Below are 139,751 nucleotides of genomic sequence, written 5' to 3'. Positions count from 1 at the left end.
TATCCCATAACAAGCTCTAAAATAAATGAAACAATACATTACAATAAATAAATAAAATCTTAATTCATAAAAAAACTTCAGATTAATGAGTGTTTTTGGCAGCCAATCACATCATGCCTCGGTTTCAATGTTTTTTCAAATGCTGATTTCACTTGTTATTAATAACTAATTTATTATAACAAACAATTTATTTCTGTCAGACGTCTACAGAAACACTTATTGAGAATTACCAGGTTTTGTGTTGACGATTCATTGAATGTTTGTTTTGAAGTCACCAGAATCGTGATTAGTGGCAGCTTTATTTGGGCTCTTGACCCTTCACTCTTTATCATTCGTTTCTCTGTTTGCTGTTTCTGTGTATTTTTATTGCACGTCTGAAACAGTTGAAATCATCTTGAGGAAAAAGATCAGTAAATGATCAGTTTTCAACATGATGTTTTTTTACCATAGCAAGAGAAGTTTAATGTATAAGAGATAACGTATATTTGATCACTTATATTTGATTACAGATACTCAGTGTTTACATGATATTATGGTGTATGCTACCTCATTCTATAATTCTTAAAAAAATATATGTTTAGAGAACGTTTAAAGCTGCAGCAGAAACTAGTCAAATACAGACATCAAGAATCAGCATATGACTCTCAACAATGGTGGCAAAGCTTCATGTCTCTATAAAGCTCATCCATAAGTACCAGCATGCATTGCGGCCTGAAATTTTTCGTTTGTCACCATTATTGAGATACATACGCTGATTCTTGATATCTGTGTTTGACTGATTTCTGCCGTAGCTTTAAACTTTTTTTGTCATTCTGCACTTTTTGATTGCTGGATGTAGTTTCACAAAACTTTCAGAACTAACAATAAATCATTAAAATAAAGCACACCATCCATATACTCAAAAACGTGATCATAACTTGCTGATTATGACATCATCAAGAACCACTGATCATATTTTCTATCACCATAACAGATATATTTTATTAAAATACAGTTACAGCAGGCAGAGAAACACTAAAACAAGAGTAAAGGGTCAAGAGCCCAAATAAAGGAGCCATTAATCACGATTATGGTGACTTGAAATAAAACTGAAATGAAACATCAAACCTCTGTTAATTCTCAATAAGAGCTTGTCTATGTAGATTAATGATGTTTAAAACATCCAAATGTTCAAACAAACTCTATTAAACAATACTGGACTACATAAATACAAGTTACCAATACGTGTCAGTGTTCATCCAAACACTTTTGTAAGCACACGGGAAGTAACTCTGGCAAATAATCTCCGACTACAGTCACATGTGACGCATATCTGACACAAGTTGTGTTACTATAACACATTAGTGTGTAAAAGGTTTCAACAACACACTGCTGCTGTCTAACACATTAGTTGTGTTAAATGTAACACAAAATGTGTAATCCTTATAAACACAGAGATGTGTAAAGAAACGACACAGGTTGTGTGTTAAATTTGACACAACATGTGTTGTCCTTGAGCAAACAAACACTAAATGTGTTAAAATCTACAAAACGTGTTAAAATCTACACAACATGTGTTAAAATCTACACAAAATGTGTTGTCCCTGAGCACACACACTACATGTGTTAAAATCTACAAAACGTGTTAAAATCTACACAACATGTGTTAAAATCTACACAAAATGTGTTGTCCCTGAGCACACACACTACATGTGTTAAAATCTACACAACATGTGTTAAAATCTACACAAAATGTGTTGTCCCTAAGCACACACACTTTATGTGTTAAAATCTACACAGCATGTGTCATTTTTAACATCTCTTTTTACAGGTTGTGTTATTTACAAAATCATTTTATAAGAGTGCACCAGTGTAAATTAAACTTATTTACACACAATATTTTGTCAGTTGCTACATTTTAATCTAATTCAAAGTGCAAACTTAGTGAAATCACACTCCCTGTGTTAAGAACAATAACACACTGGTTGAGTTAAAAGTAACACAAAATGTGTTGTCCTTAACTAAACACACAGATGTGTTAAGATATAACACAGGTTGTGTTGTTTTTAACACATCCATTTTAAGAGTGCAGAGTGCTGCAATATTTCTGGCATTATTTTGTATACAATATTACTCGTTTATCTGTTAAAAATACTGAATCTTTGCATGTTTTGTTTGATTATTTGAGCTTTTATTTGTTGCCATGCTTTATTGTATAGAATTTTGTTTTCTGTGGACAATATGAATACATTGGTTTTGAATGCATTTATGCCTTCGGTTGCGTTTATGGTTTGAGAGGTTGTGAAGTTTCTAAACACTTTTGTCTTGTTTTTTTTTTTGCAATTGTCAAAGCTGAGAAATGTGAGTGGTGCTTGTGCAATCTCTTTACGTACTACATATTAATTATAATAATCAATATAAATAATTAATTATAATATTATTAATAATAATTTCATTTTCAGGGATTACATGAAGAGTTCCGATGCAAAAGCCTCTATAAGTACCATTTGAAATTTTCTTCTAGAATGATCATTTTTATCAAGCTTGTATATCTAAGTTCAGTGATTTCACTTAAATGGCAATGATAATTACCTATTAATTGTTATTTAAGTGAAATTACTGAACTTAAATATACAAGTTTGATAAAAATCATCATTAAAGAAGAAAATTTCAAATGGCATTTAGAGGCTTTTGCATCTGAACTCTTCACATACACTTATTTTGCAGGAATGCCGTGATAAAATGGACTTAAAGGGTAACTAAACCCCTGGTCAGAGCCTGACTCCACCCACTGGCACTATTTGAAAAATGCTGAAAAAAATGGGCAGACCCCAGTGGAGATATAAAGGGACGAGCCGAGGGCGGGGATGAGCGGGGGGGGGGGGGGGGGGCGGTGCACCTGAGACCGGCAGTGACTGTCTGACAGCAGCTGTCAATGGAGAGTGACTGGAGTGTCGCAAGTACTGAGCGGTCATTTAAAGTCCAGGACTTTTCTCCTCCACCTTTACCTGAAGTGAAGGAGGGTGAATTCTCTGTGGACACAGGGTCAAATCCATTCGAGCCGCTGGCTCAAACTGTGGTCTTAACTCCCGCATCGCGATCAGCATCTGATGAGTTTTGTCGAGTTGATGTCAATAGTGCGCGCTCTCTGTAGGCATATATTCATATTGATATTTTGCCGCTATTTGAAAAAATCCAGCAAAAAGTTAACCCCAGAGGATTAACTTTAGCCTAACCATAAACTGTGATTAAAATATACATGATCACTCACATCAAGACGCTGCTGCGGTGGTGGACTCCATGCAGGAGGACCAGTCTTCGGCACTGCGTCGCTTTTCTGTGTGGTGCAGTTCAACTCAATACTTTGTAACATAACCTTTGTTGGCAATGACAGAGGTCAAACGTTTCCTGCAAGTCTTCACCAGGTTTGCACACACTGTAGCTGGTATTTTGGCCCATTCCTCCATGCAGATCTCCTCTAGAGCAGGAATGTTTTGGGACAACATGGACTTTCAACTCCCTCCACACATTTTCTATGGGGTTGAGGTCTGGAGACTAATCACAGATATAGCAAGTTGTTGCATTTTAGCTTTTACGGGACTTAAATTTACAGCAGAAAAATGTATGTCATTTTAATGGTAAAAGGCTTTAATGGTAAAAAAAAATAAAAAAATAAAATATATATATATATATATATATTTTAATCTGGTTAACCATATGTTCCCGTACTATATACGGTGTAAAACTGTAATAGATCTAATGGGACATTTCATAAAATACTAGCACATAGCTAAACAATACAGTATAATCAAAGTGTAAAATACAGCACAGAACATGCGCATTTATTTCTATTTTAGTTGTTGCTTTAAACATACATAGTACATTAAACACATTAAGAGCAGGGAAGAATTACTGTAAGATAAAAATAAACCAGAAATAAAAGGTCAGAAAAAAAAAAATTGCATTACACTCGGCATTCTGTCACCTTCACTTTCAATCAGAGACTGCTGAGCAAACACTGCTGACCTGAAACTGCTATGCGGATCTGCAGATAGACATATACTTAATGCAAGGCTTATCTTGTTTTCCCAAAAAACATAATGGGCAACAAATTCTAACACTGCCAACATAAAGACTAAAAAAAAAAGACTCACATCACAGGTTTTGGCAAAATAAATAAAGATTTCCATGTCAATATAATACTGTATGTTGTAATGAGGTTTTTGAACATTATAGACCTTATTCAGAGCAGCGCCATGACAGGTATGAAAGTGAGGCTGTGAGGGATAGACTTACCGTGCTTCCAATGGCATCCGCTGTAAAAAGCTGAATAAAGCGGCTAGATTACTTACAATTTTCCGCAGCTTACATTGTTGGGAGTTTTTTGTCAACTGACATTTCTTGGAAAGATATTTTTCCAGTGTTTCATGAGCAGAACAATCCGAAAACACATTAAATAACAGTACAGCCCATTGAAGAGATGCAAGTCTATCCCTCACAGCCTCGCTTTCATTCTCATTAAAAATCAAAGATGGCGCTGCCGTGAATAAGGCGTATTACAGCAGTGGTTCACTGTTGTTTGCTGGATGGTCTTCTCAGGTTTAGCTAAAAAAACAGCTATGTGCACTCTCTTATTCCCTTATTATTCTTGTTATCTAAAACGAATACATCCAAAACACCATGCAAATATAATGTAGTAAAAAATTAGTCACATATGTTGCTTTCGAAAAAAAAATTTTCGCAAAACTGTCTCATTTTTCTCATTGTCTATCAATGGAGAAAGATGCTCTTTGCACCCAGTTTGTTACGAATCTGCTCAGAGACAGAGATGAGATTCAAACGCAGCTTTATTTGAGGGCAATCCAGAGGCGTAATCCATTGTACAGGCAAGGGTCATACACAGATAGGCAGTCCAAAACAGATAAACAAAGAAACAAACAAAACAGGCAGGGACCAGAGGCAAGAGAGTAATCCAGGGAACAGGGCAAGATATCCAAAAACCAAAAGACAAGAAAACCGTAAGAATGCTCAGAATTGCAGTGTAACACTTAAACAAGACTTCGTGGTGAGTGACTGAATGAACATGGTATATATAGACAGATTAACAGGATGAGACACAGGTGAATGCAATCAGTGAATGAGGTACAGGTGAATGTGATCAGTGATGATGAGTCCGGGCAGTGAGTTCTGGGAAATGTAGTTGTGAGTGAAACATGAACATCTGGTTTGGAGTTCCCTCTGAAGACTCTCAAGGGCACTCCACCTGGTGACCGTTACATAGCCCCACCCCAAAGAGCGGCTTCCAGACGCTCAAAAAAAAAAAAAAACAGTCCAGGAGGGAGGTGGAGCGGAGGCGGATCCGGGGGAGGGATGGAGGGCCAGGTCCGTGGAGCGGAAAATGACCTGCAGAGTGCGGCAGAATGGATGGCCAGGGCAGAAACGACCCCTCAGGGGACCAGGGTGGAGCAGGCTGTGCGGTTGAATAGGGCGGAGCAGGCTGTGCGGGCGACCAGGGCGGAGCAGGATGAGTGGGCGGCCACGGCGGTGAAGACACCTCGGGCCGCCACGGCGGTGATGCCCTCTCAGGACCAGAAACCAGCTCAGGAACAGACGCACGTCCTGATTTTGCCAAGTGGGAGCTGTCCTGAGACCAATATCTTTATGATGACCCTGGGACAACAACCGCCTCAGCCAATCAACGTTTATGATGTCATCACCGTGTGCCCCTGTCGAGTCAAAAAAAAAAAACGCCAACAAGAGCACAAGTTACAAGGTAAGACCAACTTCTTACATTCTCCTATTAATTAACAGCAGTCTTGTACTACAACTAAGCATGTTTGTTTTTAGAATAACGTTAGCATTTTTCCTCCAGTGAACAAATGTAACGCTAATAATCTTAACAGGACGTGCTTAACAGCTCCCAACAATGACTGTACGGAATCTTGTGACGCGTAACATAGTTCCCCACCCAGCGGCACCTCAGCAAATCGCCATTTATGAGCATTTCGTAGGCCAAAATTAAACCAATCAAAGCTAAGCAACAAAGATAAGACCCTCCCCCAGTAAATGACATATCAAAAGTTCATTGGTCTAATCCATTAAGGGTTGCTCTGACGTTTTTACGTGCCCAGAAGCGAATTTTTGTGTACGGATTGTGATGCGGAACTGCTAAGCAGCAATTAAACAGCATCGCTGACGTTCTGGCTCTTAAAATAAAAACTATAGAAGATTAACATACTGTTTAGATGTTTAACGTATATTTGTTATACTGTGCCTAGCTACAAAAAAAGTTTTTGTTTTTTTTAACACCAAACGACTCGGGGAGAAACGTTTAACGTTAATTGGCTTATTTCTGAAGTTGTCCTCAGACCATCATATGAATATGTTGACCTCAAGTCATCACTGATTTATTCTGTTACATGATGTTGTCCTCAAATCATCATATGAATATGTTGACCTCAAATAAACACTTCAGATCAATAAAAAAATCTGCTCCATCAATTGCTTTCCTGATGATATAACCTCACAGTAAAAAAACTGTAAAATATTAATATTTATAACAAGTCTTTTTCATTGCTTCTGTTTTTAGACTAAAGGACACCAAGTGGCAATAACAGCACACAATGGAAGGTATTTTTTTTTTGTTTAGTTTTTCTACTTTATTTTGTGTAATTTAACCATGTTTCATTTTTAACATGTTTTCAAATCTAACGCAATGTATACCTTGCTTGTTAATTAAAGCCCGATGTGGTTTGCAAGATGTGTCATCTACTAATAATTTTTCATCTTTGCAGATGATAAAGCATTAAGTTGTCTCCAGAATAAAAGGCCAAAGTTCACCATAGGAAGTGTGGGGCCATACCATCTACAAGTGGAAAGTTTTAAAACTTTAATGGAGGACAAGGAGGTTTCTGACGAGGTAACTTAATTTCCTTATTTTATAAGGAAATTAATTTTATATTAATTTCCTTATAAAATAAGGAAATTAAGTTTCTATTACTTTCCTTATTTTATATAACTTAAAGGAAATTAAGTTTCATAAAATTAATTTCCTTAATTTAAAGTAAGAAACTATTTAAATTAATTTAAAATAAGAAGCTATTTAAATTCTTACACTTTAAACAAACAGCCATGGCCTCTGACTAGGATTTAGCCTTCACATTTAAAAAAAAAAAAAGTTCTGCATGGGGTTCACAAACTTTTTTTTGCTAGTCAGATGCTAAATACACTGAAATACATAAACAAACTGGGAATGCATAAAAATAAATAGCCTGTTTTTGTATTGGCTCTTGTCTAGCACCAAAACATGCCTCTGACATCTGGGCATTTTGTACCTTAAAAGTCCATTCTAGAACAAGACTGATGATAAATGACTTACAACCTTTCTATTTGACTCAAAATAGAGCAGTTGAATTATTTTATCTCAAATTTTCAGGTCATGGATTATGTAATGTCCTTAGCAAGGTAAGTGTAATTTTAATAGCAATAATTTGAATTATATTGTACTGTATATAGTTGATTTGAAACATATTTATTTGTTCAACTCTGTTAAAAAGGAAAATATTTTATCCCTCTACCTTAAATCAGGATCACCCAGGGATTGTGCATGTTAATTCTCAGGCACTCACAAAAATTCTGGATGGATCAAAAAGGGCAAAGAGCCATTGTTTTCTCAAGGTAAGGAAGATTAAATGATTTGTCACTGACCAGCATTTTTTGTTGCGTATTATGTTAATGAATAGCTGCTGCTAGGTTTCAGTAAGCTTAATTAAACAGCAATCAGATTCTAGATGATTGTCATATGCTCTAGGTTATATTTTTTTCCTTTTATCTTCTATTATAATTCTCTGAATTACAGAATAACATTTTTAAAGGGACAACATGATTGGAGCTTATCTCGAGAGTGGCAATCACTGGAGCTTTTTTGTGAGTCAAACCTTTTTAAGGATAAATAATTTTCACATGTGGATTCCAATGTATTTTTGTCTTTATACAAAAATCATAGTCATCTGCCAATTAGCACTTCCAAGTGTGTCTATTTTATGTAACAATGTGTCTTAAACACCACAAAACCCATTAAAGTTAACAAATCTGACTAAAAATGTCTTGTGAAATAAAATAATGAACTAGCAAATATAAAGGTTACACTAGCATCATTAGTATGTTAAGATTAACATATTAAAACTTTGAGGCAAAATACAAAAAAAATAATAAATAAGAAAAATATTACATTATATTACATGCTCAAATTATGAATAAAAAAGATTGACACCTTGATCAGCTGGTTTTTTTTTTTTTGTCCCTGGAAACGCCTAGTTATTAAATGTACTCCAAACTTCCACCTCTAGAGAGACAGTATCATGAATACTGGTGCAATTTTCTGCTGGACCATGGAACTTGGAGCATGTCAGGGCCGGAAGGCAGATGGTATTGCAATAAGTGTCTTATGGTGTTATTATAACTTCAAATATTTCTGTTTTAGCATTGCAATGTTGACAAAAGGTGCATCACCTACTTCAACTCCTTTGGAGAGACAGAGTGGCAGTGCCAAGCAGTTGCTCAACACTGGTAGGTATTTATCATTTTGTTTACTATAGTGATATCAGTCATCTAATGGGCTAAAATCTACTAGGGCCATATTATGTAAAATGGCAGTACCTACCCTTTATCAACACTGTTAGTTCACTTAAAAAAAAAAAAAAAAAAAACTTTTGCTGATAATTTACTCACCCCCATTATAAAAGAGGTGTTAGGAAGACCCAAACTTGTGACCTCTGAGAAGGACTGTACTTAGTGTTGAAATCCTCAATCTCCCCAGGTTGTCCGGTTAGAACAAATAATGAGGACGAATTTACACTCTCATGCCACTCTTTAATGAGACAGAATCATGTTCATGTTCATGTTCATGTTCATGTTCATGTTCATGGTTTCTAAACAAACAGAAACAAATGGACTCATTAATAATAATTATTCATTCACAATTGTAAACTCAATACAATGAATATAATACTGGAATAAACATTGTCTCAAAGTGCAAAATAATATACAAATGGCACATATAATACTGTCTTGAATAGCTGTAAACCACCAACAACAATTGCGCTATAACATTTGGCCGATGAGGGGTTAAATCGCGCCGCATCCGAAAACATTCAGAGCGCGCATGCTGGTGTCACGTGATCAAAGTTAAAACCTACGATGCACACAGCCAAACACGGTGAAATCGCTCTAAATCGCTCTAAATCACAATCAAAACAAGTGAAACTATCATAAAGTCTAGATTTGGTTTGGTATTATAGCTTCAGGAACACATACATAAAGTAAAGTGAAAGGAATAGTACACATACTACATTAATCTAAGTAATGAAACAGATGACAATATTTACATAAACTCACATTCTCATGGACGCATGAAGCAGAACTGAAGAATATGATATTTCCCTCAAGATTTACAGGATCGGAGATGGAGCGAGTGTCTCCGATGAACGTTACATGTACAATGATAACAGTCAGCGGTTGCGCTAATGGAGACTGTCTGATTGGTGGAGAAACGAAAGGGAATTGCTGATTGGTCTAACTGTTGCTGGGCACGTATAAAGTTAAAGTGACACTACAGTAAACTAAATAATAACTTATAATAACACAAACACAAATTAAATTCAGAACCTTATTAACAGCCGCCCCCAACTTTAGGCAGTAAAGTTGAACATGAATCAGTCAGGAATGTCTCGAGGAAGTGCAGGCAGCTTGATAAGCTTGGCGACAGGTCTAGTGTAGGATTTGTCTTTGATCTGGATCTGAGCAATACGAATCCTGCCATCAGCTCCAGGGAAAACATCTGTGACTTTGCCAACAAGCCACAAGGCACGCGGAAGTTGCTGGTCGACAACAAGAACAATGTCATCAATATGGATGTCCTCTTGGTCTTGTTGCCATTTGGAGCGGGTCTGGAGAGATGGTAGGTAGTTCCTGATAAAATGGATCCAGAACTGATCCGCTAAGACCTGGCAGTGTCGCCATCTGCGGCGACTGAAGAGCTCTGCACCTGAGTAAACAACCTGCGGAGTAGATGGGTCTAGCCGCCCCATCAGCAACACATTTGGAGTGATTGGATCCGGGTCTGCCACATCAGAAGAGGTGTATCCAAGCGGTTTGGAGTTGATAATACTCTCCACTTCTGTAAGGATGGTTCTGAGGACCTCCTCCGTGACTGTTTGTGATCCCAGTATGGTATGCAGCGCTGACTTGATGGTGCGGATTTCTCGCTCCCAGGAACCCCCAAAATGAGGGGCACTAGGTGGGTTGAAGCGGAAATGGATTTGCTGGCTAGCTAGTTGTGACTGCAGAGCGGGGGCAAGGGAGTTGAAGGTCTCTTGAAGTTCTGAGCTGCCACCTTTAAAGTTTGTACCCTGATCGGACAGCAATTCGTAAGGCTTTCCCCGTCTAGAGATGAAGCGGCGTAGACTCATGAGGAACGAGTCAGTGTCCATGCTGACCAGCAGATCTAAGTACACTGCATGTGTGGTGAGGCATTTGAATATTATGCCCCATCGTTTTTCATTGCGTCTCCCTATTTTAATGATGAAAGGACCAAAACAGTCCACACCAGTTGAGTAAAAGGCTGGATGGTGTAACCTTAGACTGGAAGGCGGGAGGTCGGCCATTTTGGGGATTATGGGTTGGCTGCGCCACTTGCGGCACTCTGGACAGTGGTGTTGATGCTTGCGGATGGCCTCTCTGCCTCGCAAAATCCAAAACCTTCTGCGTAGCTCACCGAAGACTCTCTCAGGGCCAGGATGTGCAAGTTTGTTGTCGTATTCAGCAATGATCAACTTTGTGATGGAATGATGTGGGTCTAGAACAAAGGGATGCAAAGTGTCTGAACTGAGGGATTCACAGTGTCTTAGTCGGCCCCCAACCCAGATTAACTGAGTCTCTGGGTCGTATTCTGGGGCCAAAGTGATAAGCCTACTACTGGATGGAATGGGCTTTTGGGAGGAGATGAGAGCAAACTCCTCTGGGAAACAGTCACTTTGCACTTGTCTGAAGAGAGAGAGTTCAGCTTGTTTGAAAGACTCAGCAGTTGGTTTAGAGTCTGCGGCCGCCCCGTGACATGATCGAACTGTAGCTTCCAGTAGATCTTGGAAGCTGTTAAACTGGCTAGCATCAGGTAAAGGTGGATGAAGGGGAGTAGAGATGATACCACAGAACTTGGCTTTGCGTAGCTCTGCTGAATCATCAGGGCATGCAATGTCTGGACCGGAAGACCAGGTTGACTCACTTTCATGAAGGAAGGCAGGTCCAGATCTCCAGCGGCTGTGACTCTGGATCTGTGAGAGGGTCAGACCGCGAGTTATATCGTCAGCAGGATTCTCGCTGGAGTGGACATGGCGCCATGAACGACCCTCAGTTAATTCCTGAATATCTGCCACTCTAGCACCAACAAACACCTTGTAGCGGCAGGAAGGAGACAACAACCAAGCCAATACGGTGGTGGAGTCGGTCCAGTAGGTGATAGAGGAGATTGAGATTGTGAGCTCCCGTTTCAGGACTGCACCAAGCTGGGCTCCGAGGTGGGCAGCGCAGAGTTCCAGCCTCGGGATGGATTGCTGGCGGACTGGAGCAACCCGGGAACGGGCCGCTAAGAACGCTACCTGGACGTTATCATTGGCACTGACAGTGCGCAGGTAAGCGACCGATCCATAAGCCCTCTCTGAAGCATCTGAGAAAACATGGATGCTCTGGGATGCCTCTAGGAGGTCAGTGTCTAAGTGGACATAACAACGATTAACAGTAATGTTAGGAAGTAATGGGAGTTCACTCACCCACTCCCGCCACAGCTGGAGCAGATCCTCGGGAAGATGAGGATCATCCCAGTCCCGTTTCTTTCCCCAGAGGCTCTGCACAAGGATTTTGGCCCGAGTGGTGTAGGGAATGAGCAGCCCAAGAGGGTCATATTGTTGAGCTAGGACTCGGTAAATATTACGCATCGTGGGCTCAGATTGCTTTGTGTGGCGAATGCGATAGGTGAGAGTATCTGTTCTGCAGTGCCAGTGCAGCCCAAGGGTCCGTTCTGGGGGATCTGCACCCTCCATTGATAGCCACAGATCTCTGTTCTCGGATTTGAGTTCAGGTGACAGATGACTGATGATGTCTGGAACGTTGGTGGCCCATTGACGCAGCTCAAAGCCACCTGATTGGAGCAGAGTCTGAAGTTTGCAGACGAGTTGCTTTGCTTCTGAGATGGATGGGAAACTTTGAAGAAGATTATCTACATAAAAACAGTTCTCCACTGAAAGCCGGGTATCTTCATCAAGACTGCTGTGCTCAATGACGTGCTTTTGGAGGGCAAAGGTCGCGCAGCAGGGACTGCAGGTGGTGCCGAAAGGGAGTACCTGCCACTGGTAGATGTCAGGTTTGTTGCTACGGTTCATATCCCTCCAGAGGAAACGGAGGAAGGGCTGATCTTCAGGCAGGAGGCGAACCTGATGGAACATGCCCTTAATGTCGCTGCTCACCGCAGTGGGATATTGCCTGAAACGGAGCAGGACACCGAGGAGACTGGAACCTAGGGATGGCCCTGGAAGTAGATGTTCATTCAGGCTGGTGTTTTGGAAGGTGAATGAGCAGTTGAAGACGATGCGGTCTTTGTCATTGTGATGGACCATGTGGTGTGGGATATACCACGATGGTCTACTCTGATCTTCAGGTGATGTGACCTTCTTGATGTAGCCTGAATCCACCAGTTTATTGATCTCTTGGCTGTATGATGCAGCTTTGACTGGGTCTTTGGCGAGACGACTCTCTGTGCCTCGTAGGTGACTCAGGACAGCTTCCTTTGGGGCACTGAGAGGAGGAAGACCTTCCTTCCAGAGCAGTGGGGTGGCATATCTCTGCACGTTGTCAATGTTAACTCTGACTGTCTTCTCCTCCAACAGCTTGATGGCCGCCTTATCCTCTTTTGACCTGGTGATGAGCTTTTCATTCCTATAGGGAAGAATGTCCATCTCCCATAATCTGGACACGTGACTGAGAAGATCTGTAGAGGAAGTAGAAGTGCTAATAAGGAGGCACTGGGGGGTGAAGGTCTGGTGCATCAGAACTTTGGCAGGACCTTGGAGAGTCCAGCCGAGACGAGTTTTCAATGCTGCGGGGCCCCCAGGTGGACCTAGGTGTACTGGCTCAACTGGAGAGAGAAGATGGGGGTAGTCTGAACCAATGAGGAGAAGTGGCTGCGCTTCGCTGATTGAATGTAGTGGGAGGCCTCTCAAATGTCGATACGTTTTCCGTAGGGCCTCGACAGGGTGAGAATGCTTGGAAAGACCAAGCCCTGCCGCAGTGAAGGCTTCGTGGATGTGAAATCGTTTCTGAGGGTGAGCAGATGAGGATATGGAGAATGACACTGACTTTCCTGAAACAGTCTTCACATCTTGACGGATAGTTCTGAGTGCCAAATCCTCACTTTTTCCCTCGAGATGTAGCTTTTGAGCAGCATTGTGAAGCAAGATGGTGCGTTCAGAGCCATCATCGAGGATTGCGTAAGTTTCTAGTCTGTGTTTGCCATTGTAGAGAAGAACTTTGACCATCTTCAGTAATACACAGCTACTCCTGAGGTCTGGATCGAGGTAGTAGGTAGCTGGTTGCCCAGTCGCTGAGGTCGGATGGGCTGATTTGTTTGCGGAAGTGTTGACCTCATGCAATATCTCAAGATGTGTCTGATTACACTGCTGGCACTTAGCCTTGAGATAGCATTGAGCAGCAAGGTGATTTCTGCCACATCTCCAGCAGCGCATGCCAGTTTTGATCCATGATGCTTTCTGATCAGTGGAAAACTTCTTAAACTCTGGACACTGATTGAAGTAATGTTGAATGTCATCACAAAAGGGACAATACTTCTTAGGTTTCTCAAGTTTAGTGCTGACATTAGATCGAACTTGTGACGAAGACTCAGGTGACTTAGGAGAAGGTTCAGAGCCAAGCAAAACAGTGGTAGGGCGTGCACTGGACTTCTGCAACTTGGGCTTGAAACCCTTCTGTTGTTCGTCTCGTGAAGAACGTGAATGGTAAGGTTGATAGTCCTCGTCCTGAACACGAACCTCGTATTCCAGCCAATTAGAGAAGTGTACCAAAGTAGGTATCGGAGTGCGGATGGGGTCTATGTAACGCTTGAATTGTGCTCTGAGTTCGTGCGGCAACTTGGACAGAAGTCGTGATGTGTGTGACCCGCAATCCAACTCAGTCTTGCCCTCCTTGCCCAGTTGATCTAACATACCGACCAGAGCTCTGACTTTTAGGCCGAAGAGGCGAAAACTTCGACTGTCCCCACTCCTGATTGGAGGCTCGGCCAAGACTTCGTTGATGCGCTGCAGGGCTAGTTTGTGAGGTTGCCCATACATTTCAGTCAGTGAAGCCATTGTCTTTGAGTAGGGAGTTGGACTATTACTGTAGGAGTCCGCAATAAGGAGCGCGTCCTCGAACTTGAGGTGATCAACTAGTATTTGATATTTGAACCGCTCTGTTGCATCTCTAGGCAAGAGGTTGTCAAGCGCTATCTTGAGGCGGGCAAATTGACGTGGATCATCATGTGTGAAACATGGAATGTCCGGCTTTGGCCCTCTGTATGTCGCTTCCACAGAGTATGTATTGTAAGGGGGAGTATACGGCTCTACATACGCTGGAGTGGACTGAATTCCGACCTCATATGAAGGTAAATATGACACCGGAGTCGGCGGAGGGGGTAGCGGCCCATCATCTGGAGGTGGAGGAGGAAGAGGCTCGCTCCAGAGAGGAAGTGGTACAGATGGTGGCCAGGGCGGAAGATCTTCCACTACTGCTTGAAGATTGCGATTAGGAGTGGATGCTCTTTCAGGAAGTTGATAAGGCATAAATGAGGTGGAGCTGTCCTCAAACTGACTAGAATGCCTTGGATCGGGGTGTTGAGGCTGAGGCACTGATCTCAGGGAGAGAGAATTGAAGAGGCTTTGCATATCTCGCCTGAGCTGATTGTTCTCCTCTTTCATCTCCCGCAGAACTGACATGACTGCTTCGGAGCTGAGGTTCTGAGACGCAGGTCCAACTGGATTTGGAGGGATGACTGGAGTAGGAGATTGATAAGCTGCTCCCTCGTGGGAGTGGCCATGGATGGTAAGAGAAGAAAGGCGATGTGGAGGGATATTCACCAGGAAGTCTTCGAGGTAGCGAGGCCGACGGATATCACGACGCGGACGAGTGTGATCCATTGTAGAGCTGAGGAGGTTGAGGCTCCGGCTCGAAGGACCATATAAAAGAGGTGTCAGGAAGACCCAAACTTGTGACCTCTGAGAAGGACTGTACTTAGTGTTGAAATCCTCAATCTCCCCAGGTTGTCCGGTTAGAACAAATAATGAGGACGAATTTACACTCTCATGCCACTCTTTAATGAGACAGAATCATGTTCATGTTCATGTTCATGTTCATGTTCATGGTTTCTAAACAAACAGAAACAAATGGACTCATTAATAATAATTATTCATTCACAATTGTAAACTCAATACAATGAATATAATACTGGAATAAACATTGTCTCAAAGTGCAAAATAATATACAAATGGCACATATAATACTGTCTTGAATAGCTGTAAACCACCAACAACAATTGCGCTATAACATTTGGCCGATGAGGGGTTAAATCGCGCCGCATCCGAAAACATTCAGAGCGCGCATGCTGGTGTCACGTGATCAAAGTTAAAACCTACGATGCACACAGCCAAACACGGTGAAATCGCTCTAAATCGCTCTAAATCACAATCAAAACAAGTGAAACTATCATAAAGTCTAGATTTGGTTTGGTATTATAGCTTCAGGAACACATACATAAAGTAAAGTGAAAGGAATAGTACACATACTACATTAATCTAAGTAATGAAACAGATGACAATATTTACATAAACTCACATTCTCATGGACGCATGAAGCAGAACTGAAGAATATGATATTTCCCTCAAGATTTACAGGATCGGAGATGGAGCGAGTGTCTCCGATGAACGTTACATGTACAATGATAACAGTCAGCGGTTGCGCTAATGGAGACTGTCTGATTGGTGGAGAAACGAAAGGGAATTGCTGATTGGTCTAACTGTTGCTGGGCACGTATAAAGTTAAAGTGACACTACAGTAAACTAAATAATAACTTATAATAACACAAACACAAATTAAATTCAGAACCTTATTAACACCCATGTCATCCAAGATGTCCATGTCTTTCTTTCTTCAGTCGAAAAGAAATTAAGGTTTTTTGATGAAAACATTCCAGGATTGTTCTCCATATAATTGGACTTCAGAAGTTTCAGTGCAAACTACAAACTGTTCAAAGGGCTTTAAATCATTACAGACGATGAATAAGGGTCTTATCAAGCAAAAGGATCACTCATTTAAAAAAACAAAAAACAAAGTTTAAATTTTATAAGCACAAATGCTCTCCTTGCTCTGTTCCGTGATGCACGTTCGTGACTCTCCCGTTCAAACTAGTTTTTTAAAAATGGACTAATCTTTTTTCGAGTCATTTGGTTCATTCAACGAACGAAATGAACGAATTGACTCGAAAAAAGATTTTTTCATTTTGATGAACGAGTTCGAACAGGAGAGTCACACAGCAAGGTGAGCATTTCAGCTTATAAAACTTAAACTTTGTTATTTATTTTTTAAACGAGCGATCGTTTCGCATGATAAGACCCTTATTCATCTTCTGGAATCGTTTAAAACCCTCTGAACAGTTTTCACTGAAACTGTCTTTTGAACCTTGAACCGTTTGGTACCCACTGAATTGCATTATATGGAGAAAAATCCTGGAATGTTTTCATCAAAAACCTTTTTTTTTTCATCAAAAATGTATTTTCGACTGAAGAAAGAAAGACATGAACATCTTGGATGACATGGGGGTGAGTAAATTATCAGCAAAAGTTTTTTTTAAAGTGAACTACTCCTTTAAGTCCTTAGCTGATCGATTTCTAACCAACTGCCTCACAATTTGCACTATTTACAGTATACAGACCCACTCTCGCACAGTCATGCTCACATCACAGCAAAATCCCCAGTGTTAAATTAACACTGAGAGTGTTAAATTAACACAGAGAAGTGAGAATTATATAAACTCTGAGCAGAGTGTTAAATGAACACTGAATCAGTGTTAAAGTTAATGAGATAATTAAGTGAATAATTGAGTGATGATTGAGCATTATTGAAGACACCTGATGTTAACAAGCAGAATCACTGAAGGAGAAAAACAGAAATTTTAAGTCACCATTATGGAGATTAGTGTTTGCTTTAGTTGGGCTCTTGACCCTTAATTCTTTAACTTTAGATTTTGTCTGGCTGTTGTCTGTGACTTATAACAGCCAGATGAAAAAAGGTGATCTGATGGTGTTGGTTGTGTTTCAACACAATCATCAATTGACCTGAATTGCAGAACTCATCAAGAGCATAAATTCTAAGTTAAAATTACCTTAAGGATTTTAGCAGCATGGTCATTTTAAGACAAAACATTTATAACCTTTTCAATGAAAAATGATTTAAAAAAAATTAAAAAATATCCCAAAAATATTTTATAAAGGCATACACAGACATCAAGAATTAACACACTAATCTCAGCAATGGTGGCAAATAGATCACCTCTGAACCTAAGCTCATTATTTATTCATGCAGCAATGCATGATGGGAGCCATGAATGAGTTTTGATTGGTGACACCAAGAATGCAACATGCTTTATAACTGTTACCATTGTTGAGATTCACAGGCTAATTATTGATGTCTGTGTGTCTTAACATTGTAGAGAAGTAAAAAATTATATAAGAAAAGCTTTTAAGAAATTATTTTTAATATTCTGCAGATATTGAGAATATTATGCTGCACAAGGTCACTGCTGCTACAATTATTAAAGTAAACCTCACTCAGAAATTAGATTAAATATGAATTCAGTGATTCAGATTAAATGATTGTGAATTAATGATTATGTTAAAACACAACCATCACCATCAGATCACCTTTTCTATTTGTTCATCTGGCTGTTATAACTCATGTACAGCAGCCAAACAAAATAAAGTTAAAGAAATAAGGGTCAAGAGCCCAACTAAAGCAAACACTAATCTCCATAATGGTGACTTAAAATTCTGTTTTTCTCCTTCAGTGATTCTGCTTGTTAACATCAGGTGTCTTCAATGATGCTCAATTATCACTCAATTATTCACTTAATTATCTCATTAACTTTAACACTGCTTCAGTGTTCATTTAACACTCTGCTCAGAGTTTATATAATCCACACTCTCAGTGTTAATTTAACACTGGGGATTTTGCTGTGTAGCATAAGTCCTACTTTCTGTAGCTTTGTTACGAGGAAGCAACAACTGAAATACAGTTTGGACTGACAATTGTATGAGTAGATGATTACAAAATATTTATTTTAAAATGAACTGTTGGAGTTGGATCTTAGTGGTGATAGTGATTTTGTTGATTACAGTGCATTTGCATCTTCATGGGGAGCGAAAGGAGAGTGGACCATTAAAACACAATTTGCAAACTGATTCCGTGTCATGTGGTATCCACACACTTACTGTAAGTTAATAATGTTACCCAGTGTAAATCACTGCAGGCATGTGTCAACCAATTGAATTTAAACCTTTTATCATATATAATCTACCCATGTACATTGATATATTACAGCACAAACATGTTTCTGATTATATAATTAGTGACAAATATCCTTTTTTTCTTTTGCCTTCCTTCAAGTTTGCCACTGAATTCATGAAGTCTGCTGGCTGCATTACCTCCTTCAAGTGCCCTGCAATAAAACAAGAGAGAATGCGCCTGGCCTCACTTTTGTTTCAGTCTTTAGGTATGTGCCTTATTGATTGAAATGTTATTAATAGGTATAAATATTTTTAAAGCTCAGAATTTTGGGCCTTTGCCATATTTGTATGTTGTTGAAGGATACCAGAGATCAGTATCAAAAATGTCAAAAATGTAACAGGCCGATATATATATATATATATATATATATATATATATATATATATTAGATAGAGAGATTCAAAAACATTAATTAATCGATAACAGCTTTTTGCACTGGCTTAAAGAGTCCATTTATGTTTGTTAGGTATTCAGAAATGTGGATGTAGAACAGCATTAATTTTTAATTTTAAAATATTTACCTTTTTTTTCATCAGTCCATGAAACTGGAATTGGTGTAAGTGGTCAAAAATGTGTATATTTACCTTTAATAAGAAAAAAAGACAAGTACATATTTATAAATATATATATATATATATATATATATATATATATATATATATATATATCCTGTATTTACAGATCGAACTAAAAATGTGGAATTTGTGCCAAAAATGTTTCAGGGAGAAAGACAGTAAGTGCAGTTTTCCATTAGGAATGGAAACTTTTCATATATAGTATACATAATCTCTCCCACTAAGCAAAATGATGTCCAAAAGACGTCTTTTCAACGTCTTTGTCACAAAAGTCGGATGTTGAAAAGACGTCCACTGAGGGGCCGGAATGAAAGTTTTTATAACGTCTTTTTTTGACGTGTTCTGGACGTCTGAAAAAGATGTTAATGGATCCTTCGTACAAGGTTAAAAACTAGTTCAAATGTGGCCATTTTCAACATTATTTATGGTCTCATTTAGACAATTTATACTGTTTCTTGACAAAATAAACACTCTCAGGGTGCATTAAATTAAAACTCAAGTTTATTTCAATGTAATTTCCTTACATTGTTTAGATGGTGATATTTATTTTATTTTGAGTCACCATTGTGGTGATCAGTGTTTGCTTTAGTTGGGCTCTTGGTCCCAATAATTAGTATTCTAGCTTTTCTTTGGCTGTTTTAACTGTGTGTTTGAATAACACCATTGTTGTGCCAGAGAAAGCCAATAAAATTGTCTCTCATCAGCTCCTTGTTGCTGTTGCTGTTGATGATGATGATGATGATGAAATCAACATAAAGTGGGCATTTAACGTTGTGTTTAGACTTTTGTGTCAGTATATGGAGTTTATAACCACCAATGTTGTGGAACTGCATTAGTAGCATGGAAGTTGGGCAAAAAGCAAATTTACACAATGTTTTGAGAAAATCTACCATAGAGTCACACACAGACATGAAGAATTTGCATATGATTCACAAAAATGGTGACAATAAATAAAAAAAATGCTTCATGCTGCAATGCATGATGGGTAGCCTTCATAGTACAAAACATCCTCGATTCCCAGGCTTTTTTGTTTTGGTTGTCACCGTCGTTGAGAATCATATGCAAAATCTTGATATCTTGTGTGTGACTATGTGATTCACTTTCTTAAAACATATTATACACAGTGGTCATTATAAAGTTACTGGTCCAAATAATGCAGTTCTAAAAGGTGAATAATTATTTCAGATATAAAAACAGAAGTTTAGATGTTGTTTAATTCTTGCATTGCGTTGATTTTGTCATCATCATCAAGCAGCTGAAGACAGATGATTTTTTATTTTCTTGGCTTTCTCTGCACAATCAATGGTGTTATGCAAACAGTTCCAACAGCCAAAAAAAAGCTAAAGTAAGAAGAATTGGGACCAAGAGCCCAACTAAAGCAAACACTGATCACCACAATGGTGAGTTAAAATGAAACAAATATCACCATCTAAACCACATCTAAACAATGTAAATAACCATGAGTTTTAATTTAATGCATCCCAAGAGTGTTTATTTGGTCCAGAAACAGTATAAATTGTCTAAATGAGGCCATAAGTTATGTTGAAAACATGTCCACAATGGCCACATTTGAACTAGTTTTTAATCTTGTCCTAAGGACCCATTAACGTCTATACCGGACGTCCAGAACACGTCACAAAAAGACGTCATAAAAACTTTCATTCCGGCCCCTCAGTGGACGTCTTTTCAACGTCCGACTTTTGTGACAAAGACGTTTAAAAGACGTCTTTTGGACATCCTTTTGCTCAGTGGGCTGTACCTGACATGTATATAATAATTTACCAACCTGTCATGTATGTGGTTCACATCCCTATTGTATATGTGATTTTTCTCTTTGTTTTGTTTTAACAGGAGGCATGTACCTGTGGGGCAGTGATGCATGTAGAGTGTGCCACACACATGTGCTACATATGTCAAGGTAAAAGAGAATATCGCAGAAGTCTCTCTCTCTCTCTCTCTCTCTCTCTCTCTCTCTCTCTCTCTCTCTCTCTCTCTCTCTCTATATATATATATATATATCATTTTTTTTGTATTCAACCTGTACCCTTGGCTGGTGAGTGTGTGTGTGTGTAGATGTATTCAGTGCATGTACATACTCACTCACTCACTCACTCACTCGCTCACTTAAACACTCACTCAAACACTCATTTACTGACTCACATTTACTCACACACACACACACTCCCTCAAACAAACACTCAATCACTCACCCATTCAAACACTCACTCACTCACTCACTCACCTATTCATTCACTAACTCAATCACTCACTTAATCACTCAAACACTCACCCACTTAATCACTCTCATTTAAACACTCACCCATTCAATCAAACTCACTGACTCCCTCACTCAAACACTCACTCAAACAAACACTCACTCACTCATTCACTCATTCACTAACACAATCACTCAAACACTCACCCCCTCACTCAAACACTCACTCAAATGCAGGGCCAGCCCGTGGCATAGGCGGTATAGGCAAATGCTAAGGGCGCTACCACTCAGAGGGGCGCCAAAATGAGTGAACGAGTGAATTTTTTTTATTTTTTTTTTTACTAATACTATTTTAAAACCATTAAAAAACCACAAGCAAAACAGCTCCACAAAATCTTAACTAAGTCCCCCGACTCCGGTCCGGTGCATCAATCTCCCCCCGCCCAGCGAGTGCTTGAAGTGCGCCAGAAACAGAGCGCGCGCGATCAGTTTACTGTTGGTCATTTGTTTTTTAGCGTCGCCCCTCGCCGCATCCAATGTAGACAACATTGCTTTCGTTTGAGGGCGCTTACACTCAAGCACTCCCTTAGAAACGGGCCTGGCAGCCATCTAGACACGGTGAAAGTTTCCTCATTGTGACGGATGGCCGAATTTTCATGACACATTTAAATTAGCATTATAGTCTGCTGCGATAGATGCAGTGCCAAAAAGAAGAGGATACAATGGGATAAAGACAGAGGTAAAGTGATGTAATGAATGAACAGTTTATCTAATTGCATAGTATTAAGATGCTATAATTTAATGGCAGTTATTTGTATACCTTCCCACTGAGCAAAGTGATGTACAAAAGACGTCTTTTCAAAGTCTTTGTCGCACAAGTCAGATGTTGAAAAGACGTCCACTGAGGGGCTGGAATGAAAGTTTTTATGACGTCTTTTTTGGACGTGTTCTGGACATCTGAAAAAGACGTCAATGGATCCTTCGTACAAGGTTAAAAACTAGTTCAAATGTGGCCATTTTCAACATTATTTATGGTGTCATTTAGACAATTTACATGGTGTCATTTAGACATTTAGACAGTTTCTGGACCAAATAAACACTCTCAGGATGCATTAAATTAAAACTCATGTTTATTTCAATGTAATTTCCTTACGTTGTTTAGATGGTGATATTTGTTTCATTTTAAGTCACCATTGTGGTGATAAGTGTTTGCTTTAGTTGGGCTCTTGGTCCCAATAATTCATTCTTTAGCTTTTCTTTGGCTGTTGTAACTGTGTGTTTGAATAACATCATTGTTGTGATAGAGAAAGCCAAGAAAATAGTCTCTCTCATCAGCTCCTTGATGTTGTTGATGATGATGATGATGATGATGATGATGATGATGAAATCAATAAAAAGTGGGCATTTAAGTTGTGTTTAGACTTTTGTGTTTGTATCCAGAGTTTATAACCACCAACCTTGTGGAACTGCATTATTTGGGCCAGTAACATGGAAGTTGGACAAAAAGCAAATTAGCACAATGTTTTGAGAAAATATACCATATAGTCACACACAGACATCAATATTTTTCATATGATTCACAAAAATGGTGACGATAAATAAATAAAAAAATGCTTCATGCTGCAATGCATGATGGGTAGCCTTCATAGTACAAAACATCCTTGATTCCCAGGCTTTTTTGTTTTGGTTGTCACCGTCGTTGAGAATCATATCCAAAATCTTGATATCTGTGTGTGACTATGTGATTCACTTTCTTAAAACATATTGTATGCAGTGGTCATTATAAAGTTACTGGTACAAATAATACAGTTCCACAAGATGAATACTTATACATTTCTGATATAAAAACAAAAGTTTATACATTGTTTAATGCTTGCATTGTGTTGATTCTGCCATCATTAACAAGCAGCTGAAGACAACTGATTTTTTATTTTCTTGGCTTTCTCTGCACAGTCAATGGTGTTAAACAAACGCACAATTTCTCCAGCCAAAGAAAAGCTTAAATAAGGCGATGTGGGACCAAAAGCCCAACTAAAGCAAACACTGATCACCACAATGGTAACTTAAAATGAAACCAATATCATCATCTAAACCACATATAAACAATGTAAATAAACATGAGTTTTAATTTAATGCATCCTGAGTGTATATTTGGTCCAGAAATAGTATAAATTGTCTAAATGAGACCATAAATAATGTTGAAAATGGCCACATTTGAACTAGTTTTTAACCTTGTACGAGGATCCATGAACGTCTTTTTCAGATGTCCAGAACACGTCAAAAAAAGACGTCATAAAAACTTTCATTCCGGCCCCTGAGTGGACGTCTTTTCAACGTCCGACTTGTGCGACAAAGACTTTGAAAAGACATCTTTTGGACATCATTTTGCTCAGTGGGTATGATCAAATCAAATAAAAAAAAATGCTCTAGCAAGAGAGAAATCACAGCTCATAAGCACACGCTGGAGACATTACACATCTTTAAGGGTTGTGTGAACGCACGCACAGATTCCGGAAAAAACTGGCAGTGTAAATGAACCAAAATAAAACAATCCCGGGTCACATTATCCGTGTATTTTTGGGAATCTTTGTGTGAAAGAGGCTATAGAGTATATCCATTTAGCCTCTTCCGGGTCCAATAACAATAGCGGAACCTGTTAATTTATTTACGATCAAGTCATTTAGTGAGGCACCCTTGCCGGGAAAGGGTTTTTCCCTTTGTTAAATTTAATTGGCCTAATATGCATTTTATTCTAACATTACCATTGTACAAAGTCTCTGTATCAAGAGGTCAATTGTTGCTGTTATCAGTTTATTTCTAAATAAAAAAATAAAAGCATTACTTTATTTGATATTTGAGAAGGCTTTTATTTTCGTTGTCAATTGTTTTATAGTACAATGTGAACAATCAAGTCAATTTTTTTTATAGTAACTTTTACTGGAGGACTCATAGTGGAGAACAAGTAAAATCTTTAATAAAATGGCAAAACTCCATTTGAATAAAAAGTTCTTGTCAAACCTTATTTGTATTATCTTTTTGGACCACTGATTGCTTTGTGTTTTCTTCTTGATTTAATAGGAAAACTTGATGTGACATCTGTCCTAGTCTCTGAGGCAGTGTTTCCATCAGTCTTTCTTTTTCTGTTTGCAAATAGTGGGCGTATTTTACGCGAATTGTCCTCATCACAAGGTCACACAAATCTTTTAAAGTTTATATTTTCTTCCTTTGTTTGCTCTTCAAGTTCATTGACTTTATGGGCAATGTCCTCAGGAATTCTCTCCCAGGTCTGTAGAGTCTTCAATATGCTTTCCAGTTTCCTGATAGTTGTACTATGCCTATCTTCACCTGCAATTTCATCCTGTATAGGCCCCGTTGAAATGTTAATTGCATGTTTTGATGTCATCTCACTCATCTCATTTAAAAGTCCCTTTGCAAGTAGTAGACAAGCACATTTTTTATGATATGAGAAAGTACAGCAGTCACATACATTTGTCACTATACGTGGTTTTGATACTGCTCTTCCAAATAAGCTTTCAACCTCAAGTGTTTTGTGAGGCTTTGTAGAAATGATGTACTTATTCTTTTGAATCAAGTTGTTGGCATGGGCTTGTAGTTGTGTGTCCATATCTGGAAAGGTCTCACCATCACCACAAGTGAGAAGACTTAATAAAATGAGATGCTTACATGTACGCCCCCTTGTACCAGCGAGACAATTGCAGAACTGCTCTGCAGGGCATACACGGTAAACTACATGTGGATTATTTTCTGATGGAACATTGTATACGTATGTTTCTGTTGAAGCTGCAGTAACTGCTGTGTCCCAACCGTTGTCTAGCAACCTCTGAGCAGACTTCTTTGTTTCTTCCATTTTACATTCCAGAGGGTTATAGATCCTCCCAGCAGACTGCAAATCCTGTATGTGGTTGAAATACCTGCCAGTCTTGTTCAGTAGCACATCAATGAAATGATCCAATCTACGATTCCGGACGCCACAGAGGAATTGGTATTTTAAACGGTGGAAGAAGCTATAACGTAAATGAAAGCAGAGAGATCAGTATGTTGAATGAGGAGCAGCAACAGGTTTGAAAAAATACAATGTACTCTTAAACAAATTAAAAAAATATGCAAAACACCATGCTAGCTTTCAGTTAGCCCACTAATAAATGAGGTGAACATGCATAAAAACATATACCGTTCTAGATTGTTTGTTTCTGAGTCTCCATGCTTATAACATCTTCCGAAGTTAGACCACAGATGTCCAATTGGCTCCCAGTGGTTCCTAAAGTACTTGCAGACATCTTTTAAGTTTTTAAACTGGCTTTAGTGACTTCACTAAACTGGTTTTAGTGATCATTCAATTGTTGTTTGTGTGTGGAAAATAAGATTACCTAGTCTGCCACCTAAAGTTATTAGGATAAGGCAGTGTAATAATCTGAACTCAGAGGCGTTTATCCAAGATTTAATAAGCATAAACTGGTCCAGATTTCAGATAATTCCTTATGTTGAAGACGCTTGGAATTTTTTTCTTTCTGAGGTTCTTAAAGTCATAGACAAACACTCACCTTGGATATCTGTTAAGGTCAAGGGTAGTCATTTACCTTGAATAGACGGTGATCTAATACATTCATTTAAATTACGAGATAAAGCCTGGGCTAAATATCGATTGTCAAAGGAAACTGCTGATTGGTCTGAATATAAGAAACTAAGAAATGCTTGCACAACTAAAACAAGGAACGCAAAATCATATTATTATAAGCACTCGTTATCACACAAAAATCCTAAGCAATTTTGGAAGAGACTTAACTCTTTAATTAACAAAACCAATACAAGTCCTCCTTCCAAACTTAGAGTGAATAATAACATTATCAGCGATCCTACCTCAATGGCCAATGCCTTCAATCAACACTTTTCTTCGATTTGTTGTTCTCAATCATCTGAGCTCTTTTATTCTAACATAACAAATACATTAAACAATATTTCTTTCTCCTTTGCTTTAATTCATCCCTCTGATGTTCAACAGGCAATCTCAGAAATAAAATCGTCTAAAGGAGCTGGCCCTGATAACACAGTCTCATCCCAAATCGTCATATAACTGACGTTTTGGGACGTCTTTTGACCATACGTCAATATCCGCCTTTTTAGGGCCCCCTTAAACGTCGGTAGATGGCGATCCCGGGCCGTCATACAACTGACGCTTTACCTTTAACGTCAGTTAGGTGACGGGTTAGGTTTAGGGTTAAGTTTAGGTATGGGGTAGAGTTAGGATCCCATAACCTCATCTACCGACGTTTAAGGGGGCCCTAAAAAGGCGAATATTGACGTATGGTCAAAAGACGTCCCAAAACGTCAGTTATATGACGATTTGGGATGAGACCGGGTTGGCCCTGATGGTCTGGACATTAAGTTCATTAAACTTGCTTCTCATGTTCTAGCATTTCCTCTTTGCGATTTATTTAATTTATCACTTTCAACCTGTGTAATTCCAGTCATGTGGAAATTTGCGAAAGTAATACCACTTCATAAAGGTGGTGACTCACTTGATGTCAACAATTACAGGCCAATTTCCATAATTAGTAATGTAGCTAAGATATTTGAAAAACTTATTTTTAGGCAACTGTCTAAATATATTAATGATTTCTCCCTCTTGACTCCAAATCAGTCTGGATTTAGACCTAATCACTCTACAACAACAGCCCTTACAAAGTTTACTAATGATATTTTTTCTGCTCATGATATTAACAAGTCTACTGGTGCGATCTTTATTGACCTATCTAAGGCGTTTGACATGGTCAATCACTATATTCTTCTTGACAAACTATATGCTATTGGTCTTTCTAAATCAGCAGTTCTTTGGTTTAATTCATATCTTCATTACAGACGTCAAAGTGTGTCTTTTAGTACTGCTCTCTCCCAGCCTAGAATAATGGAAACAGGTGTCCCTCAAGGTTCTTCCCTGGGGCCCCTTTTATTTTCTATTTTTATAAATGAACTCCCACAAATATGCCTAGACAGTCAAATTCACTTATATGCAGATGACACAGTTATATATACATCTAATAACAACATATCTAAGATTCAGTCCTCACTTCAACTTGATTTAAATCTTATTCAAACATGGTTCTCTTCTAATCTGCTTTTATTGAATAAAAAGAAGACTTATAACATTCTTTTTGCAACCAGGTCGGCACTCCATAAGCAAAATAATTCTTTTCAGGTTAAATTTTTGAAAGAATGACGCGTCTGACGTTGGTTCAACGTTAATTCGATGAGCAAAACAATGTCAGATCAACGTTGTTTCGATGTCATATTTCCACGTTGATTCAATGTCAGTTTGCTATCTGGGTGGCTCGGAGGCGGCCATCTTGTCTTTAGCAGTGGTGGAAAGAGTACTGACAAATTGTACTTAAGTAAAAGTATTGCTACTGAAGCAATAATTTACTTAAGTATTTAGTATTTTTCTATTTTTACCCAAAATGGGGAGATGGTAGCGAAATGGAGCGCTAAACATTCTCATGTCATCTGTTTCATTCATACTGAAAGCCCAGTACTGATGCATAGAAGTATTAAACTTACACATTTCAGGAAATGCCTTATATAGATATAATAACATGCAAATAGTGATGTTTTGACTGATGAAACATGAAGAAAAACACATTATAGCTATAATATATCTGTGTTTATCAAACTATCAGGTGTTTTCAAAAGAATGATGTATGTCTTTAAAGGGATAGTTCACCCAAAAATGAAAATTAGCCCACGATTTACTTTCCCTCAAGTCATCGTAGAAGATATGACTTTCTGCTTTCAGTCGAATACAATCAGAGTTATGTTTTAAAAAATGGCCTGGCTCTTCCAAACTTTATAATGGCAGTGAATGACTAGAGAAAATTTGAAGCTCAAAAAAGTGCATCCATCCATGATAAAAGTGCTCCACATATAGACTACTAGCTTTCTCTGTTGTCAAGAGCAATTTTTTATGACTAATTTTGAAAAGTAAGTCCAGGTAAGATCATTTGAATGTTTTGATTTGAATCAGTCATAATTGAAAGCAAAGAAGGTTCATTGAGAGGTCTGATAAAAAAAGCTATGAAAAACTATAAAACATTGTGAATAAAAAAAGTAAAAAAAAAAAAAATTAAGTGGGGTATGGTTAACATGTTAAATTAAATGATATTTTATTCATTGTAGCCAACCGAAAATGTGCTGGGAGCCCACTGTTGCTATAGGAACAAACTACATTTTTACATGCATCTGATTGACAGATAAATCATGCGATCTGATTTCACCGTTTTTTTTAGCTTTGTACAAAGTTTGCTTCATATATTTAGTTTAACTGTATTGTGTTTTACCATTAATTGAACTGTGTGCATGTATTTTAGACACTTAGATTATTCTTGCTCCGTCCATGCAAACCGCGTCCATGTTATGAGCCAAGCTTTTTTTATTTACTTCAACTGCTCAGTGCTCTGGTATTATCAATGGTATGACCCATTTCAGTAGTTGCCATAATTAAATATGAGCATAATACTCACTTACATTCACTGAAAAATTTAAACGTTAGCGCTAGTACTGATTCAAAACACGAGCCGATGAGCGCCAGTGATTGAATGTCAAAGTGCGGCTTGAACGCCCCACCGCCCAGCCGAACTGGAGGTTTTGATTGGTTTTGCACCCGAGTCAGATGTGTCTGTTATTGGCTGAAGCGCAGGGCTCCACCGCGGTAGTTTGAAAAGTGTCTGTCAAATGTCAGCTTGCCCTGTTGCTCCGTCGGCACCTTTGTCAAAGTACTTTGTACTTTTTATGAAATATAAATGTAGAGAAGTTGAATACTTTATTTTTATTTTACTCAAGTAAGAGTAAAAGTACCACAATTTAATTATACTCAAGAAAGTAGAAAAAATGAAAAAAAATCTACTCAAGTACTGTAACAAAAGTATTTGTAATTAGTTACTTTCCACCACTGGTCTTTAGACACTGGCTTGGAGGCGGCCATCTTGTCCGTAGACACTGGCTCAGAGGCGGCCATCTTGTCTTCAGACACTGGGTCAGAGGCAGCCATCTTGTCCTTAGACACTAGCTTGGAGGTGTTGACTTGAACAATTTCTGGATTGGCAGAAGGAACGTGAACAGTCTCTGAATCGGCCATCTTGTCCGTAGACGCTGGCTCGGCAGAAGTGACATGAAGCGTCTCTGGCTCGGCAGAAGTGATGTGAAGCATCTCTAGCTTGGTAGAATTTACGTGAAGCGTCTCTGGCTCGGCAGAAGTGACGTGAAGCGTCTCTGGCTCGGCAGGGCTGACGTGGAGCTCAGGCTCTGGATCGGGAGACTTGACAGGAACGGTTTCCGGAAACGCCCTCTCAGTAGTAGAGGGTTCGGGAAATTCTGCTTCAACGGGTGTTATAAAGTCATGGGAACCCTCATCCACAGGGCCCACAGAAAAGGATGAGCCGCTGATCCTCAGGGCAAATTCAATATATTGACATAAAGTCCATTGAGGGGTGTTGTCAGGCATGAGAAAACTTAACATGTCTTTAAGTCCATATCAGAAAACATCCTTTAAGAATGTATCGTCCAAGTCTACCCCATGGCAGAGCTCACAAAATTCCTCAACAGATTCCTCTATAGAGCGATTACCTTGGCTGAGGCGGAAGAGACTGATAGAGACTCTCGGCTGCTGGATCTGAAGCGGCGAAGTCTTCTGTTACGAATCTGCTCAGAGACAGAGATGAGATCCAAACGCAGCTTTATTTGAGGGCAATCCAGAGGCGTAATCCATTGTACAGGCAAGGGTCATACACAGATAGGCAGTCCAAAACAGATAAACAAAGAAACAAACAAAACAGGCAGGGACCAGAGGCAAGAGAGTAATCCAGGGAACAGGGCAAGATATCCAAAAACCAAAAGACAAGAAAACCGTAAGAATGCTCAGAATTGCAGTGTAACACTTAAACAAGACTTCGTGGTGAGTGACTGAATGAACATGGTATATATAGACAGATTAACAGGATGAGACACAGGTGAATGCAATCAGTGAATGAGGTACAGGTGAATGTGATCAGTGATGATGAGTCCAGGCAGTGAGTTCTGGGAAATGTAGTTGTGAGTGAAACATGAACATCTGGTGACTCTCAAGGGCACTCCACCTGGTGATCGTTACACAGTTAGTGTTGCAATGAGCGGTGTTGGCAACGCACTACAAATAACACAAGTTAGGTAATCAGATTACATTTTTAAAGTAACTTGTAAACATTAAAAGTCACCAAGTTTCGTAATTTTCTGAAGAAGCTGCGATTTTTAAATATTCAAAACAGATTTCTTTAATCACAATTTATTGGTGTTTTTGTGTATAAAATTGTGTGTGTATGTGTGTGTGTAGGGGTGGGTATGTCTGTTTTGCACTCTTGATGTTTTAGAGCGTCACCCCTTCAATGCTGAGCACTTTTTTTCTGCATTGTGGCCGATTTGTAGATTGTACACACAAAAATTCTCAAAGTTTTTGTGTTTTTGTCAATTTCCCATTCATTTCCTATGGTCGGTCATTTTTGACCGAAGAGCACAAGTGACTATTTTTTCTACGACCACTTAGCATGCTCGGATCATGACCTCAATTTTTTTTTGTGTTCACATACCCAGTGCCATAAAAGTCACCAAGTTTCGTAACATTACGATGAAGCCGTGATTTTTAAAATTTCAAAACAGAAAATTTTCCGGTCAGAAATGACCGAAGAGCACCTGAGGGTTAAGCTTGACAGATAATTAGATCGTAGTGATGAATAAAACTGCAAATAAAAATGTATATGATATTTCCGAGTTACAGATATTTCCATGTATATGATATTTCCAGTTACAGGAGCAGGAAGCCCTGAGGAACACCACAGTTAATTGAAAAAGTAGAGGATAAATCCTCTACTTTTTTTTTTTTTTTAAAAAGGATGCCCTCAAGTGGTCTGTCTTCTCTGACTGGTGCACAGTCTGGAATGAAGACCTGACATCCTGTGATGTGCCGCTGGTACTGTTATTTCTACAGGAGCTGATAAACAGGGCGCACACCTTTCATGCTCAAAGTCTACGTGGCGGCCATAGCAGTAACCATACTCCTGTGGCCGGCCATGCAGTCTCTAGGCAGGAAAAACCTAGTTGCTCATTTTCTGAATGGGGACATAACCCGCCTGGTCCCCTTAGCATTGTCGACGCCCCTTAACAGAGGCATGGCCTCTTCCTGGGCATTGTCCAGTGGAGTATCCGTTAGCCAAATCTTTGCGGCGATGAGTTGGTCCTCACCGTTCACCACCTTCGCCAGGTTTTACAACTTGGACGTTCCTGCACTACAAGCAAGAGTCCTGTCTATTTAGTTTTGATGGTCTGGGCCCTAAGTCTCAGGCGAGTACCACGCCCTAACTTAGCCCTGCTAGGCTAGGCATTGCTTCAGTCGAGTTAATCTGAATCCCATGGCGAGATGAGCCTGTTATTGGATAGTCCGCCCAGTTTGGCGGGCTGCGCACTGATTGTGAGTAAGCACAGAGGCGTTGCACTGAACATGATGGTTACTGTAGTTCTAGACTAAATGTGAGCATTTGCTTGTCTCACTAGCACAAAACAGATTTAGTCTTCCTCAAAATGAATAAAAACAATGCTACGCAAACTCACAATATTACACAAACCTGTAATAATTAAATATGTTAAAAAGCAGAAACCTACTTTATGTATTTAATCTCACTTTATAAACCAATATCTTTGCTGCTGACCTTCAGTTATCTGAATTGGATACTAATAATAATCATTTATAAATAATAATAATTTCCACTTTAGTGTGAAAGGGCCTTTACATTCGCCTAAAAAAAGAACCTTTCTGATTTTGTTGTTATTAAAAAAAAAAAAAAATATGCCCAGCTTAGGTAAGAAAATGTAACAAAATACATATTATTAACTTTAAGGGAGTAATGCAATATTTTAAAAGTATTATTCTCCAACACTGGTAATGAGACATACTGTATATCTACCATCATCAGGTTCAAGCTAGCCATGACCTCTTGAGTTTGACAAACACTTTAGTGTCCCCTGGTGGTGAAACGGCCTACAGATTGCAATCACAATTATGTATGAAAGATGAGGCCTACATGTCCTGCCATCAATTCTTTCCAGAATAATTATTCATGACAAAGTTCAGACTCATTTGGGGTTTGTGTGCTGTAATGGAGTGCCAAATCACGACCCAGAGAGAGTTGCAAATGTTGCTTTTAATAAACAAATCTGTGAAAGGCAGTAACTCTGCTTTGAGTTCTTGCTATAGTTGTCAGTAATCACTCATTTTCATTTTTTTATGTAAGAGTGAATTTATTTATTGGCAATAGTTGTGAAAAATTGAGTCAAAAACGGTCAGAACTGCTGATGAGAGGGGTTGGGTGAGAGGTGGGACACATGGGTGGCTGAGTTTAACAGATTTAGTGTCATCTTTCAGACTGGAGGGTAAGATAATATGTATCGACCATCCTAATCCTCTGATCCCTTACTTCTTCTCCTCTTCTTACCCACATTTAACCCTCTTTTTACCACTTACTGTCTGCCACTTATACCTGTTTTTTTCTGCTTTGGTCTATCCAGATTACAGCTAATGCTCATGTTTGTGTGGTTGTTTTGAGGTTTTTAGTGTCTAACGCAGTCACCAGACAGAGGTAATTAATTCTAGCCAACAGCCCATCTAGACAAAACAAAACAAAGCATTAAGCATTCTGTTTTTATTATTTTGATAAAACAGGAAAGCTTTTTAGTTGTTAGTTGGTCATTCTTGTGAAATGATGCTATTTGGCTCAAATTTTATCATTTAAAAAGGTAACTGTTGAGCTATTTTTTCCAACTTCCGGCACATTTGGCGGTAGGGTAATCAATATTTAGATTGAGTGGTGAACCAATATATTTCAATGGCAGATTTAATAAACTACTCATTAATTACCTTTAATGCAAGTTATTCATCAGCCTAACCCTAAACACTACATCATTTTAAACTTGTCACAAATAACTGATAAAGTAAATTCTGTGTAAAATCACATTGTTTGGTAAAAAAAGAAAGAAAATAAATCACAGTGAATAATTATCTCTGATTTTTCCCCCATAAAAGATAAGACCAAAATAAAACAGTAAGACTGTAACAGAAAATTACCTCAGTTTAAACCATGAGGCCCAAATATTTAATGATTTCACGCTTTTAATATTAAACGTTAAATAGTGTTTCTTAAAATGACACACCATAATTGAAAATGTAAAAAGCCTGTGAAAATACATACAAAAATCAACACTAAGACTTGATGTTTTCATTCCGTTTAAAAGGAAGGTTTGGGTATAAAAAAAAACAATGCAATAGTGATGAATATTGAATTTTCATGTCAATAACATGAAAATTGTCTGATAATCCAATAGAATACAATCATTTAATTAAAAAAACATTATTTAATATAATGACATAATTTAAATAAAAAAGAGTTCAGTATGTTCTGTGAAATTATGGATTAAACTACATTCTTGAGATGATAAAAACAGTGCCGTTCAAAAGCGTTTTATTCAATAGAGTGTTCACTGTGGCAGTGCAACTGAAAAACAGCAATCTTTTGTTCATTTGTGTTTGTGATTTTCTTGAATTAAAGCTGAGTGTCTTTACACATGTGGGAGGTGTCTATATTACAGACAGTTTACCAGATCAGTCAAATCTGCTAATCTGACACCAGATTACTGTGGTAGAATCAGTCTCTTAATCCAGTCTGTTAATCACAGACAGACATGGCTGCATGTTCCATGCATAAACACATATCTTCACATTCACATACATGTTCATGCTCTGATATGTCACATATGCACACACTGATATAATGGAATATTTACACTCTCTTACACTTCTATGCACATAAAAATATAGAGGCACCTACACTAACCAAAACATGTGAAAACATGTTACACACATGAAAGCATTAATAACACGGTCAAACTGGAAAATTACCCAGATTTACCTTTCTGTTAAAAAATATTGATATCTATGCTAAATTGAATCCCCAATGATCAAGTTAGAAAATTTTTATTAAAGGTAAACTGTACAGTGGCTAAGTCCCTAAAATGCTTTGCATTAAAACCGATGTTCTGTCATTCTGACACGTCAACTTATAATTTAGCCAATGGCTAGCTTGACCCTCCCTCCTCCTCATCCCGTCCCCTCCCCCTGAGTGATACGTTTTACTGATACTTCATTCAAGGTGTAATGTCACCGAGTTAGATAAAGGCTTTCATATAATGCAGAAAAAGAAAAAACATTACCAGAAACGCACGATAAAACGTTTCGCCATCCGAGGTTATAACTTTACCTTCCAAGGATGCAATAATAGCAAGATAACGCTAGCTTTGCATTTCCCAGTGATACACAACGGCTCAGTCGTAAACAAATTGTGTCAAAGTTGTCAATAGGCTTAGCCTGGGTTTCCCCATTCTGCCTTGCCGCAGCGCGATTTTTTTTTCCAAATTTTGAACCAAATTTTCCCCTGAAATAGGGAACCAATCACAGAACGGGGAGGGAGCACAGGCGCATTTGATAGACACTCGTAGCACCCAATAATACGGCTCTGGGCATTCGTAAACCACGCCTCAAATACGAGAAATTGAACATGTGGTTTCCAGACCACGTTTTATTCTCAATGATACATGGTCTGGCGTTAGCCAGGCTACAATAGGCTATAAATGAACATTCAAATTCATAACAAACAGTGAATGAAAACAATCATTCACACAAGCTGTCGCCCCACTGTGAGTTTGCTTGATCATTTACAATAGAGATCGATATGTATATTCACCAAAGTTAGCGCTGACTGCATAGTTTAAGCTAATTATATTCTTGTGTTTGTTACATGAACATCCATTTAGAAAAAACAAACTAGATTTACCGACTTGTCCAACAAAAACAGAGCTCCTGAATGTTGAATTGGAAGAGTTCTCGCCACCTTTCAAAGCTTTTCAATAAAAGACTTTGCACGTTCTTTTTCCTTTTCCCTCTTCTTTGCAATATGGTCATCGGAGCGTCATCTCTTTGATCATGTGTCGCCCATATCGAACTTAAAGAGTTATAATTCTAACTTCCCTCTTCATGCTTCTCTCCACACCAGTGATGTTTTCGTCAGTGATGACGATAACGAAATGATTTCGTTAACGCGCCGTTTTTTATGACGATAACGCGACGATGACTAGCTAAAAATAGCTCTGAGGTGACTAAAACTAGGCTACATGACGAGACGTTTTCGAGTTTTCGTTGACGAGACGAGATGGAACGAAAATGATTATAAGTCTGACGTTGACAATGCATGTAATTTATGTCTGTTTTGCGTGAAGTCGGTCTGGAGATAAAAAAACAAGTATCAGCAATGCTGCCGTTTCCTATCGCGTGCGCCCAGCACCGGTCGCCGCGCGCGCACCAGATTCCACACAACAACAACAACACAGGGTTTAATGGTAGTTTTTGTACCAAGTCAAGTCAATAGAGTCGGACAAAAACTAGGATAAAACCTGTTGGAAAGCCTATTTTGCAGCGATGTTTGTGTGAGCATATCAGTGAACATCCCTGACCACTCGGTGAGTTTGACGTCTTTGTAAACCAATGTTTAATGCGTTTTATGAATGATTGTGTGGGTGCTAACACACAAACCTAAAATTCTCGGGACAACAGCATTTGTCCAAATTTCAATCTTAACCGTTCTATTTCATCAGAAACGATCTTAAAACAGGGCTTTAAGTGTAAAATACCGAACTAACCAAGACCAAAGTGTTTATTCAGGGATTGTCTTATTCATTTTTATGTTCAACACACTCCAAGTGTCATGTTTGTTTCATACTTTATATTTAAGTATGCATTCTTTGTTCAATGCACCTCAGTATTAGATATTTATTTTATTATTTTGTTTCAGAATGTTTGAAACTTTGCAGATTGCACAAGTTAAAGATAGACTGGGTTATATACATAATGTTTGTGTTTACAAATAATATGCATCTTATTGTTGCATACTACGTTGTTCATTGCACTTTAGCAATTTCTCAAATAAAGCCACAATTGCCAAAGAAAGAATGTTTTTATTCTTGGCTTTTTTGGAGAAAAACAGTGATTCCACTGTTACCACTTTATTTGTGTACAATGTTCTAGTAGCTCAACGCTGTTCTAGTAGCTTTTTGCTGTTTAAACTTTAAACCATTCCTTTATTCCTTTATTACTGTGATAACTGGTGAAAATAGCTTTTAATATTCAGGGGTAAAACTATAACTTGAAATATGGGGATAAAAGGTTTCTGCCCAATGTGACAATGAAGTACAGCTTGGCAATGGCAGCACTGCATCTCCATCAATGAGAAAGTCTAGTTTATTATGCAAAGGTTGTAAGGTTAGCTTGTTTTATGAACTGCAACACTTGCTAAATCTGTCAAACCTAAGCCCATTTCCACTACTTTTTAAACTAAATTAATTTGTTAAAGACTACTTTTTTTTTTTTTTACTAAAATTGATTAAACTTGACTAAAACCTTTTGGTGTTTTCGTCGACTAAAACTTGACTAAAACCTTTCGTGTTTTCGTCGACTAAAACTTGACTAAAACTATTAAGTTTATAAGTGACTAAATTGTGACTAAAACTTAAAAGCATTTTCGTCCAAAAGACTAAGACTAATGTAACCACTCACACCCGGGTCCCACTCAACCCGCTCCGAGCGGGCCTCCGGCTTGAGAGTCAGGCGCTCTAACAAGGAGGCTAAAGGCTGCAGCCTCTAACGTCTGTCGCTAGAGCGCCTATTGAGATCGGGAAGTGAGGTTTACTCGCACAGCAACTACTAGCTGGCCTCCGTTACACTCACCCCCCTAAACCTCACTTTCATCCGGGTCATGGCACCAATGTAACCTCTGCACCCCTGCCCCACAGCGCGGGTATAAACAGGAAGCAGGCGCACGCACACGTTGTCTTTCACTTCGGATCCGAGCTCTATGAGACTTCTGTCTAAAGAATTCAGCTGAAGAACTTCAAAGGATCTCTCTGCTACGGTGTTGGTGTGTTGCCGCGACCAGTGCAGCTCTCAACTGCTGTTCTCCCAGCCCTGTTGTTTGTATCTGTGTGTGTGTCATTTTCTGTGTGTGCGCATTCACACAGTGGCTTCCCCTGGGAGACTCAGCACTGTGAGAGTCTTTTCTTTTTTTCTTTTTTCTTCTAAAAGAGCAACACAAGCGTGACCCTGCGTCTTATTCAAGATGTCATTCTACTTGAGCGTTTCTGGATGCCATTGTTCCCTGGTGCCAGTAGGTGGTCACAATAGCTGCATCTCGTGTTTAGGCGTTCAGCACGCTGAGGCAGCTTTTGTGAATGGTTCATGTTCTCATTGCGGGAATATGACTATCGCAGCACTGAGATTGAGACTTGCTTACCTCAAGGGAGGTGCAGTCCCCTCGCCTATGCCCCGATCTATTGTTTATTCTGCCCCGCAGAATAGACTTACTTCGGCGCATGACCAGGGTTATCTGAGGATCACCGTGAGCGCTTCCCCGGTCTGCAGGCCCCTCACACCTCACATGTGCTGTTGCCATCAGCACCCCTTAGTGAACGGCTTGGTCCTTCTCCGGAACTACCTGTCGTCTCCTTTGGGGCGCCAGCTGACGATCAGATGTCGATCGCAGCATCGGAGGGGGAGCTTCACTCCTCTGGAGATGAAGACTCGGCTGCGTTACCCCCTTCGGTGCGTGTAGCATCCGAGCCTGATCCAGAGTGGGAAGATATGCTTTGCTGGGCCGTCGAGAAGGTCGGGCTTGCGTGGTATCCTCCACCACGTCCCTTCTCGGTTGGACGATTGGTTTCTTAGGGCCGGCCGTGCTGGTTCTCAGTGCACCGCCCCCGTACCTTTCTTTCCAGATGTGCATGAGGAGCTTTCTAGGAATTGGAAGACACCGTATAGTGTCCGAAGCCGCAGTTGTGTCCGGCGTCTGCTTCCTCCCGGCGGGGCGACCCACGCCTCCCGTCCAAGGCCTGTAAGTTCTCCTCCGGTCTAATGGCGAGGGCTTACAAGGCCTGTAGACAGGCTCCTTCTGCCCTTCTTGCCATGGCGCTCCTGCAGGTCCACCAGGCCCAGGCGCTCATGGACATGAATGAGGCTGGTCCTGACCCAGAGCTCCTCCGGGAGCTCCGCGTGCAACCGACCTCACCCTCTGGGCGACAAAGGAAACCACATGTTCAGTCGGTCAGGCGATGTCCACCTTGGTGGTCCAGGAACACCACCTTTGGCTCAACCTGCCGGACATGAGGGACACTGATAAACATCGGTTCCTGGGTGCCCCTCTCTCCCAGGTTGGGTTGTTCGGCGGCGCGGTCGAGAGATTCGCCCAACAGTTCTCGGCCGCCCAGAAGCAGACGGACACCATTCGACACATCCTGCCCCGGCGGATCACTGCTGCTTCCACCTGTCTGCCGGGCGCAGACCCTCCGTCTACTCGTCGCCAAGGTCTGCTGCAGCGTCCTCCGCTCCCGCTAAGCCCCAGCAGCGGCCACCATCCAGGCCTCAGCGTGGAGCAAGCCGCAGGAAGCCGCCCCCGTCCATCCAGGCCGCTGCCAAACCAGGAGGCAAGCGTAGGTGCAAACGACCCTGAGACGGGCGGCCCAGAGGTGGATCAAGTTACTCTTTAGGAGATGGCGAACGTGCCACTCCTTCCCCCGGGGGAGGGCCGGGCAGAGAATCTTTTGTTTCCTTTTCTTTTTGTTCCGCCACTGACCCACGGAGGATTCCGTGAGGATTTTCTTAAGATCTACGCATCAGGTTATTGTGTGTGGGGGCTTGTTTGACTCAAGACATCCTGTTCTGAATTTAGTTTTCTAATATAGTACTATGGTTTGACGTAACGTAGCACAAAAGCCACATCTGTATAAACTTACATGCACCTCAGCGACAACTCTTCATTTTTTGTATTCTGCTAGTTGAGACCTTTTCAATGATACATGACAAAAGTATTGTTATGTTTGATGCTTTTACAAATCACATTTTTAGTAGTCACGCTATGAAAATGGCTAATTTCTACTATTTTAGCAAATTTAAAAACACTTATTAAGAGTTAGTTATTACTTATATTCAGTATAATGCACGATTCTAAGCTTCTGGTTTAAGATGTTCATTTGAAATAATCTGATCTAGAGCAAAATCCAAAATACAGGTGAACTTATTAATATGCATTATTAGATATTGCAAATCCAACTCTGAATATTGCTATTACTGTGATACTGTGTACTGATATAACGTCACAATTGTTTATCCAATAGTGTTGGTGTTGAAAAGCATACTTTAATAAAAAGAAATGTTTATCATGTTTCAAAACATGTTATTTCTGTTCTGTCAATTATTTCCTCAACCAAATTTACTTTTATTTCCCCCTTTTTTTGTTAGTTCATTCAAATGTACCCAAAATTCTTGAGTTGTCTGTTAACAGTTCACACAGTATTAAACCCTTGATAAAGTGTGTTTTCTGTGGGGCATGGGATGGGGGGTGCTGGATGACACAGTTAATCTGTGGCTTGTTACAGTGTTAGTGTGGATTAGGACATATATCTGCAGGATCAGATGGGAACATCGTGATGGAGTACTTCAGTAAAGTGCAGAGACTTCTGTAAAACAGCCATTTGAAAGAAGAAGAAAAATACGGGCTTTCTCTCTTCTGCACACTTTAACTGTCTCTTCCTACTCGTGACCTCATATGAGGTTATGTTTGGTGTACAGGGCATTCACAGGAAGATATGTCTTGGTTTTTAGATATGAAGGTAAATATATTAGGTATTTTCTGTTTAGATTTTACTGGAATACTAGTGACTCAACAATGTGTTATATGTGTGTGTGTGTTATTTATTTATTCAAATTCTAATTTCAAAATTCACTGAGAAATTCATAAATGTGTTTGTGTGTGTGTGTGCGTGTGTGTTTGTGTGTGTCAGAGAGATTACACGTCTCACTGTATTAGGCTACTCCCAGTGTCTAAATCAGATTTACTCAGGCATTATTACCACATTGATTCCTCAACGAGACATTATTAGGAGCCTCGGATTAACAACTTCAGCCCCCCAGGATCATTAAAAGTGCTAGTTTGACAAATTCTGCCCAGCAGTAAACCTCCACAATTACATACACACCACACAAAACCCTTTTTTTATGCGCAAGACAAATATATTAATTTTATGTCAAAATAATGTCAGGATTCCTAATGGAATCGCTAAAGTATTGACATTTTGATCGAATAATCTATTAAATAATGTGAACATTATAAATTTAACAGTCCGTACTTGTATTATAAAATAGTCTCGCTACAGGACAGTTAAAGGATACTGTGCGTTAATAGGATTTTCTTTTGGGTATTGTTTTTGAAGATCTACAGTAGTATGTTTGAAAAAAATAAAATCTCATTAGCATTCTTTGCATGGGATTAGTTCAGAATTATGATAGCAATTTCAATGGGAAGGATTTCTTGACTATATGCAAAATTGAATTTGGTTAATTTATTGTCTCAGGTCATCAAGACAGAGACTTCTGATATAAACAGTAATAGCAATAGATGCTTGTACAATTATTATTATTATTGAACGTAAAGAAACACTCTGTAGTCCTATTATAAATGCTCCATTGTTTTACTGTTTCTGAATCTGAGCATAATGTTGAAGAGTCAGAGCTGATGGTTGAGTCAGTGCACTAGGTGGCAGCATGGACTGACTCTGATCGCTGTGAACAATGAGCTCATCGCTTATAATCAGGCCTGTATCTGCCTGTTTGCTCTATGAATATTATAAAAAATAACTGGTCTGCTATTACACTCTAAAATGCTGAGTTGTTTTAACCCAACTTTGAGTCAAATATGGAAAAACCCAAACGTTGGGTTAAAAATGTAATTAAAAAAATTGAACCCAATGGCTGGGTTTGTCCATATTTGACCCAAAGTTGGGCAATTTTTAGAGTGCCATGTCAAACATAAATTTGTGTATATACACACACATGCAGGGGTGATGAGTCAATTTTGGGTCAAAAATGGACAAACCCAGCCATTGGGTTACATTTTTTAAATTACATTTTAACCCAACATTAGGGTTTGTCCGTATTTGACCCGAAATTGGCTTAAAACAACCCAGCATTTTTAAAGGGTATGGTTAAACAAGAACTCCGGTAAATTCATGTATAAATTTTTGTCTTTTCACTGTCTTAGTTGGAATTTTTTTTATTGTTTGGGGGTTTTGGATGTCGACTATTTAAACTCTAAAATAATGGATTTGTAACTAGTCTTAGCCTTAAAAAAATACCTTTTTTTATAGTTAGTTACATAATTGTCGTCTGAACAGCTTGTTTTATAACTTTTTATTGGAGGAATCAAACAAGATTTGACTAAGTGTGCTCCTCTTTTGACAGTTTTGTCATTGTCAGAAGAAGAGTAAAAACGACAGAGAGAACGATGGGATGGAGGGGATTTGGAGCGGGGGGTCGGAGGGGGAGGGCTGGGGTTGGCTCTCGCACCAAACACAAGCTCTCGCACTGACACACACACACTCATGGCAGGAGTCAATCAGTCAGTCATTAACTCAGGATGTGTGTGAACTGTCCACATGAACACACGGTAAGAACATATGGATTTTTAACACATTATTTCCACTGTCATTCTCTAAAGTTTATCCTGATGCTCTTTTTTTCCATGTCGTACGTATTCTTTTATTCCACTCTCAAATCCTCTCGTTTCCCACTTTATCTTCTGTTCTGTTCTTGCTATGAAAGTAAAGACCATCTGAAGCCACTTGAAGGTCATTCTCTTAGCAGCGATCTATAGTAACGATTCAAATAATGATGGGAAGAAACTTTAAACATGGTTTTAAAGGTTTATTTACTGTTAATGCTAACGTTGTAATTAAATATAGAGTTACAAATGAATGTTCAGTTTATAATGAAGATGATTATTCTTTTCTTTATAATATTATTTATAGATTTTTAATAGTGAATAACTAACAGTTGTATTAGTTTATAACCTAGCCTCTTAATTCAAAATCGAAACTTTAACTTAAAAAAAAAATTTGTGCATGTTAATTGCAACATAATCTATGACAGGTCAATTAATAAAATATAGAATCCTGCATAATCTCATATGTTTCCGTACAAAAATGCTTTCAACTATTGTATCTTCATATTTGTACTTAAATGTACGTAAATGTGGTTTATGGTCTAACCATTTAAGTGTGTCTTTTTGCTTGTTACTGTATTAAAACATATATATATATATATATACTGTAAATTTAACTCGTTGAACATTTCAACATGTGGAATGTCAGTTCCAAAAAAAATTCTGTTTATAGCAAAAAATGCTTTGAATAGTTGTTTTTCTTCTAGATAAGATGTGTTTAGTTCTCTGTGTCCCTTACGAAAAAGAAGTATATTTCAAGTTCATTTTATGTAGTATACTTAAGTAATGTTCAAGTATATTTTTAAGTATACATTATGTAGTAAGTATACTAATGTCACTATGTACTAGTAGTAAACTTGTAAGTGTACTATTTTAATACCGCTTGGGACTAAATTGGCCCACTTTTAGTACATAAAAGTATATGTTTAAGTGTACTATAAGTGTAACAGTAAGTGCACAACTAGTTCATAATTATGTATCTCATGTGTACTGCAAGTGAATTTATGGGTATACTAGTAGTTTACTTTTTTACTTATACAAGTATACTTTGAATAGTTAATTATACTTTTAAGTATTTCTGGATCAAAAGATTGAGTACAAGAACAGGACAAATATACTTGCTTTTCTCTCAGTATAAGTCAAGTACACTTAAGTGTAATTTGAAGTATATTTCTGAGAAGTACATATAGTATACTTCTGAGTACAGGAAAAATAAACTGAAAGTATACTTTCTTATTTTTAGTTTAAAAGAAGTATACTAATGGCACACTTGAAAACTTCTTTTTCGTAAGGGGTCTATGAAAGTCCTCACAAAATTCTCTATTGTTTGAGTTGTACATTACAACACTTATGTTAAGGAGCAGCCGTTCGTGGAATGACTAGATTGATGGATTAAGATTATGGGATTGGATTTAGGCCTTTTCCTCTATTAATCTCAAACTGTTCTCAGCCTACACATCAACATGATTCATAATTAGCCAATAAATGAGTTGCCATGTATCACGTAAAAACAGGTTTAAAGCCAGATGTCGATGATTCATTTCTTACATTGTTTTATATTTTATTCTGTGTCACGATAAGCCTTTATTGTAATATCAAGCCAGTTTTTGTAATCTTCTTGTCTCCTATCTCATCAGCTCTTCACTATGTTAGTTAGCACCTCTAAATGTAGACAAACTACTATTTTTTTACTATTTTGACAGTGTCTGCACCAGTGTTGTAGTCGAGACCACCTCACTCGAGTCCAAGTCGAGACCGAGTCCATAGAGAGTCGAGTCCGAGACCAGAGACGGTCGAGTCCGAGTGGAGACCGAGACCAGTGAGGGTTGATTACCTAATTTACTTTTATTTACTTAGAGAAATCCTTTTTTTTTTTTTTCTTTACTGAATTTACTTAGAGTTTAAAAAATATGATCAGTTTAGGGTAAAAAGGCCACATAGTAGGTGGTGTTAAAAGTAATTTTATTACAATTTGTCATGCGCAGTTGCGCACTAGAAAATCACCAATCACTGGGCGTGTCAATCAATTTAAAGAAATACTTTATTAACATACATTAATAATCATGAAAAATATTTTGAATTGAACTCGAGTGGACTCGGGAATAATTCCGAGTCCTAAAAAAAAAAATGTTCGACGAGTCAATTCCGAGTCCATGACAAGACCAAGACCATTAAAATATGGTCTCGAGACCGAGTCCGAGACGAGTCCGAGTCTCGAGTCCTACAACACTGGTCTGCACTATATGGAGTTGAAAGACACGTTGACTTTTTAATCTTGACCTTCTTTAATTCTGATTCCCAATAACAATCTGCAGAAACTCATGACAGTACAACAAATACTATGGATGTTCAAATGAATACTTCACAATTCACATTATTTGACAGATGTGAAAAATGGAAATGGACCACAATCAGAATGGCCCTAAAAATTAGATTTAAAAAAAGCTTTTTTTGGGAGCGTTGTGGTGAGATATGATCTGAACATCTTAAAGGAGTCGTTCACTTTTTAAAAAAACTTTTGCTGATAATTTACTCACCCCCATGTCATCCAAGATGTCCATGTCATTCTTTCTTCAGTGGAAAAGAAATGAAGGTTTTTGATGAAAACATTCCAGGATTTTTCTCCATATAATGGACTTCAATGGGAACCAAACGGTTTCAGTACAAACTGTTCAAAGGGCTTTAAAGGTCTTATCAAGCGAAACGATCACTCATTTAACGTTTGTGACTCTCCTGTTCTAACTCGTTTATCAAAATGAGCAAATCTTTTTTTGTGTCATTTGGTTCATTCAACGAACGAAATGAACGAACTGACTCGGGAAAAGAAAAATATTTTTTTTTTAAATGAGCAATCGTTTCGCTTTATAAGACCTTTATTCATCATCTGGAATCAGTTTGCACTGAAACTGTCTTTTGGACCTTGAACCGTTTGGTTCCCATTGAAGTCCATTATATGGAGAAAAATCCTGGAATGTTTTCATCAAAAACCTTAATTTCTTTTCGACTGAAGAAAGAAAGACATGGACATCTTGGATGACATGGGGGTGAGTAAACTATCAGCAAAAGTTTTTTTTTAAAAAAGTGAACTACTCCTTTATTAAAAGAAAAAGAAAAAAAGATTTAATCCAAACCGTCTGTAACTCAGCATTTGTTAAGGAGCTACTGTATTAATGGAGCAGTCTTTACTCACTATTTTCTCTCTTTGTTTCCCTCTGCCAGTTTCAGATGATAAAACGGGAAGTCCTTCAATTCAAAGAAACAATAATTTAAACAATTTGGCACATTATTGTTTCTTCGTCTGTGTAACAATCGAAGTCTGCGCCTTTGACAACAACTTCCCGTTGCGATGTCTTCGTCTCTGCCACTGGCCTCCCTGCCCCCGAGCCCCCTGGCCATGGAGTATCTCAACGACTTCGACCTGCTCAAGTTTGAAGTGAAGCCAGACACACCTCCGCCTCCTCAAACCTGCCTATACCCCAAACCAGGCCTCCATCCGGAGACGACGACGGGTTCCCCGTATGCTCCTTGCCCTCCTCCTGACTCCAGCCTCAGCTCCAGCCCCTACACTTCGCTTCCTCCATCACCCACGCTCAGTGACGGACACCCACCGCCATCTGCATCCTCCTCTTCCTCTTCTCTCTCTTTCCCGCTGTCCATCTCCACTGGATACATATCGGGCCAGAGCTCCGGCTCTCAAGGGAACCTGGACGGGAGCCCAGCCGCTGGAGGCCCCGCGCCGTGTTCAAACCCCACCTCGTTGGAGGATCTGCTCTGGTTGGCCGCACTGCAGCAGCAGTTCGGTGGGGAGCCCGGGGGCGCCGCGTCCCTGCTGGGAGCTCTCGGAGGAGTGCCGGAGCGAGGGGACCGGGATCGAGGAGGGTTTCTGGGATGTGAGGATGCAGTGGAGGCCCTGTTAAACTCCGCTGCTGCTGCTGCAGTCAATTCACAGGTATTTGGACCAGCGTCAAGCCAAGCACGTGAACACAAACGCTTTGAAGCTCATTTTCGCACACCATTGGATTCCCGAAATTTGTTGACAAAAGCAAAATGCAAGTACATATTTGAACAGGGTTGGAGCTGAACTTTGCAGGAAGGTAGATCTCCAGGAACAGGATTGGGCACTCCTGCGCTACAGCAATGCAAGACCACACTTTTAGCAGGCTATGTACCACCATCACCCTTCCTGCAGTGTTCAGTTCCAACCCTGTTCCAACTATCTTCCTATAGATTTCAGGTAACCCTGAATACCATGACTTGTTAGGTTGGGTGTGTTTGGGGTTGGTGCTGAAGTCTGCAGGGCGGTATATAGGGTTGGAGACCCCTGCTCGAATGGAGGGTGGCTCTTTAGATGTAGTGTTTGATACCTATGGCAAGGGCTTAACCCTGGTCCTGAGACCACCAGACACTGTGCAGTTTGAATGTTTTCTTTATCTCACACACCCATTTAATGTTTTGGAGACTCAGATGAGGTGTATTTGAGTAGTAGGACACTCCAAGGGAGTTTTTGCATTCAAAAAACAGAGCTCAAAAGAATGTGACAGAGAACACTCGACATGCCATCTTATTCATGGAAATGGCCTTTTAAAGGAGAACTCCGGCGCAAAATGAACCTTTGGTCTAATAAAACATCGGTACATAGTCAACCGTTCTCTGAGATTTGTTTTCATGTTAATCGAATGTAAAGGGTTTTATCTCTAAAAACTGTTTAGCGTATAATGCTAGTAATGGGGGCATTGACTAAGTAAAAAGAAATCGCTAGTTTATACCACTAACAAGGCTCAAAATAGCCCCACACTAATGCAGTAACATAATGAGGGTCCATACATGCAAAACGAAGCATTGAGAACTTTGTAAGTGTACAGACCGTTTAATAAGAAGATACTTTATGAAGACAGTTCACTTCGTGTATACAGGCAGGAGCCATCTTAAAAAATAGTCTCGATAAGTCAAACCACGAACGTCGTGCTGAGTGATCAGAACTACATGAAGTTCAGCGAACTTCTGAACTGTATGAACGGTATGATCAACTTATCGAGACTATTTTTTAAGATGGCGCCTGTCTGTATACACGAAGTGAACTGTCTTCATAAAGTATCTTCTTATTAAACGGTCTGTACACTTACAAAGTTCTCAATGCTTCGTTTTGCATGTACGGACCCTCATTATGTTACTGTGTTAGTGTGGGGCTATTTTGAGCCTTGTTAGTGGTATAAACTAGTGATTTCTTTTTACTTAGTCAATGCCCCCATTACTAGCATTATACGCTAAACAATTTTTAGAAATAAAACTCTTTACATTCGATTATCATGAAAAGAAATCTCAGAGAACGGTTGACTATGTACCGATGTTTTATTAGACCAAAGGTTCATTGTTCGCCGGAGTTCTCCTTTAAGTTGGGGTGTATGTCCAAATGTGGCATTTTTATTATAATCTTGTAATCTCTTTGCATTTCCTCTGGTCTTTCACTCTCAGTTCCCGGTTTTGTCTCAGAGTTCGAGCAGCAGTCACATGGGTGACTCCAGCAGTGACAGCGGGGCTGATGTTGTACTCAACAAGCCGTCAGACATGTGTCACCGCCCTATCCTGGTCGTTTCTTCCACCCCTCCATCTCTTTCCAATCTCAACACATCAACCAGTCCCTTCTCACAGCCCCTCAGTCCACAGAGCCGCCTCCATCACCCACACCATCCAATGCAAGGCCATTATCATCATCATCACCATCATCATCATCTGCAACTCTCTCAGGTACTTGCAGTTACCAATTTATCCTTCAAAAACTTTGTCAACATTATCACATACTCAACAGTACCACAGTGTTTTCTCCATTTGCTCAACAGGAGTTTTAGGCCACATCAAAACATTTTGTTTTTTAGAAAGAGATATTTGAAAATCAGATAAACACAAATTTAGGATCAATAAACTACATGTCCCATTAATCACTGTTATGATTTAATCAAACCAGTCTGTATCTTTTTATATGCATCATCAACAAACACCACTATGATGTTAAAACTCTAATGCTACAATATATGAATGCTAATGGCTAATGCCACTTCTCCATTATATTTGTTAAAGGGATACTCCACTTTTTTTTTGGAAATAGGCTAATTTTACAACTCCCTCAGAGTTAAGCGGTTGGGTTTTGCCGTTTTCGAAACCATTCAGCCGACGTTCTGATATTTAGAAGAAGATCAGTAACCAGACAGTTTCTGGTCTCATTGACGTCCATAGTAGGAAAAAAATATATACTATGGAAGTCAATGAGACCAGAAACTGTCTGGTTACTGATATTCTTCTAAATATCAGAAAATCGACTGAATGGATTCGAAAACGGTAAAACTCAACTGTTTAACTCTGAGGGAGTTGTAAAATGAGCCTATTCCCAAAAAAAAGTGGAGTATCCCTTTAAATATTTAATTAACCTAAGATAAAGAAATCACTGTAACGGGTGAGTGGCTACAATGAACCGCACAATGATATAATCCAACTAGAACAATATTTAATTACAAATATATAGAATAAACAGGAAACGCAACCACAACCAAACGTAAACGAGACTGAACACTAAACATAAAGATCTCAGGGCTTAAATACACGTTGAGGGGAAATCAGCTGAAAAGAAACAGGTCCGTGGAACTAAGAACAACTAAGGAAACTAACTAGGGAACACAGAACACAGGAAAAACGAGAACAAAGCACTGAAGCAAAGCGAAACCAAACACTGTGAAACTAAACAAAACTAAACATAACCCTGACAATCACAGAGCTATGCCTGCATTTGATGAGATTTAATTAATAAATGTTAAAAGAAGGCAAAGTCTGATGTCAGCATCCACCAGTAATACTAATTTGTAGATTGTGAAAAGAACTACACTTTAACATACTTTTATGGACATAATATACTAAATAGTATACATAATAATGTACTATATTATAGTTGAATGTGTTAAATATAGTTAGCTGAACTTTTTATGCTTTTTTGACTGACTGACTGACTGACTTACTGTAAGTTTCTTCTATTGTCTTTGAAATGTAGTAAAAGTTTACTTTACACTGTCAAATCCAACAGTTGTTTTAACACTTTTTCCTTAACACTTTACTTAGTGTCGTAACTAAATATAGTAATCTGTACTATTCTCATACTATGCCTTGTTGGAAAATCCAAGTTAAGATTAATTGATTGGTTTGAATACCATTTTCAAGCAACAACAATAACAAAAAAGAGTTTTTAAAGCGGGACAATTCATAGTAGACTTTTCTCCCATTTCCTCAACTTCTACAGTTATCTTTCTCTGCTCGCTTTTATTCATTTCCCAAAGTAATATAGAATGTTGAATTGTCAATACAAATGAAACTGAGAACATCACACAAGCTGACTTCTTAAATCAATGTCAATTTTCCTAAAATGTTTTAGTTTTAACTCACCAATATGGTGATCAGTGTTCTATTTGATTCGGCACTAAGGACGTCTTTTATGTTATTGTAATTGTTGATACAGCGATGAAACAAAAGGGTAGAAATAAATAGATTGCTTTTAAAAGGGGACCGAAGTATAACTAAATCTAACTAAGTCTTTTTTCCATGTAAATTCAATAAGAAAGTGTTGGTGCACACGCCTTGTTTCAGTGTTCACATTTTGAACCGTGAATGGCTAATGATATTGTGGCGAAGTGTGCTGAAAGCAGTTTAATGGATAGGACTGGTGGATGTCTGCCTCTAAATGTGGAGCAGCGCTATCAGATTATGGTAATATCTACTATTATTGTGATGTAATCCTGATCAATGTCACTTACACTCAGTCAGATTATGCTGTATGGAAATGTAATGCCAAAATCACACACATGCACAAAGACGCTCACATTATCTATAGGCTAAACTATGTACTAAACAAAGCTTTTCCATTATCATATTATCCACATGGTTGTCATGAGAAAAAATTGTATTCATTTGCAATATTTTATTGAAAGAAATTTTTTTTTTTTTAAAGCAAGCGTGAAGGTCCACCCCAACTGGTGTGTAGAAGATCATACGGACACGTACAAATGAGATTACAAATGAGATTAGTACGAATTAATGCGACCAATTCAACTGGCCAAAACATAAAACAATTACAAATTGTCATGCGAGTGTGTTGAAATTATCACAACACGCCGTGAATAAATAATCATAAGTCATGTACTTTGCAGAACCTTCCTTAGATCATTCAATATTTTACAGATTCATAATTACTTTTTTAAAAGGAATTTGTCTCCACTGTTTCAATCGCAACCAAAACTACTTCACCTAAAATAAATAAATGAATGATTAAAGCAAGCATATAGTAACGGAATATGAACTTTCTTCCGTCTTATCCTTAGCCAAGCTCAGACTATCGCAGGTTTTCTTGCGATTATTGGTTTTTGTATTGTCATGACGTTTCCCGATGTTCATATCGACTGGTTTGAACCTAGTTCTAGTAGTGACACAAAAACCAAACTATAAATAATACTTCTATATATGACTGTGATGTTTTCATCAGACTGTACACTTCAAGTGCTGAGTTATATTCATTTCTCCTCCATGTGAGTGTTGATGAAGCTTTAATTATCACGATCGCACGTTGTGTCCATTCTGTGACAAATCTCTGTGAATCATCTTTTTTTTTTTGTCTCTTTCTCTTTCAGTGTGGGGTGGATGAGCGTTTTTCTGATGAGCAGTTGGTAAGCCTGTCTGTACGAGAGCTGAACAGACATTTGCGTGGAGTGAGCAAAGACGAGGTGGTCCGTTTGAAACAGAAGAGACGAACGCTGAAGAATCGAGGTTACGCCCAGTCCTGCCGTTACAAACGACTCCAGCACCGGCACGCGCTCGAGTCCGAGAAACATATTCTCACACAGCAGGTACACAACACACACTTCAAACACTGAAATATGACAAAACTGAGACACATACTGCACAACAAAAGTCAATCATGACCACTGTTGGGTAAGTTACTCTAAAAAAGTAATTAATTACTAGTTACTAATTACCTCTTCAACAGTGTAATTAGATTACTGTACTAATTACTCTCTCTAAAAAGTATTTAATTACTTTTAATTACTAATTACTTTCAAAATCCCATATCAATCTCATCCAGCTGAATAATACAAGGATAGACATGAATCTGTTTTAATTTTTTCAAATAAATACTATAAAATTGCATGAATTATCTCTAAACTGACCAAGGTGGAGAAGGTTACATTATAAAAACATACTTTTTAACATCAGAAAATACATTTTGATGTTAAACCCACTATTGTTTTATGTCTGATCTCATGACATTTCACACTTTTTTCATAGCCTACATATTTTACAATAGTTCATACGAATTTGTACGAGTGCGGTCGTAATATTTAGACACCTCATAAAATGCATACGAATCGCTGTGAGATCGGATTGATCTATACACAGTATTAACCTCAATTACATCAGAAGTAACTGTAATTAAATTACAGATAAATGAAGAGTAATCCCTTACTTTACATTTTCAAGGGAAAAGTAATTAAATTACAGTAACTAATTACTTAGTAATTAGTTACACCCAACACTGATCATGACACAGTAGTTCACAGCTGCCTACCTTGACAGGATTAGGCCTACTTGTTTCAGAAGAACTTGTTCAGATAACATTCAAAAGCATCAGGATGACAAAATTATCAAATGGATGTTTGCATAATGTTCTTAGAACATATTTCTGGCAATAGGGAAAAACCTTTTAATCCAACACTGCATATATCCTTTGCGACGAAGTCAATCCCAGAATTCATTGTAATGAGCAAGGCAGCTCACTTGGTTTTGAGACATTACAAAGTACAATAAGATCCCTTTAGTTGAGGTTAGTTAATGCATTAGGCCCTACCTAACATTATCACAATACATATTTCTTAATCTTTGTTAATGTTATTAATAAAACACAACTGTTCATTGATAGTTCATAAAATTCCATGAAATAGTACTAACAAATAGAACTTTTTATTTTAATAATGTATTAGTAAATGATGAAGTACACATTAACTAAGATGAATAAATTCTTTAGAAGTTTGTTTTAAAGTTCATGTTAAAGGATTAGTTCACTTTTGAAAAAACATTTGCTGATAATTTCCTCACCCCCATGTCATCCAAGATGTCCATGTTATTCTTTCTTCAGTCGAAAAGAAATTAAGGTTTTTGATGAAAACATTCCAGGATTTTTCTCCATATAATGGACTTCAGTGGGAACCAAACGGTTCAAGGTCCAAAAGACAGTTTCAGTGCAAACTGAAAATTGTTCAAAGGGCTTTAAACGATTCCAGACGATGAATAAGGGTCTTATCAAGCGAAACGATCGCTCATTTCATAAATAAATAAAAAAGTTGAAGTTTTATAAGCTCAAATGGTCGCCTTGCTCTGTTCTGTGATGCGCGTTCGTGACTCTCCTGTTCGAACTTGTTTATCAAAATGAACTAATCTTTTTTGGTGTCATTTGGTTCATTCAACGAACGAAATGAACGAGTTGACTCTGGAAAAGATTCGTTCGTTTTGATAAAAACTTAAACTTTGTTATTTATTTTTTAAATGAGCGATCGTTTCGCTTTATAAGACCCTTATTCATCATCTGAAATCGTTTAAAGCTTTTTGAACAGTTTGCACTGAAACTGTCTTTTGGACCTTGAACAGTTTGGTTCCCATTGAAGTCCATTATATGGAGAAAAATCCTGGAATGTTTTCATCAAAAACCTTAATTTTTTTTTCGACTGAAGAAAGAATGACATGGACATCTTGGATGACATGGGGGTGAGTAAATTATCAGCAAAAGTTTTTTGAAAAGTGAACTACTCCTTTAACTCATTAATTAAATAATGTTAACAAATAAAAGTATTACCAAAACTGTAAAGTGTATCCCGATCTTATTCAAAATTATTTCCGATCTATTCTTTTGATTCCTCTAGCTGGAGCAGCTGCAGTGTGAGCTGTCTCGCGTGTTGAGAGAGCGAGACTCGTACAAAGCGCGTTACGAGAAGCTCGTCAGTTCCAACGAGACTCAGCCTTCCCATCCCAACACCTCGCCTTCTCCTACTCCTCCGGATTACTTTTTGTGACAAAATGAACATTGAACAGAAGAGAATGAAAAGAGAGCTGATGAAAGCGATGGGTGAAAGTAATTCAACAGAGCTGTAACTACAACTCAACTTGAAATAAGCTATTTAACCAAAGCGGGTTGATTGTGAGGTGGACCTGAGCCCTGGACTGGAATGCTGCTGCTGCTTCTGCTGCTGACGGGATTGTGTTTTTGCCCATTGTGAGCTTGTATAACACCAACCTGATTTCATAAGCACTCATAGGTGTTTGAAAAAAAAAAAGGGGGTTGTAGCATATGCATGTTTGGATGGACACTGAATATGTGCAGAACCAAAGAACGGACTGACAGTATTCAACACATAAAGCATTTTACATAATGAATTCTCTAAGGATAAGACTCTAAAGTTGTTCTCACTACGTTCTAGATTCTGTTAATATTGATATTGTACAGATTTAGTGTCTAAACTACAAACATGTATGACTGCACATTTTCTACTAATACCTATGAATGCGAATGTGATCACCCATGGTAGCACAAAAGACTTGCTATCCCTTTGTGTTGAGCTATTTGTCACGATGAGTTTAGTTCTTACGAGAGTTTCATTGGCATTCACCAAAATGACTGTTAGAGATATGAATCTATGCAAAACTGCTGGCATTTTGAGCAAGAGAGTAATGCATACAGACTATATCATTATGTGTATAAGCCATCTGTGTGATATTTGCACTGAGGGGTTCGTAGTATCCATTGCAACACACTGTAAAACAATGCAATCAGCAACCAAATATAAACACCACCGCAAGTCAAGTGATGATCACCTAACTTTGAGTGACTGTGTCTTTGGAAGTTACATTTTATGATCAAGTTAAAGGTGTAATTTTAATGTAACATCAAATTAATTTAGCAATTCACAGAGCTGGTCACTGTGGGTGATAGTAGACGCCTATCTAGAGCAGTGTTGACAGACGCAGATTTTTCTAGGAGGTTTACTTGGCCCGCCATAGGTCTACAAATTGACTTGGCTTACAGTATTTCACTTATTTATTCACAGTATTTATTTATTGTTTGTAATGTGATCATTGTTTTCAATTGATAGTGTGTATCAATATCATTAAAATTTTGTAGCAGGGTAAAAAAAAATATATAAAAAGATTATATTCATTATGCTCCGTTTGTAGTGGTTTCTTATGAAATAAACATACTTTTACCATTAATGATTGCGCAAAGCATTGTGGACTGTAAAACTGACTCATTGATGTGATGTGTGTCGTACTTTTTATTTACTTATGTTTGTGAAGTGGTTTGAACCAAAAAAACAGAACTTCTAGTACCACATGACCATTTTTTCAAGCCTGTTGTGGCTGCTTCTCCTTTTAGACTTCAAAGTAATTGTTTTGATTGGATAGCATATTTGGACTAAAATCCATATTTAATTATTTTTTTTTTTTGCCATTTAGCTATGTTATATTTCATACTGTACTGTCCAAATAATGCATTAGAGAGTATAGTAAATCTAACGATGAGGTTGGAACAAAGCGGAGAGAGAATCCACATGCAAGCACTACTTTAATAAAACAAACTGGTAATCCAGGGAAAACAACATAACGCAGAACTCAGGACAGGGACATGGAATGGGAAACAGCTACAAGCAACAGCGACCGACAAACAACAACTGAACCACAGAGGTTTAATGTCGCATTCCAGGCAACCTGTAACCCGTGTTTTTCCAACCTTATACCCGTGAAAGTGCACTGGAATGGCAGTCAAACCTGTGACTTCCCACCTGTGAACTCGTACGATGTACTCCCAGTTACGAGCTCTGACGCCACTTAGCCCACGAAACCATACAAAACATCAATGGCAGCCCCCACGGATGCAGTGTTTCTGCAAGGAGGTACACGGTGTGAATACACTGGCAATATAACGTTAACTAGTTTTCAGTCCATTGAGTGCAAGGATAAATTAATACCAAATAGATTTCCAAATATACAAATGAAGCAAAATAAAAGGTATACCAGCTTATCTTGCCTTATGCGCCGTTTTTTCCTCCTCCGTTTACCTCAAATAAACAAGGAGTACGCACTTTTGGCGACAGAAACTATTACAAATGTGCATAAGGTCCGCCATGCTGGTTTGTTTACATCTAGCTACCACAATTCCTTGCGCTCAGGTAGTTTGGCGTGACTGACCTGGAATGCTACAAAGTCGTGAGTCGTGGTCTGAAGTCATGATTTATATGCTCAAAAACCTGCCTAGAACGCAGCATAAGTACACAGACCATAGACATATAGACTATAGGTTCTAAGGATGAGTCAAAGCCGCCGCCATCTTGGAACAGGGGTCTTGTCATAGGAAGTAGCTAACGCTGCTATCTCTACCTTTACTTCAAATTCATTGATGGTGGTGGAGTTTTGTGTAGCGTATGATGTTCATGGATGAAATCTGAACTAGGAAGAATGTTTTTTTTTTTTTTAAATAATAAAAAAAGAAATTCTGGAATCAATGATAAATACATGTCTGACTCTATTGACGCATTCGTTCCAATGAACTGCCATAGCCAAGGAGACGTCTAGTTTATATGTCTATGTACACAGACAAACAAGCTAACAAGGGGAGTACAAGGGGCGGGGCTAATTAGAAAAACCTGGGGAGACTAATAAACAAGAAAAACTACAAATGACTAAAAAACATGGCACAGAACAGGAAATAACAAAAGTTCACTCGAGACAAGGAGAACACAAGACATGACAGTAACAGAGTATTCTGCTTTTATATAGACATGTCCTGTGTCAAAAACAGCATACTTCCATTATACTACAATGTGAAAAAGTGTGTGTAAACCGTGAACAGTGTGTGATAAACACCAGGGTGATTTACCTCTTCTGTCCAGATTATTAAGTGCGTCGCTGATGGACATTCTTGAATCCCATCAGGCCATAAACCAACCTAGCGGATGTAGTAAATCCAAATTGTAGTCATACTGCACTCATTAATGCTATAAAGATTTTTTTTTTTTTACTTTCACAAACTAAGTTTATAAAATGTTGTTTGACAGAATGCAATTTCAGATGTAGTAGGTAGGGTTTGTAAATAATCACCAATCAAGTTGGGGCACCTGTAGAAATTGTTAGCATTAATATCTAAAGGTCAAAACTTTAGTCCAGTAAGGCCTTGTTCAAAAATTAAGACAGGGAGCAGAAGTTTATTGCTTTTTAAATTATTTCTGTGCATGCTATCTTTTCCCCAGTGATAATTAATTTGTCTTGCGCTTGAGACATGAACTGTTTGTCGCTCTATATAGATAAGATACTGCTTTCTTGCAGGCCAAAATCTTTATTATTTGCATTCTAGTTTCTCCTGACTAAAAATCATCTATTCAGATGTAATATAATGCATTCAGCCTTTATGCATTCACATTCTATTTTCAGGAAAGAAACAAAATAATATGTAACAAACTTTAGAAATCACTAGAAATATAAAAAAATATCCCTTGCAAAAAAAAGCACTTACTTGCAGTGGAAACGATGGAAGGACGAGCCAGGATTGAATCAGGAGCCTGACCGCCAAAGGTCACGGTGTGAAAGCAGGAGACCCAAGTGGAACCCAGGAGATGAAAGGCCTGGAGGGCCAAGGCGGAGCCGCAGGCATCTGTGACTGAGGTGGAAAAAGCGGGATTGGCAGACCGGGGTGGAGTCGGTGTGACTGAGGACAGTGGCAGAACCAGAGGAAAGGAGAGTCGAGGTGAAGCTGGAGATCCGAAAGTTCGAGTGATGATAGACCAAGGTGGAGTCAAGGGGATGAGGAAGCCTAGCAGAGCCTGAGGGAAGACATACCATGGTGGAGCCTAGGGAGTGTGGAGCAGAAGGCCAACGTGGAGTCTGGGGCTCCAAAGCTCAAGGTGGAGCTGAGGGATCCTCAGACCAATGAGGAGTTGACAACCAGGAAGCCCAAGGAGATCTGAGCAGCAGGGCAGAGCAACTGAGAGAGGAGCCAAGGGGCTGAAGGGAGACAGCGGAGGCGATGCAGAGGCACTGGATGGTGTTAGCATAAGAGGAGGAAGAGGCAGGCTGAGCTGAACCAGCAGTAACAAGACAGCTTGGGACTAAGCTGAACCAGCAGTGATGAAGATGTCTTGAAACTGGGCAGAACCAGTGGTGATGAAGCCGACTTGGTTCTGGGCTGAACTAGTGGCAACAAAGACAACTTGGGACTAGGCTGAACCAGAGATGATGAACATGAATTGGGACTGGGCTGAACCAGTGGTGAAGAAGACAACTTGGGACTAGGCTGAACCAGTGGAGACAAAGGTGACTTAGGACTAAGCTGAACCAGAGATGATGAACATGAATTGGGACTGGGCTGAACCAGTGGCAACAAAGACAACTTGGGACTGGGCTGAACAAAGGCGACTTAGGACTAGGCTGAACCAGAGATGATGAACATGAATTGAGACTGGGCTGAACCAGTGGCAACAAAGACAACTTGGGACTAGGCTGAACCAGTGGAGACAAAGGTGACTTAGGACTAGGCTGAACCAGAGATGGTGAACATGAATTGGGACTGGGCTGAACCAGTGCCAACAAAGACAACTTGAGACTGGGCTGAACAAAGGCAATTTAGGACTAGGCTGAACCAGAGATGATGAACATGAATTGGGACTGGGCTGAACCAGTGGCAATGAAGACAACTTGGGACTGGGCTGAACAAAGGCGACTTAGGACTAGGCTGAACCAGAGATGATGAACATGAATTGGGACTGGGCTGAACCAGTGGCCACGAAGACAACTTGGGACTAGGCTGAACCAGTGGAGACAAAGGTGACTTAGGACTAGGCTGAACCAGAGATGGTGAACATGAATTGGGACTGGGCTGAACCAGTGGCAACAAAGACAACTTGGGACTGGGCTGAACAAAGGCGACTTAGGACTAGGCTGAACCAGAGATGATGAACATGAATTGAGACTGGGCTGAACCAGTGGCAACAAAGACAACTTGGGACTAGGCTGAACCAGTGGAGACAAAGGTGACTTAGGACTAGGCTGAACCAGAGATGGTGAACATGAATTGGGACTGGGCTGAACCAGTGGCAACAAAGACAACTTGGGACTGGGTTGAACAAAGGCGACTTAGGACTAGGCTGAACCAGAGATGATGAACATGAATTGAGACTGGGCTGAACCAGTGGCAATGAAGACAACTTGGGACTGGGCTGAACAAAGGCGACTTAGGACTAGGCTGAACCAGAGATGATGAACATGAATTGGGACTGGACTGAACCAGTGGCCACGAAGACAACTTGGGACTAGGCTGAACCAGTGGAGACAAAGGTGACTTAGGACTAGGCTGAACCAGAGATGATGAACATGAATTGGGACTGGGCTGAACCAGTGGCAACAAAGACAACTTGAGACTGGGCTGAACAAAGGCGACTTAGGACTAGGCTGAACCAGAGATGATGAACATGAATTGGGACTGGGCTGAACCAGTGGCAATGAAGACAACTTGGGACTGGGCTGAACAAAGGTGACTTAGGACTAGGCTGAACCAGAGATGATGAACATGAATTGGGACTGGGCTGAACCAGTGGCCACGAAGACAACTTGGGACTAGGCTGAACCAGTGGAGACAAAGGTGACTTAGGACTAGGCTGAACCAGAGATGATGAACATGAATTGGGACTGGGCTGAACCAGTGGCAACAAAGACAACTTGAGACTGGGCTGAACAAAGGCGACTTAGGACTAGGCTGAACCAGAGATGATGAACATGAATTGGGACTGGGCTGAACCAGTGGCAATGAAGACAACTTGGGACTGGGCTGAACAAAGGCGACTTAGGACTAGGCTGAACCAGAGATGATAAACATGAATTGGGACTGGGCTGAACCAGTGGCCACGAAGACAACTTGGGACTAGGCTGAACCAGTGGAGACAAAGGTGACTTAGGACTAGGCTGAACCAGAGATCATGAACATGAATTGAGACTGGGCTGAACCAGTGGCAATGAAGACAACTTGGGACTGGGCTGAACAAAGGCGACTTAGGACTAGGCTGAACCAGAGATGATGAACATGAATTGGGACTGGGCTGAACCAGTGGCGACGAAGGTGACTTAGGACTAGGCTGAACCAGAGATGGTGAACATGAATTGGGACTGGGCGGAACCAGTGGCCACGAAGACAACTTGGGACTAGGCTGAACCAGTGGCGACGAAGGTGACTTAGGACTAGGCTGAACCAGAGATCATGAACATGAATTGACACTGGGCTGAACCAGTGGCAATGAAGACAACTTGGGACTGGGCTGAACAAAGGCGACTTAGGACTAGGCTGAACCAGAGATGATGAACATGAATTGGGACTGGGCTGAACCAGTGGCGACGAAGGTGACTTAGGACTAGGCTGAACCAGAGATCATGAACATGAATTGAGACTGGGCTGAACCAGTGGCAATGAAGACAACTTGGGACTGGGCTGAACAAAGGCGACTTAGGACTAGACTGAACCAGAGATGATGAACATGATTTGAGACTGGGCTGAACCAGTGGCCACGAAGACAACTTGGGACTAGGCTGAACCAGTGGAGACAAAGGTGACTTAGGACTAGGCTGAAACAGAGATGATGAACATGAATTGGGACTGGGCTGAACCAGTGGCAATGAAGACAACTTGGGACTGGGCTGAACAAAGGCGACTTAGGACTAGGCTGAACCAGAGATGGTGAACATGAATTGGGACTGGGCTGAATCAGTGGCCACGAAGACAACTTGGGACTAGGCTGAACCAGTGGAGACAAAGGTGACTTAGGACTAGGCTGAACCAGAGATGATGAACATGAATTGGGACTGGGCTGAACCAGTGGCAATGAAGACAACTTGGGACTGGGCTGAACAAAGGCGACTTAGGACTAGGCTGAACCAGAGATGGTGAACATGAATTGGGACTGGGCTGAACCAGTGGCCACGAAGACAACTTGGGACTAGGCTGAACCAGTGGAGACAAAGGTGACTTAGGACTAGGCTGAAACAGAGATGATGAACATGAATTGGGACTGGGCTGAACCAGTGGCAACAAAGACAACTTGGGACTGGGTTGAACAAAGGCGACTTAGGACTAGACTGAACCAGAGATGATGAACATGATTTGAGACTGGGCTGAACCAGTGGCAATGAAGACTACTCAAGGACTGGAGTCCTTGAAACATGACATCATCCAAACGATCAAATAATTATTAATTGGGTGATCAAGCTCAGTGAGTGCACTTCAGCGATGGGAGTATGGGTGGGGCTCTAATCCATGCAGCCGAACTTTACTAATATGCCCTCAGTGATGGACACTGGTGCCAGCTAATGTGCCTGGTCTGAATCTGCGATGGGCTCGGGCTCCAGGAAGTAATTAACCTCAGCATTTGCTCTGGCTCAGACTTTGTGGCGGATTCAGGCTCTGAGTCTGCGGTGGGTTCTGGCTTCTGGTCCGCTGCGGGCATGGCTGAAGGTTGGCTGAGTCCATGGTGGAATCGGGACTGGACATTTCCTCCTCTGTGAGGCAGATTGTCAGTGGAGATCCACACTTAACCAGCACTCACTCCACATAAGCAGTGAAGCTCTCTTGAGGACCGTCCATGGCAGGAGTGTCCATCGACCGCTGATTGGGGCTGGTGTTAAAGAATGTCCAGAGCGAGAGAGCGGGATAATGGATGAGACACACCAGATCTAGAAATTCCCACCTGTGGTCTTCAAGGGAACAGCAGGAGGCGAACTGCAGGTATATTTATCCATATTTGTCTTTCTCTTTTTCTCGTTTCGGTGGATCTGCATTCTGTCCCATAACAGCTGTGTAGTTGACTCCAAGAACTATGCGTAATGCAGAATGAACAATACAAAGAAACTTTAATGAACACTGAGAAAAATCTTAAGCAAACGCGACACGCTTAACAATAACAATGACGATGCAGAACTTCTTCTTCTTTTTGTTTTATGGCAGATTGCAACCATGACTTTTGAAGGTGCATACCGCCACCTACTGTATCGAAGTATGTTGCATGAACTATTATTCGTTGGGACTACTTTATATAAAAAGAAAACAAAAATATTTTAGATATTGTACAATTGCTTTCTGTGTATCCTTTACCACATCTCCTGTTGTGCCTAAAAAATCTTCAAGGTTCCACTTCCTTCCTGCCTGACTTATCTTTTGGGTTAGCCTTATCCTCTCATCCCTATATTTCCTACAATACAATAGTTCATGTTCTACATCTTCCTTGGATTTAGACGATGCAGAACTCGGAAAACAGAGGGCTTAAATGCTCTAAGAATGACCAATAATGAAAGGAACAGATGTGTAAATAATCCAAAACCATACCAACAAATGAAGTTAAAATCAGGCTGACAGAGACAGGGAAACCATGAAATACAAAGTAACAGAACATTACTGTGACAATAATATTAATTAAATAAAAGGCCAATTGTAATTAAACACAACACTTTCAAAAAAGTAGACTTTCATGACATACACTTTTTAACACACTAAAGTGCACTTTTTAATAACGTCAAATGAAATGTTTTATTTTGAAGAACGTTTAAATTGTCTTTTAATCGTCTTTTTTCTTGCTTTAAAGAAGTGCACTTATTTTGATGTACTAACAAACTTACTTACATGTAAAGTACTTGACTATAATTTTACCTGTAGTTTGTTTTTTGAAGTTAACATAATTTATATTGGCTATATTAACTATTGAATATACTAAACTGCAACTTCATTACAAATGTGTAATTATAAATATATTTAAAAACATGAGAGCTTGCCAGCCCTCAAAAGAAGTGTCTGGATTGTGCTATTGTGTCTTCAGTGTTATATATGTCTGATGCTCTTAACCTTCTTAAAGTGACAGTAATCAGATTAACTGTCAACATATTTATATGCTATGAGATAAAAGAGAAGCTATATTCACAAAAATACATAAATTAACAAAGGAGCATCTAAAAATAATTTAGATAAATTATAAAAAAATTAATAAAAAACCCAAGCTATTCTTGTCAAGTAAGAGGTGTAAAACTTTTTTTTAACTTCGCAACAGTAACAAAGCAATCAGAACACACACATCAGGGTGGCGAGTTTTTGACCGACAGACACCACTCATATTTTCTAGTTTTATTTGACCTCTTTTTTTGAAACCTTTATTTCCTGTCCATCTCTTTCATTTCAAACGTGTCTCTGTGATTGTTTCTTTTCCACCATTCTCTCCCTTCTCTCTCTCTCTCTCTCTTTGTGTCTCTCTGTGAATCTGACCCTGGATGAGAGTTGTTTAGGATGAGCTCACGGTTGTCCCTCCTCCCTCTTTCTCTCTTTCTGTCTCTCTCGCTCTCTCTCTCGGCGGAGCACAATACCATGGGGATTATGGGTATAATGGAGCGCAGGCCGCTCTCTGCCGGGCCTCATTGTCTATGAGAGGGGCACTATTGTGGACAGGACGTACACACTCTCACCCCACTGCTGTGCTATACACACATATCTAAACAAGCACACACAAAACAGACAAACACCATCCTGGATATAATATTTTAAAAATTACATGTACAAGATACCTAGATCTATTTTCACAATAGCATGTATGGCAGAAAAGAGTCCGATTTTATTTTACATTTTAACTTCTAAATAAACAGGACATTTTCAGTTTTTGAAAAATGTAAATTTTGTAACACTGACCATGTTATTAAGACATAGATGGCTTCATTTAAAGGTCAGATTTCCTTTCATCAATTCGGATGTTCAAATAAGATCAGTTTGACTAAAAAGTGAATGAAAAATATTTCGCAAATATTATGTATTTGGTCAAATTAATTGATGTATTATTAAAACATCCACTTGAGTTGAGATAGATAGAAACCGATGACCATGTTACCATTGATAATCTAGACGCAAGGAAATCTTTTGTTCAAAGATTAGAAAGTTAACATGGTCATTGCCACAGGTTTGATTCGTTGCTCAGAAATAGTGCAGATTCTGAGATATTTAGTATTTATTTTAATTTCGTGTTGAGCACAGGATGATATGGGCCGTTTAATTGTTTTTTAGTTCAGCTGCAGGTGTGATGTTCTAATGTTTTCTATAACGTCTGAAATTAAGAATTGACATCAGTATAGAAATATGATTTGAGTTGTTCTTTGCTGCCCCCTACTGTTCATGTTGTGGATTGCTTCATCTGTATCTGAGAGGATCTGTTTGATCTGACAGATGTTATTTTTGTGGTTACTGAAGTAAAAAATAATTTCTAGTGATTCTGAAGAAGTTGTTATCATCATGTCTAGAGCCAGTCCAGAACAAGAACTACAGTGTCTGTAGTTCTTGTTCTGCTCGTCTCTTTTTCTATTCTCGTCTTTCCTTCAGTGATTCTGTTTGTTAACAGGCTTATTAAGGTTGAGATGACTCCATGTTTAATATACACAGATTTTGTGGCTCAGATAAAGTCCAGTTGTGGTTTATTTCTTTGCTCTTGGCTGACATGTGGCATTGCTAGTCTGCTTGTGGCCCAGATCTGGCAAACAGGAGTGGGCCACCCAAGGGCCGTCATTCATTGCTGCATGTGGGCCAGATCCGCATCCCACAAGTGCCAGATGTGGGCCGGATCTGGGCCGAAACAATGTTGCTATCTGGGCTATTTCACTAGAGTTTACATGTTGATCCGCGTTTTCGTCCGGAGTCGATCAGATTCACGTTTTGCCTGACGAGCTTGAGCAGATCAAACTTTTTTTGTTTTTTATATTTATGTGGAGTTTGTGTTTTAGTCTGTGTTGTGCTGGAGGCAGGACGTTTTGGGGGGTTATCAGACTCCATGTCGTCAGCTGAAGTGCCGTTGGTCACATAGACTGTAATAAGGATAGAGAGGCTCGAGAGCGCGCTTGCACGTCACATCTGATGGATTTCGCAGGAAATCCGACCCGGAGACTTCATTATATGAATATTGGCCTTCAGAGGTAATAGCAAAACCCAAAAAGTGGATCATTGCAATGTGTGATTACAACCCCTTGAAACACAGGCAATAAAAAAAGGATTCATTTTATAAAAAAAAGTTAATGTATTAACTAACATGAACTAACCATGAGCAATAGTGTATTAGTTCATCTTTGTTATAAAATAAAACTGTTCATTGTTTGTTCATGTTAGTTCACAGTGCATAATGTTAACAAGATTTTAATAAAGTATTGGTAAATGTTGAAATAAAATTAACAAAGATTAATTTATTCTGTATAGTGTAGATTTTACTAACTGTAAACTTGTCATTGAAGAACCTTTCTAATTTTTAATTTGAAATAATAATGATACTGTTTAAAAGGTTAATGTTTTTATTAGTTTGCAGTGTGTAATATTTGTACAATATGTCTTACAATATTTTTTTATGTAATATTAATTTTATAAGTGCTAGTATAGTTATAAGTGTTGCATTCTAATTGGTCGTCTAAATGGCATGCGTTTGGAGACTTGTAATATTTGCCAATGGTACGCAGAAATGCATCCGTTCACGCTTTATAGGTTACAATTATAATACAATACAATCTACAATCTATAATATTGTCTTGTTGTTTTCTATTTTTTTGACAGTTCATGTAGGCTAATATAATGTAATGTTTGAGATTAGTGACATCATATGACATTGAAACTTGAGGTCTGATGTGTACAACTTCTGCTTGATTACCTTCATGTGTTTGATAGTTACAACAATTTTTTTTTATTATATTCATACAGAAGGCCTAATATATAGCTATCCCCAAAATTATGCATGGACATTAAAATGTATAGTGTTATTTTTTTACAGTCTACAACAACAACACTCAGTTTCCCAGACAAGACTGATGTTTGTGTGGTTTGACTGAAAGAAACGTGCATCTTTGAAAATGTCAATTGTTTTGTCTCGAGATGCACACCAGTGATAAAACGTTTATAAAAGCTACTTAAATGTCCTCATTAAACTAAGGCCTAATCCTGGCTTAATCTAAGCCCTGTCTGTGAAACCAGGCCGAAATGTTATATGGTCCTAACATTTCAAATATTAGGATTTAATCTTTTATCATATGTTAATTATGAGTTGAAAAAAAATTATGGCCATTCACACCAGGATATGTTTATATTCTAGATAAATATTTAGATAAAAAAATAAAATACCAATGCAATAGCAAATAGATTATTTAAAATATGAAGAGTTATACGACGTAAACTGATATTGCACAAAAGTCTCGGCGGAAGTGACTCAATAGTGCTTCATGCTGCAGAATAATGCACAAACCGTTCAGAGTTTCACAAAAATGTCTTAAATTCTAATATTTTCATACATGCATTTTAATCTCCCACGCTGTTGGAGTAATTATTTTATTGAGCTTTTATCGCCACAGTAAGACGGATATTTTTCGCTCTGATCCTGGTTTCAGCTGGATTTCTGCTCATTCGGATTGAAGCTGGACTGAAAAGCACAAAGCGACATAATTTGACGTACATACTGAATTTGAGTCACATTGGGATGCACATTAAATCATATGTGAAATATTAAAGCGTTTAAGTGTTGGAGTGACAGAAGTCGCGTGAGTAACAGTGCGCGAGAATAAACACGTTTGAAGAAGAGATGGACCAAAATGAATCATAAAAAGAGTATATTTATTGAAGGTAAGTCCAAAAACATGTGCACTTGTGTTTATTTGACTTTATTGTGTTTTAATGAGCTGTTTGCCTTGTGTTCGTATAGAAATGTGAATATTATCCGTCGGTTTTCACCGAGTGTGTATGTGTTACTGTTAGCTCGTGTGCTAACCTAGCAGCTCCACTCGCACACAAAAATACACGCATCTGAAGTCATTAAACAACAAAGATACTTAAATTAAAGTGCACAGTATTACACATCTGTTGTTTGAAGGTCTGTCCTCTTGTTTAAACGTCTGTTTCAGTGTATGAATGCTAAAACAAACTGAGGCCTGATGCACTGAGACGATATAAACAAACCTCTGAAATCATTGAATTAAAAAAAGACATTAAACACACTAAATGTACTCATTCTGGCTTGCATAGAAAATTAACAAGACTTTATCTATTTTCATTCATCATCGCTGTCTGTAGATATTTTAGCCATGTTTCTCAAGGTTTTAGCGAGGGCCCTTCAATCGCATACAGTGATACATTGTGTACAGTTGATAACTTGCATATTCATTTATAATGTTATTACCCTCTATGAGACGAAGGATTATAAAAGAATATATTGTTGTCATCAGCAGTATCAAATTGCCGTGAAAATATATAAAGTGCTATAATTACATTTTCAGACATTATTTTGACTGCTCTTGGACTTTAAATGCTTTAAAGGAAAAATGTCTGGAGATCTAAAGGTCCCTGCATTTTACAACTTGAGTTTGAAAAAGAATAAAGATAAGGCTAATGCATGTTCACTGCAGGACAGGTAATCGGACACAACAGTGTAGTCTGTGTAATAATCTGAAGGTATGTGCTGAGTTTGGATTTTAAGTTTAACATTTAGAAAAGTTATTCTCAGAAACAGTACTATTTTAATACAGTAACCCACCTAAAAAAAAACAAATAGCTATATATTCCTATTCCATTACCCCAGCCTGTCAGTCTCATTGCTATTGGTCTCAGTAGACCACCGGATGTGTGGTTCAGAAATCTGAAGACAAAAGGGAGGCCACTATTGCATTGCTCCTGGATGTAAAAAGGAGTTTTACAGAATTAAAGCAAAAAACAACAAAAAAGTAAATTTTCATAAACTGCCCCTGAAATGGAGAACAGTACCACTCCCCGATTCACATTCACACATAGGTCCCATTCCCTCTAGATCTCCAGAGTTTCTATATTAGTTCATCTATTACTAGTTATGATTACAGCATCTCGGCAGAAACATAAAAAGTCAAGAATCGAAACTTTAATGATCTTTTTATTTTAAGGCCTTGGCACCAAATTTCAAATACTAGTAAAAGTTCACAATTCTAATGTTATTAACCTCAAGTAAACACGCTGTAATAAAACAAGAACAAATAATCAAAGTATGAGCAATAGCATAAGTAAATACAATAGGCAAACATACAAATGAAATAAACAGTGCTTGTTATGTTTAGGTAGGTTTAACAATTGTTTAAAAGTACAGAAATTCTAATTTAAAGTAATGAAATAAAACATGACACTACACGTATTCAGTCAAGGCTAAAATCGCTAATTTTCTCGTTGTCTTTTGTAGTTTAATTAACATTAAAGGGATACTCCACTTTTTTTTTTTTGAAATAGGCTCATTTTACCACTCCACCAGAGTTAAACAGTTGGTTTTTACCGTTTTTGAACGTATTCAGCCGATTTGTTATGATATTTAGAAGAATATCAGTAACCAGACAGTTTCTGGTCTCATTGACTTCCATAGTATATTTTTTTCCTATTATGGAAGTCAATGAGACCAGAAACGATCTGGTTACTGATTTTCTTCTAAATATCAGAAAATCGGCTGAATGGATTTGAAAATGGTAAAACTCAACTGTTTAACTCTGGGGGAGTAACATGAGCCTATTTCAAAAAAAAAAAAGTGGAGTATCCCTTTAAGGATACAGATTACAGACAGTAGCAGAAACATTAGGCTGTTGTCACTTTAAAGTCCCCCTGTGGTGAAAATCCAGTTTTTAATGTTGTTTATGTGGTGTTTTTAATATGCTTTAAGACAAACCACGTGTAAATTCATAAGTCGACAGCATTGCAGAGTATTTCCTTCTTAAAACTGAACCAAAGACAGTCTCAAAAACATGGTTTGAAATCGCTGGCGTTTCTGACGTCACACACTACCTTGTATCCAATCAGGTGAACGAGTAGATCTCTGAGCCGAGTGAGCGGAGGCGGGGCTCATATGCATATTCATAGAACCGCATATACTAAATGACGAGTTACATTCAAGCTATTTTAACCCATTTGTGACGGAAGCTGCGCGCCGCAACATTACATCTAGCGCCGGTTACTGCGTTGTGCAACTCTGAAACTCCCGCCGGCTGCTGCGTGACGCAGCATTTTGTATTTGTCAAACTTTTCATGATACATGCAGCATAAAACGCACAGTCATTGGTTCAAATATACATGAGGTGGGTCTTGTCGATTGGTCTCTCATAAAATGAATTGTTCAGTGTTGCCATGTTTTAAAATATTATTTGTGATATTTTATATAATTGATTTATATTTTTTATTAAATTTATTTTTTGAGAATTTTTAGAAAAATGTTTTGTTATGCGAGTTCCAATGAAGCATGTTTAAATAAAAGCTGTGATTCTTACCTTTAAAATGTATTTTATTTCATGTTTCTAAGTGCTACAGAGGCTTAGATATTAAGGTTTTAGTGGACGTTGACAATTCTTAGTATTTTTTCAGAAAACCCTCAGGAGATAAGGACATTTATCCTAGAACAACATAGGTTTTCATAGGCGTTTTTAGCTGACGTTTTAGGAGTAAATGGGTTAAGGCATGAAGTATTTTTATCAAGAGAGAAACTTTTAAATGTGCCATGTTGGTGATAAAAGATGAGATTTCAGGGATAAAATGATTGACTACAAGGGGACTTACGCACGGCTCCAACATACTGTTAAACATACGTTATATTTTAGTCTTTCAACCATTCTTTGACGATGTGTGCTTGATAAATCTTGTCTTCCCACATGTTCGTTTAAAGGGATACTTCACCCCTGAAAAGATGAATGTGTATTGAAAATGGGTAATTTGTGTTGGAGAAATGTGAAATTATTTTTGAATTTGGAGCTTTCTAGACTGAGATAAACCAGACAATTTATTTTTGGCTTATGTCGATGAAAGACAACAACTCCCAGAATGCACTTGCTTCGCTGCTCTAGGAGGCCACGCCTATCGGTAACAGAGTGCTGTAGTGAAACAACAAGTCTAGGCTACTAGTGAGTCTCCGTCATGAGTCTGCCCGAAAATGTGTTTCGAGATCGCCCAAAATGTCCAGGATTCGGCTTTTGCGCTCTACAGTCGCCATTCATTATGTTTACTGTGGCGAGCGGGACGAGTGAGGGCCGCGGGAGAACGGCGCGAGGCCGGTGGCGTGATTACTGTTGAGCGACACCTACTACTGACTGTAGTCTTTAGCCTCTGGACAAAAAATCATCCGATGACGCAAAATGGCGATTTTTGTGTAATCAGAGGATATTTTCCAGACAAATTTGCATACATTTCTCATCTCAGGGGGATATGAGGCTGGAAAGCATGGTAGTTCGAAAATACTACAGGTTTTCTACTAATACAAAGCTTAATGCTAAATCCTGAAGTATCCATTTGAAAAGGTGAAAAGCTACCCACTCCATTAATTAGGGTTAGAAGAATTGATGCCAAACATATAACATGATAGAAACATGATGATCACAGCAATAATGATCCAATCATTGACTCTTAAGCATTGGCCTATTTAAATCCCAACAGCGACTTTATTTTGGCCGGGCAGTGTAGCTTGTTATAAATGTCTTTATATTTTTGACCAATTTGATAGATCATTGAGTCTCATTACAAGCCTTTTAGTAGTAGTTTAAAGGAGTAGTCAAAAAATTGCTGATAATTTACTCACCCCCATGTCATCCAAAATATCCATGTCATTCTTTCTTCAGTCAAAAAGAAATTAAGGTTTTCGATGAAAAGATTCCAGGATTTTTCTCCATAAAATGGACTTCAGTGGGAAACAAATGGTTCAAGGTCCAAAAGACAATTTCAGTGCAAACTGCAAACTGTTCAAAGGGCTTTAAATGATTCCTGACGATGAATAAGGGTCTTATAAAGGGAAATGATCGCTCATAAAACAAATAACAAATTGTAAGTTTTATAAGCTCAAATGCTCGCCTTGCTCTGTACCATTTGACTCTGTTCAAAACTCATTCATCAAAATGAACAAATCTTTTTCCGAGTCATTTGGTTCATTCAAAGAACGAAATGAATGAATTGACTCGGAAAAAGATTTGTTAATTTTGATAAACGAGTTTGAACAGGAGAGTCACGAACGCGCATCACAGAACAGAACAAGGCGAGCATTTGAGCTTATAAAACTTAAACTTTGTTATTTATTTATTAATTTAGCGATTGTTTCACTTGATAAGACCCTTATTCATCGTCTGGAATCGTTTAAAGCCCTTTGAACAGTTTGCACTGAAACTGTCTTTTGAACCTTGAACCGTTTGGTTCCCATTGAAGTCCATTATATGGAGAAAATCCTGGAATGTTTTCATCAAAACCCTTAATTTCTTTTCGATTAAGGAAAGAAAGACATGGACATCTTGGATGACATGGGGGTGAGTAAATTATTAGGGCTGTCGCGGTTATGAAATTTCCCTTGCGGTAATGTTGAGTGGCTCAAAAGCGCGATATGTGGTATTACCGCCATTTATTTATTTAATTTATATGTATTTGTTGCTATATAAATAAAGTTTACGATGTGGACAAAAACGAGGACATTTTCAGTAACCAATGTAACCGAAACTAAACAGCGTCTCTACACAGTATATGCGCATTGAAAGACTTTCACTCAGCGAGCATATTGTTATGACAACGGACTTTGAGCGAGTCGTTCATTCAACGAACACGTTTAAAAAAGCTGATTCATTAAAAGAGATGTAATGAAACAATATGTTAATTATTTTTAACTTTGAGGGCTGCAATTTCAATTTTTCAAGGCTCAGCTGAGCAGCAATGCGTCGCATGGGCACTTATTAGAGACCCATATAGCATTGATTCAATGCGTGACTCACTGATTTTGAGCTGTGGGATGCTGACCAGCGCTGCTGTTGACGCGCATTTATGGGAAAATACGCATGTAAAGAACGTTAAAATGATGATGCGACAAATATTTCGCTTCCCTTTGACACGACAAGCTTTTCACGACTTCAAAGACAGACGCAGGTAATTGCACGCGCTCTGCCGATCATTCACTGTCTGTGTGAAGCCTGTAGGCTACACATCACCATGATAAACAGTCTTGTTATCATTAGGAACTTGTTTAACATTCAATACACATGCATTAAAGGGTTAGTTCACCCAAAAATGAAAATTAAGTCATTAATTACTCACCCCCATGCTGTACCAACCCCGTAAGACCTTCGTTCGTCTTCGGAACACAAATGAAGATATTTTTGATTAAATTTGAGAGCTGTATAACTACCACATTGGCTCCTAAGGGACTGCCTCTTGACGGCCCAGAAAGTCAATGAAGAAAATGTTTAAATATCCCAAGTGACTACCGTGGCTCAACTATATGTTTATCAAGCGACGCGAATACTTTTTGTGTGAAAAAACAAACAAAAATAACGAGTTTATTCGACTATTTCTTTTCTTCCTTGTAGGCCAGAACGAGACTTCCTTATAGATTTCCACGACGCATGCGCGAGAATTGCGATCTGCTCACACCAGCTTCACTACTTCAGATCGCAAATCTCGCGCATGCGTCGTGGAAATCTATAAGGAAGTCTCGTTCTGGCCTACAAGGAAGAAAAAAAATAGTCGAATAAACTCGTTATTTTTGTTTGTTTTTTCGCACAAAAAGTATTCGCGTCGCTTGATAAACATATAGTTGAGCCACGGTAGTCACTTGGGATATTTAAACATTTTCTTCATTGACTTTCTGGGCCGTCAAGAGGCAGTCCCTTAGGAGCCAATGTGGTAGTTATACAGCTCTCAAATTTAATCAAAAATATCTTCATTTGTGTTCCGAAGACGAACGAAGGTCTTACGGGGTTGGTACAGCATGGGGGTGAGTAATTAATGACTTAATTTTCATTTTTGGGTGAACTAACCCTTTAAGTTCAAAACAAGAAGGGTATAGCCTTATAAAAAAAACGTGAATATCGCGGTTGCTGCGGTTACGTGCTATCCTCTGCGGTTGACATGTCAGAAGCGCGGTACTACAATATTGCGGTTACCGCGACAGCCCTATAAATTATCAGCAAAAGTTTTTTTTTTAAAGTGAAATACACCTTTAACTATTACTGCTGATCGCCGAGTTACAGCTCATTGCATCTCAATAAATGCACGTTGCCGTTCTTGAAAGTTGATGTATATTTACATCTCATTCTTATTTCTTATTCCACTCAAGGGAAATTGATACCTCATGATATAATCCTCTGCATGGCTGTGCTCTGATACGCTGTTCTCATGTGTTTGATAGCCCTGGATAAGTGTGAGGACAGGAGAGATGGAGGCTTTAAGCAGTCCTGGAGGTGTTCTCTCTCAGATGATAGTGAAGACGACAGCAGACATGAGTAAGGTCATTCAGCACAGAGCAGCTTACAGCCCACTCAAGCATCTCTGCCGTATTACTGTGGTTAACAGAGAAACATCAAGAACATGGAAAAAGCCCACATGCTTAAATGAACAAACTAGATGCGTACTAGTGGTCTGCCGTGCAGAAGAAAAGCTGTCAGTGTTTTTCAGACAGATGCCACTGTTTTCATCAGCACAGTCCTCTAAAAAGAGATATTTAGTAGAATGGTTAAGGTCCTCTTTTCATAACAAGAACAGCACACAGTGACTAGAGGTCTGTCAAGCTTCAAAAATGAAAACATGACTTGGAATATATAGTGGATTAGTACGGAGGCGTATTGCATTCACTTGAAGAAAAAAAATCTACTCTGTTTTTCTGAATTAACGAGTTAATTTTTCATGAGAAAAAAAAATTGCTCTGTTTTTCTGAATTAATGAGTTAATTTTTCATGAGAAAAAAAGTTTTTGCTCTGTTTTTCTGAATTAACGAGTTAATTTTTAATGGAATTTTTTTTTTGCTCTGTTTTTCTGAATTAATGAGTTAATTTTTCATGAGAAAAAAAATATTTTGCTCTGTTTTTCTGAATTAATGAGTTAATTTTTCATGGATTTTTTTTTTTGCTCTGTTTTTCTGAATTAACGAGTAAATTTTTCATGGATTTTTTTTTTTGCTCTGTTTTACTGAATTAACGAGTTAATTCAGAAAAAACAGAGCAAAAACTTTTTTTCTCACGAAAAATTAACTAATTAATTCAGAAAAATAGAGCAAAAAAAATTTTTCTCATGAAAAATTAACTCATTAATTCAGAAAAACAGAGAAAAACTTTTTTTCTCATGAAAAATTAACTCGTTAATTCAGAAAAACAGAGCAAAAAATTTTTTTTCTCATGAAAAATTAACTCATTAATTCAGAAAAACAGAGAAAAAATTTTTTTCTCATGAAAAATTAACTCATTAATTCAGAAAAACAGAGTTGATTTTTTTTCTTCAAGTGAATGCAATACGCCTCCGTAGATTAGGTATATGGACAAATGGATTTTTTTTTGTGCACAACCCCAGGGGCCTTATTTATAACCATTATGTACACACAAAACAGGTCCTGAAAGAGGCGTACGCCACTTCCGGCGCATAAGTTGTAATTTATAAAAACGCAAACTCTGACCCATGCGTACGAACATTTTGGAGAAGGAGCAGTTTGGCGACACCGATGGTGATGTCTTTTTGGTCAATATTAGACAGAGAATCTTAAGAAAATTATACATCTACAGAATGCAAATATAATTTCGCAAACATATCATCACTTGAAGCAAACATCCATCCCTTCTTAAATGTCTGCGCCATGAGCGCGTGTGGCTGTTTAGTGAAACTGACGCGTAGCCTATCTAACAGCAGATGAAGTAAAACCGTAAATCTTCATCATGAGTCCTAATCATAAATACAGTGCACGTTCAAAATAACAGTTCTAAAAAACATAAACTATGTTTTACTTCTGATAAAAACATTTAGATTAAATATGCCATTCTCATTAATGGAGTTAAACACTTAAACTACATGAAATCATTACTGAGAAGTTACAAAAAAAATATATATGTATATTCAATAAATAGAAATAGACCTGTTTGTTGTGGATGCAATGCTGTGTTTTAATGTTTTAACTGATAGCTAATAGCAGATTGTGTGAGAATTTTTTTCAGGTAAATAATGCACAACAAGGTCTATCTGTTTCCATGAAAATAAAAATCAATTAAAAATACTATTTGGCCAGTGGAAAAGATTGAGAAAAACTTTCTCTGAAATGTCTTTAACGCTATTTGATTTATTTATTCAAAAACAAGACAAGGATAGGCTACTTAAAGGGTTAGTTCACCCAAAAATGAAAATTAAGTCATTAATTACTCACCCCCATGCTGTACCAACCCCGTAAGACCTTCGCTCATCTTCGGAACACAAATAAAGATATTTTTGATTGAATCTGAGGGCTGGATGACTCTTCCATAGACAGCCTGAGGGACTGCCTCTTGACGGCCCAGAAAGTCATTAAAAGAAAAGGTTTAAATATTCCATGTGCCTACAGCGGCTCAACTATAACTTTATCAAGCGACGAGACTACTTTTTGTGCGAAAAAAAAACGTAAATAACGACTTTATTCGACTTTCCATTACTTCCTTATGGGCGCATGCGCGAGAACTGAGACGAGACCGTTCTTCTTCGACTACTTTTTGTTACCGGCTGCTCACCGCTTAGGAGTTTTACCGCCCCCTACCGTATAAGATGACGTACTGCTTGTAAACAGAACGTTTTGCGCCTCCGGCTATATCAGTACGTCATCTTATACGGTAGGGGGCGGTAAAACTCCTAAGCGGCGAGCAGCCGGTAACAAAAAGTAGTCGAAGAAGAACGGTCTCGTCTCAGTTCTCGCGCATGCGCCCATAAGGAAGTAATGGAAAGTCGAATAAAGTCGTTATTTACGTTTTTTTTCGCACAAAAAGTATTCTCGTCGCTTGATAAAGTTATAGTTGAGCCACTGTAGGCACATGGAATATTTAAACCTTTTCTTTTAATGACTTTCTGGGCCGTCAAGAGGCAGTCCCTCAGGCTGTCTATGGAAGAGTCATCCAGCCCTCAGATTCAATCAAAAATATCTTTATTTGTGTTCCGAAGATGAACGAAGGTCTTACGGGGTTGGTACAGCATGGGGGTGAGTAATTAATGACTTAATTTTCATTTTTGGGTGAACCAACCCTTTAAGAAAATATAATATATTTATATTATATTAATATATATAATATAAATATATTTGTAATAGGCCTAATGTGACGGCACATCCCTATTTAATATTTTACTAACGTCTTGTACCGTTAAACATGGTATCACGTGGATGAATAATCACATGCAAATGATATGCAGATGAGGATATGCAAAGTAAAACTAGGCGTTGCAATCTCCATGGTTATTTCGGGGAGGAGATGCACGTGCGCACAATCTTCGGCTGACTGGGATTTATAAAGTGAATTCTGGGCAGGTTCTGGCGTACGAACGCTTTTATAAGTCTGAATATTTTTTTTTGCGTATGCAATTTTTGGCTTTCGATACGCACAGTTTTATCTGTGGTTTATCTGAGGATCCTACGCACAGTTTTATAAATGAGGCCCCTGGTTGCTTTTATTGTATGGAAAAGAACAGGCTGGTTTATCATTCTCTCAGTTTTCACTCTAGAACTGAGTCTGTTTGACGCCAGGATTCGGTTTGTCTGAAAGTGTTTATGAAGTCGGGTTTACATCAGGAAACCTGTTAGATCGAGTCTCCACATCAGAAATAGTAGCACCCAAAACTGTGTAAAGTCTTCCACCAGCCAAGATGTTGACTGAGAAAGACATAGATGAGCAGAAAGGAGGAGATAAATAAGCAGGGTTTATTTATTGAATAATCTTAGTTGCTTATGTTTCAATGCCTAGACTTCGTCTGACCAACAGAAATGCAAGTTTCGTTATACCACAACAGCCCTTAAAGCCTTGACATATTCCCCTTATCTCTTATTCGTGAAGACAAGCATTCCACATTCCATGAAACCCCACATTCATAAGATTAAATCCACTTGAAATGTAGGGAGTGAAAATGCATGAAACGAGACCTGTTGATACTTCCAGTGAAATCGAAGAACCGACTGGTGTGATGGTATTTCAAACAAAATCAGGGCAGAACGAAGTTTGTTTCTGGAGTTTGAAAACGCTTTTCAAAACTACGATTTTGACTTCGATTCCACGTCGAAGAAGGCGGAGCCTCGTGGCCACACCCACCTGTTCTGTAACTGCCAATGTTCGAAGGCAAGGCTTAGGCGAGATGTTTCGCTCTGCGTTTTGGCCTGATTTTGTCACACCAGCTTGTTCTTTGATTTTACTTGAAGTGTATCAGGGTCTTAAGAATCAAACATTTATGACCAAGCGATCAAACCAAGTGTGTAAACATCCTAAGTGCCTCTCTCTTGTGGTCCGCTAGCGCTGCCCTTATGACCATGGAGCGAGTGAGTGGCCAGCAGGAGCTTTCACCGGAGGGAATCAAGGTATTTACTCTCTCTGTCTCTCTCATATGCTCCATTTACTTTCATTGTCTTTCAATAATTGAGTCTTTCCTGCTCCCCTTTGGGTCACAATTAGTTTTTTTAATGTGATTGTGTTACACGCACTTCATACCTAATTACATGTCATGGTATGACACCAGTTGAAGCATCATGACTGAAGCATCATGAAGCATATGCCTGGTTCAGATTACACGATTTTGCCACGGTCCGTTTGACGTAGGGTGTCGTGGGGATTCGTAAACGACAACGGGCGTCGGGACGCAAGATTCGATCGTATCATCTCGTATAGTGTGTCATAGTGGGCGACAACCTACGTCGCGTCTGCGATGCTTCACGACATGTTTAATTTTTTTAACGGTCGTCCACGACGGTTCCGTCACATGTATGGGGTTGACCAATAGACCCATTTTGCGCCAACGTCACAGTTACGTCACGGCGCTAGCTGGAGGCAAAAACAAAGTGAAAACTGCAGGCGGCCAATGCAAAACAGCACAGATTCGGCTACATAATAAGGAGCTTTAATAATTGTTATTATTATTAAATGTCATCTTGTTGTGTTGTTTGGTGCAAGAATTGATGAAAAATGAATATGCTGTATCTGGAACTTTTATTTCTAGAAAATATTCACATCATTAAAATCGCACCGTAATGTCACTCCTTACATTGTCGTGGTCTCGGCGCTGACTCGGCAGAACTGCGGATCGTACACACAAGTCTTGTAGAGGACCATATAGACATCTAAAGATTTATATGCCCTCAGTTTCTCTTTACGATCGGTTTCTCTGTAAGTGTAGAAGTCAGGCCACTCACCCGAGGTAACGTAACGTTAATCCTGTCAGATCGTCCATGCATCGAGTGAGCGTGTAGGCGGCTACGGGTCGGCCAATCTGGTTCCGTCCGTTAAAAATAACTTTTGGAAATAACAATCGCGGTCCTGGACACTGAGTGACCTTACACATTAAGATAATATCGGATTTTCTCCAGTCATTGTTTAAAAACAAGCTAACAATCCTTGCTAACTAGCGTTAGTGAATGCGGCCAGATGTATCTTTCTGCCTCCACCTAAGCTCCACCCACAAAAAAACGTCACCATGTTTACCAACTGTAAAAGGGTCTATAGGAGCACAAGCTTTTCCGTATACAACTTTCAAAAAAGACAAAACGAAAGAGAGACGATGGTGCTAACGTTGAAACTAGAAGTAAAAATATATAAGAAAACAATATTTTACCTCAAGTTCTCTTTGGAGGATTGACAGCCCATACTGTCCTCTTCGAGCAGGGTTCTCAAGTCTCACGCAATTCAACCAGTTCACACACTCACACGCCACACCGTGTATTTCTCGCGCTGAAAAGGCAATGCCGAGCAATCCAGGAAGTCGCTCGCTACGAGTTTAGCCTTCTCAATGACATCATGCGCGCCGTTAAACACGGCATGCTATGACTGGTCAGGAAGTAACGTGTAGTCTGACATATGTCTTGTCCATGACAAGATTTTAGGAGCCAAAATCGTGTAATCTGGCACAGTGACTATCGTAACAGACAAAACAAAATCGTGTAATCTGAACCAGGCATTCTGTTGTTTGGATGCGTCATAGCAGGGGCTGTTCTGTTGTACTCATTTTTACAGTTTACTCAAAGATGTTACTTTTTGTGTCAAATTACATTTATGTTATTATATAAAAATATAGTTGCATTATATATTCAAATTGTAGTATATTATATATAGAATAGATAAACTGTATGTTGTAAAATACAGGATTTTGGACATCGAGCTTAAAGGATTAGTTCACTTTTGAAAAAACTTTTGCTGATAATTTACTCACCCCCATGTCATCCAAGATGTCCATGTCTTTCTTTCCTCAGTCGAAAAGAAATTAAGGTTTTTGATGAAAACATTCCAGGATTTTTCTCCATATAATGGACTTCAATGGGAACCGGATGGTTCAAGGTCCAAAAGACAGTTAATAACTGTTTCAGATGCAGCTTCAAATGTCTTTAAAGACCAGACGATGAATAAGGGTCTTATCATGCGAAACGATCGGTTATTTCAAAACTTATTCCAAAAATGTAACTTTTCTAAGGACAAATGCTAGCCTTGCCCTATTCTCTGAGGCGCGTTTGTAACGTCACGTAATACGTAATTACGTTCAAAAGGTCACGGGCGACGTAGCCGGAAGTACAGAATCAAAATCGTCCGACATCGTTGTTTTTCCTTTTAATTCCTTTTTTTGTAAACGGTGTTTGAGTTAGTTTTCACGTTCAACCTATGCGTTCAACTTGTAAACACTCTGACTCTGTACTTCTGGCTACGTCGCCCGTGACCTTTTGAACGTAATTACGTAATACGTGACGTTGCAAACACGCCTCACAGAATAGAGCAAGGCTAGCATTTGTCCTTAGAAAAGTTACATTTTTGGAATAAGTTTTGAAATAACCGATCGTTTCGCATGATAAGACACTTATTCATGGTCTGGTGTCGTTTAAAGACATTTGAAGCTGCATCTGAAACTGTTATTAACTGTCTTTTGGACCTTGAACCATCCGGTTCCATTGAAGTCCATTATATGGAGAAAAATCCTGGAATGTTTTCATCAAAAACCTAAATTTCTTTTCGACTGAGGAAAGAAAGACATGGACATCTTGGATGACATGGGGGTGAGTAAATTATCAGCAAAAGTTTTTTCAAAAGTGAACTAATCCTTTAAGGAAATGAGGTCCGATGTCCAAAATCCTGAACTACCCCTTTAATCTTTCTATAAATTGCAGCAACGTCTGTCTGTCTGTCTGTGTGTGTGTCTGTCTGTCTGTTATATCTTATATCCCGCATATCTCTTGAACCGTTAGTCCGATGGATCTCAAACTTCACAAGTGTCTTGCTACGGGCACGAGTAAGTGCAGGGCCGAGTTTGAAGTTCTTTGGATTAGAAATGCAAACGATATCGCTAAAGATATCGCTAAAAGAAGCACACATTGGCTTTTGCCACTCTAGCCACTGGCCACTCCCCCTCTCACACTGCAAACTGAGTGAGCACAGCGCAGGACCAAAGACAGAGGGACGAAGAAAGCAGATTTCCTCCCTGAATCGTCACACTTGTTCATTTGAGCACTCAAACACACCAAACCAAGTTAACAAGTGCTAAAAACACACGGGCATTATTTTGCACTATCTATAAATTGCAGGAATTCTATCTATAAATTACAGGAACATCTGTCTGTCTCTGTGTGTGTTTGTGTGTGTTAAGGCCCGTACACACCGGGACGAATATCAGCGCGCGTTATTCGTCAGCGTTTTTCAACGCGTTTTTTGTGTTCACACCCAAGCGTTTTTCGCTGACGATGAGCCGAGTGAACATGCAAATTCATTCCCTGACATTAGATGGCGCTTAAAGTAAAACAGAAATAATGATAGAATACTATACTAGGGTGATCATATTCATGTCTCAATTTTTTATTATGACAGATTAAAAAAACGAATGAAATAATGATAGAAATAATGTCTTCTGTATTAGAAAAATAAATGTATAAATAATAAATAACTAAAAGAAATGCCTCCAAATACCAAAAACTTACAAAAATGAACTAACAAAATCTATTTATATCTTTAGTTTTCATCCTTTTTATCCTGTTTTTGTTCCTCATCCACCTTGTTTGCCCATTTAGGTATATTTTGCCGTAGAACTGATCCGAGAACTGAACCAGGACATTTTCATCACTTAAAAACAGCCAGGACAGGACGTGGAAACAGGACATGTGTAACGCAAAGTTGAGATGTTTCCCAGAGATAAAAAACATAGCACTAGTTGTCGGATGAACAGATGCACGAGAGACGAGAGTTGTCGTATTTCCCCGCGTTTGATAAAACCACTCAAACGTTACACTCGTCCTCATACATGGGGATCGAGCGAGAAACACAAACAAACATCTGGTCACAATAGAAAAATAAAGTAAAAGAAAGAATAGAAAGAGTCGACAGAGCGGTTATCTCCTCTCCTCACTTGTCAAAATCTAACTGACACTACACACACTATATGCGCAGTTCTCATCTCAACTCAGATTTCTATAAAGCACAAAGTGATCGTTTTACACATGTCCCGGGAAAACAGGACTGTTGGTCACCCAATACTATACTATTATTACAGAAATACTAATATAAATATTATCATATAGCTCTTTATGCTCCGAGACCAGCAGCTCAACATTCATCTTGCCCATAGGTATCTTATCTCTTCTTCGCCGTTGCGTATGTGTGCTCGGCAAGACCTTTTTGTGTTTGAGCGCCCCCAAGTTGTGTTTTACTGTAACTTCAGAAGTACCAGACACGTGAGCAAACCCGCCAATCTCGTTGGTCGGATAGGTTTTGACGCGGCGCGTCAAACCAAAAAAACGAACCCGAGGCGTTTTTTAAAAAATGACGCTTTTACGCGTGGCGTTTTTCGCGTCGGTGTGAACACTCACATTGGCGCCCATTGTTTAGTCACGAGGCGTTAAACGTCGACGAATATCGCGCGCGAAATTCGTCTCGGTGTGAACAGGCCTTTAGTCTGATGGATTTGACACTTGACACACTTGTGCCGAGTTTGACGTTGTTTGGATTAGCTACGCACACATAAAAATGTCACTGAACTTTTACTGTGTAATTCTAACAATGAGCACTCAAACACACCAAACCAACAATTACCAAAAAAAAAAACACACAAAAACTGATTTTGCACTGGCACTTTGCACTAGTATAATAGATATAGTATATATTATAATTGCACACAGTTACCTTACATTTTCCACCTAATTTTTATACATTTTAATTGTTGCGACAGAGTGTCAAATACAGTTTTCTAAAATGTCAATATATAATGTATGAGTCCTTCCAGAATTAGCTGGAATAAACAGACTGTTAATTGCCTCTTGGCCATGTAGTGTAATTTTGGTGTTGTTGGGCGGTTGTTAGCCCTGGTCTGAAGGTGTGTTGATCGATGATCTTATAACCCGAGCGCTCTGATCTGTCTCTGGCAGACTCCATCCATGAAGAGCTTCAGTGCTAATGGGTCTGTGGAGACTCACGAACGACGTCCAAATCAATTAAGAGCTCTCAACAGATCTGGCAAGCCTGGGTATTGTATTTGTTTATATTTATCACCCTGGGTAAAAATAAAAGAGTATCTAATATTTCCATCAGATAATGATACTCATGCTTTTTTGATGTTGTTCCTGGTCTCCCAGTGAAGCAGCTCATTCAGTGAGTGTGTCTGCGGTCCCCAGTCGAACCAGCTATCTGATAATGAGCCCGGCACCGTCCCAAGGAGTCGTGGTTCAGGGGCGGCTCTTCCAGCACGCACAGTTCACTTCCCCAAGCAGGAAGATGGAGCAAAGGTACGGCACTGGACCAGCTGACTTTACAGATTAACAAGTGGCCGATGTTTGACATCAAGTAGGTCAGAACATGCTGTACCATGAGCATTGGGAGGAATTAACCGTAGTTAAAGGAGTTGTTCACTTTTAAAAACACTTTTGCTGATAATTTACTCACCCCCATGTCATCCAAGATGTCCACGTCTTTCTTTCTTCAGTCGAAAAGAAATTATGTTTTTTGATGAAAACGTAGGATTTTCTCTATATAATGGACTTCAATGGGAACCAAACGGTTCAAGGTCCAAATGAGAGTTTCAGTGCAGCTTCAAAGGGCTTTAAATGACACCAGATGATATATAAGGGTCTTATAGGAGCCTTCGAGTCATGACTCAAAAAAAGATTTGTTCATTTTGATGAACGAGTTTGAACAGGAGAGTCACAAACGCTCATCACAGAACAGAGCAAGGTGAGCATTTGAGCTTATAAAACTTAAACTTTTTTATTTATTTTTGAAATTTTTCGCTAGATAAGACCCTTATTCATCGTCTGGTGTCGTTTAAAGCCCTTTGAAGCTGCACTGAAACACTCATTTGGACCTTGAGCCATTTGGTTCCCATTGAAGTCCATTATATGGAGAAAATCCTGGAATGTTTTCGTCAAAAACCTTAATTTCTTTTCGACTGAAGAAAGAAAGACGTGGACATCTTGGATGACATGGGGGTGAGTAAATTCTCAGCAAAAGTTTTTTTTAAAAGTGAACTACTCCTTTAACCGTAAACTGTTTTCAAGTGCAATGGTAAAACAATATGAGTCATAAGCCTCTGTGTTTTAATCCATCTCTTTTGTCCACTTTCATCCACTTTTGTCTTGATTTCTTCGAGGGAAGGGTGGGTAAATGTTTGGGTTTTTCAGTTCAGATCTTTCAATCTAATGGAAGATCAAAATAAGCTCACACAGTTTATATGAACGCGCCTGGAGTCGACGGGAAAACACTGAGAGCGTCAGCTTTAGTTTCTGCTCTGACAGACGCAAGAACAGCTGAACGCTGTGAGTGTGGGTGTTAGAATGATTTCGATCATCACGATTTTTGATCGTGGATGATTAAAATCTGTCCACGATCTGCTTTTGAAGAAAAATTGCATTACAGTGCGTTCTATCAGTTGCGGTTCTGGCGCCTCCGTCTCATTATACTGCACAACACGGCGTACATTCACATCACACGTTAATGCAGATACGGGGGACAGCAATTATTATTATTTTTTTAATTTAAGAGGGACAATGCACATCAATTGACTTTTTTTTTTTGTTTACACTCAATTTAAATGCGGCAAAGTTAGCAGAAAAGCTCATTTTCATCTGTAGTCCCTTTGCAGGTCAACACATCATCATATTACATTAATAAATAAAAAATACATGAAAAATAGAAACAATTAAGAAAGAAGCAAATAGAATAATTAAATAAGTTAATTATAAGTTCAAATTCACCAAAGTTCATTATTTGCATGTGCGTTAAAGCCTTGCCGGTTAAACATTTCATTTGCGTGCTGATGCGCTGTTCTAACATGTGCTTTTCCGTACACTTGAAGCGCAGGAACTAACGGCGCCTGGATACTGTACTAAGTTATCTTTAGAGACTCATTGTGCTAATACTGTCAAATACACACAAGGTTTATATAAACAGAGTTGGTTATGTCTAAAGTGAAAGAAAACATTTGAGAGAAAATTTGGTGCGTGTCTATTAGTTTTTTCGCATGCTGGTCTTAAAGCGACAGTAGCCTAATTGTAAACATGCTGCCACTTGTGCTTAAAGGGATAGTTCACCAAAACATGAAAATTCTGTCATCATTTATTCACTCTAATGTTGTTCCAAACCTGTATTCATTTATATCTTGTGTTGAACACAAAACATTTACATTTTTTACTAGGGCTGGGTAATAAATATCGATTTCTCGATATTAATCGATTCTCATTTTTACGAACTGATATCGATTCTTAAATCTCAAGAATCGATTAGTCATCCTGTTTCATTTGAATGAATGGGACATTGTCTCGCGGCTGGGCGCATCCAAAAAATCACAATAATCTTTGTCCTTTGTTACTATTGATATGAAACAAAGTCTCCATTTTCAAATGAAGTCCATTTTCTTTAGAAATTCAAAAACGTAAATAGCGTTTTGGCGTTGTGGCGTGAGATCGCTCTGGCTCAGCTCAAGAGAAGCAGCAGCGCTGATCTCTCTTCCGGGTTAATAATACCAGTTACAGCGCCAAATAAACATGAATGAGCATCTGAAAGTGTGTTAAAGATAGACTACAACTTATCGAAATCCGTATCATGTCACATTGATTCGCCAATCAGCGTTTCAACCGTGGAAAGACGTCAGTTAAACAGCTTGTAATCAATGTATCGTCATATTTACCTCAGAAAACCCACAAACTCATTCGTCAGCTAGAAAAAATAACTCTAGAGAGGAGCATTTTGCTAAATATATAGGCTACACCATATTGCGTATGCATTATAATCTTAATGTTCTTAAATTTTTAATGCATATTTGAATAAATCTGGCAAGTTTTTATGACAGCTGTTTATATTTCATATAATCTTCTTATTATAAAAATAAATAAAAGTGCAATTTAAGTGTTTGTATAGTTACAAAACAGTTCATTATTACCTTCATATTAGGCTAATGAAGCCTATTGGCTATGACTAGACTCCCATAGTTTACAGCATTTAAGAGATTTGATTCCCTTGAGAAAAATGTATTTATTGTAACTGATATCCAAAATAATCGATATTGAATAGAATCGAATCGAATTGCAAGCTTGTGAATCGAAATCGAATCGAATTGTGAAATTTGTCTCAATACCCAGCCCTAATTTTTACATTTATTCATGTAGCTGACACTTCTATCCAAAGCGACTTACAATTGCTATATATGTCAGAGGTTGCACGCCTCTGGAGCAGCTAGGGGTTAAGTGTCTTGCTCAGGGACACATTGGTGTCTCACAGTGGATCAGTGGAACACAAAAGAAGGTATTTTGAAGAATGTGGGTAACCAAACCTGGTCCCCATTGACTTCCACAGGAGAAAAAACTATGATATTTTTGCCATATCGCCCACCCCTACTTTAAACCGAACTTTAAAAGCCAACAAAGTTTAAATCCCGTCTGGCTTGCACGCTTCCCATAATATTCCCCGCATTAGGTCAGTAGACCGAGAGTCGACGGTCTTTTGTGGCTGTTTGAACACATTCCACCATATCATAACTTGTTATAATTGATTATGAATATTACTCGGGTTGAACTTGATGTTGCTACATTAACATTACAACCAATTACTCGTTTCATCCTGTGAATGCTTAGTATAGGTTATTAATTGATTAATAGAAATTAGGGCTGGGTAATAAATATCGATTTCTCGATATTAATCGATTCTCATTTTTACGAACCGATATCGATTCTTAAGTCTCAAGAATCGATTATTCATCCTGTTTCATTTGAATGAATGGGACATTGTATCGCGGCTGCGCGCATCCAAAAAATCGCAATAATCTTTGTCCTTTGTTACTATTGATATGAAACAAAGTCTCAATTTTCAAATGAAGTCCATTTTCTTTAGAAATTCAAAAACATAAATAGCGTTTTGGCGCTGTGGCGTGAGATCGCTCTGGAGCAGCTCAAGAGAAGCAGCAGCGCTGATCTCTCTTCCGGGTTAATAATACCAGTTACAGCGCCAAATAAACATGAATGAGCATCTGAAAGTGTGTTAAAGATAGAGTACAACTTATCGAAATTCATATCATGTCACATTGATTCACTCAATCAGCGCTTTAACCGTGGAAAGACTTCAGTTAAACAGCTTGTAATCAATGTATCGTCAGAAAACCCACATCAACTCGTTATAGTCAGCTAGGAAAAAATTACTACAGAGAGGAGCATTTTGCTAAATATATAGCCACCATTTAAATGTTTATATTTCATATAATCTTCTTATTATAAAAATAAATAAAAGTGTAATTTAAGTGATTCATTCATTATTACCTTCATATTAGGTTAATGAAGCCTATAGGCTACAACTAGACTCCCATAGTTTACAGCATTAGTTAAGAGATTTGATTCCCTTGAGAAAAATGGCCATTTATTGTAACTGATATCCAAAATAATCAATATTGAATCGAATCGAATTGCAAGCTTGTGAATCGAAATCGGATCGAATTGTGAAATTTGTCTCAATACCCAGCCCTAATAGAAATGTACATTTCAGTTTGCTGGATTATTATAATGAATAATTTGTGTGTGTCTGATTGGTCCAGACGCTACATTAGCGGCGTCCACTTGTGATCCGATCCACCAAACAAAAAAATCTTAATAACAGAGGTAAACGGTCTGTAGTAAATCTGACGCACTTCACCTTCATTTACTAAAGCTTCAACCGCATCTGTTGGGAAACACCTTGTGTGGTTTATTTCCTACAGTTGGTTTGAGTTAGTCCCCTTACATCCTAAAATAGTATTTTAGGTTCAGTGAGTTCATATTTATCTTCAGAATTTGTGGTGTAATATCGATTACTACAGAAAATAGTCTCTCAATTTTAAAAACCAAAATGATCTCAAATAATGTTGACTAATGTGAATTGAACCCAGAACATCAGATGTGACGGATCTGCTGTATTTCTGAATTCTCATGCTGTCTGCCAATGTGTGTGTCCTGCAGATCTGACCTGATCCAAAGAGTGGAGCTGGAGAACATTCTTCTCACGTGTCCACCGATGTCAGGTAAGCGGAGTCTTCTCACTGTCGCCACGACTTTACTGACAGATAAAGAGCGCATCAAAGTTTATTCCTAATCTCACCTAGATTTGCACTGCATACTTTAATCATTCATCCATGCGTGTTTACATCAAATCTGTGAATAAAAGGCGAGAAGCTCGGGCTACAACTAAAGTGGAAGTAGCTTGAAGCCATAACAACTGAACCTCAAACCGAAAAGTGTTTGCAGAAAAAGGGGAAGTGATAGTACCCATATTAAAACACAAATCAGCATAGTTTGCATTTGCATCACATTTGCTGTGGATTGATTTACTCTGTTAACAATGCCTGTCTCTAAACAAGTTATAGCCTTGGTTTATTTGCCTATAAATAGCCTTGCCAAGTTATAGTTTCCACCCTCATCTGCTCTGAATAGCAATCATTGCTGTATGTCATATAAAATACATCACATAACAGTGATTTATATGACTGTTGTTCCACTGTACATTCCTAGATTCAGGAGAGCTCAATATTAAGAGACGTGCCCATCAGAAACGGCGGACGATGAACAGCAGTCCCGTTGAGGTAAGACTGTGCCCCTCGACATTTAAATGTATGATAATTCATGTCAAATATGCTTTTTTGTAGTCATTCATTTTTGCCTGAACCTAACCCTTTAACACCAAAATGTAAAGTTCTGTCGTCAATTTCTCACCCTCATGTTGTTCCAAATCTATAAGACCTTATGGCTTTAAATGATGAACAGATTTTATTTAGGCTTTTAAAGAGTAGGACTGCACCATCAGTAGTGTTAATAATCATTGAGATATTGGCCCGCTATTTCTTTGACGTGGAAACATTTAACATTTATTATTTGACATTCACGGTATCTTGCATTGGTAGTAAGCCATCTCACAGTGACTAGGTTTACATGCAGCCAATTTTCGGGTTTGTTTGGGTTAAGGTCAGTATTCGGGTTTCTGAAACATTAGGAATAACCCGTTTACATGCGTGAGCAGAGAGAGTTTCTCGTGTATACATGGAATTGCAATATCCTGATCAGGGTTTCGTTGTCCGGTAATTACCGGACATTGGCCGGGAAAAAAAGTAAATGTCCGACAAAATTAAATCTCTCCGGTCAAATTGTCCGATTAAAATTGCCTAATAATCCCGCCCCCCTAAAACAATCTGAATTAGAGAATAAGCCTAAAATGTATAAAGCAAAAATACACCGACCTTTGGCTATGTTATAAAGCAACAAGCTCTACCGTTTGAATGAAATTAAAGACGGCACACCAGGGCTCCGCATTTTGCGACCAAAAATTGAGAGTGTGCGACTGAATTTTACATCCAGTCACACATGTGCGACCAGTAAATTTGCCACACGTTAAACGCATGGTAAAGCGTGGAAGAGGCGCGTCAATGAATCTGTGACAAGAATAGCTCGCGTAAACGTTTGTGGGAAGGAGACGGAAACAAATATCACAAACTGATGTGCGTCTGAGCAATCAGCGATCTATCGACTCTTTAGTCGTTACCTAGCAGCGAATGCAAACAAAATGAAAGTGGAACGAAAATACGCCACTCAGCTGCAGCAGCGATCCGAACCACTGACAGTAAAATAAAGCCCCGAACTTGCCAGTCGCGGGCCGATCTCGCTCACGCAACACTGTTACTAGAGCCAGTGAAGAAATCCATTGAATTCGCCTCAGAATTAATAACATCAACACCACGAGATCCAGTGAGAAACACTCCGATTCGGCGCAGAGTTCTGTTATAAACCATATCAGATCAAACAGCGCTGACGTGGAAACCAGGAGAAACACTTATAGAAGAGTTTCAGTCCACAAATCAGCCTATCAGAACCATGGATTTAGGCAAGTTAACTCTTACCATAAATATGATAATGTGTAAGTAGCCTACTACACATCCTTTCCCAGCACTTCAATAATATCATATATAAATGTTTTATACATATTTATATTTTATTTCCATATACATATTTTCACTACTTTTATTAATTAATATTAAGACATTATAAATGATAAAAACTAAAGTTAATTTCATCTACCCCCTAAATTAAGCTTAGTGATTTATTGTTAGCTCCAGTGCTACCAGATTTTTTTTTTTTTTTATAGAACTGTGAGTTCTCATTTGAGGTGATGCTGCCCTCAACTTTGGGTCTGGAGCCCTGTGAAGTTAAAATAAAACAGCATATCATAATGTTAAGTCTATTTATTATTAAAGAATTTGTCAGTATTACAGTTATTTTGTGGGAAATTTGAATAATTGCATTGCAGGCTTATTTAAGGTGTGCCCCTAAATTTTTTGCTTGCGCTCCTAAAATTTTCAGTCAGGGGCAACAGCGCTCCTAGTAAAAAAAGTTAGTCTGGAGCCCTGCACACATACAAGGATGTCAACGTGACCAATTCAAGCGACTGCTATTCAAGCTTTCAAAAAAGCCAGGAGAACGCTATGTTCAACATCTGATAGATGCCTTGCAAGATCGGTTCCCCGAGGATTGCATGGATCTACTTCACTGCCTCGATGCCCTTCTGAATCCCTCTAGATATCCGCAGACACGTAGTGGTAAGTAGGATCTGTTGATTTATTATACGGGTCATTCTACAGAAACGTCCCCTTTTAGTATGGCAAGATGTCTTTATTTTAAATGTTAGAAAAATAAATAAATAAATAAACTTTATTTATTTATTTATTTTTCTAACATTTAAACTTGCACAACATTATTAGATTACTAAAAATGTAAAATAGAAATAAAAATGTATATTGTGCATTTATTTAAAGACGGCATACCCGTATTTTCCGCACTATAAGACACACTTAAAAGCCTTCAATTTTCTCAAAAAACGACAGTGCACTCGCGCTCGTGTCCATCTTATGCCCGCTCTGCTCTGCACGGCCAGTTCAACCTCATATAATCAATAATCAAATCACTGTTCCCGGTTGTCACAGAATGTTCATAAAGCGCTCCCCGTTCAGCGCTCAACGCAGTTTGCTTCGCGCTCCTCTCAAATCGCCCCCGCTCGCTCGCTCCAAAAAAAAAATCTACATTTTATTTCACTTTTGGGTTAGACCACAGCCTTACCTTACAAACAACTTAAGACCAACAACAACATTTTCCAAACAGAAATGTTTTGTTTCAAATTACAAATTAGGACTAGCAAGAACAGGAATGTAACATACACAAAAAGTCCTGTAAAATTAAACGAATAAATGGGCCTAATAATATGAACAAAAATTATATAAACAAAAATATACAAAGTTTTAAAAGTAAATTAACTATAGGCCAGAATTTTGATAACTGAACTTTTTGCCCAACGCACACGATAAAAATGTAAATGGGCTTATAACCATTGTACACACAAACTGCTGTAAAATTAAACGAATAAATGGGCCTAATAATATAACTAAAATAAAAATGTGAACAAAAATGTAATATATATATATATATATAAATAGGCCTACATTTATGTTTAAAAGTAGGCTAATTAATTATTAGGCCAGATTTTGATAAGCCTAACTGATTTTTGCGCAGCGCGCACTATTAAAATTTAAATTGGCTTAGGCCTATATCATCTGTACACACACACACACACAAAAAAAAAAAACTGTAAAATTAAACGAATCAATGGGCCTAATTATAAATAAAAATCATCTACATCAACATCAACGTGTTAAATTAAATACATTTTGGTAAATTAACTATTAGGACACCAGACGCCTATATCTAACTGGACTTTTGCGCAGAGAGCACGTGGATGACAATTTAAATTGTCTCAAACTTAAAAAGAAAAAAAAAGAATTGCTTTCCTTATCTAGCCTACAGTTCTTTTGAGTTCACCTTCAAGAACACGAGTTTGAACAATGTCTGAGGCTTCAGACACATGCGGTGGTTTCTTGAAAGCAGGCCAGCAGCGGAGAAAACCCTCTCTGCGCTCGCAGACTCGCTTGGGGATGCTGAATACAATGCAAGCAACTTTAGTCAGGCGGGTAAAAGACGTGGAGTTTTCTCTTGGTGTGAGCGGAGCGGGAAATAGGGCGTTCATGTTTTCCGTCTATTTGAAAGTTATGCTAAACATGTTGCATTCTATACGGCCTGATGATGTCATTTTTTAAGTTACATAGCCTGCCTCCAGTTTTCCTCAACTTGACTAATTAAGAGGCGATATTTGACCGGCATATCATCAAAATGTCCGTTAAACTAAAACTCTGCCGGTCACTTTGACCGGCACCATTTTTTTCTAGCGGAAACTCTGATCCTGATGTAAACGGCGACGCACGGTTAGCGTCTAGATGTATGGACAACCTTAAGACGCAATATGCGTCAATTCTGATTCTTCTTCCTGTATCCAAAGACGTTAGCATTTCCATTGACTCCCATTCATTTTGGCGTCACTTTGACAGCGAATAACTTTACATCTGAGGTGTTTGAAGACCCCATTTGTCCTTTATTTAATTCTAAAGAAACACGACATTGTATAAAACGCTCCATTACCTTGTAGTTTATGTTATGGCTACCTTGTAGTTTTAGTGAAAGTAGGCTAACGATTGCGTCATACCCACGCGACTCTCTGTCGCACAGGAGAGAGATTACCGTATGGACAGGAGAAGAAGCTCGCGCGCAATCGGGGAAACGTGGAGGCAAAATGACAAAATAATTAATCAGAATACCTAACAAAAGTGGACAGCTCCTATTCACACTCTCCGCCTCTGCAAGTTTCAGAAGGGAATGATTCAGATTTCTCATGCACAGACGGGTTGCTCTCGTCACATCTACGTCGTCAAGCTCTGTTTGAGTCTGCGCATCAGGGTCGGAAGTGCTAAAAAAAATCGCCAAATACGGGCTTCAATCGTCTCAATGGAGTTCCAATGAGATGGCTCTGTCCACTTCTTATACTGTCTATGGCCGATACGCGTTTACATGACCAAAAATTCGGGTTAGAATTTTAACCCCAGGTATAATATCCCAGTTTTTAAAATCCGGGATATGAGCATATTCAGGGTTTTGCCGGTGTTTACATGGCCGTTCGTGATAGGGTTATTGCTAATATCCTGGTTTTGAACGGGTTATTGGCTGCATGTAAACTTAGTCAGTGACGAATACAAAAATACGCGTGCAGTATACCGGAAGTAAACATGGCGAGACCAGGCGAGACTTGTGGAGCGAGGTCAGTAACGTTACCAGCATCAAAGCGCAAACAAAGGCAATCGCTATCTGCCCCAAACTATTCATTATCCGCGTGCTGCTGTTGTTGTAGTCTTTGGATACAGGAAGAAGAATCGGAATTGACGCATATTGCATCTTAAGGTTGTCCGTACGTCTAGACGCTAACCGCGCTTCGCCGTTTACATCGGGATATTGCAATTCCATGTATACAGGAGAAACTCTGCTCACGCATGTAAACGGGTTATTCCTAATGTTTCAGAAACCCCAATAGTTACCATAACCTGAAAATTGGCTGCATGTAAACGTAGTGATTGATGCACGACCATATTGGCTGAATAGCTAAGTTGCTAATAGAAGCATCTAAATTGCTTCTCATAACATATCAAACATGAAGACAAATTACAAAGCACTCACCAAAACCATACATTACCAGAAGTTGTATTAATGGTTAGTGTTCAGTCAGTTTACTCTTATCAATACAATTGTGATCAATATATATATATATATATATATATATATATATTATTTGATAAAGCTAACATATCATCAATCATGAGTGAAATCATTTTTGAGCAAAATAATCCCGATTATCATTTAAACCGTTATTGGGAAGCCATATAGAGCACATTAAATATGGTTTTTACATTTATGCGGGAACCAATGGGCTTCATTCTTGCGCGGGTGAGCTATTGTTTGCCATATGTGACGTGCTGTATGAATGTGGGTTGATCAATGATTTTAGGTTAACAAAAGGCTAAATTAAGTCTGTTCATCATTATGTAAAACGATCGTGTCTCTTCAAAAGACTTGGATTAAACTTGCTTTACGATCTTGCTACGAAAGTTTTGGGTGATCAGACTTTCAGTAGAGGGACATAAATCTCTCAGACTTAAAAATATATCTTCAGTAGTTTAACAAAGGAGAATGAAAGTCTTACGGGTTTGGAACTGCATGAGGGTTTTTGGGTTGAACTATCCCTTTAAGTGTTCAATGTTATAAAGTGTAAATGATGTCTTCCCACACCCAGCAGCCTCTTCAACCTGATGATTACCTCACAGTTTGTGGTAAATGTGGCCAGCCAAGTGAGGACCATGTCAAATGTGACCACTGTGGAAATGTCCTGCCTGCTGAGACTCCATCTGCTGTTACATCATCACTGCCCCCTCGGCCCTCGGGTCCCGCGCAGACGCCCAGCCTTCAGATAAGCAGAAGCTTTTATGGGCCCACCTCTCACCAGCTGGACGTCATCATCAACCCATCGGTGCGGATCGCCCATGGAAACTTGCTCCTTCCGCACAATGGACGAGCCGTCGCCACTTCTGGAAGCTCGGTGTGTAACGGACACAAGCCAGCTGGAGGCAAGAAGCAGCAGGCCACCAAACTATGTGAACTAAACGACCCTAGTAAGTACGAATACACTTCATACTCTTACATCACATATCACATTATGCTACACCGATCATCTCAAACATTTGTGTTGTTTCCGGTTAGCCGGTTTGATTAGCTTTGCTTAGAAAGGCACAAAATGCTACTTGGCGCATATCTTACGTATGTGTGCTTGGCAAGACGTTTTGTGTCTGAGCGCCCCCAAGTTGTGTTTACTGTAACTTCAGAAGCTCCAAACACGTGTGCTAAAGCGCCAATCTCATTGGTCGGATAGTTTTTGACGCTACGCGTCAAACTAAAGGCCAATTAATACTCCTGTGTGGGGTGCGCGCAGTAGGTACGGTGTAGCATATGCACAGACGTGTACCATACCACGTACCCTTCGCCGTAGCCTGACGCACACCTCCTCAAAAATGTAACTACACCTTGCGACGACCCGAACCGGAAGATCCGTTCATGATTGGTCGGCTTGGTATCTTCTCCGACGTCTTCTCTCGTTTCTGCCTTTTAGTTTTAGTAATTTCACTAAAATGAACTGTTTTTCCACCTCAATAATCTCTAACTCCAACATGATCCGCTCTCTTTCAGTCGCCATTGCTTGTAGTAACCTAGCCGCGAGAAATCTAAACACAGTGGAACATTAAAACCCTCCGCCGCCAACTAGCGCTTCGGAGCTGTACTGCAGAACAACCAAGAACGCAGAAGTATAAATGCTCACGACGGCGTGGCGTATGTGCGTAGCCTGCGCTATACACTACGGCGTAACCCTGATGCAGAAGTATAAATTGGCCTTAAAGGGGTCATGAACTGGCTTTTTAAATGTTATTATATTGTTGTCTGAGGTCAACTTATAACGTTCGCTTGGTTTTTGCATTCAAAAACATCAAAATGAACAAGTAATAGGCTATTTTGTACCCTGGTTGTGAGCCTACCTAGAAAACAGTCGGTTTTTATGGGCGTGTCGCACTGAAGACTTGGAAGTAAACACCCACTGCTGTGAGTGGATAACAGTTTTGCATATTATAATGAGTTTAACTCACCCGTCGGTGTACGTGGGGGAAAACGTCCAATGTTGTCAAATGGCAACCGGATTCGCCCATACATGTTCAACCCAGAGTCCGTGTGTTGCACAATATTCCTGTCAGATCCAATATAGACGGCACAGCACCGTTCTTTACTCTTAATCGGTCTGCAAATCCAGTCTTGTTGACAAAACAATCCTCAGTGAAATGAAGCGAACAGACGACGATGTTTTACCTCATCAGCTGGAGTGGAACGTCATTAAAAATAAATTTTATCCATGAAGTCCTATTGGAATCCACAGGAAGCTTATGCAGGGACTGTCTTGCACAACCAGGCATTGCACAATAGTCTGTATTGCTCGGTAGCGATCCAGTTTGTCATCACGAGGTAAGCATGTACATGTATGATACTTATGTGTGTAATGCGCGTATCGGTGGGCGGGGCTAAACCTGCCATGGTGAAGCAGGCGTTGATCATCTTCTGCGGGGCTGGTGTTTTAACCCCTTCGACGTCATAGTTCCCCACTTTTAAAAACGAGTCGTTTTTAGAGGCTGTGTCAATAAAAGCTTTTATTGGACTAACAAGGACGTTTTCAGTTCTGAAACTTACAGGATATTCTTATAATATGATGACCTCTTAGATGTCAAAAGCTCAAGGAAAATTTGATTTCTCAGTTCATCACCCCTTTAAAAAACGAACCCGAGACGTTTTTAAAAAAATGACGCTTTTATGCATGCCGTTTTCCGTGTCGGTGTGCACAATGGCGCCCTTTGTTTAGTCACAAGGCGTTAAACGACGGCAAATATCATGCGAAAAATTCGTCCCGGTCTTAAAGTGACAGGAGCCATTAATTCTGTCTGTCAGTAAAGTTAACCTAAAGAACAGAGGGAACAGAGAAAATTACTCACTGCTCTTGACTAAAGAACGCTTGTAGCTAGGGCTGAAACGATTACAAAATATTGTCGACAAATATCTTTCAAATAGCTAGAGTGTAATGCAGCCCTTTACAAATGCTATTGTGGTAAAAGAAAGAACTGCGCGAATTATGACAGACTGCAAACGAATCCGAACTAGCGAGGTTTGGGAAAGTTTCACAAAAATTAAAACCAATTAAAAATTAAATGTGGTGGTTGAGGAGATTCCCCCCTCTATGTGAAGTGCTTTGAATGTGTCCAGAAAGGTGCAATATAAATGTAATGAAATATTATTAATTATTATTATTATAACAGGATAATAATGCAACAAATATTAATATTTCCAGAAGAGAACAGTGTCACTGTCCAGCTTAAGTAAGTTCAGTGATGTTTCATTTTTGTTGTTAAAGTTATTATTTTAGTTTATTTATATATATAGCCACTCTGGAGTAAACCGTGATGTCATCGTCCAGCTCAGTTTAGTTCTTGTAATAGTCTCAATGCAGACAGATCTATATTATTATTGAGGATTAAATGAAATGTTAAATTTAGTGTCCCCAACTAAGCAAGCCAAGCCATTGGCAACAAAGTTTGAAAAAGGAGAGTGAGCGCTGTGTGATTCAGGCACTGCCGTTCTCAGCGCCGCCCGTCAAAATAAAAGTCCCTCTTCAACACATCAGCCAATCAGAAAAACGTGGCTTGGCAAAATATCAGTCGACCATTAGTAGGGGCTAGGGTTGGGTATCGTTTGAATTTGAACGATTCCGATTCCTTGTTTCGATTCCGGTTCCTAACGATTCTCGATTCCGATTCTTTTAAGAGGCAGGGTCAAAAAAGTTTAGCTAACCTTGCTAGCCAGCGGCCTTTCTGAAGGAAATAATCCTTTCTGAAGGAAATAATCCTTTCTGAAGGAAATACTCCTTCTGTCACAAATTTTGCATTTTGCCGAGATTTCATTATTTTTAGAAAAGTGAAGCCACACTTTGGATCGCCGACGTAAGCTACTCATGTTCGACTCGCGTGGTTATGCCAACACTTCCGGTAGACGCTTCTTCGTTGGTGTTGTTCAGCGGTTTCTTCTTCCGCTCGGCGGACTGTGAATATCGAAACTAGGAATCGAAATTTGAACTTTTGAACGATTCCGGGAAAAACGAAAAGTTAGTCTCGGTTCCTATCGATACTCGATTCTCGATACCCAACCCTAGTAGGGGCACACCAAGCAGACGTTAAAGAACTAGCGCTATCGAAAGCAGACTATGTTCCTGCATCCGCCTGTTTTCAAAAAGGCTGAATCGACCCAAGTGCATAACAAAAGAAGAGGAACGTACAATGTTCCTGATAATAGTAAACATTCCAGAATAAATATTATACTATATTCAAGAACTGTTTAATCATGAGTTAAAAAGCATTTTTGATCAAGCTTAACCAAAAGATGTCATGAGATTACACCAGTGATCCAGATTTGTGTTGTGTGTGTTGACGAAATGCAGTTGTGCTGTCCAGTGATGAGGATGAAGATAGTGATAATGTCAGCAGCACCGGGACGGTCAATCGTTTAGACAGCGTGTCTCCAAGGCCAGCGGACTCTGCCCACTCGTCTCCAGCGCCCTCCGGTGGCCGGGTGGAAGCAGCGGTGAAAGCAGCCGGCGAACACGAGGACCCCAGCGCTGACTTTTTCACACAGGCGAACCACAGAAACCCGCTGCCCAGGAGGAGTCGAATGAGAGATTCAGTAAGGACTGTCACATGGGTTTGCTGTTTTTTTTTTTCAAATAACAAAGGTTCAGTAAACATTATGTGTAGAACTCCTGCCATATTCACAATAGGGCTGCACGATTATGGCCAAAATGATAATCACAATCATTTTGATCAATATTGAGATCACGATTAATTATCACAATTATTTGTTGATTTTAACCAAAACTAATTGCCTTCACCTCCATATTGTGCTACATTCCTGCTAATGTATGTAGTGTAAGTATGTACATCAAAATAAAACAGGCCCTCTTATTCACCAAAACTCAGTGCATCTCCTTAAAGGTGCCATCTGTCAAAAAAAAAATCAAATCATACTCCATATTCCATACCAGATGGGGGCAGTGTACCTCCAGAAAGTGAGTTGAGTTGTAACCACCTCTTCCTCTTTACTAGTTACAGCAATCAGTGCTTCAACTGCAGAAAGACGACAATAACACGGCTTTTAAACTACAGGGGAGCATTATAATGAATTCGTTTATATTACATATTCATTATATTTTTTCTGAACCTGTGAGTGACATCTCATTTATTGTATGTTTGAATAAATCTTTCACGAAAAACATGTTTGTATGATAGCAAAGTCCTTCTAGGCAAGTCATGCCACTCGGCCACCATCTTGGCAACGCCTCCGGGCAGTTATTTTTTGGACTAACAAGATCAGGCTCCTATCTAAATGAATGGGCAGAGAGTCAGAACTGCACTTTCACTGGTCACCGGGACATAAAAACTGTGATTTAAAATAAAATATGATATAAATCGCTGAAAAAGTCTGATGACTTTGCCCCAAAATAAGAGATCGAGCACGCACAAGCACACAAGCGCACTTGTTCTCATTCTCACACATCACCACTAGAGTCCGCTAAAAAACACATACAGCACCTTTAATTAATTGAATTAGAGTAGAAATATAATTGTAGAATGTAGAAAGAGTTGTTTCTATTTTAAGAAACATGCAGATCGGTAAAATTGAAACTCATTACAGGATGTAGAGTGTGTGTTGTGTTTGGATTTTTCATTGGTATATTTCTCTGGCAGTTTGGGAACACTGTGTGTGAAGACCCGTCTCCGTCTAAGAAGAGGAAAATGGAGCAGGTGTTGAGCAGTATTATTCTGGAGTGCAGGAGCGTGAGGATTGGCACACTACGCAGGATGGTCACCAAACCTGTCGTGGTGAGAACACCTGTTTCTGAGGATTTGCAGGATTGGGAAATTAGATTGTACTTTTTAACTCTAACGGAACTGAACGTCAAGATCATCATTCAATTAAAGGAGAACTCCGGACAAGCTCATTTTTTGTACATTTGGAGTAGTGTTGGGCGATATGCTCCATTTTCATATCGTCCTATCGTCAGCCTGTGAGATCGGCGATACACGATATTATCGTGAGGGGGCGGGGCTAACTTATTTGATTATTAACTTGATTATTTAGCCTACTCATTAATTTGCTTGTTTTATTAGCCTACTTCGTTTTATATACGAGAATCTTTTTTCTATTTTGCTAGCAAAGGTGGAGTGTTTATTAATAGGATCAGGTTATTTCCTGGTATAGTGAGGTAAAAAAAAAGAGATCCTAATCCTTTTGTTTGTCAACGGGAAATTTACGGACACATTAGCCTATCCTCATGCCGTTACATGCAGCATTTTGACTAGGGCCTATTTCTGCATGAGATGAAAACACGTTTTAATAATTTCTTGGGTCAGAAAAAGTCGGAGTTTGCGATATGTGCCCCCCTACCAGTGCGTTCTCTGCGCACTTCACATGTGCACTTCAGTAAGCACGAAGTACGCGGGTTAATGGGTTTTAAATGCCGATAGAAACAAGAGCAAGGGCCAAACGTCTAGCTGAGTCGATACTTATACTTATGACTTGACTCTGATAAAGGAAACGTTTACATGACCACATGCATTGTCAAGTTTATTCAACATAATCAGGTTAAGAACGTCGTCGCATGTAAACGCGCTCAATCTCTGAAAGTGAAAGTAAAAACGGACTGCTTTCGGCATCTGCATTAACGGCGCGTTCCCTCAGAGACGACGATGATAACGGTAACTATAATACTGTTTTAGTGATATTATTATTAATACTATTTAGTAATTGTATTGTTTTTAGTGTTAGTGTCATTAAACGTTTTGTTAATGTGTTACGGAAACAAATACTGACGAACAACGATGCCGTTTTCTGTAGGAAATTGAATTTTGCGTCTGTTAAAACGAGCACACTTGATAATTTGTGAATGGATCACCTTGCAATTAAATTTTGATGTGGGATGTTTTTTAGTCTGTTTTAAAAACATTCTCTTAGAGGAGTCCTCATTAGTGCGTGTGTTGCAATTGTTATGAGGTGATGTCGTTGTAAATTTAGGCTAAAATAATAATACTAAATTTAATAACAATACTAGCTTTATAATAATAATAATAATAGGCCTAATAATAATAATTTAATACATTATGGTAAAACGAGCCAATTATCGTATTGATATCGTCAAAGGCATCTGCCATCGGCGATATGTCAGACTATCGTCGATACACGATACTATCGTCTATCGGCACAACCCTAATTTGGAGTGCTGTAAGTACACTACACTACCTGCTACTGTAGCGGAGCGGGCATGTAATTTTTGTTTTTATTAGACATCAGTTTCGTTCTGCTTTCATTCGCTTGCCATTTGATGTTGTGCGACGTTGTGTTGGCCGCGTCAGCACGAATTTTGCCGGCAGGAAAAATTATCCAAGCAATCGTTCGGTTTGTATGTGCACCGAACCGGAAGCCTCGAACCGAAACGGTTCAATACGAATACATGTACCGTTACACCCCTAATATAGATATATGAAAAAAATTCACACTAATTCTGTGTTTTTGCTGGTAATAAAATTAAGCCATAAAACACTAATTTTATCATAAACTTTTTGCCAAATAATGTGCTGCACAATGAGCTTTACTGTTAAAATTAAAACATGGATTATTCCTTAAATTCAGTTTTGTTTAAACAATTCATAATTTATTCATATTAGTCTTAATGTATTATTACATCTGGACATTTCCTATTTCTACTGTACAACAGTATTATATATTTCTGTCAAGTTAAACCGAACTTTTATTTTGACGGGTTGCCGTGAAGCCCTTTGGAGTTTCTGTGTGTTTGTCGTGATCGTCATGATGATAGTTTCACAAATGAAGCTGTTAAATGACCACGAAGTGACTTCCAGAGTGAGGTATCTAGAGCCTGGAGCGGAAGTTCAATCATTTCTGTCTTCATATAGGCAAAAAAAACAGCGCAAGCGTCACACGTGTGTCTTCAGTGTGTGTGTGTGTGTGTGGTAAATAAAACTGCGCGTCGGCTGCACCAGAGCCGTTGAAAAACATATTCATATTTAACGACTCTGGGCTGCATTATTCATTCACACAGAACATACGATTCATACGAACAGGATTCGTATTTAAATAGTATTTGTGGTTTAATATTCACACACACTAGTCTATATCGCGATTATTATTTCAAGTGTACTGAACCGCTTTCTATTTATTCCTCGAAAATATACAGTAAAATCCTTTTTTATGACTGGATTTCGGGGGGTCGTTTTTGGGGGGTGGGCCGCCCCTCCTAAAACAATGGTAGGGGAAACACTGTGAGTTATTTCCTCATCACTTCTTGTGTGTGTTTGGTTGTGAAACGTAATTTGCGGACCAGACAGAAGTTGTTGATTCTTTCTTTTTTAAAAAGATGTCGCCAACCCATAAATGTTACCCCAGACAGTCGTGCAGTGTCTGAAAAGAACAGTGACCTGTCTACTTTGAAAATCATGCAGTGTGAACTCGGCATAAAGGGCCAAGCTGATTGGTTCCTGCTATATCAGTAGCCAATGAGCTTGCGTAGTCAAACTTCAAATACTTGGCATTTGCTTTAGCAGTGCAGCGCACTTCAGAAACCCTCCGCCTTCCCCAGCTCCACCTGTATAGATCCGCTACGGGTAATTCATGTACGCTATGTTGTGCAGCAGCAGCATGCGTTTAATTTATTTTTGTTTAACAAATGTTACATGTTTTCATTTACCATTACCATGCCAAACACACCGAGAGTGTTTTTCTCTTCCTTTAGTTTACAGTGGACTACATTCAGCTGGAGACAGAAGGTAAGATGCAGCTTTGAAAAAAAAGTGAAGTAGAAAGAAATGTTGTCAAAGGTCACTAGTATGACTTGGTGATGTGTAAAATAAGACTCTGTGTTTGCTCCGGTCTGATTTGCCATTTCTTCCCTGTGGTGTTGTGATTTGGAGGTCCTGAGGTGGACGTGTTGGAGAGCGTTTATTTGAAGTCGTCTGAGCTGACCTTTTGTGAGTGGTGTAACGTCAGGAAGCTGCCGGTTCTCTTTCTGCAGACTAGCAGTAAGGAGTGCCAGCGTTTACAGGCTGAGCTGCAGATGTCTAAGGAGAATGAGGGAATATGGTACGACTGCAACGGCAACAGTGAGTATCGGAACAAATCATATCAAACAAGCATCGCAAAACTCAAAAATCTCAAATAAATCTCAAATAAATAGTTACTTCTGGGCTTTTAGCAGGACTTTCTTGTAGATGCAGCAACAGACTAAAGTCCACACACTTCACTGACCAACACAGACAAACTATATATTATACTGCACAATATTGGGAAAAAACTTAATGTGATATTTTGATTTTCTGTAATGAATATTAAGATATAAAAACTATATCACCGGGTGATGCCTCATGATATGATGACAATGATTCATGACTCCATTCATCTCCAAGAGTCACTTCATGAGCATTTTACCGTTTCATTTGAGAAACCTATCATCATATCATACCCACACTCAAACTCAAAGGTCTTCACTGCTACCCGTCAAAATAAAAGTTTGGTTTAACTTAAAGAAATCGACAGAAATAATTATATTAGGCTACTGTACAATAGATTTAACTATGTATCCATTAATTGAACACACTACTAATAATAATGTGTGCCTAGAAGGTTGCTAATTTTTCACTAAATTTTTTTATAAGCAATATTTCTCAATATCATCAATATTTGCGTTTAAACAGCATGTAGCCTCCAATTCTTTCATAAATTTACTGTCATTGAAATGATTTTTATATTTTCTTCAAATAGTTAAATAAATTGGAAAAATATTTCAAACCGATTTTGCTCTGGTACTGAAATTGGTACAGAGAACCGTAACATTTCAATTAGGGACGCACCGAAATGAGAATTCTTGGCCAAAAATCCGAAAAAGAGGAAACCAAGGCCGAAAACCGAAACACCGAAATAAATTATGCCAATTATTAGTACTATTCCATTTATGTCTATGACTGTGTACAAACGTTACTAAAATCAAGGCATTGCAATTGCATAAATTAGTATAACATTTTCAAAGAATAAATCAATTACAAATTATGCTAATTTTTATTTAGCACATTGCAACAATGCACAGTATAAAATAAAATTCAAACTAACATGTTTATCTTGACCCCATTCATGTGTGCAGTACATGAAATAATCTGCTAGCCTGCTGAAAGGTTTTCAAATGAAATGTTCTCATCACACCAGCACCCAGTTTGCACGTCTAAATTAGTTGCTCACGTTTTAAAAAATGAGCATACAATAGCATAAAAAGCCTTTTTAATGAACAAAGGTCCATGTTTAATACAAATGTACATGAAACTTAAAGGATTAGTTCACTTTTGAAAAAACTTTTGCTGATAATTTACTCACCCCCATGTCATCCAAGATGTGCATGTCTTTCTTTCATCAGTCGAAAAGAAATTAAGGTTTTTGATGAAAACATTCCAGGATTTTTCTCCTTATAATGGTCTTCAATGGGAACCAGGTCCAACCGAGGTCCAAACGACAGTTATAACAGTTACAGATGCAGCTTCAAATGTCTTTAAACGACACCAGACGATGAATAAGGGTCTTATCATGCGAAACGATCGGTTATTTCAAAGCTTATTCCAAAAATGTAACTTTTCTAAGGACAAATGCTAGCCTTGCTATATTCTCTGAGGCGCGTTTGCAACGTCACGTAAAACGTAATTACGTTCAAAAGGTCACGGGCGACGTAGCCAGAAGTACAGAGTCAGAGTGTTTACAAGTTGAACGCATAGGTTGAACGTGCAAACTAACTCAAACGCCGTTTACAAAAAAGGAATTAAAAGGTAAAACAACGATGTCGGACGATTTTGATTCTGCTACGTCACCCGTGACCTTTTGAACGTAATTACGTTTTACGTGACGTTGCAAACGCGCCTCACAATATATTACAAGGCTAGCATTTGTCCTTAGAAAAGTTACATTTTTGGAATAAGTTTTGAAATAACCGATCGTTTCGCATGATAAGACCCTTATTCATCGTCTGGTGTCGTTTAAAGACATTTGAAGCTGCATCTGAAACTGTTATTAACTGTCTTTTGGACCTCGGTTGGACCTGGTTCCCATTGAAGTCCAAAATCCTGGAATGTTTTCATCAAAAACCTAAATTTCTTTTCGACTGAGGAAAGAAAGACATGGACATCTTGGATGACATGGGGGTGAGTAATTTATCAGCAAAAGTTTTTTCAAAAGTGAACTAATCCTTTAATGAAACATTTAGTTGTATACATACACGTTCCATTACATTTTTTTGTAATGTCACAAGTAATAATCTCAGGGTTTACTGGGTTTTACTTGATTATTTTTGTATTGGTATACTAAAAAATACACATTGTTAAGTGTTTATCTTTCTTCTCGCCGATTCCTGATGGTTAGAGGACAGTTGCTTGAGTTGCCCCCCGTCATTTCAAAGAATAGTACAATGGCGAGCGCATCAAGAATAAACGTTTGGAGAGGTGCGCGCTGTCTGTGGAGACTCGCTGCAAACGTATAAACAAGGCTTGCGTCTCCTCGCGGGTTCAGATATCCTAAAATACGTCCACACCGCAGACATGTTGTTTCAGACAAGCACGTGCAGGTTGCGGTTCCTGTTTGCGTCATCACAACATTTCGGCCAACAAGTCTTTCAGACGAAAACCGAAAATGCCCTTTTGGGTCATATTCGGTGCATCCCTAATTTTAATAGTGTCGGTATCGACTACTGGACTTTTGGTACCGTGACATCCCTAGACCTCTGTTATGTTTTCATCGTTTAGAAGTGAAAGTGCAATTGCTCAGAGCTGGTAGTGATTTTGTTTCAAGGTCAAGGTTTCATCTTTGTTGGTAATTTGACTGTTTGCATTTGGACTAAATCTGCGTTTTTCTTTCTCGTTCTGCTGATGCTCAGACGATGAGAAGTACATTGTGTTGATTTTCGAGTGCGGCCCCTCGATGCAAGAACAAATGATTCTGGAGGATATCCTCGCTGAAATCGGCCGAAACAACAAACTGGCAGACTTCCCTAAGAAGATTGGTTTTGATGAGGCCAATGTTAGACTGGTTGAGTACAATAAAGCCTCCGAAGAAAAAGTAAAGGTGATAAATGTTACGCTTTCATAATAATTCTGACTTAATGTTTGTTGTGTTAAAGGTGCCAATATTTGTCCCTCAGGTTAAAGACGACAAAACTGTAGTATCGGCAACACCTTCATCGCCCTCAGCATCCTTTTCGGTTGTGACGGTTACCGTGGCAACAGCAAATCCTGCCCCAACAGTCCCCGTCCCGTCTGCAGCGCCGAGTTTTCAAACACGCATGTCTGCTCGGCTCCTGGAGTTCTGCGAAGAGGAGGATGAGATGGCAGAGCTCCAGCCAACCTTCACTGGTCCAATCGTCAAGTAAGACCCATTACCTCTGCATGTCTCATGCGGCACATTTGCTTTATAACCACCTTTTTGCTTGGACAGGGGTCAAAAATAACACTTTAACTGCAAGCTTACGCCCGTTTCACACATACTCCTTTTCCGTTCCGTATCCACGAGTTTCCTACGCCCCATGAGGCCTTGCGTCGAAAGTGGGCGCGACTTCCGGTTGGAAGTAAACAAAGCGCGACTTGACATGCTTGACACTCGTTCATTCAACAGTTGACAGTCATTCAAGTTATAGCGATCCAAACTAGCTAACGATGTGGGAACACAACCTCAACGAAATTAAAAAGGGTGAAATAACAGTACCTTTACCCTCCGCAGTCGTTGATTGGGAGTATTAGAATACCATTATTAATAATCAATACTCATCACATGGTGACAGACAGTTGTGCGAGCTGACAAACAATTAAAATAAAAAATACACACTTAGTCATTGTGCTTTGGAGTTTATTCAAAATTATAAATGAATGTGCTACTTGAATACATTAACTGGCACATTTGGTATTCTGTCAACACAGGCTTTGATCCTGAGTTTAGCTGTAACATCAGTAGCGAACAGCCAATCACATGCTGATAGAGTTTATAGAATATTAAGAATTGAAACAAATGTACACAGGAAGATTCGTCGTCTTTCGGGAGGTGATGGAAACTACAGTCGTTGGCAGGATCGCTCTGATTTCGTTTTCAGCTTATGTTCAAAACAATCACGTTTAAGCCACTGAATTAGTTTAGTCCGGTTATACGTACAACCGCGAACAGCACATGTTGTCCCTGAGCTCCGTAACGACATCTCTCATAAAGATTTGCGTCTTTAAATAGTAAAATAATTCTCCGAAAAACAGCTAGCCTCTTCGCTAACTAACACAGAAAACACCATTGGAATGCTACTTCCGCCGCCTCACCGGAAGTTTCACCCACTTTATTTTTTACAGGAGCGCCCCTCGGAAACTTGTGGATACGTTACGTGTTTTTTTCCGTACCCATGTTAACAGGTTAGAGCTTTCACGTGGTCCGTCGATCCGTTCCAGTTGCGGTGCGTATTAGGGCTGGGTATCGGCAAGGGCATCCCGATACGATACGTACCATGATACATGGGTCACGATACGTTATATCACGATACGATGCGATACATATTGCGATATATTGCATATGTGGACATCACATTTTTGCTTGTGTGGAGCATAATACTAAATTCTGTGTAACTTGAACATGTTTTTCACAAACACAGACACTTACACTGCCATCTGGTGGTGTCAGGAGAGAGAAAAAAGTTACATTAAACAATAAAATAAAACAGTAATAATGTCAAGATGGCGGAGAACACAGGCGACATGTCGCGCACAACATACCACAAACGTTGGTATTCCACTCACTTATTCCAGACAGCATTTAGTCTGCTTAACTTTTGTAGCTTTAATTGCGGAGCGTGTTATTAATCACAGTAAGCCGTGAAAAAGGACTCTCAGTGCTGATGGACACACAGCCGTGAGCACAGATGCCGCCTCAGATGCATGTAATTGTGCTTGAATGGTCAAATTAACACGCATGTCGAAATGCACATTTTGTGGAGTACTCATGTAAACGGTCTGTTTTGTCCGACGTGAATGACTGTTATAAACTGTTTGTTAAAACAGGCTAGTAGTTTTTGCAGTGGTATTGAAATTTCACTGTTTTCTTAAATGCTGGTGTGATAACAACCTTACGCCCGTTTCACACATACTCCGTTTGCAGTGCGTATGCGGTGAGTGTTGCGGTGCGTATCCGGTACAGGAGCCGCACGCGCTAAAGTGCTTTCACATATGCTGCGTTTGCAGTGCGTGAGCTGTACCACAAACACTCGCTATTTTTATTTCAAAAGTTAAGTTATGCAGCAATAGCGTGACCAGTGACCAACAGTCCTGTTATCAGTCCTGTGTTCACGTCCTGTCCTGCCGTTTTTTTATAAAGTGATGTCCTGGTTTTCAAAAAAATAAATAAATAAATAAACGCTGGGAAAGATTAGCCTTACAGCAAAATATAGGAGATGAGCAGACAAGGAGGATGAGGAAGAAAAACAGGATAAAGAGGAAGAAAACTAGCTTGTTTTTGTACGTTTGTGAGAGGTATTTTTGTTCAATTTGAAGGTTTTTTTTTTTTTAGTTAATTAATATTTATATATTTATTTTTCTAATACAGAAGAGACATTATTTTTTATTCATTATTTCATTCATTATTTTTTAAACCTGTCATAATAAAACATATTGAGTATCCTCTGAGAAGCCTAGGCTATCTGCATTTGTGTCTTAATATAACAATTTTCTATCCACAGAGGGGGCATAGCCTATTTTAATTGTATTGAAATTAATAAGGCATCTTTAAAGTAAACTTCGAGTATCATTTGTTTTCTGGGCCATGTGTCCTGCTTTTTAGTAATCAAAATATATTCTCCATATGCAGTAACTTTTATGAAAATAAAAGTTTTGCCAGCTTTGCGATTCTCTTTTACAAACTTGAATGGACGCATGCTCGTTTAAACACAATTCAAACAACGAATGCATACAATTCATTCCTTATATATTAAGAAGTAATGTCATAAAGTAAAAATATGAAACAATTAAATACATCTATGGAGAGGTTACTACATTTTATTGAATTAAATGCATTTATGGTGAAACTACTACATTTCGAGGTCAATCTGAGTTCATTTTGACCACGACCCGTGCGCTGTCACTTTATTTCTGCGTTTGCAGCACAGCAGAAATAGACTCGGTACGGAAACGATCTCTGCACTGCTGTATACGCACCGCAACTGGAACGGATCGACGGACTGCATCCGCGTGCAGTGTGAAAGCTCTAACCTGTTAACATGGGTACGGGAAAAAATACGGACCGCATACGAACCGCAAACGGAGTATGTGTGAAACGGGCGTATGTCATTGAAATACAGCAATATTTTTTTGATCTTCTTTGTGGTGAAAACTTTGGCATGGCAAGTAAAAATCTGAGTATTTGAAAAAGTATTTGGCTGTCTCAATTGCCATGTGAAACAAATAAAATGTTCTATACATCTACAAAACAGTAAAAGCCGCATTTAAGTTGCTACTGTTGTTGTTCTGTAGGTTGCTGGTTTACCCCCCACCACCTGCTAAAGGAGGAATCTCTGTAACCAATGAGGACCTGCACTGTCTGAACGATGGAGAGTTTCTCAACGACGTCATCATTGACTTCTATTTAAAGTCATTATCTTTATTTCAATCAATATTGACTGTTCAGACTAAATACATCGCTTTGAAAAAATAAGTACACCCCATGAAAGGTTTTGTCCCATGTGGGCATTTCATAATAATACTAAAGTCTTATTAGGACATTTGAATTTTAGGGACTTTTGGTTCATTTGGAATTGGCGAAGGTGAAAGTTTAATTCGGCAAGAAATATTGATTCCTTTGGCAGATGCCTAATTTATTGTCGGCATCTCATATTGTCTCTTGTGAGATATTGAAGAGGTTTAAAGCAGTATTTTAACTGTACGATATTGCAACTTTGACATGTTTATTCCAAATCTATCCATTTTTCCATTGAACATCTTTCTGACTCTCATCCAGATCTAGTCTTTGACTAAAAAAAGATTTAATGAAACTTATCCACATTAAAACAACACTTTATTCTAGCTTCATGCACTTCTTTTCTTTTTCTTTTTTTTTTGTTTTCAAGCAGATGCTCTGTTCGTTTTTTTGGATATATGACATGTTCTGTTATTCATACATCAAAAAAATATTCTGGGGGGCCAGGAAAATTTTCTGAAAATGATCAAAAATGCAGGCCCTGGCTAGCAACTTAAAAAAATGCTGGCAAGGAAATGTTAAATTATATTTCCTTGATTTCAAAAATGGACTTCTCATGGGGTGTACTTGATTTAGTATGATGTTTGACACGTTCTGATCATCATGTGTGCTGTCTGCTACTAGATATCTGTTTTTGGAGAAGTTAAAGAAGGAAGATGCTGGTCGCAGTCATGTGTTTAGCTCATTCTTCTACAAGAGACTCAATCAGAGAGAGCGGAGAAACGCAGCTGACACGTCCAGCTTACCGTGAGCTTACTCCGTCATTTACTCAGATATTCACTCGCTCACTGTGCTGACACTCATTTTCGGATGGGACTTTCATGTGTTTCAGTATTCAGAAGAGAAAACACAACAGGGTGAAGACATGGACACGTCACGTGGATCTCTTCCAGAAAGACTTCATCTTTGTGCCCATCAATGAGTCGTGAGTGTTTATCTACATTTACTTGGAGGAAAAATACATGGGAATGTCTTAAATGGTTTAAATAAAAGTAGTATTTCAAGCTTAAGTTGTTCAGAAGGAAAATGGATGTCAATTGTTTTGTGTTAGTATGTATTTTTACACGATATTAACGTTAAATAGCCGTGTTTCAAATGCTTAGTGATGTGCAGACGAATGAAACGAGTAAGTTTTTTATGGTTTCACTCGAAATAATATAAGTCAACTGATATAAAGGAAATATAAAATCTTAATCTTATTTAATTTCAGTCGGTTGCTAAGGCAAACTTTCCTCTTTGCATTTAGTTTACCTCGATATGTAAAATAGCTCAAACTAAAACATAAATATATATATTTTTTAACTATATAGACATTTTAAAGTGCACCTATTATGCTATTTTAAAGATTCCCAATTTTGTTTTGAATCTCCTACAATAGATTTACATGCATCAAAGGTCAGAAAACATCTTAAACTTGCTCATAATATACATTACATCAACTATTTTATCAGTGTCTGAAAACATTTTTTTTTTTGTACATTCAGTCTCTATAAACCAGTCCCTCCAGAAAAACGCGATTATGCGATCGCTGAATTCAATGCAAAATCAGCCAAAGTCCGCATATTTATGCGGGGGCCGCATTTTTTCAAATACGCCGCACTTTCGCCGCATAAATTGCCGATTTCCGTGCAAAATATGCGGGGTTTGCATAATTTCTTAATCCTTGCATTTTCGTTGCAAAAAAAGTCACATGTATCTTAGCAGAAAGTTGAAAAATGTTGCGTTTGCTTCACACAAGAGCAGCCATTTCCCCCTGTTTCCATGGGAACGTTATGAAGTGACGCAACAGACTCACGGAGGCGATTGACAACTCACAAATCGAACTCGTATAACGGTCTGTCACACGTTCTACCGTCACATCGTTACTTAATAAACAACATAAGATAAAAGAAGTAGCATCAAACAGAAATTACCCGCACACATGGGGTGTTCGAGGCGCACATATAACACTGCAGACAGTTCAGCTCTTAAAGGGGCCACACCTTATTTACACTCGTTACAGTCTGAAATAAAACAAGATGAGAAATTAAATATTCCCAGCACTTTCTATGATGTAGTATGCTTGCTTATCAAAGGAAGTAATAAGAAATGACTCTTACATTAGCCTAGTGAGAACAGGATGTTGGGGGAATCACTTTTTTTTTCTTTTTCATCAAACCTAAATTTTTGCAAGTTCCCTCAATTTTTGCAAATTCTTGCAATTTCATTGCATAAATATCCCGCATATTCCATCGCATTTTTCCACCGCGTAATCAATAAATTTTAGCCCGCAACAATCACAAAAAAACGCCGCGTTTTTCTGGAAGGACTAAATACTATTATGGTAAATGTTACATAAAAATCGCACATTTTTTCACAAATTTTTGGAAATCACCACCACAAAACCAATTTTATCGCAAAAATCACAAAAAAAATCGTGAAATCCTGGAGGGACTGATAAACCCTACTCTGCTCTGATTGGTCAGATGGCCCAGTCTGTTGTGATTGGTCTACTCTGCTCTGATTGGTCAGATGGCCCAGTCTGTTGTGATTGGTCTACTCTGCTCTGATTGGTCAGATGACCCAGTCTATTGTGATTGGTCAAACACTTAGAGCACATGTCAAACAAAACACCTATTATCATATCTGAATTTTGTCTTCAGAGGCTTCCTCAACACTTGATATGAACCGAAATGATGAGGTCGGTTTTACCGTATCAATTCCAGCGAGAGTCTTTGGAAGAGAGTGAAAAGTGTGTTTGCTTTTGTAGCACAGTCGACAACACGAACTCTTCCAGTCTCTGAAACAACTACAGTGCCTGTGCTACAATAGCCAATGAAGACCATAGGCTGGCTTTATGCAAATTTGTAATGTAGGTTTGTAACAGGAAGTGAGACTGGAATCACTGACGAATCAAATCAATTCTTTCTTCAGGAGACAATAGCTTTATTCTCCGTACACATCAATCTTTGAAGCTTTGCAGACCTTTTACATTCATAATCAGCTACATCACACACTATATGAAAGGATTATATTGGAAAAAGCATAATAGGGGCACTTAAACAAAATGGGGCACTTGCACTAAAAAACAAAAAGTGACGAACTTTTAATTGAAATTGAAATATAAACACTAAATCTAATTCAAAAATAGTGCTAAAAACTATAACAGTATCCCAGCGAAAAATAATACTCCCATATGATCATGTTTTAAATGGACTTGACCCGTCTTTCTATGTCCGTCTAGTGCACACTGGTATCTGGCCGTAATCTGTTTTCCGGGTCTGGAGAAGGTTCATGTTGAGCCGAACCCACTGTACCAGCCTCAAGCTCCAGTCGCCAGCCCCGCGGCGTCCTGCGGGCCGCCCACAGCTGCAGGTGCAGACGAGCTGGAGGACCACAGCCAGCACACGGCCGTCCCGCACAGATCTGCAGCCGATGCGACCCGACAGCAGTACGCGGGTGAGCGGACGTCAGCGGTAGTGATGCGCGAGTCGGCTTTTTTCCAACCCACGGGTACCGCTTTTCTGAAATTATTTGCCCCACTGTATCTATTTTACAACCCGCCCCGCACCCGCGACCGTTAAAGGATTAGTTCACTTTTGAAAAAACTTTTGCTGATAATTTACTCACCCCCATGTCATCCAAGATGTCCATGTCTTTCTTTCCTCAGTCGAAAAGAAATTAAGTTTTTTGATGAAAACATTCCAGGATTTTTCTCCATATAATGGACTTCAATGGGAACCAAACGGTTCAAGGTCCAAAAGACAGTTAATAACAGTTTCAGATGCAGCTTCAAATGTCTTTAAACGACACCAGACGATGAATAAGGGTCTTGCCTTGCTGTGTTCTGTGAGGCTTGTTTGCAACGTCACGTAATATGTAATTACGTTCAAAAGGTCACGGGCGACGTAGCCAGAAGTACAGAATCCAAATCGTCCGACATCGTTGTTTTACCTTTTAATTCCTTTTTTGTAAACGGCGTCTGAGTTAGTTTGCACGTTCAACCTATGCGTTCAACTTGTAAACACTGACTCTGTACTTCCGGCTACGTCGCCCGTGACCTTTTGAACGTAATTACGTAATACGTGACGTTGCAAACGCGCCTCACAGAATGGAGCAAGGCAAGCATTTGTCCTTGGAAAAGTTACGTTTTTGGAATAAGCTTTGAAATAACCGATCGTTTCTAGGGTGACCACCCGTCCCGCGTAGCGCGTGCGCGCACAGCGTTTGAAGCCCAATTCATGCGTCCCGCAAATTGAGACCGTGTCACGCATAATCAATGCTTGCTCAAAAAAAAAAAAAAAAAAAGAAAAGTCGGTCAGTCTATATCCTCGAGAGAGACCCAGGCAGCCAAACGTTGTGCCTGAACTCGTTCACGTTCATGAACGTATTGTTTTACTGCCTGTCCTGATTAACGTGTGAACTCGTTCATTCTGGTGTCTGTGAACGCACGCTCTCTCAGTTTAACTTCGTTCAATGGGGTGCCAGATTTCTATAGAGCCTTCCAGGCAAAAGCCCGGCTAAAACTCAACGTAAACACGGCTTAATATGTAGCGAAAAAAACACCCAATCTGGCAACACAAGCCACCAGTGTCACCCTAATCGTTTCGCATGATAAGACCCTTATTCATCGTCTGGTGTCGTTTAAAGACATTTGAAGCTGCATCTGAAACTGTTATTAACTGTCGTTTGGACCTCGGACCGTCTGGTTCCCATTGAAGTCCATTATATGGAGAAAAATCCTGGAATATTTTCATCAAAAACCTTAATTTCTTTTCGACTGAAGAAAGAATGACATGGACATCTTGGATGACATGGGGGTGAGTAAATTATCAGCAAAAGTTTTTTCAAAAGTGAACTACTCCTTTAAATAGACATACTGGGCATTGTAATGTAAATGAAAACTGCCTTTATTTCAGCCTGAAAGTGCCCTGTAAACTGGCAGCAACAGAAGATTATGAATATGAACCATAAATCCGGTCATATTAATAAGATAATAATAAACATATTCAACTTTTACAAAGCAGCGTTTGTATTCACCTAATAGGCTAAGCTATTTGTTATTTCTTAGACCCCCACAAACATGTCTTGACATGCCGGAAATGCCCGTTTTGTGGCTCTCGTGTTTGTATATTTTTCACACGAGTTGTAGCCGACACCGTCTCCTCCTGATGCTATTTCTGAGAACCGCTCCCACACATTAGATTTAGCGGCCTGAACTTATTTTTCTTTTAATTATGTAAATTCCCGACCTCAGTTTCTCCCGCACCTCGTCTTCCATCTTCACTTGTATTTCTCCGCTCTTGTTGTCGTGGCTGGCGTCGGAAGTTGCTTGGCGCCGCTTTCGTGGCGTGTCATGTGACGCCAAAGGTTTGGGGAAATCACACAAGTTACGTTGCTACGGCATTCGTATTGTAACCTTATCAAAGAACCTAGTAAAATATGAAAATAAATATTGCCAAATATTTAATACAGGCTGGAAATTGCACCCAACATACATGGATTTTTTTTTTTTTTACATTTTGCTTTTAATAAAGCGCCTCAACCCGCCGCGCAAATAAAGTGATGATTTCTTTGCCGACCCGTGTGCGGGTTATTAGACGACCCGCGCATCACTAGTCAGCGTAGGCCGTCGCGGCTGAGTGTCACTGCTTGACTTCTGTTTGGCTTTTATTGCAGATGGTTTACACAGAATAATCGAGTGTTACAGAGCAGACGACTCCCAGTACTCTGATGACCAGAGCTCATGTCCGGTAATTCACTTCAGTTTGGATAAAATGGGGGCAGTAAGAAAATTAAATTAAATTAGATCAAAAGTGACAGTAACAACATTTATGATGTTACAGAAGATTTATATTTCAAATAAAGGCTGTTCTTTTGAATTTTCTATTCATCAGAAAGTCATGAAAAAAATATATGTGGGTTTCCACAAAAAACTGTTTTCAACATTGATAACCTTCAGAAATCATATTAGAGTGATTTCTGAAGGATCATGTGACACAGAAGACTGGAGTAATGATGCTGAAAATCACAGGAATATATTATAATAAAATATTTCACAATATTACTGCTTTCACTGTGTTTTTGATCAAATAAATGCGGCCTTAGTGAGCATAAGAGACATCTTTCAGAATAATTACAAACTCTTACTGACTGTAAACTCTTTTTGAGTGTGGCATCTCACTCAAAAAGACACTCTTAGTGTGTTTTAAGTAAAAAGGTTATTCATGCACACAGCTGGTAACATGTTTTGACTAACAGAAATTGTAATGAACATATTTTAGATTCCAACATTGCTGTTTATTTTTCTTCACCCAAGAGTTCTCTCACGTTGATAGTATGCGTGGCTTGTTATCTGTGTTTTCAGGATGAGTGCAGCGATGACGGCACGTTGGTTGATGACACCGGGAGCTCTGACAGAGCGGAGTGGACGTCCAGACCCACCATCTGCAAACAGTGAGCGCTCATCATCCTCGCTTATCATGAACATAATATTACTGTATTGTTCCGAATAGGAGACAGTGTTTTTTTTTTCTTGTAAATGCATCTGAAAAAAAATGGGGTTGTCTTATATTCAGGGTCTAGACTTTTACATGTCAATAATACACCCGGAACAATGGGTAGCGTAACGTCTTAAAAACGCTAACAGTCAAAGGAAAGCTTGCCAGCTTTTTTGGAAAGTTTGTTAGTACGTAGCCGATATATATATATTAGAGGTGGGCATAGATTTTTTTTTTTTTAATCTAGATTAATCTCGATTAAAATGGCTCATTTGAATTCTACCAAAGGCGTGTGCTATACCCTAATAAATAACCTTGCAGGTAGTTTGTAATTAGGTCTAAATATGTTTTATACAAGATTTAACACTGGAATGTTCATATTATTATAAATAATGAGAGTAATCATAATTATTTTATTCTATTGTCAACCCTAGTTTTAAACAGCACGAAATAATAACTAAATCAGTTTTTTTTTTTTTTTTTTTCATAAGGTTTTCTTGTGTAATTCTAAACCCATTTGGTCTACTTTTCTTCTATGTAACACGAAATGAATTATTTTGTAGTGTCCGGGAAGCTCTTTTTCTTACAATACAAATAAATAGAGAGGGATGAAATATCTGATGAATGCATATAATGCATAATACAGAAATCAGCTGCTTGAATGACAATTGCTGATGTTATTAGATTTTCAGGTGAGATTCTCAATTAATTCAGTTAACGGATGCTCTGAAGTCACTTCATACGTTTCCTGTATCCGATCTTGAAAAGACCAGGTGTAAATGCCCTCCGAAACTCCGATCACTCAAACCACATCAGAAGGTAGTCTGGGCCACATTCCAGACGAAACTGGACATGTGTAAATGCATCTGGTTGTTGAAACCACATATGTAAATGTAATACTCCCAAAAATGCAAAAAAAAAGTGTGAGAGCGTGTTATAGGCCATATGTCATGTTATTTTAGTCAGATATGACGGCGCTACTGCGACGCGCATCACCTCAGATGAGCAGCTGAGCGCCTATCAAGCGCCGCAATCTATCACAAATCAAAGTGAAAGTAAGTCGCAGACACTTAACACTACCATCTTCATTAAAAGTAAAGAAACTAAATGATCTTACCAGGTTGCCGCTCTCTCTTATTGCTTTCTTTGCTGATTTTGAAATTAGCCAAAATGCTGCTCATATCTGTTGCTTTCGGTGACGTGCACTTCATTAAATCCGCATATAGCGTGGGGGAATTGAAGATCGGATTTATATCCGTTTTGCAAAAACACATGTATGTGACTAGGTGTAAATTGAATCGTTTTGATAAATCAGATCTGAGAAAACGCATGAAGTGGCCAGGTACAGCCCCCTAGACGTGGCGCGGCGCTGCGCTTCTCGTTCGGTGTGCGACCCCTTTTACGGATGTGTATTTCCCTCATATTAAATATAAAATGCATCTCTGATATTTTCCTAATGTCTGGATAAACAGACGTTTCAATATATTGGTTTTAAATGGCCCTTACAGTGCAATTCGACTACATCTGCACTAAAATATCAAAGTGAAAGTCATCATAGCTTGCGTGGTATATAGTCAGCTCCCAACTCAAATGTGAGAATAGATTAACGGCGATATTTTTTTTATCGGCCGACAAGAGTCTCACGTTAACGCCGATAACAGCCCACCCCTAATATATATATATATATATATATATATATATATATATATATATAGTAAATATTTAAAAAAAAAATAATAAAAATGTAGGTTTTAGTTCAGTTTTAGTTTTCATTTACAAGTAGTAATTTCAGTGCTTTAACTTATTTGAATTAGTTGCCCAGTAGTTAATTGTGTTAAAGAAAACTATGACAAAAAATGTTGGCCGACGAGCTTTTCTTCAATGGCGTCATTAAACGATAACTGTGGTCATATCGACATGCAGTTATCGCTGACAAAAAAAGACGAGATGAAAACATAGGTAAAAATGAACCAAAATGTGTCTTTATTTGTTTCTCAAAAAAAAAGAGGACTTCTGTACAATCATCTACGACGGGGTGTCCAAACCTTTTCCTGCATACGTAACATCTGTGACAATACAAACATGTTTCTTTACTGTTGTTTAAATGGGAAAAGTTTAATCAATCTGATACATTTCTTAATTGACAAAAAAAGTTGCAATTATAATTTTTTGCAAAATAATTGACTTAACTATTATTATATGCTGCATGACAAAATGACTTAGGCTGCATTTACACTGCAGGTCTTGATGCCCAAATCCGATTTTCTGACTATATCCGATTTTTTTTGATCGTCTTTTAAAAGTGACCCATATCCAGTGGTGGAATGTAACGAAGTACAAATACATTTCTCACGTATCTTTACTTTACTTAAGTAGAATAAATAGTGCATACTTTTTACTTTTACTTCGTTACATTTTGCAGCAATTATTCTACTTTCTACTCCACTACATTTCTAAAACTTCTGTTACATTTTCGTTACATTTTCTGATCAGTTTTCCCCTGCAAAAAACGTAATCTGACCGTCCGTTCGTTGCACGTTTGTCTCACCAGTGACGTTTGGTTGCCATAGATACATCAACTAAATGCGTCTCGCACACAGTGTGTTAATCGTGCAATTTACACGCGAAAAATTGTTTTTACGTGGATAGGAAACACACCGTGTGTAATATACGTTTAGTTAAGATTATGGGAAACCAAGAGGTTCAGAATGACACCATAAATTAATCGCGTTTACTGCCAAACATAGTTATTAACATATAGTAAGGATAAGCATTGTTTATATTGCCTAAAGCTTGTTTCAGAAATGGTGACAATTTTTTTCCATCATTATTGAACATCATTATAGGAGTATTAGGTTGAATGAGTTAGAATTAAATGTTTTATTAATCATTAGAAAATAGTCATTAAGAGAATCAATTGTTATGCAAGTACTTTTACTTTTAATACTTAAAGTACATTTAAAATAAAGTACTTTTTACTTAAGTATGGTTGTCATTGTGTTACTTCTACTTTTACTAAAGTAAATATTTATCTGGTTATTTTTACTTTTACTTAAGTACTGAGATTCAGTACTTCCTCCACCACTGCCCATATCCGACTTTTGCATTTACACTATACACTGCTGCAACTACAAAATGCAGACGTTCTGACCCGGGAAATTAAGCAAAACAGCATGAATTTCAATGGATGCAGATGCGAATAAAATTATCCAGTGTTTTCTTTCCACAATATTCCAATAAGTCATCAAAATAATTGGTCTCGTATCGCGGAGAAAAAAAAGAGGAGAGACTCTAGCCACGAGCACTTAAAACGATGCCTCATATCTTGTGAAATTTCTTCAAAAACTGATTTATTTCTGTAACAATCACAATTCACAGTCTTTATAATATTTTTTAGCAATACATTTGTAACATTTATAATGTGTTTAGAATTTTTTTGTAGAATTGCCTTTACAGGGACTTTAAGGTTTTTACTAACTAAACAAAAGAAGAACAAGATTGACTAAATGTGATCACTATAAAGTACTTTTGACTCAGGAATAAAAATAAAATAGCTGGTAAAATTAACACTACTGTCATTCATTTACTGAAGGGTTTTCATTTCATATTTTCACTACCATTGAAAAATTATTAGTGAATTTTGGTTTTCAGAAGTATTTGGTATGATTTTTTTTTTTTTATGTTAATATTAAATTTGGTTGTGTAAATGTTTCCGCACTCATTGTCATGTTCTTGAAATCCTCAGGCCTTGTATTCTGATCATGGACTCCCTGCGTGGACCCACACGCTCGACTGTGGTGAAAACGCTGCGCCAGTGAGTTACTACTTGAAAATAAGTTCATGATCACCAGATGATTTTGCATATAATATTGAAAGAAAAGTGTTTTGTCCTGTGGGAATCGGGGAGCATCCGCTCGAGTCTTTCAACAATAACACGAGTGGCCTTGAGTTCTGGGTTATCTTGGTGTGAGTATTGTGTGTGTGTGTTCATGTAGGTATCTAGAGGTGGAGTGGGAGGTGAAGAAGGGCTCCCAGAGGAGTTTCGGGAAAGAGGTGATGAAGGGCTCGAGTCCTCGTGTGCCCCAGCAGGATAACTTCAGTGACTGTGGAGTCTACGTGCTGCAGTACGTGGAGAGCTTCTTCGAGGTGAGACACCTGTTTACTCGTATAATTCACACGCACCCCAGACAAATGACATCACAATGTTTCCAGGATTTAATATTAAATAGGGAAAAGTGTCAGATAACCAGGACTTTTGCGAGCTGTCTAATGGGCTGTGGAAAAAGAGACCTTTTTTCTTTTTTTTTATCTTGACATTTGGTAAAAAAAAGTGTATTTTTTTGTACTAAAGTACTATAAAAGCATCATTAACCCTCTGGGGTTGTTCGGCCCAAATGGACCCGAAGAATTTAAATAATTTTTTTTTTTAAATTACAGTTCCCTCGGAATGGTCCGAAATTTGGTGACTTTGTTGGTATTTGGTATTTGAACACCCAAAAAAATTGGGGACAGGATGTGAATAGTCTAAGTGGTTGTAAAAAAAATAGTCACACTTGGGGTGTTCGGGTCCAAATGGACCTGCATGGAAAATGAATGGGAAATTGGCAAAAATGTGAAAATACTGAGTTTTTTTGTGCGTACAATCTATAAATCAGCCACGATCTTGAAAAAAAGCACACAACAGTGAAGGGGTGCATCTATAAAACATCAAGAGTGCAAAACAGACACATCCAGACACACACACACACACGCACAAACACACTTTTATACACAAACACACCAAAAGATTCAGATTATACATGTGTTTTGCATTATTTAAAATGCTCAGTTTGTCCACCAGATGGCATCCATCTCATTTCAAAAATTGCTTTTATGAGGCCTAGGCTTGACTCTAAAATGAAATACAGCTTTAAAAAAAATTTAAAAAAAATATATTTTTTAAAATATTTTTTCTATTATATTCAATGGGGGGAAATTTTGTCATAATTATTGCATTAATACTAATTATAAAAAAAAATATATATATTTTTGAAATTTTCTCAAAACACCAAAAAAGAAAAGAAAAAATATTATAAAAAAACGAGTAAAAAAAAAAATCATGATTTTTTTTTTTAAATATGAATCCCGCCCTTTGGGTTCATTTTGGACCCGAACACCCCGAGTGTGACTATGAAACGAACAACCCCAGAGGGTTAAAGGAACCTGTAACTGTGATCAGAATGCGGACCAGCATTGACTTAAAATAATCAACTAATTTGATTGTGTGCTGTGCCCAGAAAACATCTGCCAGTTTTGTATATTTACACCAGTGAATAATGCGGTTACATGAACAGAGCTCCTGCGGGACAATAGTCCTAACGTGAGAATACGTCAAAACTAAAGCAAGTCTAAAGGAGAACTCCGGCGCAAAATGAACCTTTGGTCTAATTACACATTGCTACCTAGTCAACCGTTATCTGAGATTTGTTTTCATGATTGCCGAATGTAAATAGTTTTATCTCTAAAAACAGTTTAGCCTATAATGCTAGTATAACGCTAGTATATAGGGCATAGAGTAATGACAAATAAAAATCGCTTGTTATTACCACTAAAAAGGCTCAAAATAGCCCCACACTAACACGACAGCATAATAAGGGTCCCTACATTTAAACCGAAGCATTGAGAGCTTTGTCAGTGTCCATACAGTTTAATAAGCAGATATTTTATACACACAGTCAACTTCGCGAATACAGGAAGAAGCCATCTTTGAAAAGTAGTCTCTACCAGTCGATCTACGAACGCAGATCCAAGTGCGCTGAACTGTCCAGAATCTCATATGATCCGTTGTTTCCGGAAGAAACACAAACACGAACCGTTTTCTTCTCTTCAGTATGTACACGTAGCCTACTGTTCGCGCTCACCTTATCACCTTATTCACATCTCACCAGCGCACTTGGATCGGCGTTGGATCAGTGAGTACACAACCATGCGCACACACAAATGCGACCACATAACATTTTAACTCGCACACTCTCAAAAAATGGTCGCAGTCTGGAACCCCGCTCATGATCAAATGGCTGAAATCACGTGATTTCAGTTAACAAGGCTTTGTGGCCGAGATTACATTGGTTCACCACTAGGGGCGATGATCCCTGTGAAATCATGAACCCGTGTCTGTACTAGTGTTGTCAAAAAACTCGGTACTTCGGTACCAAGTCGGTACTAAAAAAAAAAAATGTTACGGTACCAGCTTTTCTAGGTACCGAGTACCAGGTTAATCCAGTTCTGTTCTAGACGCGATGTCTGAAACGTGCACAGTTGCGTCCTCTTCATAACGCTGATATGGCTCTCTCTCTCTCTGAATCCACTTGTTGAAACGAAAGGAGGAAAGAGCCACATATGGAAATATTTTGGATTAGGCTAATGTCACGTTGCCATAAGAGGCCGATTACATGCAAATTCGCAATTTCAAATATAGGCGTGATTCAAGCGCGCTCCTAATAAAAACTCGTTGGCGTTGCATAGCAACGACAGACAGTGGTGGAGGAAGTACTGAATCTCAGTACTTAAGTAAAAGTACAAATACCCAGATAAATATTTACTTTAGTAAAAGTAGAAGTAACACAATGACAACCATACTTAAGTAAAAAGTAAAAAGTACTTTATTTTAAATGTACTTTAAGTATTAAAAGTAAAAGTACTTGCATAACAATTGATTCTCTTAATGACTATTTTCTAATGATTAATAAAACATTTAATTCTAACTCATTCAACCTAATAGCCTACTCCTATAATGATGTTCAATAATGATGGAAAAAAAATGTCACCATTTCTGAAACAAGCTTGCAATTAGGCAATATCGTGCTTATCCTTACTATATGTTTATAACTATGTTTGGCAGTAAACGCGATTCATTTATGGTGTAATTCTGAACCTCTTGGCTTGCCATAATCCTAACCAAACCAAACATATATTACACACGGTGTGTTTCCTATGCACGTAAAAACAAATTTTCGCGTATAAGTTGCATGATAAACACACTGCGTGTGAGACGCATTTAGTGTGACCGGGTTGATATACTGTATCTATGGCAACCAAACGTCACTGGTGAGACAAACGTGCAATGAACGGATGGTCAGATTACGTTTTGGCAGGGGAGAAAAACTGATCAGAAAATGTAACAGAAGTTGTAGAAATGTAGTGGAGTAGAAAGTATAATAATTGCTGCAAAATGTAACGAAGTAAAAGTAAAAAGTAGGCACCATTTATTCTACTTAAGTAAAGTAAAAATACGTGAAAAATGTACTTAAGTAAAGTAACGAAGTATTTTGTACTTCGTTACATTCCACCACTGACGACAGACGCCGCGTGAGAGCAAGCGCTTTGGAAAAAATAAGCACGCGCAAAAATATAATTAAAAAACACGCGCGATATGTGAACGGCCTCTAAAGTGCTTTCGGGGTAGTTTTACGAGTACATGAGCACAGTAGTATCCACCCGACACCAGAGTAGGCTACTGGTATTAGTATTGTCATTTAATGTCAGTGCCAGTTCTAGGCGTATTCTTGCCTTTATAACTCAGCAGGTTTAAAAAGCCTTTTTAAAATTAAATATGAATGCAGTTTTAGATTAATAAAAGGACAGTCAAGTCAAATAAAACATGTTTTATGGTAATGCTACAAAGATACCATTCATAAACATTACTTAGTTATCAACACATTGAGTGAACAATATATTTTTACAACATTAATTAATGTTTGAAAATGTTATTTATTACAAACACCTGATTGTTCATGTTTGTTCACTTAATTCATTGTGCATCAAATAAATAATGGATTAAAACTTTACAAACAACTTTAAAAATGTGTTAGTGCATACTATTGTTTATTTTAGGTCATTTTATCTAATCTTTTTCTAAAGTGTTTATAATACAAATGTACAGTTTCCATACTTGTAACCGTGATAAACACTTAAATATATGTAAATTTAAACTAAGCTTTGGTACCGAAATTGGTACCGAGAACCGTGAATTTTAACTGGTATCGGTACCGAATACTGAAATTTTGGTACCGTGACAACACTAGTCTGTACGGTTTTACTTTTCCCCTGATCTCAGATCCGTTTTATACATTTGTAGACATTTAATGACATATTTGTATAAGAAACTCTGAATAACCAAGCTCCAGGGGTTTAGAGTAACGAATTACAAACACTCATGTTGATGAAGTAGTTTTTAACCAAAATTTTACTTCAAGTACACAATTTTGAAAATACTTAAATACATTTCAAGTGGTGTATCTGTACTTTTAGTCTGCCATTTTCCCTCCATTTGTGGACGTGATATGCTTGTTTTAATGAATCTTTTGAATTCTATTATGTAGCTTGATGCCAAAAGCATTATGGGAGCTCTAAAGCCCCACCACCAGCATCTGTCATTCGCTGTATGTTAGTTAACAGACTGGTACTACCGATAATAATTGGTGTTTACAGGGCAAAAAAAAAAAAAAAAAAAAAATGTTATTAGCATCTTTTCAGCCTTTTCTAAAAACGAGACTTGTAGCTTCACTTTAATTGTGAAAATAAGTTGTTATACCACACACACACACACACACATATATATATATATATATATATATATATATATATCCATATTAATAACAGTCCGAGTAATTAAGCATCTTGAACTGCAAACTCTCTAGAGTTATATATGTGTAAATATACACTCACCGGCCACTTTATTAGGTACACCTGTCCAACTGCTCGTTAACACTTAATTTCTAAGCAGCCAATCACATGGCGGCAACTCAGTGCATTTAGGCATGTAGACATGGTCAAGACAATCTCCTGCAGTTCAAACCGAGCATCAGTATGGGGAAGAAAGGTGATTTGAGTGACTTTGAACGTGGCATGATTGTTGGTGCCAGAAGGGCTGGTCTGAGTATTTCAGAAACTGCTAATCTACTGGGATTTTCACGCACAACCATCTCTAGGGTTTACAGAGAATGGTCCGAAAAAGAAAAAACATCCAGTGAGCGGCAGTTCTGTGGGCGGAAATGCCTTGTTGATGCCAGAGGTCAGAGGAGAGTGGCCAGACTGGTTCGAGCTGATAGAAGGGCAACAGTGACTCAAATAACCACCCGTTACAACCAAGGTGGGCAGAAGAGCATCTCTGAACGCACAGTACGTCAAACTTTGAGGCAGATGGGCTACAGCAGCAGAAGACCACACCGGGTGCCACTCCTTTCAGCTAAGAACAGGAAACTGAGGCTACAATTTGCACAAGCTCATCGAAATTGGACAATAGAAGATTGGAAAAACGTTGCCTGGTCTGATGAGTCTCGATTTCTGCTGCGACATTCGGATGGTAGGGTCAGAATTTGGCGTCTACAACATGAAAGCATGGATCCATCCTGCCTTGTATCAACGGTTCAGGCTGGTGGTGGTGGTGGTGTCATGGTGTGGGGAATATTTTCTTGGCACTCTTTGGGCCCCTTGGTACCAATTGAGCATCGTTGCAACGCCACAGCCTACCTGAGTATTGTTGCTGACCATGTCCATCCCTTTATGACCACAATGTACCCAACTTCTGATGGCTACTTTCAGCAGGATAATGCGCCATGTCATAAAGCTGGAATCATCTCAGACTGGTTTCTTGAACATGACAATGAGTTCGCTGTACTCAAATGGCCTCCACAGTCACCAGATCTCAATCCAATAGAGCATCTTTGGGATGTGGTGGAACGGGAGATTCGTATCATGGATGTGCAGCCGACAAATCTGCGGCAACTGTGTGATGCCATCATGTCAATATGGACCAAACTCCCTGAGGAATGCTTCCAGCACCTTGTTGAATCTATGCCACGAAGAATTGAGGCAGTTCTGAAGGCAAAAGGGGGTCCAACCCGTTACTAGCATGGGGTACCTAATAAAGTGGCCGGTGAGTGTATGTTGGTGATGTGTCTTCAGAATGACTTATGCACAGTTTCATTTGTTTTCAAATTACTCATCATTTGGAGGACAATTAAAAACTCTGAAATTAATATTTATTATAAATCTGATTATTTAAAGAGGTAGTCTATTTGGATAATCGGTTATCACGTTGCAGCCCTTCAACAGTGTCATGATGCTAGTACCTGTGATTCCCCGCGTACACTGCCTTATGTTATTAAAGTTGCTTCAGGATGCAATGAAAGAGTGTCGAAACAGAAATACACATTACAGTGACCCTCATATCCATAATGAATTGACTAGTTTACGTTTGAGACTAATGCAACAATCAATTTTTCTTTTTCTTTCAAAGAATCCTCTTCCCAGCTTTGATCTGCCGATGAATCTGTTGGATTGGTTTCCCCAGCAAAGGATGAAAACCAAGCGGGAAGAGATCAAGGAGCTGATTCTGAAGATCCAGACTCAGCAGCAGCTCAGTCTGGAGAGCGAGACACACCCGGACGCCGAGGACACGTTAGAGTCAGCTGACCTCATCCCTCCAATCAGCTCCTGAGCTCCGCCCACGCTGCTACGCTTCTACCATCACATGACTTATAAACACTAAAAGCCAATCAGGGCCTTGTGTGATTGTTCGCTGCTGGACAACTCTGCCGTTATTTCTTATAGTTTTGATGATGCGAACTATTAAAAAAAACATTTTTTTTTTTGTTTTTTTAATTTGTATTGAAGTGTACATAAGCTAGGCTTTTCTTTCTTTTTTTTTAATGCCTTTTGAGTTTTGCCTCTCATTTATTGTTAGTGCATCGGATTTCAATTTTGCACCATCTGTGAAATAAAGTTCATGTGTTCATCTTTGATTTACTCTAATGTGCCTAGAGGATCAAATGCAGAACGGTTCAGTTTTCCAATGGGAATGAATGCATTTTTTTTTTTTTTTTTTAAATCAGTATCCAAGCAAACTTTGTGATTACAACAGAATAGAATTCAGTTTCCAATGTTCTGCTATTTGCCGTTCAAGAGTGCACATTTGCCTTGGTACTGTCTAATACAAGAATATTATGTGTCACAAATTAGGCCTGCTTCTTTATGAATATCTAGTTTACATTATTTCAGTTGATTCACAACATTTAAGTATAAATCTTTTCAAAGCACCATCTTTCGTAAACATCGTAATCGGACCTCAGCAGGTCAGACGTGTGAAGTGTAGTGAACTTTTTCATCCAAAGTAGAGAAGCAACAGATCAGGGGCCTCATGTATAAACGTTGCGTACGCACAAAATGGGCATAGAAATATGCGTACGCATTTTTCCACGTGCACATCGGGATTTATAAAAAATAAACTTGGCGTAAATAAGTGCGCACCGTAAGGATGCTCTTGACCGTGCGTACGCACTCTTTTAGAAGAGTATGGGTTTTGGCGACACCGATGGTGAGCTGGAGTCAAATGTCTTTTTGCTTACTATTAGACAGAGAATCTAAAGAAAATTATACATCTACAGAAAGATAATACAAATATAATTTCACAAACCTATCATCACTTGAAGCAAACATCCATCCCTTCTTAAATGACCGCGCCAGCACGCGCGTTGGGCCGTTTGGTGAAACTGACGCACATATAGCCTATAATCTAACGGCAGATGGAGTAAAACCGTAAATCTTCATTATGAGTCCAAATCATAAATACAGTCCATATTCACAATAACAGTTTAAATAAATAAAAGAATGGTACTATGTTTTACTTCTAATATAAACATTTAGATTAAATATGCCATTCTCATTAATGGAGTTAAACTCTTAAACTACATGAAATCATTACTGAGAAGTTACAATATATATATATATATATATATATATATATTCAATAAATAGAAATAGACCTATTTGTTGTGGATGCATTGCTTTTGAACACTTTTCTTCTGGCATGCTGTGTTTTAATGTTTTAACTAGAGATTGTCTGAGAAAACTGTTTCGTGCAAATAATGCACAACCATGTCTATCTCTTCCATTAAAATCTCTTCCATTATCCATTAAAATATAAATAAATCAATTAAAAATACTATTTGGCCAGTGGAAAAGATTGAGAAAAACTTTCTCTGAAATGTATTTAACACTATTTGATTTATTCATTCAAAAACAAGGCAAGGATATTGGCTACAAAAAAAAAAATGTTTAATAATGTGACGGCACATCCGCATTTCATATTTTCCTAACGTCTTGTACCGTTAAACTTGGTATCACGTGGATGAATAATCATATGCAAATGATATGCAGATGAGGATATGCATAGTAAAACTAGGCGTTGTAATCTCCATATATGGTTATTTCGGGGAGGAGACGCACGTGCGCATAATCTCCCGCTGACTGGGATTTATAAAGTGAATTCTGCGCAGGTTCTGGCGTACGAACGGTTTTATAAATCTGAAAACTTTTGTGCGTACGCAAATTCTGCCTTATGTGCGTACGCACACTTTAAGGATGAAATCTACGCAAAGTTTTATGCATGAGGCCCCTGGGGTCTTACTTATAAAACTGTGCGTAGGATCGTTACTAAAAGTGTACGTGCGCCCGAAAGGCAAAAATGGCGTATGCAAAAAAATATTCAGATTTATAAACCTGTTCTGTTCATATGCCAGAACCTGTGCAGAATTCACTTTATAGACCATTTCACAAGATGTAAACAACACTGGTCCAGAAGCACTTCCTGTTTCAGTTTTTTAACACTACATAAAAGCTGGGATAAAATACAACCAACAGAACATTTAAAACTGAATCAAAAAGTTAAACAAACATCTTTAAGATGTTTTCTTTACATGTGAAATAAAGAAAACAGTTACAAACTGAAACAGGAAGTGCTTCTGGACCAGTGTTGTTTACATCTTGTGAAATGGTCTAGCCGAAGATTGTGCGCATGTGCGTCTCCTCCCCGAAATAACCATATATGGAGATTACAACGCATTGTTTAAATATGCATATCCTCATCTTCATATCATTTGCATCTGATTATTCTTCCACGTGATACCATGTTAAGGTAGAAGTACAAAAAAGTAGCCAATATCCTTGCCTTGTTTTTGAAAGAATAGATTAAATAGTTGCTGCGTCCCAATTTGCTTACTTATACTACGCCCTAAAATATGTACTCTTTTTGTGAGGAAAAAGTACATACTTTTGAGTGTGTAGCAAAAGAGAAGGCAAGCTTTGGGACATACTCTTTAACGGACAGCTCTGTCGCGTGCTGCGTGCACCGTAAACTGCTCTGTCAATCATCTTGTCACAGTTAAAATCCTCCATTCGATCTAATTTTATTTCCTACCGTTTCGGAGAGCACGTTCATCTGCCAGTTGTGGGTCTTTCATGCTCTCCGCGTGTTTGCAATTTAAATATAATGATGCATTTAAAACGTAATGGCTAAACGTGTCTTTACAAAAGTTCACAATGCTGCTGCAAATGCAATATAATGTAGACAACATTGAATAAATTCATTTTCGTCAGGTTAGATACTGATAATTAATAACTCAAAGCTCTTGCTCTTTATCTAAACCTCTCTACACAACCGCGGGGACTCGCGTGTCCTCGACGACTAAGTGTCTGTAGTTTTTGTTTTTGTTTTTTACACTTTTTACTCGTGTTTGTAGTTCTAACCGAATCCTCGTCCAACGCGCAATGGTTTGTGGGCAATATCAGCCGTTACGCCGCCTTCACACTGGCAGTTGAAATCAGCTCCGTAATACGCAATACGTTCCCAACGGACGTCGTACTACACAGTGAAAAGCGTCGGACGCGGGTAGAACAAAAATGGCGGAGAGATTAAAGTTTGATTCTGTCAGTTCTGTATGATCTCTCTGATGAGGGTTATGCTGCGTGAGGAAAGTTGCTCAGGACGTTGACATGTCAGGTCGGCTAAAAAATGTGATATAGTGGTCAATAGTTCAATGTCTACCTTCAATTTAATTGTATTAACTGCCCTTATAAACATTAGAAAGTCATGAAAATAAAAAATGACATCACAACTTATCGTTATAAAATCACTATTTATTTTATTCAAAGTTAATAATTCAGGTTTGTTTATCAGTACCATAGCAACGGTCAACTTCCGCTGGAATTGTCGGATAGGAACCGTCCGTAGCTTTTCGCAAGAGTTCAAATTTTTGAACGCATGCGGATGACCAACGGACACGATTTTCTTCGCACCGCACTCGGTCGGACCCGTTTCGGACCCATTCGCATGCGGTCTGCGAATCTCCATAGGAAATGAATGACTTCCGGTCGTTTCGCAGCCGCATCGGAGCTGATTTCAACTGCCAGTGTGAAGGCAGCGTTAGAGTGTGCATCGTTCTACACTTCCGATTCTGACCGGGAAAAGTAGACCATCCGGGTATCTTTGAAACACTCATTTCCACATAGCCTACTACGATTTGGGACGTACTAATTCTATTTTCGAATACTATTTAGGACGGATAGTATGCGAATTGGGACGCAGCAAATGTAAAATACATTTCAGAGAAAGATTTTCTCAATCTTTTCCGCTGGCCAAATAGTATTTTTAATTATTTTATATTTTTAATGGATCAGATAGACATGGTTGTGCATTATTTGCATGGAATTATTTTCTCAGACAATCTGCTATTATCATGATTAGCAATTGAATTTTCTCACCATCGGTGTCGCCAATTCCCTTTGTCTCCAGAATGTGCGTACGCACGGCTCAAAGTTTACTTAAAGGTGCGCTTCCAGCCCCGTTTTGTGCGTATGCACGCTTTATAAACGAGACCCCAGGAGACGTCTTGCGGTGTCTTTCACGCAGAAGTTCTTTATTGCGTCGCTGTGGTCATCTCAGGAAATCGTCTGACCCAGCAAACAAATTTAGGTTCTGGGAATGTTAGTTTTTGGTTCCCAGAACATTCCTAGAACTTTCCCATAACGTTAAGGGAATGTTCCCAGAACATTCTCCTTACGTTATAAAAATGGAACCTAAAAATAACCTACATGGAACGTTCCTATAACGTTTTTGTTTGGTTCCCAAAAAAAACAAAAACCTAATGGGACCATTCGGGAACGTTAGGGGAACGTTCTGTGTTTGCTGGGGACTAGCCTAAAATACAGAACTTTTCTTATAGATTTCAAAAGGGTGAAATAGTGGCAGAGACACTGAAACAAAGCAAACGTAAACGCATGAGACCCTAGAACTCCAAGGAAAATGGTCTCAGTAATTAACATAGCAGGTGTTCAGACTTGCTCAGGACTTTTCTCACGGTGAGACAAGAGAAACAGTTACAGGAAAGGCCTTGGCTTTCTCATGCTGTCACAGGAGGATCCCGCTGGAAACCATTTGCAGAAATTTCCTAGTCTCATCTTTTTAGAAACTTTCTCCATCTATTTTATTGGAAATCTAAATTAAACATGTTAATAAAAATTGTAATCCCTCAGAAGCTTAAAGTCAGAATTAACTGTTACCGTGTTTGCTGTAGACTTTCAGGAGTGATCAAGGTGATCAAGTATTGTTAAATGTTATGAAAAAGTAAAAGATGGAAGACGCGCTGATGCGTTGAGTCGAAGGAACATCAACAATTATTCAAAATGGTAAAAATGTTATTCAAGTTATCTGCATAATTTAACGTTTTATTTTGTTGGTTTTACATGGGCAATATAGAATAACACTAGTTCAAAAACACGCATTAAAAATGTATGGTCTCAGTTGAGGTGGGTAAACTTTTTATCCCGTAAGACGTGCATAAACTACAATGGAAACACGTTTACTTAATCCCTCGAGGAGGAGCAACAAGGTGACTTCAGCTCAACAGAGATTGTGATTGGATAACGACTAACCAGCAGACCAATCACATCAATGTCTGTCATAATGATTTGTTTTCATCCCCGCCCCAAATACCAGCATCTGAACGCAAGAGAACAGGACGGCGTTTATTGAGGCTATGTTTACACGGAAACGATTCTGAAGAGAAAACGTAAAAGTGGCGTTGCGTTGTCACTTTTTATTCTGCGTTTAGACGAGCGTTTTGGCTGGGATATCCGCGTGCATACGGTGATGCAAAAGTTTGTGAAATTCGATGTAGTATGCACTCCAGACGGCTAGGTGGCGATGTGGAGCACTACCACACAACAACACCAAGTCCGCGTGCCTGCGTACAACCTTCACTGTCAAGCAGACTTTTGCGTTTTTACCATTTACATGGGAACGCACCGGTGGAGCGTTTTTAAGATTTCCACTCTGGAGGGTGGTTTCACTTTTTTGCGTTTTTAAGCCCCAAAAATGCGAAAGGCACTTCCGAGAAAATGTTTTTACGTTTTTACCCGCGAGTGTTCTCATGTAAACCGGGCCTGAGACAGCATCTGCGCACAAGTCATTTATGATGGAGGAAAAAAGAGCCATGGTGTATCCACGATTGCAGCAAACAATTCTAAATTCAATTCTAAGTGACGATATTGTTCGGTTTTTTGTTCTCGCAAATGTTTTAATGCCATAGGTCAACTTTGCGTAAAGTTAAATTCCCAGGTTTGGATGGAAACTTAGCTACTGCTACATAAAAGCAGATGCTCTGCACATAGACTTCTGGTTATGCCTTTCAACAAAACAAAACGACAAGGAAAATAATCAAAATTTAAAATATATAAGAAAGAGTTTACAATTTTCATTTAATGTGTACTAATTTACAGGTCAAACTCAAGTGGAGGTCATCGAGTCGCATGATGTTTTGGTACGCCACACCCTAAACCTAATTAGCTTAAGCTCCACCCACTAGGTCCACAGAGGTGGAGCTGGACAACGTCAGGCTCCACCCATTGTGTCCAGAGCAGCACTTGTCTGATTTTAGTGGTTCATCATGGGCTGTCACCAATCGCTAATCAAAATCATGTTCATGCTTTATATATTCAGAAAATGTCTTCATATCTCATAGCTGCATTTAGCAGATTAGAACTGAGTGATAATATAGTTAGATTTTGCGATGATGCAAGCAATAAAGCAACTGAAATACAATATAATATAAATCGCCTTACGTGATTCTGTATGTTTGCGGATAAAGTTGGACAAACTTATCCAATTTTTTTATAAAATAGGCTACTAGCCGATAGTACAGATATTCGCACACACATTTTGTCACTGGATAAACTAACACACCTCTAATTTCAGTTTATGAAAATAGTCAGTTTTATTATTTCATCATATTGAATGTTCACATTTAAATCAAGACAATAACACAATGCTACACTACACTGACCGTCCAGGGGGCGCTATAGAGCATCCCTCCATCACAACCCTGGTGCAGCAGCCCACTGAGGCGAGTTGCCGTGAGAATCCACATGCAGTTTATTAAACAAAATACAGATAAACAAGCCAAGACAATGACTACTTGGCTTGATTAAGAACATAACTTAAACATTAACCTGAACATTACCTGAACTGACAAGACTCAACAAAAGCAGGTTACAAGCAACAAAACTAGACAAAAGACAATGGAAAAATGAGGGCTAAAGACTAATGACTAACAATGTGACACATGTGAACAATCAGGAATAAGGGAATCACATGGCATCTGAAAACTACAAAATAAAAAAAATCAATGAAAACATGAGTGTGAACCAAAACTTGACACCTAGCATAGTCATGAGTTTGCATGAGCTGCATTTGACATCACAATTGTACTGTAAAAAGTATTACCTTCAAAAAGTAAAGTAAGGGATTACTCTTAATGTTGATGTAATTTATTTACAGTTAGGCCTACTTCTGATGTAATTGCATTCATTCTATACTAAACCATGGGTTTAACATCAAAATGGTAAAATATAGGCTATATTTTAATGTTACCTTCTTCCTTTAAATACTTTGGTCAGTAATTGTATTATTTATTTGAAATTTAAAAGAGCAGTTTCATGTCTGTCTTTGTGTTGTTGTATATGGAATAGAAAGTATTAGTAATAAGTAAACCAATAATCTAACTGCACCGTTGATGATGTTGATTGCACCGTAATTAGCTTGGCTAGTTGTTGGAATATCACACGATATTCGCAATTTCATCACCAATCAATAGTTTATAGTAGTGCATGTCTCTGCATGCATTTTCAATGGGAAACCACTAGAGTGCGATGGTTTCCATTCATCTAACAAACAACAGTCCAACCACATACTGTATGCATCACTTTCAGTTAATCATGTGTTTCATAAAGTAATTCACATGAGATGAAACCCGTCCCACACCGAGGAGCGGAGGCAGGCGCGCGCGCGCGCGATTCCCATGGACGCGCGTGACGTCACAATGGAGCGTGGACTTCATCCCGGGAGTGGAGGCTGATCAACATCCGGGACACCGGGTCTGAGTTCATGTGAATGCCTACACACACACACATACACTTCACCGACTGACTGCACGGGCAGCGAGCGACAGAGGTGAGTTTCATCTCTACATCGTGTTCGCTTTGCCTATTAAGTGTGATGTGAGTGTGTTTGGTTCAGTTGAACAAAGCGGACTGGGATTATTGTTAGTTTTAGCGGAGACTCCGGGGAGTATTGCAGAGGAAAACATAGGAGCTCATCCCCAACATAAGGGTATTCTTGTGTGTGTGTGTGTGTGTGTGTGTGTGTGTGTGTGCGTTCATGCGCGTGCTTTTATGATTCTATGACTGATGATGCATTGATTGGCACATCTCTGAGATCAGCTGATGGTCAAGGCTGCTTTATATCATCTCATTGCATCTTTTTAGTCTTTTTATGTCCTCAAGGCCTTTCCTTTAGAAATACATATGTTTCCTGGACCTCATTTACCTTGCAAATTTTGGCGCTTTGCTTACAGGAATTCAAATGTTAAAAGCAAACTTTCACTTCCAGACTATTGCATTGTGTTGGGTTGTATTATTTTTTTAGATAAAAGCTCGAATATATCCATGGATGTTAAGTGGGTTGCCTAAACAGTAAATTTCTCCTGCCGTGTCACAAAAAGTCGTAAATGCCCTTTGCTCCTTGGGAACTTTCACATGCACTTGTCCCATATCGGACAGTCACACACCTGTCATTGTCTAAGGAGTCGGTCGTTTGGGAACCGCTGATAGAAAACAGTGTTGTTGTGCTCTGGCTGTCCATTATAATGAAAGAAATATGAGAGGGACACACAAACATTGTGTGTGTGTGTGTGTGTGTCAAACAGTCTGACCACAACGACACACCTACAGGTGCGGCTGGCCAAGAGTCATGACTCACCTCACTTTCATTCTCAAGAAATTTCTGTCATTTTTTTTACCATAAATGAGTCTGTAGGCTTGCTGTAATTACCTTGGGAAGTTTCACACGTATAGCAGGGCTCGATCATAAACTTTCGAGTAAAAAATGTGCATGTCTGGAAAAAAAAAATAGAATTTTTGTGTTGTAAATATAATTTATTCAAAAGCTATATTTTCATCAGCTGTAATAAATGTGTTGGTGATTAGTTCCCAACCATAGTTCACAGCAAAATACATGTTTCTGAGTCACAGTAAAGGAAAAGAAATGTGGGTAAATGTGACTAAAAATGTCTATTATTTTCTAACAAAAGCTACTGAAATTTTAATATCAGAACATGTTGAAGTGTTTTAGGAATAGATGTAGTTATTTATTCATTTATAGTGGACCTCAGCTACTAAGACCTAGTTCATAGTGTACTACCGACTTCTATTATTCAACTTTGACAGCATTCAAATATCGTAGAGGATAACCATAGCAACTCGCTTTAGTCGGCTCCTGTCCTGGTGTCATATTTTCATAACAAGCTTTTGTTCATCACTAGTACACACCTTAACCTTCACACATTTGAGGTATGTTCAGTGTCTTATAGGACTCCATTAGGGCTCCAATACAACCCACACAAGACTTTTCGTTGCATTAATTTAGTCTAATGCTGAAGAGTGGATCCGTGGCAATCCTCATTGGCAGTCTACGTAGGCAGCGCTTCAAGTCATCATAGACTTGCTGCCTTCATAAAAGGAAAGCATAGTAACCCTGCCTTCTAAGACTCCTTGTTTTGGCCAAATTTTAAAGGTTAGTAGTTTGCACATGTCCATTGTGGAGAAGAATGCGTTGTTTAATCTGTGTAAAAACTAAACTGAAGATTGCAATGTGAAAGAATAAATAAATATACTACCTTATTTAAATTAAAGTCAGTAGTGAATTAAAGTCTCAATGTTGCTTAATAGTTTAATATATATATATATATTCTTAAAAGCAATATTTTGAACAAAAAGCTGAGAAAATCTTGTTTTTGTCAAAGACATAAAATCTTGTTTTTGGATTTATGTGCGGTTTAATGTTGATGATCGCGTTATTTTACGTCTGCTTGTTTCTGCTTCTTTTAAGCCTGTGTTTTGTAGATTCAGGACTCTTTCAGAAGATGTGTGTAACAGTGAAAACAGAAAGTGAAAGAAGAGTTAAAACAGGATGGATTCTGGATGAAATGAGAATCACGATTTATTAGTTTCAAACAGAGATCATGATTCTCCCACAATTCTTAACAGACAACTAGGGATGCACGATATATCGGCCAGCATATCGATATCGGCCGATATATGTTCATTTTTAATGTTATCGTTATCGGCCTGGTAAGAAAACGTGGCCCAGGCCATCCTTAAAAATATTTTGGTTTGCAGTAACAGCAATTTTTTTTAAAAAAAGGGTCGGTAGGTAGGTCTATATTTTTTTTTTCCAGGATTCAGTGTAAAAAAAAAAGTAAAATTTTGGTCATGGTGATCATGAATTTTTTTTTTTTTTTTAATTGCATAGGCTACTGTGACGTCACTGACTGGGTCTTCAAACTGTGCATCCACCACTAGGTGTTATTGCAACCTACAACCGGTTACGTTTTTAGGCCAGTCACAAAATGAATAAATATCTACTGTATTTGTTATGCAGCAGTGTGCAGGCTTTTTTTTCCCCCAAATACATGAGATATAAGCAAAAACAAGTACAAACACATGGTGAAACAAAGAATACAATTAAACAAAGATACAAATTAGCCTCTATACACAGTGCTTTAATTTCAGAAAGGTCTAAAATTAGCTACTTTTCAGTTAAGTGTGTTGCGCTGTCTGAAAAGAAATTTAATTTAGTAAATCAAATGTAAAATGACACTGCATGGTTTATCATAGTTAGATTAATGCTTATTAAAGTTTAAGTTAATAATTCAAGAGCTGCGAGTGATTTTTCTCTGCCTTTTGTTGTTTGATTCCCATTACTGGCTCAATCGTCACATGTTTATTAGACTACTGCCCCTTTAAGACCGAGTGCGGATCTAACAGATGACTGATGCACCACCATATCCTCCCAACTATTCACATCCATTTAAGACATAAACTGTGTTTAAATGAATCTCAGAGCAGGTCATTTTAGATTTTATGTATATTTGATAGTTTAGCTGCGCACATGAAGCCCAAAATGAGGCTATAGCCTACTTTTCTTGTCCCGTTGCAGTGCATTTCGGAGCACGCATCACCTTGTGAACAGCGTCTCTTGCGCAGACTTTTGTGCTTTTAATAGCTCTTTTAATGATTGAACCCGTACGCAGTTTAGCAACAGTACAGACTGCATTTTACAACAATTACCGATCGTGCTGATTCTGACGGTACGTTTGGGTTTTAGGAAGAAATGACAGCGCAACGCTGTGAAGGGAAGGAAGTTGCGCTATAGACAGAATGCGTCTGTAATGGTTTCATCTCAAATATCTTTTTATAATCTTTGAAAGCGGAAATCTAAAATACAATTAGAATAATATCCCAGATCTAAAGTGTAGGTAACCACGTTCTGTCCTCATTGTCACTCATTAAGCAGGGCTGTCATGTTGTTCGCGCTGTGGCTCCGGGTGAGAGATCGCTCTCTCTCTTCTGGACTGGGAATAGCAAAATTGCATCAGACAAATTGTTTAATATTATTATTATATATAGAAATGGTTGATATTCAGCCCATTTAATACCGGGTTTACCAAGCGGGAACACTGAATGAAACGAAGCGAACGTATAAGCCTTATAGACAGTGTGACACGGGTAAACCAATCATGTAAACATAATCAGATGACTATGACGCCATGGGTTTTTATTTAAAAGAAAGAACGTAGCCTACGTTTGTAGACATAAGCAACTTTCACAATACTAACTAAAATATCATTTTATGGAATTTAAATTAGTCGTTTGAAAGGTAAAAAAAAAAAAAAAATCGGTCGGTCTGAACGCAAGTTAGGCTACAACCGGCAAGTCGGTCGGACTAAAAGGGAAAAAAAATAAAAAATTGGGTCGGCCCTAAATTGACAGGGTCGGTCGGGTTACGGCAAACAAGAATATTTTTAAGGGTGGCCCCATATATATTAAAGGGTTAGTTCACCCAAAAATGAAAATTAAGTCATTAATTACTCACCCCCATGCTGTACCAACCCCGTAAGACCTTCGTTCGTCTTTGGAACACAAATGAAGATATTTTTGATTAAATTTGAGAGCTGTATAACTACCACATTGGCTCCTAAAGGACTGGCTCTTGACGGCCCAAAAAGTCAATGAAGAAAATTTTTAAATATCCCAAGTGACTACCGTGGCTCAACTATATGTTTATCAAGCGACGCGAATACTTTTTGTGCGAAAAAACAAACAAAAATAACGAGTTTATTCGACTATTTCTTTTCTTCCTTGTAGGCCAGAACGAGACTTCCTTATAGATTTCCACGACGCATGCGCGAGAATTGCGATCTGCTCACACCAGCTTCACTACTTCAGATCGCAATTCTCGCGCATGCGTCGTGGAAATCTATAAGGAAGTCTCGTTCTGGCCTACAAGGAAGAAAAGAAATAGTCGAATAAACTCGTTATTTTTGTTTGTTTTTTCACACAAAAAGTATTCGCGTCGCTTGATAAACATATAGTTGAGCCACGGTAGTCACTTGGGATATTTAAACATTTTCTTCATTGACTTTTTGGGCCGTCAAGAGGCAGTCCCTTAGGAGCCAATGTGGTAGTTATACAGCTCTCAAATTTAATCAAAAATATCTTCATTTGTGTTCCGAAGACGAACGAAGGTCTTACGGGGTTGGTACAGCATGGGGGTGAGTAATTAATGACTTAATTTTCATTTTTGGGTGAACTAACCCTTTAAAGCCGATTAATAATGTATTATTCCCTTCAGCTGAGACGCTTGTTGAGCACTGTTTATGTTTTTGAATGTCTTGAAATAGTAGGATTGTAATCTCTTCAAAAAATGAAAATACGGTTCGGTACAACATGTGCAGCGCATATCTGTCATATCGGCTATACAACACTTTAATGAGAACATCATTATAATTGTGAGACTTTTGTTTCTGTAAGCAGGCTCTAAAATTAGATACATATTTGGATTTGAGTTTATCGGCCGATATATCGGTTATCGGCTTTCAAATATAAAGAATTATCGGTTATCGGTATCGGCCAAAATTTTCATATCGGTGCATCCCTACAGACAACTAAACAAAATAACACGTGATTTACGAGAGGTTCTGACAAAATGTTATTTGCTGCTGTGCTGTCTATTTAAAATATTGAATCAATCTGAATCATTTAGTGAATGATTCAATGACTCTCTCATAAAGACTTCAGTTGCTTCGTTAATGGATGAATCAGCGTTTTTGAATGACTTTATTGAATCAGAGGGCACCTATTATGGAATTTTAAAAATTACCTTTCATGTAGTGTGTAACATAGATCCAAGTGAACGAAAACATCCTGCAAAGTTTTAAATATGAAAGTTCACCATATACTAAGTTGTTGTCTCTCAAAAGTAAGAGTCGACTGAGTCGCTGATATGAATCGTTAGACGAACGATGCTTTTTCTCTATCTAGAAGTTATTTGAATAAGATACGCCCACTCATTGCGCGTGCAGCCACCAGCGTAAACTTGACGTAGTTTCTCCAAATGTCAATTTTGTTTTGAAATATGTGTAATGTATGTCGTTGTTATTGGAGTTGTTATAAAGAATAGAGCAATACCTTGTAGTACTGCAGTGCTTTGTCAATACGTTTGTGTGTTGCGTTGCGTTAACTCTAGAAGTGCCAGAATTTCAAAACTACTAGAACGGCCACAAACGGTCATTTCGACCGTTAGATTCAAAACAGTGTTTATTTCGTTGACGAATAATTTTCGTAATTATTTTCGTCAACCACATTTTTTCAAAGACGAAAACGAGACGATAACTAAATAAAAACTAGGTTTGAATGACAAAAACTATGATGAAAATGTAAACGTCGCTGTCACTTTCCACCTCCAATTGTTCCCCTGCATCCGAATCATCACTCGTCAAGTTCTGAAGCATCTCCAGGGCCATGGTTCGAGTCATGTTCCTCCTCATTCGCTTATTCATTTTAGACATTTTAGCCTAGCAATATATATATATATATATAGATAGATAGATATATAGATAACGTAAGTATTATAGATAACTGTAGTCCGGTTTTATTTGCTTATTTCTGATCAACAGCTAATGTAGAAATTATTATATAGCAAACACCGCTACAGAGGTGACCGGACGGACCTTTTTGTTGACAGTTGAGAGAGAACACCGCGGGATATTTAACAAAAAAATACCGCAAAATTTAGTGCGGTCAATATGACCGCCTATGGCCGAAATATGTAAATATGTTAATTTTTTTGTTTTACCTTACGTTTACGTAACTTGATGTATAAGAAAAGCATTTTAAATGAAAATACAGACAATTTTAGGAAAAGTCAGGTACCAGCAGGATTTTTTATTTTTTTTCAACAAAGTTATTGTAGATATAAAATTCTAAACGGTCAAAATGACTGTTGTGGCCGTTCTAGTGTTAACGCAAACAATAACGGATTGGTTCATCTGACCAATCACCGCAGATTAGAGTCACACAAAGGAGTCGGAGAAAATCCGATAAAAATAAATGCATATAATAAAAGCGTTTTATTTTGTTACATTGCATGCATGTAAAACTGTTGTTGGGGACTCCCAAAACAATATTAGGAACATTTTAAATTCCATAATAGGTGCCCTTTAATAAATCACTGACATATACATTTTAACAGTCACTTGTCGCCACCTACTGGTGTTAAGATGGTCGGTCACAAGGTAAGTTTCGTTTCACGTTGTATGTGATTTCGGACGCAGCTTAGCCTGTTTGTGAGTTGAGTCTCTCGTATGTTTTAGTGTGTCACACAGACAGAGTTGTTGAGAGTTCAGTTTCTGTCTTCTGCCGCGTAAAACAGCTTTATTAGGTTCAGGAACAGATCCACTGTGTGTGTGAAAAGCTTTGTGTCGTGCTGAACTCGCCCAACTCACTTTTCAACTCGTCATCCAAAATCCGGACCCACGTGTTTATGAATGTTA

The 139,751-nt window shown here is 38.6% G+C and overlaps 3 protein-coding genes and 1 pseudogene across 13 annotated transcripts in view; 3 read left to right on the top strand and 1 right to left on the bottom strand.

The window, feature by feature from the left end:
* The first annotated feature begins 18,468 nt into the window (after window positions 1-18,468).
* nrl (neural retina leucine zipper) lies at window positions 18,469-54,353 on the top strand. Its single transcript, XM_089118371.1, has 7 exons — window positions 18,469-18,564; window positions 18,739-18,844; window positions 21,066-21,132; window positions 45,333-46,062; window positions 47,586-47,858; window positions 50,777-50,992; window positions 53,060-54,353. Exons 4-7 carry the CDS (start codon window positions 45,460-45,462, stop codon window positions 53,207-53,209), a joined length of 1,242 nt encoding a protein of 413 aa, XP_088974497.1. The 5' UTR covers window positions 18,469-18,564; window positions 18,739-18,844; window positions 21,066-21,132; window positions 45,333-45,459; the 3' UTR covers window positions 53,210-54,353.
* On the bottom strand, window positions 24,458-38,345 carry LOC148975134 (uncharacterized; annotated as a pseudogene).
* Window positions 54,354-65,423: 11,070 nt separating the features above from the next.
* senp6a (SUMO specific peptidase 6a) lies at window positions 65,424-125,270 on the top strand. Of its 5 annotated transcripts, none has more exons than XM_089118368.1 (23): window positions 65,424-65,841; window positions 72,368-72,461; window positions 76,459-76,522; window positions 81,551-81,648; window positions 81,758-81,907; window positions 86,597-86,658; window positions 87,146-87,216; window positions 92,850-93,222; window positions 96,633-96,874; window positions 97,936-98,070; window positions 100,998-101,031; window positions 101,176-101,364; window positions 104,169-104,356; window positions 104,433-104,656; window positions 107,785-107,901; window positions 108,632-108,754; window positions 108,840-108,932; window positions 111,231-111,499; window positions 113,666-113,739; window positions 114,354-114,442; window positions 118,232-118,300; window positions 118,482-118,632; window positions 124,766-125,270. In XM_089118368.1, exons 1-23 carry the CDS (start codon window positions 65,811-65,813, stop codon window positions 124,964-124,966), a joined length of 3,141 nt encoding a protein of 1,046 aa, XP_088974494.1. In that variant the 5' UTR covers window positions 65,424-65,810; the 3' UTR covers window positions 124,967-125,270. The 5 variants fall into 5 exon arrangements, with proteins under 5 accessions (XP_088974494.1, XP_039527471.2, XP_088974493.1 ...); XM_039671537.2 differs by having other exon boundaries at window positions 92,847-93,222; window positions 111,231-111,445; XM_089118367.1 differs by having other exon boundaries at window positions 92,847-93,222.
* A 7,386-nt stretch (window positions 125,271-132,656) lies between these two features.
* The window catches only part of myo6a (myosin VIa), an 87,816-nt gene continuing 80,721 nt past the window's right edge, over window positions 132,657-139,751 (top strand). For 3 of the 7 annotated variants that reach the window (XM_089118365.1, XM_089118363.1, XM_089118360.1), the window contains exon 1: window positions 132,657-132,811. The gene's annotated coding sequence lies outside the window, so the exon portion shown is untranslated. Of the gene's footprint in view, window positions 132,812-132,951; window positions 132,971-139,751 lie in introns of those variants that run through there. The other 4 variants (XM_089118366.1, XM_089118364.1, XM_089118362.1 and 1 more) reach the window with 2 other exon arrangements.

Source organism: Pimephales promelas, chromosome 13, assembly GCF_988280905.1.
Source record: "Pimephales promelas chromosome 13, fPimPro1.hap1.1, whole genome shotgun sequence".
Lineage (NCBI taxonomy): Eukaryota > Metazoa > Chordata > Actinopteri > Cypriniformes > Leuciscidae > Pimephales > Pimephales promelas.
This window is presented reverse-complemented; position numbering and strand designations above follow the sequence as displayed.

Excerpts from the sequence above, each read along its gene's own strand:
- senp6a (XM_089118367.1), top strand. The coding sequence starts at position 65,811 with ATGAATCATAAAAAGAGTATATTTATTGAAG. Across the intron at positions 98,071-100,997 it reads TGGTCACCAAACCTGTCGTG|TTTACAGTGGACTACATTCA; the intron begins GTGAGAACACCT and ends CTCTTCCTTTAG. Across the intron at positions 118,633-124,765 it reads ACGTGGAGAGCTTCTTCGAG|AATCCTCTTCCCAGCTTTGA; the intron begins GTGAGACACCTG and ends TTTCTTTCAAAG.
- nrl (XM_089118371.1), top strand. The coding sequence starts at position 45,460 with ATGTCTTCGTCTCTGCCACTGGCCTCCCTGCCCCCGAGCCCCCTGGCC. Across the intron at positions 46,063-47,585 it reads CTGCTGCAGTCAATTCACAG|TTCCCGGTTTTGTCTCAGAG; the intron begins GTATTTGGACCA and ends TTTCACTCTCAG. Across the intron at positions 50,993-53,059 it reads AACATATTCTCACACAGCAG|CTGGAGCAGCTGCAGTGTGA; the intron begins GTACACAACACA and ends TGATTCCTCTAG.